Below are 144,179 nucleotides of genomic sequence, written 5' to 3'. Positions count from 1 at the left end.
CCCTGACGGGTCGCGCACATGTGCCTGACGGGTCGCGCACATTGAGAGGCCTGTTTTTGGGCCTTACCGGTGTCCAAATCAGGTTCAAGATAGCTCATTGGAAAGGTCTGCGAGTCTACTTTCCAACCCCACCAGAATTTTTGAATTTGGAGTTGATTTGACCCCTCAAAACTCAATTCTCCCAAGACAGCTTTCTGCAACTCAAAATAGGGGCAGAAAGTCAAAATTTGCATGTGTTTTGACCTTTTGGAGGACCAAATCTCCATAAAAACTGAAGTCCATCCATAGGTAGGTGTAACTTTGCATGAAAATTCCAAAAATGCTGAGTTTTCCCCGTTCTGAGTTGCCCCCATGTAGGGTCGCGCGCGGGGTGAGACCCGTTAAAAGGCCAAAACCTGTCAATGTCCCAAAAATGCCAAAAATGCCTCAAAACTTTCAAAATTTCTTGTGCTAGCTGCTAGGAAGAGGCTAATGAGTATCATGGTGAGTGAGAGAAGCCTCGGCCAAGATACGGAGTGGGTTGGTCTTCTTCTTCCTCTTGCGAGCCTCGGACAACCTTCTTTGGAACATTTTCATCTTCGCCTTGCAAACATGCATCCTCGCCCAATAATGATTCTTCATGTTCCTTAGCAGCCTCTTGTCCTGGTTGGCCTTCTCCAACAGCCTCTCCAAGTGAGCATTCTCCTGAATGAGCAAAGACTCCCGGTCAGCAGGCAATGGGTCACCGGGCCTCCTACGGTTCAAAGTTCGATCACTGCGGATCCTCCATAGCTCATCAAGTTCTTTTTCCTCTTCTAATTGTTTGTTGCGCTGCTCCAGATAAGTGATGGTCCATTGAGCCATTTGGAGCTTTTGTTGCAACACGAGGTTCTCCTCCTCTCTCTGTCTGATAATCTCATAAAAATCTGAAGAAGGAGAGCGGGCATCAAGGTCAATGAAATCATCATGTGTATCACCGGCTCTCTCATCCTCAACCATGGGCTGCTTGCCCTCCCGCACTGCCTCTGCTGATGAAGAATGCGAGGCCCCTTCCACCTGGTGTGGAGATAACACTCGCTGCCCTGAAGATGATGACGAGACCCCTTCCACCTGCTGTGGAGAAAGTACTCGTCGAGCTGCTGCAAACAAGGCCCTGTGGCCTCTCTGGTAGGTGACCTGAGGTGAGGAAGCAACATGTTTCAGAACAATGATCTCGGGCTGGTGAGATGGACCTCCCTCCTCATAAATGACCTCTGGCTCCGGCTGTGGCTGTGGTGGCGCTGTGAAGAACTCATGGGAAATGAACTCTTCCCATGGAATGCCCTGCTGACTCAACTGATGGGAAACAATGAGCTGGATGAGACCATAGTGACATAAACTCCTAAACTGCTGGGCTGGGGTCTTCCTCTGTAACATAGGCACCATCCTTTGAATATTCTGGAAGAAGAAAACCGAGATGTTCATCATCCTCACTCGGGTAAAGTGCATCAACAGGTGGATGTGATAAGAGTACACCTGTGAAAACCTGCCCTCACATGTAAAGTAATGCATGATGAGTTTCAAGATCGGAGCATACTCCCTCCGGAGAAATCTGAAAGGAAAGACCCCCGACAAGTGTTTCATGAAGGCTGGCATGACATATGGCTCAAAATGAACAAAATCCAACACTTTGCGCTTGGGCCACACCTCACCCACATTTGGTATCCCGGTAGCCTCTGAAATCACTTCCGGAGACAACACAAAGTTCACTCCTGCCAGAGTGACCTGCCCATCATGAAGGTGCAAAACAAATAAGCGGGCCAACTCCCTGTGGTGCTGGATCTGAGCAAGCCTCTCGCAAAACTGAAAACATGACATATACCGAAAGCAATTCACTGCCAAAGGACAGGCCTGCAATTCTGCCAATGAGTTGGGCTCCTCTCTCTTATGATGACCACCTTTGCCCCCCCTAGGAGGCCTCCGCTGTACCTCAACCTCTGTAGAAGAAGACTGGTCATCACCTTGCTCATAGGTCTCGGTGGTTGACATGGTGCTTTTGAGCAAAGTGGAGAAAATAGACAAAGTAAACTGCTGCCCTTGCCTGCAAAAATGCTGAGTTGTATGCTGTTTTCAAGGGGAAAAAATCATGAAGGAAATGTTAGGGGAGGGGATTTTTTAATAAGGAAAGGGAAACATATGAAAACAGGGAATTTTCAAGGGACAATTCACAAACTGTCAAACATATAATCTCATCTTAATCAGCGGGAAATCATTTGCAAAGAAATGTTTTTATTAGGGAAACATGGATAATAATAACCAAGGGAAATGACATGTATGCTCAACAGGGGGATGGGACAACATAGATAACTTGCTCATTTGATTTCTGCCTTTCAATGTACATCATAAGGCACACTCTGTTTTTTCAAAGGGGTTCATGTACATTTGATGCTAGGGGAAAAGGGCTTCATTGACATTTTGTCAAAAGGGAAAAGGGGTTTCATTGACAAAGATATTAGGGGATAGAAGGGAAAACATGGTTTTTGCTTTTTAGGACCACAACAACATTACTTTTGATCAAATATACATAGCAATATTTCCTTTGCTTTTGTTTATATACACAGCCACATTTTCTTTATTTCTTGTTTTGGCATTTTATCATCATATTGCTTTCTTTTTTGCATAATCATTTTGTTTTTCTTTCATACCATTTTGTTCTTTTTGCTGTGTGTGTTTTTATATCACAATGGAGGGTATTAGGGTTTTGGGAATGTGTTTAGGGAGGGATAGGGTTTGATACTTGGAAGGAGGAAAATTTCATATTCTTTGCAAATAAGATAAGATAGAGACATATGATGGCAATTGTGAAATCAATGGGGAAACATGGAGGGAACATAAATGGGAATTAAAACCTTGAAAAAAAACACCAAACCCTAGCATTATGCCTACATTGACAAGCAATCACGAAAATCGATTTTCTTTGCATTCTTAGTGATAAAAACATATAAATGAAAGCTCATCATTCACCATTCATCAATTCATCAAGTGTATAGACCCTACCTCGGTCGATTTTGCAACTTAGAGGGCGATTGGACAAAATTTGGGGCGGTTTTGGTGTCAACAGCTTGACGGGTCGCGCCCATTACAAATTAACGCTGCTGGGAGGCGCCTGACGGGTCGCGCACCGCCCAACAGGTCGCGCACAACCTCTGACGGGTCATGCACCTGAAACTGGTTCAATTTCTCTGCACTTTGCCTCCTTTCGCCTCTTCGCCCTATCACTTCTTCTTGCAAGCTCTTTGGATGCACAATGAGGGTATTGAGAGGGAATTTGACTCTTTATAAGCTCAATTTGAAAAAATTTACTTACCAAACCCACTTTCTAATGTTTTGCCTTGACACTTTCTTTTAACACTGTTTGAGTTTTCTTTTGTTCTGAATTTGACTTTTTGGGTGCTTTAGCTCCGTTCTTTTTGCAGGTAGACCATCTGATGGACTCTGGCGAGGAGACTAGGGTTATTGCCGGCATTTTGAATAATTTTTGAAATTTCCTTATTGTTTTACAAAATTGACATGACCTTGGGTTTAAAAACAGGGTTTTTAAATCCAAGGTATAAATAAGCTGTACATGATGAAAAATATCAATGAAACATATTTACATACCTCCTTCTAGCTTGCTGGGGACTCATGGACCTCTGACTCATGATCTTGCAATGACATTTGACTGAAACCCTAGACCTAAGACTTTGGACTTCAAGACAAAACAAAACAAGTGTGACACAAGCTCATTAACTGATATGACCTGATCCAGCAAAGCCAAGAAGGGAACAAGGACCAGCTCCTCCATCAGTTTTATGGCATTGCCTAATGGGATGCAAAACTGACATTGATGAGACACCTACTTATGCATATGCAAAGAGTTTTTTGATCACTGATGGAGGGCATCATGACCGACACTAACATTGGCTCCAATGGGGATGGTAGCTCCTTGGAGGTGCCAAGAACCTTAGACCTATGGGAGAGCAGACCAGTGCCTTATTTATTGGGCAATGGAGTCAACTTGTACACACGTGACCAAACTTGAAATGACTATATTGGACTTGACTATGAACTGAAATTTTCAAAGGACTTCGACACAAACAAACTAACTTTTGCAGAAAATAAACAATCTGAAAACTTCACACCAACTAATCACCATCCTTAGAATTATAGCCTTCACCGCGGGCCCCAAACTAAGGATGAGAGATCAGTTCACACTTGCTGTAATATGAAAGGAAATCGGTAATTACAATGAGGATGATTGGAGCAGAAATTGCTCAAGCATGATACCTTTTCAGAAGCCGGCCATTCACCGACCCACCGGGACATTCATCACCATTCATCTCTTTGAGAAGGAAAGCATTGGGACCACGATATGCAGCAATCTTATAAGGACCTTTCCACAAATTATCGAATTTACCGTGCTTACCTTTGTCCTCATTTCGGGCATCCCATCTCAAAACGACATCTTCCAGCTGAAAGTTTTCCGACTTTGCCTTCTTGTCATAGATTTTCTTGATGCGCTCTTGCAACCTCAAAGAATTTTGGAGAACCTCTTCCCTTGTTTGCTGCAAGTGAATCATTTGATTGATTCGCCTTTGCCTTGGATCCGGATCTTCACCCGCCTCTTGAAGCAATCTCGCGACCGGTACACTAAGTGATGTTGGAAAAACTGCATCAATTCCATAAACGATTTCAAATGGCGACATGCCAATTGACTTCTTTTGACTTACCCGATCAGCCCACAATGCATTTAGCAACTTCTTGTGCCAACTTTTCTTGTTAATTTCCAGCATCTTCTTGATAATGTTCACTAGTGACTTATTTGACGATTCGGCCAGCCCATTACCTTGCGGATGATAAGCCGTGGAGTGCCCCAAGCTGATGTTATACTTATAGCAAAAATCAACCATCTTCTTGGACTTAAATGCCGCTGCATTATCTGTGATCAATTTGAATGGACAACCAAAACGTGACAAGATATTATTCTCAAGAAAAGAAATGATTACCGAATCCGTGGCCTGCCGAGTGGGAATTGCCTCTATCCACTTTGTGAAGTAATCGGTGGCAGTTAAGATCCATCGATGCTGCCCGGATGATGCTGGGTGGATTTTGCCAATAAAGTCTAAGCCCCACTGCTGAAATGGTGCGCTGATTTCCACCGGTTTGAGAGGCAATGGCTGCAACCTTTGCTTCCCTTGGAATATTTGGCATTCATGACAGCTTTTCACCGCTTTGTACACATCAGAAAATAGAGAAGGCCAATAGAAACCAGCCCGCAAGATCTTATTGGCTGTAGTTTTCCAAAACAAATGACCTCCACAGTCGCCTTTATGGAAATCCTCTACTGTTGCCTTTGCTTCCTCTTCAACCAAACAATTCAGCAAGATGCCACCGGGATCTTTCCAATAAAGTGCAGATTTCATAATGCAAAACTTAGCAGCCTTTAGCTTCAGTGTTCTTTCTTTGTTTCTTGACATTCCAGGAGGTGCGGATACATTTTGAAGCACATAAACTATATCAGCATACCAAGGAGAAGTAATAAAAATATCCGATACCTGAATCGCTGAATTTTCTTCCTCACCATCGGATAAGGCAGCAATCAAGTTGATGTCAAGGGCATGAAGGTTTGTTTCAGCCATCAACTTTGCGAGACCTTGGCCTTTAATCAGCTTGGTAGGCTTGATTTCAACATCATATTCCAAAAGAGCAGCAATCCACTTACCCCTCCTACCTTCTGGCTCCGTTTGTACCAAGACATCTTTTATGGCCGCACTAGGAACATATGCCAATACATGAGAGTTGAGTATGTATACCCGGAAATCTTTCAAAGCCTTAATCAGTGCCAACGCTTGCTTCTCAATGATATTATAATTCAGCGCCCCGTCTCTTATGATTCGGCTGAAAAATGCAATTGGCCTCTCAACTCCTTCTCTCTTTTGCATCAATACGGCTGCCAATGTATGCTCAGAAGCGAAAGAAAACAAAATGAAATCCTGAGTATAATCGGGGCTGATCAAGGTTGGGGCTGAAGACAAGATTACCTTGATTAAATTGAAAGATTTGACCGCCTCCTCGGTCCATTTGATCTCGCTGTCCTTCCGTAGCATATTGGTTATCTCTCTAAGGTGCTCTGCAAGGTTAGGAATGAAGCGGCACAAAAAATTTAATTTGCCATTAAAAGATTGTATTTCCTTCTTGTTTCGGGGCTACTCTAGTTGCTGAATTGCCTCCACCCGTGCAGGATCAATTTGAATACCATCTTTGGAAATGATATGTCCCAGAAACTTGCCTTCACTCATGGCAAAAAGACTCTTTTTCGGATTCAAGGAAATGCCATATTTTCTGCATTTTTGGAACACTTTAGTCAAATGAAACAAATGCTCTTCATCTGATTTGGAAAACACGGTTAGATCATCAAGATAAACAACTAAGAATATATCCTTTTCATTGGCAAAGGCCATATCCATAGCTCGCTGAAATGTGGCACCCGCGTTCTTCAACCCAAATGGCATTTTGGCATAGTGAAATGTTCCCCAAGGTGTAGTGAAGGCTGTCTTATCACGATCATCTTCGTGCACTAAAATTTGATTGTAGCCGGAGTATCCATCTAGCAATGACATCCTGGATGCCCCCACAACCCGCTGCAATATGTGATCCATCTTGGGCAGCGGATAATTGTCCTTTAATGACACTTTGTTCAGATTTCTAAAGTCTATACACAAGCGAATCTCACCGGTTTTCTTCCTCACGGGCACCAAGTTTGAGATCCAATCGGAAAACCGGATTGGCACTATGATCCCGGACTTATACAACCTGTTGACCTCCTTCTCAATCAATGGCAGCAATTTAGGATTAATTCTTCTCAACTTTTGCCGGAAAGGCTTTTGATTTGGCTTTATGGGAATAATGTGTTGAATAATGATTGTATCATAGGTCCTTAAATCTGAATAATCCCAAGCAAACACATTAGAAAACGATGACAATAATCTAATGTATTGATTCTTTACCTTGGGCGGCAATGCTTTTGATAACTTCACCATCTTTGGATTCTCGGCTGTCCCAAGGTTCACATCTTCCACACCTTCATCTGTTGGCATCAAAGTTGGCTTGCGGGCCACATCATCTTGATCAAAAAGTTCTTCTAAAGGAATCAGCCCTTTAGGAATATAATTGTCTTTCAGCTGCAAAACATCCATTTGATTCACTCCTTCAGGCTCCATATCTATTGAGATTTCTTCAAATTTACCTTCTCCATGCAAGAAGTCTTTGATCTCTTCGTCATCTTGGAAGACTTGCCAACACCTTTGATTATCCGGGATTGTAGGACGATGCTTCACATAGATTTCGAACTTGTTGCTTGAATTCATTGGTATTTTCAAATTACTTGCTGCCTTTGCCAATGCATCCGCAACACCATTTTGAATCCGGGGCACACATGTCAAGGTATGTTCTGAAAACCGCTTCAAAATGTCTAGAACAGCATTGCGATAAGCCCGCATACGTGGGTTTTTGGCTTGAAATTCCCCCTTCACTTGTTTGATAACTAATTCGGAGTCGCCATAAACCGCTATCTTCTTTGCTTTCAACTTTCGAAGGATTTTCAAACCAGCAATAAGGGCCTCATATTCCGCTTCATTATTCGAACAATCAAAAGCCAATTTGTAAGAACACACCCGTACCTTGCTTGGAACTTGGTTAGGGACTGAAAATGGACTACGAATCCACACACCTATACCAGCTCCATCGCTGCCCACTGCACCATCAAAATCCATGGTCCAAAGACCATCCTCATCATCTTCCAAGGGCTGCACTTGTGATGTTGTTGCAGTCATGATTTGCTGCCCATTTGTTTCAGCGATTGACCTTATGACAGTAGTCCTTCCTTCACTTTCCGTTCTCAATACTTCTCTGAAATTTTCTGCAATGCCTAGGATATCTTCTACCTGAACTAACTGACTATCTACCTCATTAAAATTATCAGCAAATAAAACATAAGATTCTAAATCTGTTTGTACATAATTTACATGATGATTTACTGGCTTTTCCTTGCTAGTAATCATATACTTCATCTTTTGCTCTCGATACACTTTCCTCATCTGTCCAAACACCGAAATAGTAGCATATGAAAAATCCAGCTGAAGAGTACCTTTGAGCTTGGATCCCCATGACCTTGAAAGCAGCATGCTAAATCGTGGAGGAATGTCCGCCACTACCACGTCCATCAATAGGTTCTTTGCTGGAATTTGATCCAGACTAACAACCAAATCTTTAATCAAGCCAATGCATCTAACCTGGCTAGAATCAAATGAATATAAATCATGGTACTTTCGAGTAATATCAAGCCCCAACTTCTCCATAATTGCCTTGGGCATTAAATTATGTGACGCTCCCGAATCAAACATGGCATTATGAAGCACATAATCATGTATTCTCAAGCTGATATAGAATGGAGGAACATCACTCTCGGGAGACTCACCATTTAGAGCTGGCCCAAAGATTAACTCCGGATGATCATCTTGTACATTCACCATGTCTAGCATTGGGTCAAAATTCAGCAACTTGGAAATTTGGCTTCGGTAAGTGGCATTCTTCATGACTTCCGTTAAAGGAATAGATATCTTCACCTTTGCAATTTCATTCTCCAAACTGAAAACTGGAAACTTCTCACCTTCGTTTGCAGGATTATCTCTTTTCTCAGCTTTATCCTTTGGTGCATTTGATGGCTGGTCCACTTTAGCTGCTAATAATGATGGGATTGTTGAGGGACCAACTATGTCTTTACCTTTTGAAGAAACTGAATCATTTTTCGCTGCAATGTCTTTCTTCTTCTGCACAGGGTTTATAGGAATAGTCTGACCTCTCAATTGCCTTTGCTGTCCTTGCTGAGCTGATAATGCATTCAAGTACCCTCTTTGATATTCTTTAGATTCTTCTTCTAGTATCATATCATTTGACAAAATATAATGCTCATCTTGTGGAAAGACGGAATTACTTACCAACTCATCTTCTTCCGTGATATATGTAGGCATATCATCAGGGATAAAGAAATGATTTTCCTCGCCAACATTATCACCCTCATCTTCAGATTCTTGACTAACAAAGTTCTGCTGAAAAGGCGGTTTCATTTGCTGCTGAACTGCTGTTTCTTGTGCCTTTGTTTCACGCTGCTTGATCCTATATTGTTGCTGCTGACCTCTGAAATTTGGGTTACGAATCTGAGGTTCCGGCTTGTCAATTGTGACCCTTTCAAGTAACCTCTTCACCTGTTCAACTGATTGAAGAACCTGATTTGATGTGGATGCTTCCTCCTTGATTGTAACTCGCTTTTCTGCCTTCATCCTTGCTCTTTTGTCATTCAAATTTGCCTCAACGCTGACAGCAATTTTCTGCATGTCCTCCAAGGTAGGGGGATCTCGGTCTCTCAGTGAATAAGCCATCTCCGGGTCAAAACCATCCGGGAATTTGAGAAGTGCTGATTTTCTAGATGGCCTCAAATCATCGGGAATAGCATTATAAACTGAATTGAATCTGATTATATAATCTTGAACTGACTCACCCGGATTACGCTTGAGGTTGTTGTATTCGGCATTGATTTGAAGCGGATCCTTTCTGATTTCCCACCGATCCAAGAATTGATTCTGAAGAGCTTCCAAGGTAGTGATGCTGTTAGCTGCCAACCCTCTGAACCATTTTCTTACTTCTCCGGCAAATGTTTGCACGAACAACCGCATGGTAACATCTTCTTCATCTAACTCATATATATCAAAGAAAGTGGAAATTTTATCGATATGTTGGTGTGCTGTAATACTTTGTGGAGTGCCATCAAACATGGGGATTTTACTTTGGTAATCAGCAGGCATATCATGAAGATTAGCAGGCAATGCAAGTGGGGCAAACCGGGCTGCCATTTTTCTAGGTAAGGTAGGTCTTGGAGTAGCAGGCGGAGTAGGTGTAGTAGTATGAGAAGTAAGAGGAGGAGAAGCAGTATGTGAAGCTGAAGGTGAAACAACTGTAGATGGAGGATGAGTAACTATGGGAGAGATAACAATAAAAGGAGGATTTGTCTGTTCATGCGCCGTGATAGAAGATCCAATATGACCAGAGATATTTTCAAGGAAATCAGCAAGAGTAGTAGCTTGTACACGTGACTGAAGATTTCTCAAAATGAAGTTTTCAACTAATTTGTTATGCCTCTCAAATTCAATAGCAGCTGCAAAATCAGGATTAGGAACTAGAGTTGCAAGTGCACTTTCAGATTTTGTTTTAAACAGAGACAACTCAAAACTTTCATCAAAGTCTAAATCTTCAAGATACTAAAAAATAGCCGGGCATGAATGAGATCTGAAAAGGGGTTTACGAGCTGTAGCCAGCTTGTTTTCTCAGAATGACTAGGAAAGAAAAAGCGTTTCAGCCTGTGAAAACTCTCAACCTATCATCCACGGCTCAGAGTTAACAAATACATGGGGATAAGATGTCAAAGCAGCGCTATATTCACAAGCTCACGGAGATTGACTGAAGCAGCGTTTATCTACTTGCGCTGATGTAAAACAAGAGCGTTTTCGAAGGCTACCTGGCGTAACTTCAGGCTCCGTCTAAGACCTATGAAATAACACGTCAATGAACAAAAGATCAGTTTGTTCTCCCCAGTATGGTCGCCAGTATGTTAGCGCTTGAAATTTCACCTTAGGCTGAAAAGGCAAATCTCAAAGCTACATCAAACCATTCAGCCTCGTAGCTAGCCCTACGGGGCAGGAGAAGGCTCTCTCCGGTCAATCTCGGTAAATTTTCAATAGGAAGAGATGACCAATCAAGGTAACACTGATATTAGGCTAGTAAACTGATTTAAAGGTTGATTTTGGGGTTTTTGGGGTTTTTGGTGGCAAATTGAGGAACTGCAATTTAGGGTGCGGGGATTGGACACAGTTTCTGCAGGGGGGTCTTTGGGGCAAGGTAGGAGCTTGTGTAGATGTCTTTAGCTGAATTGGATGATCAGGAAGAGAGATAATAAGGCTAAAGAGAGCAAACAATGAATTTTAATTCTCTTTAGACAGTAGAAAACATAGAAATTAAACAAATTTTGAAAGCAGAGCATGGCAAGCATGAATTCTAACTTTATCACTTCATTTGTTTAATATGCAGTAGTATAGAAAGGAAATGAATCACATAACAAAGCTTACAATGACATGAAGAAACACACCATCAACACATGAGTCCACAAGAATCCCAAAGATGACTGCAAAACCCTGGTCTTCCTTTGCCAAAAATTGCAGAGATACAAGTGAAATAATACAATGATAGCTTCTCCCTCAAGAGTCCAACCATGAAAATGAGCAAGAGAAGGCATAATATAGATGATATAACTCCTTTCCCCACCTCTAGGGGTTGAGCTCAGCTTCCTAGGAGCTGTTTCAACTAATTCTAAACTGAGCACTAGATAATAGGCAGTCAAAACAACTTGCCTCTAAAACTTAGGAAACCTATCCATGCATTAAATTTTTACCATTTACATTCAAGAATCTTCTAGAAGTGATCAAGGAGAGTAAAAGCATCATAGAGCCATGAAAATTACACAAAAATCCATCATTTACATGCCCAAAACATTAAACCAAGTGAAAACAGTGTTTTTCTGGCCGAACTGGTCAAAACAGGGAAAATTCCCTGACAGGTCGCGCACATGTGCCTGACGGGTCGCGCACATTGAGAGGCCTGTTTGGGGGCCTTCCTGGTGTTCAAATCAGGTGCAAGATAGCTCATTGGAAAGGTCTACGCGTCTACTTTCCAACCCCACTAGAATTTTTGAATTTGGAGTTGATTGACCCCTCAAAACTCAATTCTCCCAAGACAGCTTTCTGCAACTCAAAATAGGGGCAGAAAGTCAAAATTTGCATGTGTTTTGACCTTTTGGAGGCCCAAATCTCCATAAAAACTGAAGTCCATCCACAGGTAGGTGTAACTTTGCATAAAAATTCCAAAAATGCTGAGTTTTCCCCGTTCTGAGTTGCCCCCATGTAGGGTCGCGCGCGGGGTGAGACCCGTTAAAAGGCCAAAACCTGTCAATGTCCCAAAAATGCCAAAAATGCCTCAAAACTTTCAAAATTTCTTGTGCTAGCTGCTAGGAAGAGGCTAATGAGTATCATGGTGAGTGAGAGAAGCCTCGGCCAAGATACGGAGTGGGTTGGTCTTCTTCTTCCTCTTGTGGGCCTCAGACAACCTTCTTTGGAACATTTTCATCTTCGCCTTGCAAACATGCATCCTCGCCCAATAATGATTCTTCATGTTCCTTAGCAGCCTCTTGTCCTGGTTGGCCTTCTCCAACAGCCTCTCCAAGCGAGCATTCTCCTGAATGAGCAAAGACTCCCGATCAGTAGGCAATGGGTCACCGGGCCTCCTACGGTTCAAAGTTCGATCACTGCGGATCCTCCATAGCTCATCAAGTTCTTTTTCCTCTTCTAATTGTTTGTTGCGCTGCTCCAGATAAGTGATGGTCCATTGAGCCATTTGGAGCTTTTGCTGCAACACGAGGTTCTCCTCCTCTCTCTGTCTGATAATCTCATAAAAATCTGAAGAAGGAGAGCGGGCATCAAGGTCAATGAAATCATCATGTGTATCACTGGCTCTCTCATCCTCAACCATGGGCTGCTTGCCCTCCCGCACTGCCTCTGCTGATGAAGAATGCGAGGCCCCTTCCACCTGGTGTGGAGATAACACTCGCTGCCCTGAAGATGATGACGAGACCCCTTCCACCTGCTGTGGAGAAAGTACTCGTCGAGCTGCTGCAAACAAGGCCCTGTGGCCTCTCTGGTAGGTGACCTGAGGTGAGGAAGCAACATGTTTCGGAACAATGATCTCGGGCTGGTGAGATGGACCTCCCTCCTCATAAATGACCTCTGGCTCTGGCTGTGGCTGTGGTGGCACTGTGAAGAACTCATGGGAAATGAACTCTTCCCATGGAATGCCCTGCTGACTCAACTGATGGGAAACAATGAGCTGGATGAGACCATAGTGACATAAACTCCTAGACTGCTGGGCTGGGGTCTTCCTCTGTAACATAGGCACCATCCTCTGAATATTCTGGAAGAAGAAAACTGAGATGTTCATCATCCTCACTCGGGTAAAGTGCATCAACAGGCGGATGTGATAAGAGTACACCTGTGAAAACCTGCCCTCACATGTAAAGTAATGCATGATGAGTTTCAAGATCGGAGCATACTCCCTCCAGAGAAATCTGAAAGGAAAGACCCCCAACAAGTGTTTCATGAAGGCTGGCATGACATATGGCTCAAAATGAACAAAATCCAACACTTTGCGCTTGGGCCACTCCTCACCCACATTTCGTATCTCGGTAGCCTCTGAAATCACTTCCGGAGACAACACAAAGTTCACTCCTGCCAGAGTGACCTGCCCATCATGAAGGTGCAAAACAAATAAGCGGGCCAACTCCCTGTGGTGCTGGATCTGAGCAAGCCTCTCACAAAACTGAAAACATGACATATACCGAAAGCAATTCACTGCCAAAGGACAGGCCTGCAATTCTGCCAATGAGGTGGGCTCCTCTCTCTTATGATGACCACCTTTGCCCCCCCTACGAGGCCTCCACTGTACCTCAACCTCTGTAGAAGAAGACTGGTCATCACCTTGCTCATAGGTCTCGGTGGTTGACATGGTGCTTTTGAGCAAAGTGGAGAAAATAGACAAAGTAAACTGCTGCCCTTGCCTACAAAAATGCTGAGTTGTATGCTGTTTTCAAGGGGAAAAAATCATGAAGGAAATGTTAGGGGAGGGGATTTTTTAATAAGGAAAGGGAAACATATGAAAACAGGGAATTTTCAAGGGACAATTCACAAACTGTCAAACATATAATCTCATCTTAATCAGCGGGAAATCATTTGCAAAGAAATGTTTTTGTTAGGGAAACATGGATAATAATAACCAAGGGAAATGACATGTATGCTCAACAGGGGGATGGGACAGCATAGATAACTTGCTCATTTGATTTCTGCCTTTCAATGTACATCATAAGGCACACTCTGTTTTTTCAAAGGGGTTCATGTACATTTGATGCTAGGGGAAAAGGGCTTCATTGACATTTTGTCAAAAGGGAAAAGGGGTTTCATTGACAAAGATATTAGGGGATAGAAGGGAAAACATGGTTTTTGCTTTTTAGGACCACAGCAACATTACTTTTGATCAAATATACATAGCAATATTTCCTTTGCTTTTGTTTATATACACAGCCACATTTTCTTTATTTCTTGTTTTGGCATTTTATCATCATATTGCTTTCTTTTTTGCATAATCATTTTGTTTTTCTTTCATACCATTTTGTTCTTTTTGCTGTGTGTGTTTTTATATCACAATGGAGGGTATTAGGGTTTTGGGAATGTGTTTAGGGAGGGATAGGGTTTGATACTTGGAAGGAGGAAAATTTCATATTCTTTGCAAATAAGATAAGATAGAGACATATGATGACAATTGTGAAATCAATGGGGAAACATGGAGGGAACATAAATGGGAATTAAAACCTTGAAAAAAAACACCAAACCCTAGCATTATGCCTACATTGACAAGCAATCACCAAAATCAATTTTCTTTGCATTCGCGCCCATTACAAATTAACGCTGCTGGGAGGCACCTGACGGGTCGTGCACCGCCCAACAGGTCGCACACAACCTCTGACGGGTCGCGCACCTGAAACTGGTTCAATTTCTCTGCACTTTGCCTCCTTTCGCCTCTTCGCCCTATCACTTCTTCTTGCAAGCTCTTTGGATGCACAATGAGGGTATTGAGAGGGAATTTGACTCTTTATAAGCTCAATTTGAAAAAATTTACTTACCAAACCCACTTTCTAATGTTTTGCCTTGACACTTTCTTTTAACACTGTTTTGAGTTTTCTTTTGTTTTGAATTTGACTTTTTGGGTGCTTTAGCTCCGTTCTTTTTGCAGGTAGACCATCTGATGGACTCTGGCGAGGAGACCAGGGTTATTGCCGGCATTTTGAATAATTTTTGAAATTTCCTTATTGTTTTAAAAAATTGACATGACCTTGGGTTTAAAAACAGGGTTTTTAAATCCAAGGTATAAATAAGCTGTACATGATGAAAAATATCAATGAAACATATTTACATACCTCCTTCTGGCTTGCTGGGGACTCATGGACCTCTGACTCATGATCTTGCAATGACATTTGACTGAAACCCTAGACCTAAGACTTTGGACTTCAAGACAAAACAAAACAAGTGTGACACAAGCTCATTAACTGATATGACCTGATCCAGCAAAGCCAAGAAGGGAACAAGGACCAGCTCCTCCATCAGTTTTATGGCATGCCTAATGGGATGCAAAACTGACATTGATGAGACACCTACTTATGCATATGCAAAGCATTTTTTGATCACTGATGGAGGGCATCATGACCGACACTAACATGCGCTGTGCATCCAACCCAATGCACTACGCCTAGCATATGTGCCGCACCCTTGCAAAATAAAACAGAAGTCTGAGGCCCAGTGTGCCGCGCCTCCTGCCTAGTGCGCCACACCGGTAACTTATAGCGATTTTCACCCAAACTTCTCACTTGCTCACCAAAATCGCTTTGCCTTGCTTCTCTCTGCTTTTGGAGTGCAAATGAGCTTTCAAACATTTGGAGAAATGATTTATAGATGTAGCTTTTCAATTTTAATTTTTCCAAACCCACTTTCATAATGTTTTGCAAATGACTTTATTTTCAAACTCTGTTTTTTGAACTTTTTCACTTCATTTGAGTTTTGTGATGACTAAATGACCTGAGCTTTGCTTGTTTTGCAGGTGTTGGAGCTTCTGGGGCTAAGGAAAGAAACCAGGGTTGCAGATGGAGTGATATACAATGAAGAAAACAAAATTTCATGATTTTTTGTACAATAAAAGCAAAATACTCTGTTTTTTCCTCAAAACAGAGTTTTGAGGAAAAACACATTTTCAAACACTTGGCGATGAAATTTATTGATATTGAAACCTCCTCATGGCCTGCTGGTAATTATTGGACACTTTGAAACATTTTTTGACAAAACCCTAATGAAACCCTAGACCTAATTGACAATGAAACCCTAAAGACAACCTTTGCAATCTTAAGATAAAAAGAAGATCGTATATGCTTTTTTTAATGAAAAAACATGAGCCAGCAGGTAGATAAGATGAGGGAAACTGTAGGAATGCCACTACAGTCAGATGATCCATGCGCCTAATGGAACGCAAATGACTGGGTGGGACGCCTAATATGAAATGCAACAAGAGGATTTGATCTTTGACGGAGGGATGAAAATACCAACTCTAACATTGGCTCCAATGGGTATGGTAGCTCCTTGGAGGTGCCAAGAACTACGGATCTCTGGGAAAGTAGGCAGTGCCTTCGTCCATTGGGCTATGGAGTCAACAACTTTGACACAACAAAACTGAACTGTTAACTGAAAGACTCAATTTCATGACTGAACGTGACTCAAATTGACTCATTTTCAAGACTGAAATTGACCGAAAGACCTAACCCTAACAAACCAAACCAAGACTGAAATCAAACCTCAGCTTTATAGCCTTCACCTCAGGCCCCAAGCTGAAGAATGAAAACATCACACTCTTGCAATGGAATTTAAACAAACCGGTATATACAATGATGAATAGGACAACAGAAAATAGTTCACACAATATACCGTTTGAGGAGCCGACCATTGACCGGCCCACCAGGATAGTCTTTGCCATTTAGCTCTTGAAAAAGGAAAGCATTCTGGCCCTGATGCGCAACAACCTTGTATGGTCCTTTCCAAATATTTTCAAATTTTCTGTGCTTACCATTTTCTTCATTCCTTGCATCCCATTTCAGCACTGTGTCTCCGATTTCAAACTTGTCCGCCTTTGCTTCCGGTCATATATCCTCTTAATTCTTTCCTGCAGCTTGGAAGTGTTCTGAAATACCTCCTTTCTAGTTTGCTGTAAATGTATCATGTGATTGATCCTCCGATGCAAACTATCGTCCTCGCTGCCAGCTTCTTGCAACAATTTTACCACTGGGACTGCCAAAGAGGTCGGGAAGACTGTGTCTACACCATACACAAGCTCAAAAGGAGACATTCCAATAGATTTCTTTTGACTTACCCTGCCTACGCAAAGTGCATTGACCAACTTTTTGTGCCAACTCTTCTTGTTAGTTTCCAGTAGCCGCATCCCTTATGGTTCTGTTGAAGAATGCAATTGGTTTCTTGAGCTGGTCTCTTTTTTGCATCAAGACCACTTCCATGGTATGATCCGAGGCAAAGGAAAACATAATAAAATCCTAAGTATAGTCCGGGCTGATCAAAACCGGAGCTGAAGAAAGGGCTAATTTCACCAAATTAAAAGACTTAACTGCTTCCTCGGTCCACCTTACTGCACTATCCTTTTTCAGCATGTTTGTGATCTCTCTTAAGTGTTCTTCAAGATTGGGCACAAAGCAACGTAAGAAATTGATCTTACCATTGAAGGATTGGATTTCTTTCTTACTTCGTGGGAAATCAATCTTTTGAATGGCCTCCACCCGAGCTGGATCGATGCAGATGCCCTCCTTTGAGATAATATGCCCGAGAAGCTTGCCTTCATTCATGGAAAACAAGCTTTTCTTTGGATTGAGCGAGATGCCATACTTCCTACACCGTTGAAAAAAATCTTCAAATGATAGAGGTGATTTTCATCTATATTAGAGAAAACTGTTAAGTCATCAAGATAAACAACTAGAAAAACATCTTTTTCATTGAAAATGCTATATTCATCACCTGCTGAAAGGTTGCACCAACATTTTTCAATCCAAAAGGCATCTTTGCGTAATGAAAAGTTCCCCATGGAGTGGTGAACGCTGTTTTGTCATGATCATCCTCATGGACCAGAATTTGGTTATAACCCGAATAACCATTGAGTAGTGACATTCGAGATCCTCCAACTACTCGCTGAAGTATGTGATCCATCTTGGGCAATGGATAGTTGTCTTTCAAGGACACTTTGTTCAGATTTATAAAATCAATGCATAACCAGATCTCACCTGTTTTCTTGCGGACATGCACCAAGTTTGAAATCCAATATGCAAATCTTATGGGGACTATGATACCAGCTTTATACAACCTATTCACTTCCTTCTCGATTGAATGCAGAAACTTTGGATTTATTCTTCTTCGCTTTTGATGAAAAGGCTTTTGATTTGGCTTGATTGGGATCACATGCTGAATTATGCGTGTGTCATATGCCTTTAAGTCTGAATAATCCCAAGCGAATACATCAGTAAAAGAGGATAACAAACTGATATACTTTGCTTTTACCTGTGGGGGCAATGCTTTTGATAATTTCACCATCTTGGGATTTTCAGCTGATCCAATGTTCACGTCCTCAACTCCTTTTTTGGTTGGCAGCAAGGTCGGTTTTCTAGCCACATCGTCCTGATCGAAGAGATCCTCTAAAGGTATTAGACCTTTAGGAATGATGTTGTTTTTGAGCTGCAAAACTTCCATCTGATTGACTTCCATAACCTCATCACCATCATCATATTCCATATCAATAGTAATGTCCTTGAATTTACCTTTATTTTGTAGAAATTCATCGATCTCATCATCATCTTGGTACACTTACCAATACCTTTGATTGTCGGGGACAGCTGGGCGATGCTTCACGTGAATCTCAAACTTATTGTTTGAGTTCATAGGAATCTTCAAATTGCTTGCTGCTGTTGCAAGTGAATCTGTAATGACATTCTGAGCACGGGGCACACAAGTTATAGTATGATCAGAAAATACCTTCAAGATATCCAACACCACATTGCGGTAGGTCCGCATTCGAGGATGCTTAGCTTGGTACTCGCCTTTCACTTGCTTGATAACTAACTCGGAGTCGCCATACACTGAAATCCTCTTAGCATTTAATTTTCTAAGAACTTTCAAACCAGCATTCAAAGCTTCATATTCAGCGTCATTGTTTGAACAGTCAAAAGCTAATTTATAAGAGCAGACCCTTACATTACTTGGCACTTTGTTTGGGGCGAAAACCGGGCTGCGTATCCAAATACCAATTCTAGCACCTTCCCTTCCTACTGCGCCATCAAAGTCCATGCCCCATAGGCCTGTTTCATCCTCTTCCAAATACTGAAATTCTTTTTCTTTTCCTTGTTGTCCATCAATATGTTGCTTATGTCGGACTGCTGATTGCTCAGCGGTGCCATCAAGTCTTTGTCGTTCTTGTTTCAAGACTTCTCTGAAATTTTTAGTTATCTCAGGAATGTCTTCTACTTCCACTATTTGGCTATTTACATCATTAAAACTATCTGAATACAAAACAAATGACTCTAGATCAGCATGTACATAGTTGATTGGATGATTTACCAGTTTCTCCTTGCTAGTGATCATGTACTTCATTTTCTGTTCCCCGTATAGTTTCCTCATCTGACCGAACACGGGAATTGTACCATAGGAGAAATCAAGTTGCATTGTCCCTTTAATCTTTTCTCCCCAAGATCTGGAAAGAAGCATGCCAAATCTAGGAGGTATATCCACCACCACCACATCCATCAAAACATTTTTAGCCGGAATCTGATCCAAACTGACCACCAAATCCTTGATAAGCCCATTGCACCTTACTCTACCAGAATCGAAAGAGTAAAGGTCATGGTATTTCCTAGTGATATCCAATCCCAATTTCTCCATGATGGCTTTCAGCATGAGATTATGAGAAGCTCTGGAATCAAACATAGCATTATGTAATACAAAATCATCCACCTTGAGACTGATATAGAAAGGAACAACATCACTATCTTGGGACTGACCTTCCAACGCTGGCCCAAAGATCAGCTCGGGACTGTCATCTTCCACATTTACCATGTCGGATGATGGATCTAAACTCAAAATTTTAGACACTTGACTTTTATAATTTCTGTTCTTCATCAACTCAATTAAAGGAATTGATATTTCAACTTAGCAATTTCATTTTCTAAGTTAAAAACTGAAACTTTTTCTACCTCTTTTGCTGGAACATCCTTTCCGTTTTCTCCTTTGACACATTTGGCTGATTTGGTTTTTCACTTGCTGATGTTGTTTTGTTGGTGCTAGGATCTGCTGTCTCTTTTCCCTTTTTCTGCACATTAGGAGGATCATTCTTTGACACTGCTGCCTCCTTCCTTTTCTGAATTGGATTTACAGGCACATATCTATTCCGAAGTGAATATTTCCATTGATGAGCTGACAAAGCATTCATGTATCCTCTTTGGTATTCATCAGAATCTTCTGCAAGCACTGTCTCATTTGCCAAAATAAAATTTTCATCCCCTCGTTCAGCTTGATTCTCGGAGTACTCCTCATCTTCTGTGATGAAAATTGGCATGTCATCGGGTGTAAAGAAATGATTTTCTTCTCCAATCACATTCTCCTCCTCTTCTGATTCCAGACCAAGTACAAAATTATGTTGTAGAGGTGTCTGCACTTGCTGCTGTGCTGCTTGATCTTGGGCTCACTGCTCTCTTTGTTTGATCCTATATTGGGGCTGCTACTGGCCACAGAATTTAGGATTTCTGACTTGTGGTTCAGACTTGTCAAGCTTCATCCTATCAAGCATCTGTTCCACCTTTCGAAGCACTTGATCTGACGAGGAAGGCTCTTCTTTTATCGTGACTTTCTTTTCAGCTCTTGCTCTAGCTCTCTTGGCCAGCAAATTTGCTTCAATGCTGACCGCAATTTTCTGCATGTCTTCCAAAGTAGCCGGATCTCTATCTCTTAATTGATAAGCCATATTAGTATCAAAACCATCTGGAAACTTAATCAAGGCTAGCCCCATGGGTGGCTTTATATGATCTGGGATTGCATTGTAAACTGAATTGAATCTAATACAGTAATCTTGAACAGACTCACCAACATTCCACTTGATGTGCTCATACTCGGAAAGGATCTGAAGGGGATTTTTCTTCACTTCCCAGTAGTCTAAGAATTGTCTCTGTAGATTGGCCAATGTAGTGATGCTTGCAGCCGGCAAGGCCCTGAACCATTTCCTTACTTCACCACCAAATGTTTGTACAAAGAGCCTCATGGTTACATTTTCTGCATCAATCTCATGGAGATCGAAGAAATCTGTCATTCTGTCCACATGTTGCTGAGCTGTAACACTATGAGGAGTACCATCAAACAAAGGAATTTTGCTTTGATAATCGGCGGGCATATCATCCAAATTTTGAGGCAGTACAAGAGGTGCAAAACGAGCAGCCATTTCTCTTGGTGGATTTGCAATCGGTCTTGGGGATGTTGGGGGAGTGGGTGGAGCTGATGTATGGGGGGTATGAGGAGGTGTATGCGGAGGGGAAGCAATCTTGGATATTTTAGGAGTAGAAGGAGTAGACGGAGGCGATACTACTGCAGATTTTTGATCAGAAACAATAGGCTGCATAGGAATGGTAGGAATGAAAGGAGGTTCGGTGGGAATTCTTGAACTAGATGCAATTGCGGATGACCCAAGGGTTGCAGAAGTAGTCTCTAAGAAATCAACAATATTGGAAGCCACAATTGTAGTCTGGAGCTGGTTCAAAATATAATCATCAATAGATTTATTGGCCCTTTCAGTTTCAAGATTTCTAACAAACTCAGGATTTAAGGCAGTTGAAGCAACAACGCTTTCAGATTTGGTTTCAAACAAAGACAACTCAAACTTCTCATCAAACTCAAGATCCTCAAGATACTCAAAACCAACAGGACACGATTGAGCTTTGAACACAGGAATGATAGAAATTCCTTGGCGAACTATTCTTGGAATAAGATTGGGATTTTCGTAAACAAGAGGGGGATCAGGATTCAGATTTTCTTTGGTATGCCTTTTGGAAGCCAGTGTGCTATTATTTCCAAGAAATCAAATGGACATTAAAAACTTGTTTAGCCTATCAAATCCTAAAATTATCATCCAAAAGCTTAGAATTATCAGATGTACTGGGGTGATCTGCAAGTTAGATGCTCCGTTTATAAGACTAGACTGGAGATTGACTGAAGTAGCGTTTATCTACTTGCGCTAATGCAAAGCAAAAGTGTTTAGAAGGCTACCTGGCTAATCTTCAGGCTCCATCTGTAGTTTATAAAATGAAGAATACCAACAAACAAATATACTATTCCCCAGTATGGTCGCCACTATGTTAGTGCCTAGATTTACCTCAGGCTGAAAAGGTAGGATCCAGGGCCAACATCAAACCACGCTCAGCCTGGTAGCTAGCCCTACCAGGTCAGGAGAGGGCTCTCTCCGGGTCAATCTCAGCAAATAATGATCGATGAGGGCTTGAGATGACTGAAATATCTTTTGATCTTAGGCTAGGTATGAGTGCAAGAGAGTTTGATTGAATAAAATAGTATTTTGTTGGCTCAGAGGGAAAGGCACATTTTGGGGTGCAGGGATTGAGGCTCAGTTCTACAGAGATCTCAATGGGGCAAGGTAGGCAATCGTTTTGGCACTTAAATTTGAGTGAGATAGAAGGAATAGATAGGTGAGGTGTTGAAGAGGGTAAGAGCAATCATGAATTCTCCCCAAACAGCGGAAAACATCAAATAACTAAAGCAAACTTCAAGTAGAGCACTGCACTTTCAATGGATTCTACTTACACTCTTGTTTGTTTAGTTCAGAAGAAATAAGATAGATAATGGCTTACAATCACATAAAAAAATTCACAATTACAAAGATAAGCACTGTACCAAGACAAATTTCCACATGAATCCGAAAGGCTGCTGCAAATCCTGGTCTCAATTCCTTAGCCAAAATGAAAATATGAGTGTACAATGAAGTTCAATGCTTTCTCTGGAGTCCAACCATGCTAATGACTGAAAAATAACATAATATAGACAAAAATAGCTCATCCTTGCCTCTAGGGGTCTAGCTCACATGATTAGGAGGTGATCCAACTGATTCTAAACTGAGAACTACAAACTAGGCAACATAACAGCATGCCTCTAGAAACAAGGGAACTGATTTATTCAGTTTCAAAAAACCTCTGAATTGATGAATCTACTTCTACAAGTAAAAATATAACATATTTGCATCATGATCCATCAATTCTCATCAAATTACATCACAAATTTACCATTAGGAAAGTGAAAAAGTCAAACTAGGCAAAGCTGGGTGAAAAACAAAGCAAAACTTGGTCAAACTGGCAATGTTTCCTCTATGCGCCGCGCCTGATTCTCTATGCATCATGCCTGTTTGGACCCACTTTTGGAGGCCTTTCTAATGTCCAAATGAGCTCCACGTGTACTTTTTGGAAAGGTCTACCTGTCTACTTTCTAACCCAAGTGGAATTTTTCAATTTGGCCTCTATTTACCCCTCCAAAAGTCCATTCTCCCAACACTGCTTCATGTGTGTCAAAATAGGGGCAGTGAGGTCATTTTTTGAGTGTTTTTGACCTTTTTTGAGGGCTCAAAACCTTCCCAAATTTCTTGGCCATAGGTAGGAAAGTTTAATTTTGCATGCCAAATCCAAAAATGCTGAGTTTTTGTGATTTGGAGGCCCCTAGCAAAAGTGAGCGCCATGTGGCGCGGCGCATATGGCAGAAAAACCTGTTTTTTGTGCCAAAAATTTCCAAAATGCAAAAATTGCCCCAAATTTCTTGAAATTTGGGCTGAGTCTTCTCTATCAAGCATGATGTTGGGCAAAGGAAGCCTCAGCCAATATCTGAAATCCTTCATCCTCTTTTTGCCTCATTGATGCTCTCTTCAACTTTGCTTTTAAACTCCTGATTCTCGCTTAGCACACCAAGTTCCGGGACAAGTAATGGTATGACAAGTTTCTAAGCATATTCTTTACATTGATGGCCTTCTCCAGCTTCCTCTCCAAGTTCATATTGACTCTTTCAAGCCTTGAATCCCTATCGACATTTATCTCTAGCTCTAAAGAAGTAAACTCCACCCTCCTCCTTTGGGCAGCTTGGCGATTCTCCCGAATGTTTTGAAACTCCATAATCACCTGCTGGTCCTCAAGCTACTTATTCCTCTGCTCCAAGTACTGTATGGTCCATTGAGCTCTATCCAAGTTGGTAGACAAGGCATCAATGTCCGCCTGCTGCTCAATGATTTCTCTAAGATTTGTGCTTTGCGGGTCCATAATGGTATCATCACCCTCAATGAGGATGAAATCAGTCTCCCGCTCACCTGATGGTCCTCCCTCCTGTAGTGGCCTCTTGCCTCAGTCCTGAACCTGCTGTGATGATGATGGAAGCAAGGCCCCTTCCTCCCCAGGTGGAGATAACACTCGCTTTGTTGCTGCAAACAACCGTCTAGTGCCCTTCTGATAGGTGATGAACACTAGCACACTAGCGGTCTGTGTCTCATGGCCCTCATGCTGATAGGAAGGTCCACTTGTCTCATGCCCAGCCTCTTAAGGTCCCTGTGAAGCTCTGAAAAACTCACGAGAGATGAAGTCATCCCAAGTGATGCCATGTAGACCAAGCTGATGAACGACCATAATTTTGATGAGAGCAAAATGATAAATACTGTTGAACTGCTGCTGAGGAGTCTTGTGTTGCACAAGGGTGGTCATCTTCTCTATGTTTCAGCACATGAAGTAAGGTATGTTCATCATTTGTACCTGGGTAAAATGCATCAGCAGCCTGATATGATAAGCATATAAGCGGGAGAATCGACCCTCACAGCTGAAATACTTCATGATGAGTTTCATTAAAGGAGCATATTCATCTTTGAGGTACCGAAAAGGAAACACTCTCTTGAGCTGTCTCAAAAAGCCGAGCTTGATGTACGGTTCATAATGCCGCCAGTCAATTTTCTGCCTCTTGTTCCATGGCTCTCTAATGTTAGGTATGCTGGTTGCTAATGAAATGGATTCTGGTGTTAATGTGAAAGTGACACTAGCTAGAGTGGCTTGATCACCATGTAAATGCAGTACAAACAAGCGAGCCAACTCATGATGAAACTGAATATTAGCAACCTTCTCACAAAATTCATAACATGACTGATGCTGGAAACAAAAGATGGCAAGTGGGCAGGCCTGTAATTCAACAAGAGTGGTTGGTTCTTCTCTAATATGTTTGCCACCTCTATGAGGCCTCCTAGGTGCATGTCCCTCTGTGGGTGAGTCACTTTGGGTCTCCTCTTCATAATCATATGAAGGATCAGATGCCATGTCTGCTGGTAGGTAGACTGTCTTGGAGAAGTAGGTGCTGATATGTCAAACTGTCTTGAACTGTTTTTGGTGATGTGTTTGACCTCTACCACCAAGGGAAAACAGTGAAATGAGGGACAGTGGAGGGGTAATTTAGGGAATTAGGGACTGTTGGGGCAGGGTTATTTAAGGGAACTGGGAATTAGAATGTAGTTTGGGAGCTTTTGTATAGGACTAGGGTTTGGTGCGTTTGGGAGTTTGGGAAAGGGAAATTGGGATAGGGGATTAGTGAATTTAGGGGGTAGGAGAACTTAGGGAATAAGGAAATCAATGGACAAATGGGATAAGGGAGTGATGGAGGAATGATAGACTTGGTAGCAAAATAGTTAATCAAAACCCTAGGCAGCAAGTTTCTTTGAGGAATTTCAAATGGTAGGGTTTGATTTTTTTTTAAACACTCACCATTCATCAACCACCATAACATAAACACCAAACTTGGATAAACAACAGAGGTGGAGGCTCTACCTACTTGGAACAAGACAAATTCGTGTGTTTTTGGCGATTTGAGTGAATTCTGGAAGTTTTCAGGCATGTGCGCCGCGCATCCAGCCCAATGCGTCGCGCCCTTGCAAAATAACACAGGAGTCTGAGGCCCAGTGCGCCGCACCTCCTGCCTAGTGCGCCGCGCCGGTAACTTACAACGATTTTCACCCAAACTTCTCACTTACTCACCAAAATTGCTTTGCCTTGCTTCTCTTTGCTCTTGGAGTGAAAATGAGCTTTCAAACATTTGGAGAAATGATTTATACATGGAGCTTTTCAATTTTAATTTTGCCAAACCCACTTTCATAATGTTTTGCAAATGACTTTATTTTCAAACTCTGTTTTTTGGACTTTTTCACTTCATTTGAGTTTTGTGATGACTAAATGACCTGAGCTTTACTTGTTTTGTAGGTGTTTGAGCTTCTAGGGCTAAGGAAAGAAACCAGGGTTGCAGATGGAGTGATATACAATGAAGAAAACAAAATTTCATGATTTTTTGTACAATAAAAGCAAAATACTCTGTTTTTTCCTCAAAACTCAAAACATATTTTTGAGGAAAAACACATTTTCAAACACTTGGCGATGAAATTTATTGATATTGAAACCTCCTCATGGCTTGCTGGTAATTACTGGACACTTTGAAACATTTTTTGACGAAACCTTGATGAAACCCTAAACCTAATTGAAAATGAAACCCTAAAGACAACCTTTGCAATCTTAAGATAAAAAGAAGACTGTATATGCTTTTTTTGAATGAACAAACATGAGCCAGTAGGCAGATAACATGAGGGAAACTGTAGGAATGCCACTACCTTTAGATGATCCATGCGCCTAATGGAATGCAAATGACTGGGCGGGACACCTAATATGAAATGAAACAAGAGGATTTGATCTCTGACGGAGGGATGAAAATACCGACTCTAACACCTACAAGTAATCCTAATGTAGTCACTTGATCCAACTCTTCATTTTTGAATCTACCCTTTGCTTCCTTGTCCTTCCTTTTTATTATTTTATCCAATGCTAGAGTACTCCAAGGATACTAAGTGTGCAATAGTAATGAGAGAGTAGAGATATTAGATAGAGAGCTCCAAAACTGAACTAAGAAAAGGTTGTGAAATTATACTCAAAAGCCTTTTTATGAATGAGGCCTCTATTTTCTTCAATTTCCATTATTTTCCTTCAATTTCCTCCACACATGAAACCTGTGACCTTTCACCTTCCCTTTCTCCTAATTTCCTTTATTTCATAAAGAAAATGCCAATAAATGCCTCTTTCCTTTTCAATGCCTTTTCCATTTCCTTTCCCAATTTCCCTTAGCCATAATAAACCAAATGAACACCCACTAGGATGTTTTTCCCAACATTCATCTTGGAATACGTGTCCCATGACCTTGGTCTTATTTTTCCTTTATTAACTTTTATTAAATGAAATTTTAACCGGGGGATATTGCAAAAACCAAACAACCATCCCTAGGATGTAACACTGACAAATAAAGACAACTCCTATGTTTAATGACACTGGAATACGTATGCTATCCTAGAAAAATAAATGTGTCATTAATGTTCCAAATTATCCTTAGGTTAATTGATAAATTTTAATGCTGATCTTGACTAAGGTTTCAATTTTAAGGCTCGAAACAAATTCACCTGAACTCCTAGAATACAACTAGCATGAGAAAATGAAGTCTTTTCATTCAATGATGATCTAATTAAATAAGGGAAGGAGTTTCAAACAATGATGCAACAAACAAGAACTTCCAAACAAGATCTTCAACTTCTACTATTCCAATTTAAAAATTTAAATCCCTATCGCATGAAAAAAAATTAAAATTGTCTTTTCTTTTCCTTTTAAAATTTTCAATTCACTCAAAACTGAAATATGACTAGATTATTGAATAAAAAACATTCACACAAATTAGAACTATAACATGAAAGTATTTTAACAAATCAATATCTAATCTAAATGATTAGAAACCCTAATAAACAGGAAGAAATAAACTCTCATACAAATGTAATCACACTTAATTCCAAACAAACTGATGGCTTTATACAGACCTTGAGTAGACTAGAGACTCAGGAAGACACCGCAAGCAAAACAAAATTCAAAGAAGGGCAAGGAAATGATTTTTTTTTTTCACTTACAGGGGTCATTGCAGGTAATATATGAAGCCAATGTGATTCATGACACTTAGAAATAAAGACAATTGTGTTGGATCACTCTGTCTCAGAACAAAAAGTGCAATGGGGAAATTTTCTTAAAACGTACAAAACTAATCCTAACCAAGCTTGAAATTATGCTCCCCTAGGTCTAATAACTATTTGAACAAGTAAAATAGAGTCATTTTCATAGGTCCAAAAAGGATAGACAAAGGAAACCACTAAACAAAATATTGTTCCCTAGTGGAGTTGCCAATTTCTTTTATGGATAAATTCCTTCTGCAGATAGAAACAATTTCCCTAGACCTAGTGGATTGACGTAGAAACAACCAACACAAAAATGTTATGTTTTCCTTAGAGAAGTTTGAAATATCGAATAAAGAATTACTTGGGAACCATTGCAAGCTCTCTTATTCTCGTTTATTTTCAAGCTTTAGCTCCAACTCCAAATGCTAAAATTGGAACCTTCAAATCATCTAATACAAATAAGAGAACCAAAACATACAAATAACATATACAAAATACCCTAAACAGGAAGCCAAGGATTCATTGTTCTACATATGCATAAATGAGACATAATATATAGGAGAGCAAGGAACTTTTGTATTAATAAAAGTAGGAGAATATTACAACCCTTGTAGGCCTTGACCTTGTATATCTCTCCCAACTATCTTGTCCTTCCTTTGCATAATATCAATCCTTCAATCATACCTCAACCATATGGATGGATTAAGGACCTCTAGGAACAAATCAGTAACATGAGGGAATAACTAAGAGTCTCCAAAATCCAACCTAGTCCTAATAGTAGGTAGTGCATTTATAGGAGAAATGAGGAGGTTGTAGATGCACTAAACTAGGGTAAGGTCCACTTTAGAAGGGGATAAGCTCCATGGGATAAGTGATAAAACCTCATTTGCAAGAATTCGAGTACATATTTAATAGAGAATGAAAAATTCCAAGATATAAGCCTCTAGAAGTAGAAGCTTTGAAATTATATTTAAGTTTTTCTTCATTTCAAGGGCCGTCATACTTTTCCATTTGATGCAACTTGCATCATCGCACTATTTGAACTAGGAAAATGCGATGAGGACTTAAATTAGGGTGTTTAGCCAATATAATGCATAATTCTTGCAACTTCTGGAAAGGACATGCTTTTGTCTTTTTATTGTTGATTGTAAATTGTGAATGGATGATGATTGATCCAGATTCAAGGTCATTTGGTTGAATATGACAAAATAACCTGTAACACTAATATGTAATAAGGATGAAAAATGGAGAAGCCCTGAAAGACAGAATAAAATGTGAAGTTAAGGAAGCACAATCATAATCAATGTAAAAAGGATGAAAAGTGTGATGTGGCCAAGATCCCTTAATTGCCAAAGTACATGACATTTCCACACAAATTCCCATGTCTTCTTACTTAAGGCCCATGAGAGTCAACATACCAATGTCAATCATATCTAAATGTTGGATGCACTAGTATATTAACAAAAAGAGGTTGTAGGCCAATATTTTGGGAATATTATTAAAACAATGAAGGGTGTCACCTATTAAGAATTGTAGAAATAATTTAACCAAAAATGCATAGGCTTGGAGAGATGTAGATTTCCATCCCTAAAATATCAGTAAGAAAAACCAAGAAATTAGAACTGGGAATCATCAAGTTTCTTTAGGGCTACTTGTTTAGGATACTTCTACTTTGGTTCCATGTCCACTAGCATACAATTCAATGGTGTGGTTTTTCATAGTTCAAAAAGATTAGTTTGTGGAGTGGTGTTTCTCATAGAACCTACAAGAGAGACCTCAAAGAATTTGATATGAAAAATCTTGTGCATAACATGTCAAACTTATACTCAACTGATCAAGTTTATCCCATAGAGCTAAGTAAGGATCACCATGTTCTTTCTTAATCTAGGCAATCAATTTTTTTTTGAGCAAGTAGAGATTGGTAAGTTGTTTAATCGTTGTTTCCTTGGACCAATAAAAACAAAAGTGTAGATCCACTCCTTGAAGGTTGCATCAACTTTCTCCTTGGGCATTCATTGCATTTCTAATTAATTTTTTTCTCCATATCAAAAATCTTGTGTTACCTGGATGACATCTTTCTAAGCCTAAGTTGTTTGTTTAGATATCCCGCTATTTGGGCAAGAACCAGGAGCATTGGAGGTGCACGTGTCAGGGCCTTTACAACTTGATGAGGCACCTAAAGTAAGGGTGGTAGGCTTCATGATGGTAAAATAGAGGAAATCAAATAAGGTTGAGGACCAAAGAGAACCCTCAAGGTAGAAAAAACAAAGTGGGAATGAACAATAGAAATATAACGGTCAAATTTTAAGATAAAGAGTGGAGATACATGAATTGGAGAAGAGAGGTTGCCATGGAAAAAGAAAAAATATTAGAGAGAGCCAAGGTGTAACCTAGAATAGGGAGACATGGAAGGTCACAAGGGGAGCATAAAGAGACACATCAATATGAGAGTAGAGAATATATAATGGAGGTTGGGCAAGGGAGCATAGAAGTAATGCATAGGGCTAAGCATAGAGACAAAGTGGCAAGGATAGGCTACCACTTGCCTAGAGAATCGATGGAAATGATGCACTATGGTTGACATCCTTTTGAAAAATTCATTAGCAAGGAGGGCTAGAGTTGCCACTATCCATTACCTTCCAAATTCATAATCTAACTCACAACCATATCTTAGCCTATATACACCATAATGGATATAGATATGATCAATTTTACATGAAGGAGGTAGATTGTTATTATAAATGTAGTGCCTCGATCTAGTTGGTTGACCTTGATATGACATTAGAATTAATATAACCTTAATACTCACACATTATTATTTTTGGACCTTAGGTCGAGGATTCATATACTTGACTCTTACTATTAATGGATGTGATGGATGTGTTTGTTTCCTAGTCGAGGTTATTATGATTCTAGTTGTGATGCATGTGTATGATTTCTAGTTGATGTTATCATTGATAATAGCTATGATGGATGTGTTTATGAGTATGTCTAATCATGCAATGGATTCATTATGTTGGCCAATTACATTAGTTTTGACTCACGATGAACAATGATGTTGATGATTTAACATATGTTATTATGTCAATGACTAACATTGTGAAACATTGTTATTGATGATTATTGACTATGCAAAGATACCGCCAAATGCACTCACATGTGATGAGTACACGACCTTTGGTTTTATGGAATTGAATATGTTGTCTCTGAAATTTTAAATTTCAACTTGAAATTCTGATGTAAGTTATGATGGCATGTTAGTGTCTGCAAGCACAGGTTAGTTGCTTGGCCGAACGACTCACACATGGGTGATGGGGCTGTACAGATTGATGGAACTTCATGGGAGGGGTGGGAAAACATCCTTGACTTCACCTACTAGCACTCTCCACCATGAATTGGGCTCGAAGGTGTCGTGATACCTTCACCTTAAAGACCATGATGTTATGGGGGAAGACCCTAGATTGGGCAACCCACGAGGATTTTACTAGGGGGTGTGAATTGAGGTGAATTCCTTGATCCCTAGCACCATTAATATCACTATAGAGGGAATCACAAGAGAGGATAGTAGCCTCCATCATTGAACCTAGATCTTCCCCTTGTAGTCATTAGATGCTTGAAGGGAAAGCGACGTGGCACCCTTGGAACTTCAAGGGAAGTTCTTAAAGGGCATGATCGACTTAGAACCCTTGGCATCAAGAAGACACTACTGGGCATGGTACCCTTGTACCTTTGAAGGGAATTCCTTAAAGGGCATGACAAACTTGGTACCAAGAAGAAATTATTGAATATAATCAAGATGTGAAAATCCTACTAATTCACATAAGGTGGTAAATGAGGTTTTAGAACCAAGGTAATTAAATCAACAATAAAACTTGGGGTAAAGGGAGAATAGGAAGAAATAAAAAGATTTTACCAGTTGAGAACTCTACCCTTCCCATGTTGTTAGGTAGATAATGTGAAAAAGTGTGTTAAGAGGGAAAATAGTAGGGGGGGGAGAGGGACATAGAGTTAATTAGAAGGATTAATCCTAAAATAGTGTAACCTCATTAAGAAAAGAGGGCAGTGAATACAAATAAATATTAATAAATTAAATTAGAGAAAATATAGAGAACCTCCATGTGGCAAGAACCAACATAAGAATATCCATCTAAGAGGCAAATTGAGTTAAATTAGGAGGTAGTTGGGGGACCAAATATGAGACTTATAAGTTGAATGTAGTAATGGACACAAATTAAGGATAAGAAAAGGGGGATCAAGAGATAATGAGGAGTAAAAATAGCTATTCTTGTTTGGGTGGGGAAAAATATTATTTTTCAATTAAAATTTAAGTAAATAATTTTGGAGATCTCGGGTGAGAGGGTGACACATGGGTGGATGAATAATCAAACTTTTGGATTAATAAAAATAATTAATTATGCATGAAGTGCCAAGTGTCCCCTATGAAGCCTCTTATAAAAAAGGGGAAAGTTATGGGAGAGGGGAGATTTTTTCCCTGTTATTGGATGAACTAGATAATGCTAGTTTGATAGTGAATATGACTATAGTGAGTTTGCTATAGTGAATATTTTCTTTTTAGAGGGGGTCTCTTTAGAAAAGAGTGCTTTCCTCCATTGGATAACACTTCTCCACTATCTTACAACCCCATTGCAGCTCAGGGGTCTGTGGGGAAGAATAGTACCCAGGGAGTAGATTGGGAAGTCAACCAGTGAGTTAACAACATTAAGATAGGGACACTACCTCCTTCATGCCTGTACATGGACAACCATAAGGGAGTGAAATAATTAACAAAGTCGAGTCAAGTCTCCATCCCTTTGGTGAATGGTACTTCGGGTTACATAAATTTCAACTACATGTTTATTATATTGCATTAAATTGTATAATTGAATTATGGATGAATTGATTTTAAAGTGTTATGTGTATTGCATATTGATGTGTGGTTTATTGTGATCCACTTATACTTATTATTCATGGATAAATGAGTGTCAGAAGAAACTTCTTAATTTTTCTCTTTCTTGGTAATACAATATCTTAGGATTTTCTCTCTATTTCATTAAGAGAATATCTATTGTCTTGTATTCCTTAAATTGTTAGCTACCCATGTTGCATGTGGCTAATATTTGAAAAGAAAATTGTGGCTAAATAGTTTTATAATTGTAGCCCTGTTGACAGTGTTGGATGCCGCCAACATATGGGGGTATCCATGATGTGGAGTTCCAATTATAACTCACACTATTTGGTGTAGGAGCCCCATCCGGGTATAAGGTCCGACCACCGTTGCGAGTGATTTAAAGGGATGCCTTGGCTGCAAAACATACATAAGAGATCACGAACATAAATTTGGGGTGGAAAGTATGTAAGCTTTATGTCACACCAAGTGTAAGGTGTAAAAGTAGCTTCCACACAAGAGATACGAAACAGGGCTTTCGTAGAGAAGTATTAGTACTATCCTAAGAGAGTCACGTGAGAGAAATCTAGAAATATTTGTTGATTAACCTACAAATTAGTTCACAAGGTAACAACAATAATAACACTCAATCAACAAGATTCATAGCTAAAGCAATGAAATAGTTCATTATATTTAGTATGAATAACACAACATATACCAAAAACATCTAAAGAATAGTCTTACAACATTTACGATACATACATGAAAGGGTGTTGGATACAAGAGCTTCTAATAATTAATGAAAGATCCACATACATTGTTACATTATTGAAACACTAGCTCCAATAGTGGAACATGAATATACAATTTTCTTCTCCAAAAGAATGATCTTATCCTTTATGCACAACAAGATAAGCCAAGGCCAAATCTCTAAAAGTCCAAGCCCTTTGCTTGAATTATGAAGGCTTATTTTATAACAAATTCTAATGACCTTTGAGCTTCCTCATGACTCTTTGACTTCCAGAATCTATATGTGGCTCTTTACATTCCACATGTGTCTCTTGGACTCTTTTACATTTGGACTTATTATTCATAGAAGACAAATTACATCAAAATGGTGGCTATATAAGACAAAAATCCTCACGGGGAAAAGGACAAATCAATAGCTTGAACACGGAGTTCATTTGTGATGTAGGAGTGTCATGCTTTGAAATTTATTCCAATAAATTTAACTCTGATTGGAAGCTCTACAACACATCACATCTTCACCTCCAAAGCAACTGATAATATGGATTTGGAGATTGAATTTATGTTATTCCACAACTAGGAAAATTTCATGTGAACTTTAGTTGGCTCACTTGAATACTGTAGAATAGAGTTCTTGGTGGTCTCCAAGCCTTCTTGATCTCTTGCTTGCTTTATTTGTTCAATAAACTCCTTCATCTCCCAGATGATGGCATCCTTGCCTCTTACTTCTCCAAGTGAACCCACATAAGGCAGTTTATGTTTTTGTGCTAGGGACTCTATACCACCATGCAGTTGAACATAGGCAGTTATGGTGTTGGTCGCTTATTCACTAAGGTGGATGAAATTATGAGTATGGAGTCTTAACTGTGATCTATCCATCATCTGTTATCTTATCTTTCTTGACCAAATTCCCAGGAACATCAAGATACTTGATGCCACAATCCTGCATCAAATCTACAAATCTGTTTGTAAGCTTTAGAAGCTTCATGATATCTTGATATTTCTTCTGAATTTGTACTAGGGGTGCCACCACCTCATGTAAGAGAATTGTATCAATGTATAGTTTCTTCAGGGTGTCTTCCATTAGATTTAATTATTCAATTATTTTTTATCGTAGCTCCATTGTGCTAATATTAGTAGAAGATAACTGTTGATTCTCTACAGAAAGATGATCAACCTGTTGTTTTGCAGCAACTAGCTCCTTCCGTAATGATTCATTCTCACTCATAAGATACTTTGTATTATCTTGTGTTTTTGTCACAATATCCACATTCATTGCCATGACTACTCTGGGATTTCCCTTGGTGTTAGATGTTATCGCCTTCTCTATGGATATGGAGACCAGATTAACAACATAATTTGGAAAGTACTTCCAGCTTTCTTATATTATCCATTTCTTACTTGATCAAAGGTAAAGTTGGATAGGTCCATAACCCTTTCATCGAGTGGAGGAAAAATTCCCATCTCGTTGAATGGGAGATGGAAACTAGTGAGAGGAGGTTTTTGCTGAGTACTAGGCTCTTATACAATTAGTTCAATGACATCCTCCTCCTCCAATTTTGCTTCCATTTCACGGTTCATCTATTCTTCCTCCGTTACCTATGTGGATTCTTCCTCCTATCTGTTCTTCATTTCTTCTTCCTGTAATCACCTATATTGTTCCTCTTCCTCTATTCTTTTCCTTCCCTCTTCTATTTTTTGTTACTGCCTAAACAAATCATCTTGCTTCCTCTTTTCATATTCTTCTTTCTGTAAGAATTCATCCTTTCTCTTGTGCTATTATTATATTTATTTCTTATAACCTTATCTTCTCTTGCTCCTTTTGTTTCTTTTGTTGTTCTACCCCAACCGCACCTTCGCACATTGGATCAAATTTTAACTTTCTACTTCTCTCTCCCACATGATCACATTTTAGCCTCTTTCTATGTGATATAGTGTCCACTTGGGTAGTGACTTCTTATGGAACATCCTCCATCTATACATATAGTACCTGTGAAACCAGGGAGGGACCTGCCTCATCCATTGGCAAATTCTTCCTCAGGTCATTGTACCACTTCTTGATTTTCTCATATTCTTGGACAATCATAGGTCCATACAACCAATTGTATTATATCTTATCACAATGTTACTTGAAAAAAATTCCTAGGATCATATCTATGAAAAAACATTGTTCCAAAGTGAGGACGATTAAGTTCTTCAATTTCAGCATCAACCTCGTCGAGGATCTTAATCTCATAAAGTCCAATCCATAAATGAAATGACGGCCAAAGAGCCTTCTTTATTCTCTAGAGTTGTGAAAACAATCCATTGTTCAACTGATATGCTACGTCCTGCAAGACCACCTTATTGGTCACATACCTAAGCATAAGGTGAGGGGTTGTTTGACACTCGAAACATCTGATGTATGTGCTCTACAGTGAAGCAAACCAATCCGCAATCTCATAAAGTGCTTCCTTCGCCTTACCCATCATGCAGAGAGGCTCTGTCTCAAATATCAACTTGTAGACAACTTCAAACAAATTATCGACCATCTTATCATAAACTAGTCAAAAACTAACTTTTGTTAATAGTCTATAGTGGAAGTAGACATGTAACTTCTCCTGAGGGGTCAAGTCCCACTTCATCTCAATGAACTCATAACAGGCACAGATACCATCGAGAAGATAAGCAGACATGTAGAACTCTGGTGCTTGTTTGGCTTGTAATGTTGTCTTGGCCTCAGGGTATTTTTTAAGGATTTAAATATTTTCCCTATATATATTAATGTAGTTGACTATTCTAGTTTGAAAATTCATACTTATAGAATGTTGATGAATATTCAATAAAAACATGTTATTTACTATTTAAATTGGTAATTTTTTGGTGAATATCATCCACTTAATCATATATATGTAAAAAATAAGCTAATTTTTAACCAAATTGGCAAATCATTTTTTTTTTATGAAATATAAAAAAATTAGCCCATTTGTGATATTTTGCCCCTAAAATTTTCCCTACTTGGCTTTTTGTATGTGAAGTTGTTGTTCATGAGAGAGGATATATGCCCAATTGAAAAACTTACCTCTGGAGACAACTATGTTGAGAAAGTAAATCCAACTCTCCTTAAAGAATCATGCATTCTTCTATCCATCTAGTCTACAACACATCACTATGAGATACTAGTAAACTTTTCTTAAGGATTTTGTCTGGCAAACTGCACTTAGTATCTGAAAAAATATTCTAGGCTCTTAGCACATAGATTTTGATAACTTCCTTAGTATTGATATTTTATCAAGTTGCGTAAAACTCTATTTTTTCATACTCCCTTGGTATTGCCATATTATAATAAGAATCAATGTCATGCAGATGGTAAGTGGCAATCTCATTCCCTCTTTCAATGTTAAGGAACAAATTCCTGCTATCCATGTTTAACAAGATCCATTCGATAGCCTCTATGCAAGGAATCAGAAGGAATCTGCATGCAACTCTATGTATCCTAGAGACCTTGACATTTATGTACACTTACCTATCTTCCAATTTCTTTGGGAATTTTTTTTGCATGAAATCATATTTGATGTCCTTCAATGAGACCAAATATTTATCAATAGCGTTATGTGTTAGAAATAATATGGATGGTTGGCTTAGTAATTTTGACTGCCTCCTCAATAATAGATTCTAAAGTTCTTTTGATGTAGATTGCTAGGTGGTAGGAGGCATTGTCTTGGCAGATGATGAGAGAGTGATGTATTATATATCTGGAGCACCTGCAAGTGGAAAATCACTCATGGCAAACAAAAAATAGTTTCAATAAATCCCCTAACTATCACATGCAAAATATTCAAAAGATATTGATTAAGAGAAGATCTAGGAAAGTTGGAAGCACAAGTCTATCACAAGTGAGACATGATGGCTTAACTAGCCACTTAGAGTGGGCACTACACCATAACAAAGGAACAATGAAGAGATAACCCTTGACTGAGGCTGAAGAGTGGGATATGTACTCATGAGAGAGAGGGAGAGACTGATGAGGAGAAAGGCATAGTGACAAGGGACAAGGAGGGCAACGCAGATGCTTGAGAGTGCATAGTGCACCCAAGAGAGCCAATGAGGGCATAGGGCACAATGACAATTGACAAGAATGACCAAAGATTCCTTGAAGGTGCATTATGCACTCTTGAGAGGATTTTTTTCCTTGCTAGGCACAATTTTCAAACACAGACGGTCTTTGTTTCTCAAAAGTGTGCTTTGAAAGGGATCTTCTTCTACTAGGCACAGTTTTGGTGGACAGAGGGTTCTTGTTTTCCAAAAGTGCACTATGATCAAAGATGATTTTAAAATGGCTAAGTGAAGGCGAACAACAAGTCAAGAACACATTAACAATGAAGGAAAAGAGTTGCAAGTGTTTATAGGATCTGTCACAATCATGAATAGAAGGTGAAAGGCCATGGAATGCGAAGAGTCACTAAAAACACCACTTGTGACAGCAAGATGACACTTGTAAGATTAAGTATGGATGAAAATGACACTTCGTATGTGAAAAGAAATTGAAACATTGTTAAGGAAAACAAAAGTGTCACTAAAAGAAATAAAAGCAATCAAGAATGACACTTTGCAAAACTTAGTGAGAATCCATGCAGTTGTGATCAAGATTGAAGGCAAAGATCCTTGTGGTGAGAAAATGAGCTCAACCAACAATGAACAGTGATAATGAGAATTAATTATGGGTTGGGTAACTTATAAAATAATCTACATCCAAAAAAAGTTCATGCATGATCACAACTTGTCGATTGATGAATGAGTTAGTTACAAGAAGTAGACAGGGCTCCTATTTTCTAGGAGTGTGCTCACCATACAGAGAAAGAAGGGCGCATGCATGAGAAACAAGAGGGAATAGTCTCTATTGAAAAGGAGTGTTGGATTTGAAGACTAGGAGGGCGCAATCACTGATAACGAGTACAATATCCTTGTGGATAAGAAGTGTGCTTGGTTAAGTGGAATAAGTGTGCTCCACTGAGAGTTGGAAGTGCGCTCATGCTTTCGAAGGCACAATTTATTCCAACAATGCTTGTGTTAATGCTATCTTTAGCAAGTTAATTTCTCTAGGAGAAAATGTGGCACTTTTGTGATTTTGTGTGATATGCATGTCAAGTGAAGATAGTTAATCACTAAGTAAAAAAAAATAGTGATTTTCCTATCTTTAGAAAGACAACACAAGTGTTTCCAAAGAAAAGAAGATGACACTTAGGAAAATTTGACCTGGGAGGAAAAGCGACACTTAGGAATATTGCCAGGATGATCGACAGTTATAAAAACATGAACAAATAATAAGACAACACCAGATAACTTGAAATGACAATTCATGTAGGCTTCAAAATTGACTAAGTCAAAATTTTGGAGGGTTGTTGTCACAACAACAACACTTGGTGACGCAATGGAAGAACTCCAAATTCTCTATTTAGTTATTACCTTTACACATGAAGTTTCAATCCTTCAGGAAGTATTGATTCACATGGTGGATTGTCTTAACTTTACCATTCAACCCAATTATAGATATAGTTTCCTCTCTCCCATGAATCAGTAAAACACATTATAAATCTTACCATATCACAATTTGTTTGATCCAAGAGAGGGTAATATAGCAATGGTGAGTTAAAGATAATCAAAGTTTTAGTGCTCATCTCTGGTGTTGCTCCACTTCCAGTAGGCTTGTTCAATACCTTGTCAGAGTTACTATAGGAATACAAGCATTGCTTCACTGCCAGCAAGCTGTTCAGTACCCTGGCAAAGTCACTTGCTTTACCTCTTTGTGGAGGAAGCCTTTCTCTTCTCACCCTTTATTTCTTTTTAAAAGTTCACATGTGCTTAAGAAATTTTTATTTTGTAGGGTCGGAAGAGCGATACAGACTTATTGAGAGAAAAATAGGTTGTTCCTTAAGAGAATGTTATATATATCTCTTATATTAATTTTCGCATTGTTAGTTTTCCCATTTACTTTCACTACTTGATCAGATCAGAAGGAAAAACACCATTCAATTAACAAACCAAGTTTAGGAATGAAGATCCTAAATGTATGCCGGAATTATGGTTCTACTTATGGTTTTCTAGTCGAATGGTTCATATTTTCCATCAAGACATCATCAACTATGAAAAATGTAAAGGCTGGAGCAAACAAAAAAGAAGCAGGCTAGCTAAGGGTTGCACATCACTACAATTTTCCTTTCCCAAGGTTTATCCACGTCATTTTGAAGCTCAGTAAAGAAACTTCCATGAATATTCTTATTGAAACAAAATGACACACAAAAAAATTGTCAAATTTAAATAGCAAGAAAACAATGCAATGAAAACAGAAGAAAATAATATGATGTAATCAACTAAATGCAATCTAACCTAGTCTAAAAGGTAGAGGACCGAGACTTAGTAAAATGGAATTCCAATGTAGCCATAGAAGCTTCTCCTAACCCTTAAGTCAAAATATATCATCGAGTGAAAGCAATAAAACATAATGTGTAGTAATAAATTTAAACAACCAAGACATATGTACACAAATACAAAGGTACAAAGTGCAAGCAAAGTGGTGTAAGGTAAATGACTGCCCTATTTGACAAAATACACCACAACAATGCTTCTTCGACTCATAGCCATATAAAAACTTATTGAATGCATGAAGGTACTTACTATTATCCAAGGAACTCACCAACTATGAATTCTCTAACCAATATGCAATAGGCTCATAAAAACAACAAGGTTGAAAATGTTAAAAAGACAAATTTACTAAGAACAAATCTGCATCATGTAAAAGATCAAGATCAAGATGTGAATCACATACACATTGGACATGGTTAGTGTTGGTGTGTGGATCAATATTGATGATGGATGAGGGTAGAGGTCTCTCATATAAGAAAATATAATAATCATTCCACACTCTTTGTTTCCAAGTTCCAACCGAAGCTTTACATGAAGAAGGATGTGTCAGTTGGAGTTGATGCATCTAATCGTATATTTTATCTTGAGGGATAAAAAATTCAACATGAAGATATAACCAAACATCCTTGAATAATGAATCCATATCCCATGAAATAATGCTAAGAATGGAATTTTGCAAGAAAACCTTGACCTGACCAAATTCAGGAGTTTCATCAGGATAGTGGGGACCTAACATAACCATCAGTGTAGACTGAAGTGCCCCGACTTCTTGGAAAGACTCATAACTTTTAAAATATTGAAACTCAAATTTTGAACACATGTTCAGTTCTAACTTTGAACAAGTTCCATCATTTGAATTAAAAAAATGGACCCAATCAGAGTTGTTTGATTCATGGAATCAATAAATTCTATCAGATAGATTAACAAGACTTTGACAAAAATCATCGATAACTAACATATGATATTATTGAAAACGTTCATTCCCTTGTGTCAGATTAACTGATCCACTACTAATATCCTAACACAAGGTGTGGTGAGTGGGGTTAGATATGCTAGAAAGAAAATCATCGATGATAAAATCTGACTAATTGAAAGTTATTCAAATCTAAATCCTCCTACGAAAACAAATATTCATCCATGAAAATCAAATAAGAATCATCATGCAATTCGATATGAACAGGGTGATCAGGATAATTTTTTTCTATGTATTCAACATGATTAAAGGATTCAATATTTGGAAGCTAATTATCAAGACTATGAGATGAATGATTGATAGAACAAGGAGAACCATCATATTGAGAAATAGAAGAGAGGAAAGTGACTCCTCATTGATGAGCTCATCAACATTAGGAATAGTTGTCGATTCAGATTCATGGATTTGATTTTTAGATTTCAGAATTTGAATAGGAACAATACAAGGTATAGGGAAAGGATGCAGACAAGGAATAAAAGGGTTTGTAGTTTCCTCCTCCAAAGGTTGAGACTCTTCTTGGAAAGGACCATTCAATGGATTCGATTGAAAATAATTCCTTGAAATTTTAACTAAAAATCAAAACTTATCATCCAAAGATTCCCAATCCACATCTTCATCAGAAAACTCATAGCAAAGGTGAAGAAATCGGTCGGAAAATTTTTCTAAGGATTCACTTGATTCCATCCTAAGCTGATCAATTCTATTTCAAAAATATTGAAAATCATAATTGTTAAAGACTTGGAAAATAACATTACCAATTGTTTGAAAGAATGGATAGAAGCAACAGGTAAACAGTAACACCATTACTTGGCACGACCATCCAATATAAGGGTAAACAACTGAGCAAGAATATTTTCTGAATAAATGTTAGGTCCCTATAATACTAGTGTATTCCCCCATTATTATTGTCATTGTAGCCCTTAATTTTATTGTTATGCCCATGTTTTCCCCATATTGTTATTATTTTTCCCCATAGAAACCCAATATTGTTATTGTTGTTGATCTAAAAATCACTCGTGAGTGACCTAAATTAAATAATTAATGAATGAAGGTATTACAGACTCATGTGATGGTGTGTGTTTCTATGTTACTTTAGGCAACGGATCGATCAGATTGCAAAATACATAGACAGTGGAAAAACAGAAAATGGTAAGGGAAACACAGTAAGCAAAGACAAGAACACAACAAATTAATAAGGAGCTCACCCTATTCTCCAGGGCTACATCTCCGGTCCAACTTTCAGTGGTGGCCTTCTTTTATTGTGTCTTTAAAGCAAATTTTTTACAGTGAGGAGCTCAATTAGAGTCTCTTGAAACAAATGATGCTTGGTAGGGTGGTTCTTGGATTCCCCAAGCCACTAGAGTGCACAGACTCTTTCCCTTTCCAATTCTTGACCTCTCTGGTCTTTAATGGGAGAAGACCAGTGTGGTACTCAATTCCCGACAGATCCTCACAGGGATTGCTTTAACCTCTCAAGCTTTCTGTCTACTCGATGCTGCCTTAGGTCAGCTCGGCTCTCTGTCTTCTACTTCTTGCTTCACTGTCTCTTTCACCTTTTCTTTCACTGCTTCTTCTCTGGTTCTTGCTTCTCTTCTCTTTGTCTTCTTCTCTGTTTGTTCATGGCTTAAAGCCTATCTGTCCTCGACTGTTCACTTCCTCTTTCGCCCCTTCGGATCGCCTGCTGCTGTTCACCTGGAGTTCCCTGCCTCTGCGTCATTGCCAACATTTCACAGGGAAGTGGCCACTTGTCCTCTCACAAACTGTGCCAGCTCTTCCTCGATGGTTTGGTATTTCAGTTACATTGTGGAATGACTCATCCACCAACTCGGTGGTCAAATCAGACTTCAAACTTTTATGTGCCGCGACTTAATTCCCCTGTCAAATCCAGTTTCTCCATCAGGCACAATCTCCGCCATCAGATCGAGTCCCCAGATCCTAATGTGTTCACTCATTTCGTGCGATTGACTTGCTCGACTGTTAGTACACGATGAGAGGTGTTTTTCTCTCTCATCTGCCAGACACGCGTCGGGCACTGAATGTAATCGCTCGTTTTCTACCAAATCCGCTTACCACCAAAGGATGCCTCCGATATACCGCCAGTTTTGGAGTGTGGGACTCGCCTTTCGCCTTAGCGCCTTCCCTATAGTTTCCTAGCTTCCCATGTGACCGAGCGCTCCAGGGCTTTTCCTTCTTGAGGGGTTTTGCCCAACGAATCGCGCATCAGAAATGGCCTCCGTTTCCTAATCCGGGCTTCCTAACTGCCAATTTTTCCTCCTGCGCGGTCTCCATGGGCCTCGGTCAGCATGCTTTGACTGAGGTCCTCGTCATTCCTCGCTGACTAAAAACTACCACTGTCCAAAGATCTTCCTGATCACTCTTTATCTATAAATTCAAAGTCTATCCCGATTTGATACAGTCATGGCACTTTGATAATTTTCATGGATCCAATTCAGATCATGACCTTCCCACTGAAAAAGCTTTTGGACCACCAAAAGTTGGATATCAAGCATCGACTAAGTTAGGGTACAATTGTCTCACTTGTCCAATCTCTATATACTTTGCATTGCTTGGCTTTGAACCCTTGAGCCCAACCCTGAGGTACTCAACATCTCCCCTGCGCGTCGTCCTCACCTTCCTGTCCAGAACTGTGTCTTTCTGCAATTCATTAAGATATTCAGGTAGCAGGTCATCAATAGAAGGCAATTGACTCTACTCTTTGGGATCCTCAATTAGTGAAGGTTCAAACAGCCTCAAGCAATCTGCATTTACGACTGAGTAGATGTGCATGTAAGCTGGTAGATCAAGGCGAAAATCATTCTCACCAATCTTCTCAAGTATCCTAAAGGGTCCATACCTGATAGGCTTTAGCTTTTTACCTTCACCTTGCATCCTGTCCTTACTGATATACAACCAGACTTGGTCACCAACTTGGAAACTATGCTCCATCCGATGCTTGTCATGCCTTGCCTTGTATTTGGCTTGGCTCTTTTCCAACTGTTCCTGTACTGCCTGGTGGATCTCTTGGATTTGTTCAATGAACCTAGTTGCCCTGTCCACATCACTATGTCCCTCAACTATCGTGTCTTTACAAAAGACAAAATCTAAAGGAGACCTTGGTGTGAAACCAAAACAGGTCTCAAAAGGAGATCTCTGTGTAGAAGAATGTTTTGCTCTATTGTAAGCATGCTGCACATAACACAAATGTTCATCCCAAAGCTTAGGATGTTTGCTGCAATATCCTCTGAGTAACTGGATCACTGTCCTGTTAACTACTTCTGTCTGGCCATCAGTTTGTGGATGAAAAGCTGTGCTTTTCTTTAGTTTTGTGTCCATCAGTTCCAACAGACTTGACCAAAACTTCCCCACAAATCGGGTGTCTTGATCAGATACAATGGAAGTGGGTAATCCAAAATGAACCCATACATGTTTAAAGAACAGTTTTGCAGTTTGTTCAGATGTAATCTGTTTGTTACAAGGTATCAAAATACACATTTTGCTGAACCTATCCACAACAACATACAGATAATCATGACCTTTCCTAGATTTAGGCAGTCCTCCAACAAAATCCATGGAAACACTTTCCCAAGGGTGAGAAGGAAATGGTAATGGAGTGTACAAGCCTAGTTTTTTGTTGCTGGGCTTGCTTTTAGCACAAATAGTACACCCTCTTACATATCTAGAAACTGTCTCATTCATTTTTGGCCAATAACAAAATCTTTGCAGCTGTGCAACTGTTTTACTTACCCCAAAGTGACCTGATATTAGAGAAGTGTGTGCTTCTCGAATTATCTTTACTCTTTCAGTTTGTGGAATGCATAACTTCCCACAATGGTACAAGAGCCAGCCCTTTACATGATAATCCAATTCTTCTACTCATTTTCCTTGACTTAAAGTTGCATATACATCTTTAAAGTCTATATCTTAAGCATATTGTTCAATGTAGCTTTCATGTAGCGCAAAATTATGCTTAAGTATAGTAGATGCATTTATAATGGGTCTGGATAACATATCTGCAACTTTATTATGTATGCCCTTTTTATATCTGATGACTAAATGAAATTGTTGTAGAAAACCCATCCATCTATAGTGTCTTGATTGCTGCAACTTAGTTTGGGAGTGTAGATATTGAAGTGGTTGATGATCAGTATGTATTACTGTCTCTTTGCCCATTAAGTAATGTTTCCACTTTTTCACACTCTGTACTAATGCATACAATTCTTTATCATATGTAGGATAGTTAACTACTGTAGAATTAAATGTCTTAGAATGATAACATATGGGTTTACCATGTTGTGTCAACACTGCTCCAATGGCATAGTCACTATCATCTATTTGGATCTCAAATGGTCTTTGAAGATCATGTAGTGCTAGTATAGGTGCTGTACTAATATTTTCTTTCAAGGTGTCGAAGGCTTTCTGCTGTTTGCCTCCCCACTGAAACACCTTGTTCAATCCTGTTAAAGCATGTAAGGGAGCTGCAATTAAGGAAAAGTTAGAAATGAACTTCCTCCAATATTGTGCTGCTCCTAAGAAGCTTCTAACTTCTGTAGCAGATTTGGGTTTAGGCCAGTTTACAATGACTGCCACCTTAGAGGGATCTATCTTCAATTCACCACCCCCTACTATATGACCCAAATAATTCAGAGATGTTTTGCCAAATTCACATTTTGAGAGTTTAACATAAAGTTTTTCTCTTTTCAAAACATCTAGTGTCTGCTTAACATGCTTTAAGTGTTCTTCCCACGTTTTTCTAAATATCAGAATGTCATCCAGATACACAATAACAAAATCATCAAGAAAAGGTCTGAGTACATCATTCATTAATCTCATGAAAGTAGCAGGAGCATTAGTTAAGCCAAAAGGCATAACCAACCACTCATACAATCCCTGCTTTGTTTTGAAAGCAGTCTTCCATGCATCTTGTTCTGCAACTCTGACTTGATGGTATCCACTATGCAAGTCTAGCTTGGAGAAATAAACAACTTCTTTCAATTGATCTAAAAGATCATCTATGCAAGGAAGGGGATAACGATTTTTGATTGTTATCTTATTCAGTGCTCGGTAATCAATGCACATTCTCCACGAGCCATCTTTCTTTCTCACCAAAATGATTGGTGACCCACATGGTGATGTGCTAGGTCTGATGAACCCTTTCTTGAGCAACTCCTGCACCTGCTTCTTGATTTCAACATTCTCTAAAGCGGAAAACCTATACATTCCAATGTTAGGAAATGGAGCATCTTGCTGAAAAATAATATCATGCACTATTTCCTTTTTGGGTGGCAGACCTTTAGGTTCTTGAAACAAGATATCATACTCCAAAACAACCTTTTCTAAATCATCTTGCTGTTTAGCATTACAACCCTCAAATACATTGGTTTTATTAGGTTTCTTTTCCTTTACAACCATCAGTAAGAATTGTTTGCATGAATTTATCATTCGTTTCATCTGCCTTGAGTTTATGAGAGTATAATTATTCTTGAGCTTATGAGCTCTTACAAAGTATTCGATTCCATATTTAACAAGTAGATACTTATTCTCAGCTCTATAGAAAATATCTTTCCTATCATACAAGTAAGGAATTCCTAAAATAATTCCACATATATCCAAAGGAATTATGTCTAACTCAACCTCATCTACAAATGCTGACCCAAAAGAAAACTTGAGTTTGCACTGTCTAGTCACTTGTAGTTGTGCTTTATCATTCAACCATCCTAATGGGTATGGTTTCTTGTGAGGTGTAGTTACTAATCCCAACTTCTTTACAATTGACTCAAAAATTAAATTTACTTGTGAGCAACTATCAAACAAAGTATTAATCTTTTGATGTTTGGAAATAACTCGAATATGGAAAATCTCACGTATTTTTCTCTCATTCTCTTCATCAATAGTAGATTGTATAGAATTACTAGTAGATGCTTCAGAATTCTTACCTTTTGTACCTGTGGCTGCAATGGTTGTTTCATCTCCTGAGTCTGACCCCAAATATTTCTGAATAGCTGAAACAATCTTCTTCTTCTTACCCTCGAACTTCTTAGGTCTCAGCTTTGGATGCAGAATCCAACAGTGCTCATCATCATGCCCATCCTTTTTACAGTGAGTGCATGAAGCCTTGCTCTTCTGTGCAGTGTTAGCCTTCCTTACTTTCCATTTCTGCTTTCTTTTTTCCTTATTCTTGGTTGCAGTGGGTTGGGATTATCCCCCAACTTCTGGACTTCCATTCTTTCCTCTAGCTTCTATATGAGTAGCTTGTACATATAACTCATCTATACTAGTGGGATTAAACATGAGGATAGTGTGCCTCATGTAGCTGTGTAGACCACCAATGTAATTCAACAAAGTCTCAGGTGAGTCTAATGAGATTCCTAGAATCAACGCTCTCTTTCTAAATTCTTGAGTGTACCCTTGCACACTTTGCTCTTTCAACTGTAGAAGAGTTTGCCAACTCATCATGGCTTGTTGCATGTAGGCCAATGGATAGAACTGCTTTTTGATTGCAGAAACAAATTCACTCCAGATAGAGATAGTCTTACCATGTCTTTTCATGTCAGCTTGGGTTCTGCCTTCCCACCAAACCAAGGCAGTGCCTCCAAGGTGTAGGCTTGCCAGCTGAATCTTGCTCTTGTCTGAATCGATATTCTGCACTCTGCAATAAACATCAATTTGTCTAATCCAATTGTCCAACTTTTCTGCATTCAACTCTCCATCATATATAGGTAAATCAAATTTGACATCTAGTTTGATCAAAGATGCTTTCTTTTTGTGTTCAAGGCTGTTAGGAGGTGTGAGAAATATTTCCTCTTTCCCTTTTCCTTTTGAGTGGTCATGCAAGTGAGACACATCTTCTCCTTTGTCTTGTTTAGAGCCTGATGAATCTTCATCCTTATGTTTTCTAAAGTCCCTATACATTTCTTCTACCATGGACTTTATGGCTAGGAAACTATCTATGAATTGAGGGTCTGGCCCCATAGAACCTTCCTCTGACATTGTCTTCTAAGGATAGACTCTCCCAATTTTAGGATTAGTTTTGACCAACTCTCCTTCTCCTAATTTGAGCTTTGATCTAGTTTAAACCAACAAAAGCTTGTCTAACCTTAACAGCCTAAAGCTCTGATACCACTTGATCTGAAAATCACTCGTGAGTGACCTCAGTTAAATAATTAATGAAAGAAGGTATTACAGACTCATGTGCTGGTGTGTGTGTCTATGTTACTTTAGGCAACAGATTGATCAGATTGCAAAATACACAGACACTGGAAAAATGGAAAACAGTAAGGGAAACACAATAAGCAAAGACAAGAACACAACAAATTAATAAGGAGATCACCCTATTCTCCAGGGCTACATCTCTAGTCCAGATTTTAGTGGTGGCCTCCTTTTATTGTGTCTTTAAAGCAAAGTTTTTACAGTGAGGAGCTCAATTAGAGTCTCTTAACATAGATGATGCTTGGTAGGGTGGTTCTTGGTTTCCCCAAGCCACTAGAGTGCACAAACTCTTTCCGTTTCCAAGACTTGACCTCTCTAGTTTTTAATGGGAGGAGCCTAGTGTGGTACTCAATTCCTGACAGATCCTCACAGGGATTTCTTGAACCTCTCAAGCTTTCTGTCTACTCGATGCTGCCTTAGGTCAACTTGGCTCTCTGTCTTCTGCTTCTTACTTCATTGTCTCTTTCACCTTTTCTTTCACTGTTTCTTCTTTGGTTCTTCCTTCTCTTCTCTCTGTCTTCTTCTCTGTCTATTCATGGATTAAAGCCAATCTGTCCTCGATTGTTCGCTTCCCCTTTCGCCCCTTCAGATCGCCTGCTGCTGTTCGCCTGGAGTTCCCTGCCTTTGTGTCATCGCCAATGTCTCACAGGGAAGTGGCCACTTGTCCTCTCACGAACTGCACCAGCTCTTCCTCGACGGTTTGGTATTTTAGTTACACTGTGGAATGACTCATCCGCTAACTTAATTATCAAATCAGAATTCAAATTTTATGTGACGTGGCTTAATTCCTCTGTCAAATCCGGTTTCTCCATCGGGCGCAATCTCCGCCGTCAGATCTGGGTCCCTAGATCCCATGGTATTCACTCATTTCACGCAGTTGACTTGCTTGACCGTTAGTGTGTGATGAGAGGTAGTTTTCTCTCTCATTTGCTAGACACGCGTCAAGCGCTGAATGGAATCGCTCGTTTTCTGCTAAATATGCTTACCGCCCAAGGATGCCTCCGATATACCACCGATTTTTGAGTACGGGACCCGCCTTTCACCTTAGTGCCTTCCCTAAGGTTTCTCGGCTTCCCATGCGATCGAGCGCTCCGGGGATTTTCCTTCTCGAGGGGTCACGCATCAGAAATGGCCTCTGTTTCCCGATCCGGGCTTCCTAACTACCAGTTTTTCCTCCTGCGTGGTCTCCATGGGCCTCAGTCAGCGCGCTTTGATCGAGGTCCTCGTCATTCCTCACTAGCTGCAAAATTCCACTATCTAGAGGTCTTCCTGATCACTCGTTGTCTATAAATTGGAAGTCTGTCTCGATTTGATACAGTCATGGCACTTTGATAATTTTCATGGATCCAATTCGGATCAATTGTGCCCTTACATTATTATTGTTATGTCGGCTTTGATTATATTGTGACCCCTTAGAATCCTATATATAGAAAGGAGGTTTTTTCATTTGAATCATCCAAGAATTTTTCATTTGTGTAATGTAAAGGAGGTTTCCCCCTTCGAAGAGGCTAATTTTGAAGTCGTTGATCTATATTTTCTATATTTTGGTAAGCTGGTTGCATAACATTTGGTATTGGAGCTTTGGATTCTAGAGTTTCGTTGCTTCAAACAGGTCCTTGTGGAATTTACGCTATAACCTTTTTTATATGAAGCTTCAAAAGCTAAAAACAAAAACCCATTTGAGACGAAATATTGTGAAACGTCGTGACCAAATTTCAAATCTTTTCTCGCTATATTTTTGGAGATATGATACAAGGAAGTTAGGGTTTTGGAAGGCTTCCAAATTCCATCTCAAATAGGTGACCGTGGGAAACTAATCATAACTTTCTCTCTGATTATATGATTCAGATTTTGTAAAAAGTGACAGAAATAGGATGAAATTTAGTTTGTTGGGTACCGATTGTAGGTACGAATCTTGAAATAGTGACACGTGGCGCTTCATACAAGTTCGCTCTACTGAACCAATCTATAATCAAGTCATTGTGGGATATAAAAAATATCGCTTCCTTGGAGAATCCAATATTTATCTAGCTTGTGGGGTTTGAAAGAGGACTCAGAGGGCTAATAGAGGACGGAATTTCAGACCTTGGAGATCCACCATTACATAGATACAACAGATTCAATATTGAGCTCCCACAAAGAAAAAAAAATCGGTGTATTTTTTAAATTTTGCATATGTTTTGTTTGAAAAAATATTTTGAAGTGATTCAAAGGGAATGTTGAAGCATAATACTCATTAATTGATGCCCCGAAGAAAGAAAATGGAAACACCTAGTAAGCAACCTGAAAGTTCTACTATGATCCATGAAGAAGAAGAAGAAACGCAACATGATATATCAAAATTAGGAGACCAAGTGCAACAATTTTCGCTCTCACAAAGAGTAACCAAAAATGAAATGGAAGCTAAGATGTATGGTTTGAAGAATAGATTAAAATAAAACATGGAAGGATTGAAGAATGAAATGAAAGATAATATGGAAGATTTTAAGAATGGTTTAAAAGCAGACATGGAAGGTTTCAAGGAAGGTTTGACAAGGTTGCTACAATAAATGCTTCCTAAATGCGAAAATGTATTAGATGAAACTCATGATGAGAACAAAAGAAATTTTAATCATGATTTCATTGACTAACATTTTATTGAAGACCCACCATGTTCCCAAGATCGATATGAGGAATTTTGATGGAAAGGATCCTGTAACATGGATACTACAAATGGAGCAATATTTCGATCTCCATAATGTGAAAAACACACAAAAGGTACGCATTGAAACTTTATATTTGGAACCCAATCAATTTGTATGGTATCAGTAGCTTTTCTCTCATAAACATATTGTCACTTGATCAATTTTTATGGAGGATACAAAGAGCAATGCCTTCTTTAGTCAATTGATAAATCTCAAACAAAAGGGTTCAATGTTGGAGCACATTGAGGAATTAAAAAAATTGAATATAAAGGTAAATGATATTCTAGAAGAGCATAGGATTGATGTGTTTATAGGGACCTTAAAGGATAACATCCAACATGAGGTTCGCCTTTGGGAATCTGATTCATTGGAAAAGGCATTCAGGTTGGCAAGAAAAATTGAAAGAAAAATTATGGAAACAAGGAATCCTACCACTCACAACTATAAAGATGTAAGTGTTGCTACCCCTAGCCTTCCACAACCTACAAGGTTGACACCACAAAAATTGGAAGAGAAAATAGCGAAAGGGATTTGTTATAGTTGTGATAAAAAATTCACTAAAGGTCATAAGTGTGTTGAGAAGAAATTATTTTACATAGATTGTGAAGAGGAGGAAAAAAAAGGAACAAGAAACATCAAAACAAGAGGATATACACCAGGAACCAACCCTAGAGAAATAAAAATGAATCCAATGATATCTTGCAATCCATTGGTAGGAATTAACACTCCTAAAACTCTTAAGATAGAATGGCATAACAAGAAGAAAAAGGTAATAGTGTTGATTGATTTGGGTAGTACCCACAATTTTATTCATTGTAAGATAGCTAAGGAATTGAATGCTTCCTATATCCAGCACCAGAGTTTCAAGTGATGGTTGCAAATGGAGGAACCATAAATTGCTCTGAAAAATTCCATAATATCAAGTTATCCATGGGAGAATATGTATTGAATAGTCTAGTGCTTTCCATTCCAATGGGTGGTGTTGATGTTGTACTAGGAGTCTAATGGCTACAATATTTGGGTACAATAGCTTTTAATTTTCAGGAAATTTCCTTGAAATTTTTTTGGGAAGGAAAGGAAGTCAAATTAAGGCGTATCACATGGAAACTGGAAAATATAATCAACTCTAACAGCATGAAAATCTTCTAAATAAAGAACAATGAGGCATAATTTCACAATTATGTTCACTAGAGGTTCCCACATCGAAATCATCTATATCTCCAGATCTCCAAAAAGTCTTGGACAATCATTCCTAGGTATTTGAGATTACCAAAGACCTCCCACCTATTCATGATCATGACCATGCTATTCATTTGATTCTAGGAAGTTTTCCTCCAAACATCAGGCCTTAGAGATATCCCTATGCCCAAAAGAGTTAAATTGAACGTATGGTTGCAGAAACGTTAGAGGTTGGTATAATTCAACCTCGTCAAAGTTATTTCTCTGTTCTAATAGTATTGGTGCACAAGAAGGATGGATCATGGTGCATGTGTCTGGATTATAGGGAGCTCAAAAATCTCAATATTAAAGATAAATTTCCCATTCGAGTCATTGATGAATTATTGGATGAATTACATAGAGTAATTTACTTCATCAAGTTGGATCTTCGTTCAGGATATCATCAAATCAGAATGAAGACTGAAGACATTCTGAAAACAACATTTATAACTCATGAGGGTCATTATGAATTCTTGGTTATGCCTTTTGGCCTTACCAATGCACCTTCTACATTTTAAGGTTTGATGAATTCCATTTTCAAACCTTTCCTTAGAAAATTTGTGTTAGTATTTTTTGATGATATATTAATCTACAACAAGTCTTGGAAGGATCATGTTCAACATGTTGACAGGGTGCTCAAACTATTGGAGGAGAAATAATTATATGCAAAAGCCTCCAAATGTTTCTTTGGAGTACAGGAGGTGGAATATCTAGGTCATATTGTATTTCATGAAGGTGTTAAGGTAGGCCCTAGAAAAATTAAAGCCATTAAGGAATGGAAAATTCCCACATCCATAAATCATCTGCGAGGACTTCTTGGGTTGACAAGTTATTATCACAAGTTTTTTAAGAATTATGGGAGAATATCAACACCTCTAACAACATTACTAAAGAAAGATCCATTTTCTTGGATTCCAGAAACAACAATGGCCTTTGTACATCTTAAAGAGGCAATATGCCAGGCACTGGTATTAGCTATGCCAAACTTCACAGAAACCTTTATTGTGGAATGTGATGCCTCAGGAAATGAAATTGGTGTTGTTTTAATGCAAGAAGGAAGACCCATTGCTTTTGAAAATCATCCAATAAAAGGAAAGTATTTACACAAAGCCATTTATGAGAAGTAAATGTTGGCAATAGTACATGAACTTAAGAAATGGCGACCTTTCCTAATGGGGAGACATTTCAAGTTAAAAATGGATCATGATAGTCTTAAATACTTTTTAGAACAAAGATTATATTTAGAAGAGCAACAAAAATGGGTCACAAAGATGTTGGGTTATGACTTTGAAATCATATACAAAAAAGGGAAGAAAATATTATTGCAAGATCCCAATACATCTGACACATTTAGTTGGAAAAATGATTCATTATGGTACAAAGATCTCTTATACCTCTATAAGAATTCCCAACTCAGACAAAATATTCTTCTCGATTTGCACACACCTTCGTTAGGAGGGCACACAGGATTTTTAAAAACTTACCACAGGGTTAAGAAGGATTTTTTTTTTGGGATGGCCTTAAATCTAATATTCAAAAGTTTGTGGTGGAATGTTTAGTTTGCCAAAAAAATAAAGTTGAAACAATTAAGACCCCTGGTCTGTTACAACCTTTATCCATTCCAAGTCAATGTTGGGAGGAGGTTTCAATGGATTTTATCATAGGTCTACCCAAGTCTGAAGGAAACATTGTCATCATGGTGGTAGTTGATAGACTTACCAAGTATGCACACTTGTGTGCATTATCTCATCCATTTAAAGATAGTTCAGTTGCTACTACATTTATGGAAAAAATACATGGAAACCTAAATATTATTGTAAGCGACAGAGATCCCATTTTCACTGGAAACTTTTGGACGGAATTATTTTCTTGTTTGGGTACTCAGTTAGCTCATAGCTCATCTTATCATCCTCAATCTGATGGGCAAACTGAGATAGTGAAAAAATGTTTGGAAGGATATCTTCATCACTTTGTAACTGATAAATATGCATAATGGGTTAAGTGGTTGCCTCTGGTTGAATGGTGGTATAACATTTCCTTCCATACTGTAGAAAAAATGACCCCATTTAAGGCACTTTATGGATATCATCCACCGTCCATCACATCATCTTTAAGATAAAATTATAAGGTTCAAGTAGTGGAAGATCACATCAAGCATCAACAACAAGTTCTGCAACTCTTAAAGGACAACCTCACTTTGGCACATAATAGAATGAAACAATATGCAGATCAACATCGTAGCGAAAGAAGTTTTGATGTAGGTGACTGGGTATTTCTATGACTACAACCATATAAACAAATGTCCCTCAAGCAAGCTAAGAAGGATAATAAATTATCACCAAAGTATTATGGTCCATACAAGGTGTTGCAAAAGATTGGTATTATGGCATACAAATTGGAGCTTCCTACATATTCCTGAGTGTACCCAGTTTTCCATGTTTCATGATTAATGAAGGTTATAGGTGACAAACTCCCAATTCAAACAATATTGCTAGAACTTGATGAGGAAGGAAAAATCATATTGGAACTTGAAGTAGTCACAAAAACAAGAACTCGAAAGCTATGAATTCGATCAATTTTAGTGTATCTCATCAAGTGGAAGAACTTACCGGCTGAATATTCCACATGGGAGGATGCAAATTTTATACAAAAGCATCCAGAACTACTCAAGCATTGAGGACAATGCTTTTTTGAAGGAGAGGGGAATGTTAGGTCCCTATAATACTAGTGTATTCCCCCATTATTATTGTCATTGTAGCCATTATTATTATTTATGTGCCCATGTTGTCTCCATATTGTTATTATTGTGCCCCATAGAAGCCCACTATTGTTAGTTTTGTGCCCTTACATTATTATTGTTATGTCATCTCTGATTATATTGTGACCCCTTAGACTCCTATATATAAAAAGGAGGTTTTGTCATTTGAATCATCCAAGAATTGTTCATTTGTGTAATGTAAAGGAGTTCTCCCCCTCAAAGAGGCTAATTTTGAAGTCGTTGATCTATCTTTTCTATCTTTTTGTGAGCTAGTTTCATAACAATAAAGTCTGATTGAAAAATAGAATTGAAAGAATTCAACCACATAATCAAGGATGGTTTTTGGAGAATTTCCATTGTACTTTAAATTTGATAAGTTATGTAAGAATTATGCGGGTATTGAAAGATCCAAATCCTTTTAAAATCACCTCAGGATTATGATTTGGGATGTATCCATTTAAGATAGAGATTCAAACATAATTTATAGGCTCAACTTGTCATATTTCCGTCCTTCTACTGCTAGGATGTTGAAAGTGTTGGATGTTTCCAACATACAATGGGTCTCCTCGATGTGAAGTCCCAATTATACCTCACACCGTTTGGTGTAGGAGCCCCATCTGGGTATAAGGTCTGGCCACCGTTGTGAGTGATTTAAAGGGATGCCTTGGCTGTAAAACATACATAAGAGATCATGCACATAAATTTAGGGTAGAAAGTCTGTAAGATTTGTGTGACACCAAGTGTAAGGTGTAAAAGGAGTTTCCATGCAAGAGATAAGAAACAAGCCTTTGGTAGAAAAGTATTAGTACTATCCTAAGAGAGACACACGAGAGAAATCTAGGAATATTCATTGATTAACTTGTAAATTAGTCCACAAGATAACCATGATTATATAAACATATAACAACACCCAATCAACAAGATTCATAGCTAAAGAAATGAAATAGTTCATTATCTTTACTATGCATAACACAACATATACCACAAACATCTAAATAAATTCTTACAACATTTATGATACATACGTGAAAGAGTGTTGGCTCCAAGGGCTTATGATAATTAATGAAAGATCCAAGTACACTGTTACATTGAAAAAACACTAGCTCCAATATTGTAACATGAAGCTACAAATTTCTTCTCCAAAATAATGATCTTGTCCCTTATGAAAAACTAGAGAAGCCAAGGAAAAATATCTAAAAGTCCAAGCCATTTTCTTGAGTTATGAGGATTTATTTATAACAAATGCTAATGACCTTTGATTTTCCTCATGACTCTTTGACTTCCACAACCTATGGACTTCTATGCAAGCCTTTACATTCCACATATCCTCTTGGACTTGTTTTACTTTTGAACTTATTATTCATAAAAGACAAATTACATCAAAATGTTGGCCATATAAGACAAAACCCCTCATGGGGAAATGGAAAACTCAATAGATTGAACATGGAGTTCATTTGTGATGTAGGAGTGCCATGTTATGAACTATGTTGTGATAAATGTAGCTTTGATTGGAAACTCTACAACATATCACATCTTCACCTCCAAAGCATATGATAATATGGATTTAGATCTTGACTGTATGCTATTTTACAACCAAGACAATTTAATGTGAACTTTATTTGGCTCAATTCCATACTTTAGAATAACTTTCTTAGTGATCTCCAATCATTCTTGATCTATTTATTTCTTTATTTTTCAATAAATTCATTTATCTCCTACATGATGACATCCTTTCCTCTTACTTCTCCAAGTGAATCAACAATAATAAGTTTATGTTTCTGTTCTAGGGACTTGTTGTCGCTGCGATCAATACGCTCCAAATGTTTTCCCACACTTGAATTTTTGAGCCTACTAAGAATCTTATGGTCTCTCATCCTATGGCCACTCCATGGTTGATTGATGTTTTGTAAAACATTTAAGCCTTATTCCTAGTATTAATTGTCAAGTCACTTTCACACACATGCTCAATCTTCCATGAGTTGATGATATGACTTCCTTCATGAAATATTGAAGAGACATGTCACCACCCATCAAGACAATGCATGTACAGTGTTCAACTCACATCGATAGTCAATTCACACTTCGTTGACAATATCCCTCACCTTGGTTGCAATTGTGCTTCTATTTATGTGAGTGTTCTCAACCATCACTTTTGAATGCCTCTGTATTCACAAGTCTCGTTTTCACTTTCATGGCTCTCAAGTTTTCTTACAAGCGTCATACTCATGTTATCTTCACTCTAGCATGTGTTTCCTGCAATTTCTACAACTTTTGCAAGTGTCACTTTTCTATCATTTCAAGGTATGATTATTATTCACGAGTCCTGTGCATTCCTTTGTCTTGCATCAATGGAATTCATGTGTTTGATCCATGTTTTAGTTGTGATCATATGAGTTCTCTCTTTTACTCTATTGGTCTCACACTTAACCTTTTTGAAGCCCTTTTTTGGTCCTATTAGTTAGCACAAATCATAGAGTCATTAGCCTTCTTACTATGTGTTGGGCACAACTTATCCAAGAACCTCATTGACCCATCTTTCCTCACATACTTCTGTGCAATTTTTTTTCTAAGGTCTCCTCCCTCTCACAGTGCATTAGTACTTCCTAAGGATAAGTTACCTAGCCTTGTGCTACCTCCCTCAGTGAAAGAGCATTCCAGATGAACACGTAGCCACTGTTGAAGAGAATTGCGTTCTTCCAAGCATGAGTGTACTTCAAAACAATGAAGCACACTTAGAAGCAAGGAAGTGCACTTCAAACGCTTAGTGAAAAAGTGCACTTCAGAAGAACAAGGACTTTCTCTCCTCTAAAAAACACATTCTATACAAAGAAGGACCTTATTTCCTTAAAAAGAGCACTCTGAGAGACTGGGCGCACTTTAAAACTATGAGTGCACTTTGGGACTATGAGCACACTCCTTTGACATGAAGAAATGCACCCTCTTATATCACATGTCGCACTAATGAAGCATGAAGATTCTTCCTTCCCTTTAAGCACATGGTGCAGTCACAAAGCTTGAAGCTTGAGGACACTCCTTCGGTACAAAGAACCACACCCTCTTAGAGTGCATATTTCACTCACAAATCACAAAACCTTGGAGCACATATCACACTCACAAATCATGAAGCTTCATCCTCCCCTTTGAGTGCATGGAAAAGTCACGAAGCCTGAATCTTGAGCGCACTACTTCAGCATGAATAACTGCACCCTATTAGAGTGCATGTCCCACTCACGAACCATGAAGTTTTATCCTTCCCTTTAAGTGCATGGTATAGTCACGAATACTGAAGCTTGAGCGCACTCCTTCGAAACGAAGAACTGTGCCCTCTTTGAGCACACAAGCACACCTCAAAGTCTTGAATTTTCTCCCTTCGTCCCTTTGGAATGTGGCAGTACACCCTACTTGAGCGCATGAGTACAACTTGAAGGCCTGAAGGCCTGAAGCTTCACTCCTTTGTCTCTTTGAAGTGCACCCTTGCACCTACTTTGTCTCTTTGAGAACATGAGCACATCTTGAAGGCCTGAAGCCTCACTCCTTCATTTCTTCAGAGTGTGCCCTTATGCCCCTTGAGCTCTCTCTCTTTCTCTCTCTCTCTCTTTCTTGAGCAAAAAAGCACACCTTGAAGGCCTTTTATGAACCATGATGAGTTTAACTACACCCTCCTAATTAAGATTTCTTCTTTTAACCCTCTCATAGGCCTATCATGAGGAGATCATTCCATGAGCTTGGTAGTGATACGATAGATGTTCTAAACTAATTTTTCCTCATCACGAAGGATTTTCATTCAGAGAAGTACCATCTCAACATGACAAGGTGATGCTCAAGATAATATAGAAATGAGAAAACATAAGGAAACACCTGTGAATATAAAGAAAAAAAGAGAGCTATCATGGAGACATGAAGAATATCATGAACCGAAACAGAAAGAAGACATTACATGACAAATCAGAGGACTCCAATGTTGATCCAAGAATCTTTGGAGGGTTAAGATAAGAAACAAAGTGGATCTTTCATGAATATAAAGCATTGATTAGATCTACCATCAATAATGAAATATGAAGAAACAAGGAAGGAAAATTGGCATTTCCACATAATCATGAAGTCCATGTCATCATTGTCAAGTTGTAACTTGTACAAGTGTCATCATAGTGGTAAATGTATGTCCATGTTTCATGCCACATCAACAATGTAATGATGTATTCTCAAGAAAAGGACAACATGTAATGTGCAGAATTCCATGAGTCATATGTAGAATATGAAAAGTCACATAGTCATATATAGACAAAATGTCTTTAGGAGAAGTCCAAAAGTCATTAGAATTTCAACAATTGTTTAAAAGTCCAAAGGACACATTAGAAGTCCAAGAGTCATGAGGGTAATTCAAGAGTCACATGGATATGAAAGGTCATCCCCCTTGTTATAAAAGAAACCTCACAACTCAAGAAAAGGGATTCTGGAGGATTAACCTTTGGAGAGATAGTCTTGGCTTCTCTACGTGGAATAAGAGAGAAAACTATTATTTGGAGAAGAAAGGAGTGACTTAATGTTCCACTATTGGAACTAGTGTCTTATCTTGTAACTGTGTACTTGGACCTTTAACCTAATTGAAGCTATATGAGCCAACAATTTTTCATGCATGTATCACAAATGTTTGAGGACTATTATTGGGATGTTTATGGTATATGTTGTGTTCATTTGTACTAGAAAAATTCAACTATTTCTGTTGCTTCGGTACTTATCTGGTTGAATGTGTGTTGTATTCACTTTAAGATAGTTATGTGAACTATTTGCCTAACAAATATGTTTATGCTCTCATGTGTCTCTCTTAGGTTAGTACTACTACTTTCCTTCTAGAGGCTCACTTTTTTCTATCCCCTCGTGAAAATATCATTTTACACATTGCAATTGGTGTTTCACAATGTCAAGTTACTTGCTTATTCAATGTTTACATATATGATCTCTTATGTTATCCATTGAAACCAAGACGAATATTTGTGTTATGGTGGCCAGGTAAATACTCCTAATGGGGTTCCTACTCCAAACAGTGTGAGGTATAATTGGGACTACTCATTAGGGAGACCCCTTGTATGTTGGTGGTATCCAACACTGTCAACATTCCAGCACTAGAAGGAGGGATAGATGATAATTTGTGCCATTTTAGTATGTGTTGAATCTCTTATATTTAATGGCTAATCCTCAAATCATAATCCTAGGTTGTTTCTATAATTTACCCAGTGGTCAAATTTTAACCCCCGATGAGCCTTTTTATGACTTGTCTCAATTGAAGTTTGATAGTGGGGATGGAACATCCATAGCCGAGAACAGTTCCAATTTTCTTAAATTTTGTGAATATTATGAAATCGATGATGAAAATATTTCTTATGTGCTTTTCTTCCGCACCCTTGAAGGTCATGTTAATTGATGGTGTCATACCTTACCATCTACCTCTATTCATTATTTTGATCATTTCCTTAAGGAGCTTCATTAAGCTTTTGGTAGCTATGATTATCAAGATGTTTTACAAAGAATCAATCAACTGAAATGAATCCTAATGAATCTTTGAGGATTTTTATAATAGATTCCTTCACTTATGTTGTTAGTTTCTTGGGGAAAATTTGGATTTGGATTTCCTTAAAGTGAAGTTTACAAAGTTGGTTCAAATATCTTTACACGATGAATATAAACCCCTTGATGTTTATGTCCCCCCAAATTCTTTAAATTGTGAGACACCTCTAATTCCAAAGGAGGAACCTACTATTTCTTTTGTTCCTTGCCCTCCTCCTTTCCTAGTACCAATTTGGAAGCCTCCTTATGATCATGTCAAAGTTGGGAAATCTAGAAATCAAATTCCTAATCCACCTCCTCATTCTTCTTCCGCTTTCCATGATTCATATCCAATAGAGGAAACCTTGAAATGGTTCATGGATACAAAGGTGAATTCTAATCCCTTTATTTATCAAGATGGTATTGACACTCATAAATCTAGTCTTAAAGATGATTTGAATTCTTGGCATCCTCTATCATCTATTTCTCATGATCCCTTGCCCCATGATTTGCTTGATCAACCTATTCCAAATTCAAACAATGATCAGGTGCAAGGTAGTCACTCTACATAGGTAGAGGAGCAGGAAGGAGAGGATTATTTCAATATTTCTTTTATTTTTCAAAATCCTCCATGTAGATATAATTTTCTTCCATCCTTGATTGATTTTGAATCTAGAAATCTCGTGATGAATTAAATAAAGTTAATTTCCTAAATCAGTTTGAAGTCTTGGATAATTCTCATTCTGTTGATTCTGATTCCATTATTGCATATAATGATGGTTTCCCAAGTGAACCATTTAATATTTTGATTGCTTAAGAAGACTTTATTTTGGAAGATTTAGACCTCATATCTGGTTTAGTCCAAGAATATGTTCTTATGGAAACTTACACTTCACCTCATTATCCCCCGTGCTTAAATTTTTGGAATGCATCAACTTGTGAAGAAGATATTATATGCTCTTTATGTCCATCATCTAATGAGTTGGATTTTGAATTGACACGAGGTAGTGAGGTCATCCATGATGAATAAGAAGGTAAGTAGCTTATCAAGTATTCTTTCCATTCCTTATCATTTCCAATTTTTCATGAAGAAAATTCTTCCATCTAGGTTACTCATGAGATCTATCCAATTAATCCATCTTTAGATGTGCAATTAGAATAATTTTTTCACTTGGGTAATATGTTTGTTGAAAACTTAAATTTTGATCAAATTAGTGACGTATATGGCTTCCATTTGGATAATAGTGATCTTTTTTAAACTACTAATGGTAGTTGTCCATGCACCATGCATAATCTGATCCAATCTCTGATATCTCATTATACAATCTTGGAAGGTTCCAGGACTTATCAGGAAGTCGAGGCACTTCAACTTCCATTGATGGTTATGTTAGGTTCTCACAACTCTGTTAATATCCTTGAGCTAAGTTAGATCTGGATTTTATTGCATGATTCTTTTCTTTGCATAGTTTCATTGGATTTAAATCCCTTCTTGAAATATGTTTGTTATTTTGGATATATCTCTTCCAACTTTCAAGGTCTCATTTACGATTGGATTAAATATTTTGTTTCAGTTAGTTCATCTTCATGCAAATATATTATATCAAAATCAAGTTTAGAATGTATAGCTTTCATGGATGAGAAAAGCTGTGAAGTTGATCATTCTAAAAATTATCTTTGGCTGAAGAATTCATACTTGCCACATTCTTTTGAAAGGAATCAACTCCTAATCCTTCTTGTGAATATTCAGATATTGATTATCTTCTTCATGGCACCAGATATCCTCTTAAGTGTTAATGAATTGTTGTGTTATATGTTGAATCAAGTTCCTCTTTTTCATCCACCACATCTCAACTGGTTTACTATGTTTTCCATATTGGCGTTCCTTTTTAATTATTTTGATGCTTGTTTAGTTTGTAGCCAGTCACAAGAAGATGGTTTGTCACATTAAACATATGAGGAAGATGATTCTTTTGTTCAGGTAATTTGCAAAGTTTTTCAAACTTATTTATCTTTGTTAGAGTCACGTGCCTTAGTCAGGCCATATGATCATGGTTCTTGCTCTAAAAACTATCATTCAATTGGTCATTTTCCCACTAGTGTACCTAATGATGGTTGTTTTACATTAGATGATATTTATGGTTATCATCTCACTTTCCAAATACTTGTCAAGCAGTTGAGGCACTTTAACCTCCGCTAATGGTTATGTTAGGTCCTCACTATCTTGATAATACTTTTGAATATGATCATATATGTTTTCCCTTGCAAGATTCTCATCCTGATTCCATGCCATTAATTGAGAAATTATCTTTTCAGGGATTTCAGTTTTCTCAAGAGGATGCTTTTGAATTTCATGATCCAATATATAATCAATTGTAGGCATATTTATTAGTAATCCCATTTGCTAGAAACAAGTTTCAAATTCTCTTGATGGTTGCAAAGGAAGACAATATAAGTAGAGGTGCTTACACAAGGAGTCGTAGAGGTTTGTAACATTTTCGTTCTTATCGAAAATGCAAGGTTGCAGGTTGGGTAAAGATAATTAATATGGCACATATTTATTTCATTAATAAAGACCTTATAATTTTTGTGAAATATATTAAGGCTTTTATCTTTTCTGACACACATTATCATATATTGTTTTTCATTGCTCGTATCTTTGTGTTTGTAGGTCGGGACCAATTACGGTGGATTAATTGGAAATATCATTACACTTAGCCCCGACCTTCTAGCATGATAGGTTAGGATTAGGCTTAGTTGCATTTAGTTTCCCTTGCATTGCATCCACCCTCTATCCTGATCTCCATAGAGTCTTTTCATGTGTTTATTCGACATGTTGTTTTTACCTCCTGCCTCCATTTTCTTTTTTCTTTTGATTTGGTTTTGTTGTTTTTTCATGTATTTTCTTTTGTAATTTTGGTCAATAAGACTTTGCATGAAAGATGTTCCTATTTGGCTCAAAACACATTGAAAAACTTGAAAAGGGAAATTGTGATGACGAAAAATGCTTGGCTTATCAATTCCCTCTTCTCTATCATGGATTTACACATCTTTAAAGTCAATGATGTCTGTTAGGTCCCTAAATACTAATGTATTCCCTTATTATTATTGTAATTGTAGCCCCTTATTATTATTATTGTTGTGACCATTTTGTCCCCATATTTTTATTATTGTGCCCCATGGAAGCCCACTATTGTTATTGTTGTGCCCTTACATTATTAGTGTTATGTCGGCTCTAATTATATTGTGACCCCTTAGACTCCTATATATAGAATGGAGGTTTTTCCATTTAAATCATCCAAGATTTTTTCATTTGTGTAATATAAAGGAGGTTTCCCCCTTGAAGAGGCTGATTTTTAAGTCATCGACCTATCTTTTCTTCTATTTTGTGAGATGGTTGCATAAAATTTGGTATTAGAGCTTTGGATTCTAGGGTTTCGCTACTCCAAATAGGTCATAGTGGAATTTTCATTATAACGTTTTTTTATATGATGTTTGAAAACCTGAAATTAAAACCAATTTGAGACAAAACCTTGATGAAACTCAGGTTTGAATTTCATATCTTGTTTCACTATATTTTCGGAGATATGGTCCAAGGAAGTTAGGGTTTTTGTAGGTTCTCAAATTACATCCCATACACGTGACCTTAGAAAAATCGTCATAAATTTCTCTCTGAGCATCATATTGAAATTGCATAAGAATTTGCAGAAAGAGGACGTACTGTGTGTATCATTTTCAGGTCCGAATGTTGAAATAGGGACACATGGCACATCGTACAAGTTCACCCTACTAAAATAGTCTATAATTAGGTCATCGTGGGATATTTGGCATAAATATTTCTTGAAGAATCAAATCTTGATTAGACTAGTGGTGTTGGAAATAGGACTCAGAGGGCCACCACTGGACATAATTTCAGACCTTGGAGATCCACAATTATAGAGATAAAATAGATTCAATATCGAGTTACTACGAAGAGAAAACAAAAGATATGTAGTCTTATTAAAATTTTTCATAAGTTTGGTTTGAAAAATTAGCTTGAAGTAATTCAAATGGCATAGTGAAGCATGGTTATCATTAATTGATGCCCAGAGAAAGACAATGGAAACACCTAATAAGCAACCTGAAAGCTCTACCATGAGTCAGGAAGAAGAAGAAGAAATGAAACATGATATTGCAAAATTACCAAGTGCAACAAATTTCACTCTCACAAAAAGTAACAGAAGCTAGGATGGATGGTTTAAAGAAATTCATAATGGATGGCATGGAAGCTAATATGGATGGTTTAGAAGCAAAACTGAAGGGAAACATTGCAGATTTGAAGAAATACATTGAAGGTTTGAAAGGAGGTTTAGCCAAGTTGCTACAAAAAATGCTTCCTAATGGCGAAAAGGTAGTAGAAAAAACTCATGATGAGAAGAAAATAAATGTTAATCATGATTTCATAGTATCTAACATTGGAATGAAGACTCACCATGTTCCAAAGATCGATATGGGGAAGTTTGATGGAAAGGATCCTGTAACATGGAGACTACAGATGGAGCAATATTTCGATCTCCATAATGTGCAAAACACACAAAGGGTACGCATTGAAACTTTATATTTGGAACCCAATCAGTTTGTATGGTATCGATGGCTTTCCTCTCATAATTTTTTTTTCACTTGGTCAATTTTTATGGAGGAAATGATAGCACATTATGAGGATACAAAAAGCAACATCTTCCTTAACCAATTGATAAATCTCAAACAAAAGGGTTCAATGGTGGAGCACATTGAGGACTTCCAAAAATTGAATATAAAGGTAAAATATATTCCAGAGGAGCATAGGATTGATGTGTTCATAGGGACTTTAAAGGATAAAATCCAACATGAGGTTCGCCTTTGGGAACCTGATCCATTGGAAAAGGCATTTAGGTTGGCAAGAAAAATTGAAAGAAAAATTATGGCAACAAGGAATCCTACCACTCACAAATATAAAGATGGAAGTGTTGTTGCCCCTAGCCTTCCATAATCTACAAGGTTGACACCACAACAATTGGAAGAAAAAAGAGCAAAAGGGTTTTGTTACAGTGGTGATAGCAAATACACTAAAGATCATAAGTGCGTTGAGAAGAAATTATTTTACATAGATTGTGAAGAGGAGGAAGAAAAGGAACAAGAAAAGTCAAAAGAAGAGGATATATAGTAGGAATCGTCCCTAGAGAAAGAATAAATGAATCCAACCATATCCTGTAATGCATTGGCAAGAATTACCACTCCTCAAACCCTCAAAATAGAAGGACATATCAAGTAGAAAAAGGTAATAGTTTTGATTGATTTGGGTAGTAGCCATATTTTTATTCATTGTAAGATAGCCAAGCAATTGAATTTCTTCCTATTTCCAACACTAGAGTGTCAAGAGATGGTTGCAAATGGAGGAACCATAAATTTCTCCAATGGGTAGTGCTGATGTTGTACTAGAAGTCCAATGGCTACAATCTTTGGGTACGATAGCTTTTAATTTTCAAGAAATTTTCTTGATTTTTTTCAGAAGGAAAGGAAGTTGAGTTAACGGGTATCGCAGGGAAACCGAGAATGATAATAAAATCTAAATACATGAAAAATATTCTAAAAAAATAACAACAGGGTGTAATTGTACAATTATGTTCACTAGAGGTTCCCACATCGAAATCATCTATTTCTCCAGACCTCCAAAATATTTTGGACAATAAGTCCAAGGTATTTGAGACTCACAAAAGTTTCCCACCTATTCGTGACCATTATAATTCTATTCATTTGATTGCAGCAAGTTTTCCTCCAAACATCAGGCTTTATAGATATTTGTATGCCCAAAAGAGTGAAATTGAACGTATGGTTGTAGAAATTCTAGAGGTTGGTATAATTCAACCTAGTCAAAGTTCTTTCTCTGCTCTAGTAGTATTGGTGCACAAGAAGGATGGATCATGGTGCATGTGTCTAGATTATATGGAGATCAAAAAGCTCACTATTAAAGATAAATTTACCATTTCTATCATTGTTGAATTATTGGATGAATTACATGGAGCAATTTACTTCACCAAGTTCCATCTTCATTCAAGATATCATCAAATTAGAATGAAGACTGAAGACATTCTGAAAAGAACATTTAGAAATCATGAGGTTTATTATGAATTTTTGGTCATGAATTTTGGCCTTACTAATGCCCCTTCTACATTTCAACCTTTGATTAATTCCATTTTCAAACCCTTCCTTAGAAATTTTGTGTTAGTATTTTTTGATGATATACTAATCTATAGTAAGTCTTGGAAGGATCATGTTAAACATGTTGATAGGGTGCTCAAACTATTGGAGGAGAAACAATTAAATGAAAAAATACTCCAAATTTTTCTTTGGAGTACAAGAGCTGGAATATCTGGGTCATATTGTATCTCATGAAGGTGTTAAGGTAGATCCTAGAAAAATTAAAGCCATTAAGGAATGGAAAATCCCCACATCCATAAATCATCTGTGAGGATTTCTTGGGTTGACAGGGTATTATCGAAAGTTTGTTAATAATTATGGGAGAATAACAACAACTCTAACAACATTACTGAAGAAATATGCATTTTCTTGGACTCATTTTGTTGGACTCCACAAGCAACAAAGGCCTTTGAACATCTTAAAGAGGAAATGTGCCAAGCACCAGTCTTAGTTAAGCCAGACTTCACAAAAACCTTTATTGTGGAATGTGATGCCTCAGGAAATGGAATTGGTGTTGTTTTAATACAAGAAAGAAGACCCATTGATTTCAAAAGTCGTCCAATCAAAGGAAAGTATTTATACAAAACTATTTATGAGAAGGAAATGTTGGCAATACTACATGCACTTAAGAAATGGAGACCTTACCTAATGGGAATACACTTTAAGGTAAAAACGGATCATGATAGTCTTAAATACTTTTTAGAATAAATATTATCTTCATAAGAGAAACAAAAATGGGTCACAAAGATGTTGGGTTATGACTTTGAAATCATCTACAAAAAAGGGAAGCAAAATGTTGTTGCAGATGCACTCTCAAGAAAATATGAGGATGTGGAATCATTTTTTTGTGCCATTTCTATCATCAAACCAGATTGGATAAACAAAGAAAGGGATGAATGGAACAATGATGAAGAAGTGTGGGAAATCATTCAAAAGTTGCAGCAAGTTCCCAGTACATCTGATATATTTAGCTGGAAAAATGATTCGTTATGTTACAAAGATCACTTATTGCTTTGTAAGAATTCCCAACTCAAACAAAATATTCCTTTGGAATTACACACCTCTCCCTTAGGAGGGCACTCAGGATTTTTAAAAACTTACCACAGGGTTAAGAAGTATTTTTTTTGGGATGGCCTTAAATTTGATATTCAAAAGTTTGTGGTGGAATGTTTGATTTTCCAACAAAATAAAGTTAAGACAATTAAGATCCAGGGTCTGCTACGACCTTTATCCATTTCAAGTCAATGAAGGGAGTAGGTTTCAATGGATTTTATCACAAGTTTACCCAAGTTCGAAGGAAAGTGTGTCATCATGGTGGTAGTTGATAGATTGACCAAGTATGCACACTTTTGTGCATTATCTCATCCATTTAAATCCAGTACACTTGTGACTGCATTTATGGAAACAATTCAAAAGCTACATGGAAACCCAAAGATTATTGTAAGCGACAAAGATCCCATTTTCACTGGAAATTTTTGGATAGAATTATTTTCTTGTCTGGGTACTCAGTTAGCTCATAGCTAATCTTATCATCCCCAATTTGATGGGAAAACTGAGATAGTGAACAAATGTTTGGAAGGATATCTTCGTTACTTTGTATCTGATAAACATACACAATGGGACAAGTGGTTGCCTTTGGCTAAATGGTGGTATAACAATTCCTTCCATATTGCAGCAAAAATTACGCCATTTATGGCACTTTATGGATATCATATTTAAGTGAAAATTATAAGGTTCAAGCAGTGGAAGATCACATCGAGCATCAATAATAAGTTCTCCAACTCTTAAAGGATAACCTCACTTTGGCACATAATTATAAATCCTGTATCTATTATATGATCCTCATTCTTCAATATGGTATTGTAAGTAAATAATGTTTTTCTTGCTGATCCAGTCAAGTAGAGAAAGGATAAGGGGATAATCTAAAAGCGAGGAAACCAATATCAATGGCTATATAAATACTTCTTTGAAGGGGCGACCTCCTATGCTCTCAAAAAGTAGGGATACCTCTTCCACACATTGAAAATAATAAACGTCGAAGCAAAGCCCTATTAAATAAATAAATGAAGGGTGAAAGAAGAGAAAGGATTCCTGCACAGGAAGGTGAAGCAAGTGACTTCGTCGGGGTACTGGCCAGGCTCACTGGAAGCGAATCAATGCTTGTGCTCCTATAGTGACTCTGCTGAGGTACTGTCTAGGTCTATTGGTAGTAGAGAAACACTAGAGATGAAACTCATACTTTGAATATCTTAAAGTCGCCGCACATATTACCCTTTTCTAGATCGAAACAATTGTGATTTAGCAAGCCTTGATATGTGTTTACAAGAGTAAGGTGTTATAGAAATATTTGGGCACTGTAACCCCAATCACATATGTCCATAAACCAAGGGCTTCTAAGTCCCTAAAAGTGTTGTTTCATAACCTAAAGGAGAAAGGTTAGCTGATTACATCATCTCCCAGAAGTTCTCCATGAAAAACTACTTAAACTGGTCAAAGCAAGACCATAGAGACTGCCCCGTGCTAAAGGTGCGATGCATCTCACCCGCCACATGCAAAAAGTGCGATGAATACTGAAAATCCCTTCTATAGGGTGTGATGAGCGAGAGCAGACAAATGGCACAAGTAGTTTGCTAGGTGGAAACCCAGAGAATCTTCTAGAAACTGCTCATTTGACACTTGCCTCTCTGAGTTCGCCCAGGGATGAGTAAGAGATCTAAAATCTCCATGTGGAACTAGGAACTGTCAGAGAGATGACACTAATCAAAATCCTAGAAGCTGACTCACCCCCTGCAAATATCTATAAATGGATCCCTCATCCAAGAGATCCAGAGGTTTGAATTGGGTAATTTGCAAAGAGGTGCTGTTGGTTTCACTTTGAAGACATTGTTGGGTGATCTTGCTTTGTGTGAGGTGAAGAGGGCTTTCAAGCTGGGAGGATGGCGCTGGGTAAGACCAAGTGGTTGTAATCCTCTCTTCTACTACTTTTACTAATAAATATATTTGAGTTTTCCTCCATATTCTTGTGTATCTCTGAATATTGTGTTGGTTTATGCATTTGTATGGTCAATATATATCTGATCCTATATTGTTTACAGTGAAAGATCTCTATGCTTTGATGGTATTATGCTACTGTGAATCTACAGGTGCTCTTTGAAGCGGGACAAGTAAGGAAGCAGTGGTGAGATCCTGTCAAAGGGGAAAGGAAAAAAGCAAGGAGCCAAGTGGAAGACTGAGGTTGGTACTCTCTGCTGCTTTCCCATCTATCTCTCGTAAAGGGAAAACAAGTAACTTTAATCTATTTGTTTCTAAGATAGCTACCCATCTTAGTGGGACCAGCAGCTCTGAATAGACACTAGATTTCCCGATAACAAAATGGCGACTCTGCTGGGGAGCGATTAGTTTGATTGCTTGTCTCTATTTGTTTGATTCATAAACCATAGACGAAGCCTGAAGTCAAGCCAGCTAGCCTTCGAACTGCATTTGCTATGCAAGTGCAAAGTAGATCAACGCTGCTTCAGTCAATCTCTGGGTTTGTTTATGAATTGAACAATTGAATTGCAAACATCCTAAGTGCCCTAGAGGTAGCTTAAGTAACCTCATTAGATCAGCCCTATACTTTGTATTTACTGACTATCATTTGCTCGGCCTAAATTCCTGAACTAAACTACAAACTGTGACCAAGAACCAAGTTAAAGTATTGTCCCTGGACCATCGCACCTTGTCTTCTTGGCAATCTGGATGCATCGTACCTCCCATGTGCAGTAGGTGGGATGCATCCCTGTTTCCCTGTGTTACAGGTGCGATGATTGGACAAGACTAGATCTGCCTCCAAATTTTGGTTTTTTCTTCACCGTCTTCAGTTTTATTCAGGAGTTTTGCTATCTATGATCAATAGACCACTTTTGAAACCCCCTTCTTTGCATCATCCAACCTCCATTGTGCAAAGATTTGTGAATGTTTTTATGTATTTTTCGCCATTCACAGTTCTCATTTACAAAATGGTAGCTTAATCGAACTGTCGTCTTTGGATTTGAAAGTGTCGCAAGTGTCGTTTTCAGTCAAAGAAAATAATCTTTCTCTTTTTGATAGTCAATTACAATGTTACTCTTGTATTTGATCTGAATTAGTAGTATTTCAAGTGTCAAAAGCATTTTTCAATTCAAAATCATAAAGTGTCATCTTGTCTCCTTTTCATTTTTTGAAAAGAAAATCGTTAGTACTGTCGCTTTGAAAGAAGGAATAATTCAGATTTGTACTTAGCATTCTTTTGTCATTCACACATTAAGAAAGAGAAAACAAATACATGCATGTGCATTTTCATTTAGACTGCTTGTTGATTTTGATTTAGGACAAGGCATCTAGTGTGTGCTCTCTGCTCTATGTTGAAAGGATTTCATTTCTCTTTCCTTAGTAGTTAGGATTTTCATTGCAAAAAGAAGATTAAATGACTGTTTATCATCTTAGATTGCATTTTAGGAATTGTATATCTACATCACGTGGTGAACCTTAAAGGCAAACTTCTTAAGAAAGATCAACTGTAAAATAAATTCAATGAACATAAAAACACTTTGGAACCTAACGCACAACATCTAGAAGTCTAGGCTAGAGACATATTTCGGCGTCGTAAAGCCTGGTAACTATCGCTTTCATCGTAGGTTGGGTGATTCCTCCTCTTTGAGACGACAAGTGCCAGTATGGACTTGTGCTCCCATGTACCGTCGAGTATATATTGGGAGACCACAATAGGCTATATCCTTTATCCTTAGGAAGCCGTGTCTGCGGCTCTATCGATTGCAATGCATTGAACACAACATTCGGGAAGATTGACTGCCGTACCGTAAAAAGTATTCTGCAGTTTTGCTATTGGTTTGGTAATCACTGTGTCTAGATTTCCATAGTAGTCTCTTTTGTTCCTTTTCAGACTCCTTAAAGGAAAAGTTCCATCTGATCACTTGTCACTTCAGGCTCATTAAAAATCGAAGGTGACTAGAGTCATCTTTAGCTTTTTCTTGACTCTTAAAAATTGAAAAAGCAAGTTGGTGTCAAAGCATCTAAAATTTATTTTAATCAGAATAACGTCACTGTTCCCTCGTTGGTCTTAGTTTGAGAAAATGGAGTCCACCAACCAAGGATTTCCCCTTGGGGGAAGTCCTAGTCCTTTCTCCTCTTGGGGAGATGTTGGTGCACCTCATATGGCACATTGTCCCTTCTAGGACTGACAATTGGCCTGCCGGTATGGATTTTCTTGACCTCTGTCGTTCAAAGCACCATGATTCCTAAAGAATCAAATCAGCAACTAGATGATACCAAAGTTCCCCCCCAACCTTCTACTTTGTTTGTCTCTCCCTCTCCTTCTTCCTCTTCGCTTGGTAAATATAGTAAAACTAAAAACCAAGTAACTGAGAAGAAGAAGAAGGGGAAGGAGAAGAAGAAGAAGGAGCCAACGACAAAAAGGGGCAACCGTGCATCGTCTAGCAAAAATCCACACACTGCACCGTCCAAACCTAAATCTTCATGTGTCATCTGCAAAGGAGACTACTATCACCGAGATTTTCATTGCATCCCACGGATCCTAAGGGACTAGTCTCCCCGTTTGCACAATCTGGTGTCGTCAACCTCTGATGATCATGCTGAAAGTGAACCATCAATTAGTGAAAGCGAAGTCACCAGAAAAAAAGGAAAATCTAAATTTCCCTGCAGACTGTGTGAAGGCGATCATGCCCTCCACCGTTGTCCCTTCCTGGATGAAGCTAAAAGAGTCTTGGATAATCATCCTGTATCACCATAGCGACTCCCTCATGGGTACAAGAAACTCTTGCCGAATCCATTGCTATTTGAAAATCTGACTGACCCACCTCTGGAGTCAGTTGAAGCACCTATCATTGAAGATAAACCCTCTGAGTCCACATTGGACCAAAGTCAACAGGTCGAGACGGCAGTCGATCCCATCTTGACTTCAGAAGATTTACCTTCAGATGATACAGTCACCGAAGAGAATGAGAACGACACTGTTCAAATTATTTTCATAAACACATACTCTGATGAACATGGGGGAAATCTACCCATTCCTTTACTGCAGGAAGGAAATTCATGAGAGTTGTATCTAGCTATTTATTTGGTCCCACCTCCAAGCAACCTAGTCGTTTCCTTCGATTGGAATCTACTAGGCAGACCCCATTTACCATCTAATGTACCATTTCGAATCATAGTGCAAACTTACAAAATGGTCATGGTTGGTACCATCATAGATGAAGGGGCTTCTGTGAGTATCCTTTCCTCAACTACTTGGAAAGCACTTGGTTCACCATCGCTTTTGCCTGAGATGCGAAATCTGACAGGCTTCGATAAAGGAACCAGTCGACCGTTAGGGATCCTTCCAAGTTTGCCTATAACTTTAAGAAGGAAAACCATTTATCTGAATGTAATGGTAGTATAAGGACCTTTATATTACAATCTACTCCTTGGGCGCGACTACATTTATAGCATGGGAGCCATTGTCTCCTCACTCTTTCGAGTAATGTGTTTTTTGCATGAAGGCAGAGTGGTCCAGCTCGTAGACCAGCTTTCATTCCCCGGTTCACACATATCTAATAGTAAAATGCCATCCTTAACAGGTCTTTTTGCACAAGGAATGTCTCATCGATCTCCAGTTCGTTAACCTGATGAGCGCGAGTGATTCGGTGGTCAAGACTGAAACCCAAGGGGCATGCACCCTGGTCTGCTTCGGCAGGAAAACTTTAGGTATAGGGTAGGTTTCCGTAGAGGATATATGACTGATCTGACACACCCGTCCATTTAGGAAAATGGGATTAGACCGGAATAAGATACCTCTATTAGAAGGTAGGCCTTTCCTGATAGAACAAATGTTTTGTCTGCAAATTGAAGGGTAACCTGGAGAAGGTAGGCCTTTCCCGATAGAGAAAGTGTTTTGTCTGCAAATTGAGGGGTAACCTGGGAAACTCTACTTCGCTATACCTGGGGGCATGCAAACCTTTTTGCGTGAAAGTGAAAAGAGACCATTTATTTTCTTAGTTTGTAGGTTCTTAACCCTTTAAACTCGTAGGATTGGTCGTTCCTAGTTTACATAATGAAAGGAGTCGGAGCATAATTTCGAATGGTGCAAACTCCCTAAAAAATGAACCTATCAATGAGACATCCTTATTATACGACTGGCACGAGTAGTTTTACGCGAAGTTCAAGCTCGTTAAAAATTAAACTTAGCAATGAGCATATGTTCCACCAAAGTTTAAGCTCATTAAAAAAAAAATGAACCCACCTCCGGTAAATAACCATTGTGAATGCATTATCATCAGCTTTTGAGCCTTGGTTGTGTTGTTACCATCACCTCCACTCTGTTGTTGCCGATCATTCGCCTCCATTTGATTGTTTACCCCTTTTGAGGAACAACTGCGATGAGTGATCCTATTAGCCACCTTTTTACATTTCCGTGATTGGAAAGTTCCAAACCTTACCTGGAACCAGCTGCTATTTGAAAACATCATTCGTTCCTCAAAAAACAAGTCTCATTGAAGCTCTTTTCATCTGACTTGTAAAATATGAAAAGATTGCCGAGAAATTGGCCTCTCCAGCTCGTTAAAGTGATTGGAAGTGCTATCCCTCCTCTAGATTTTAGTCTTTTTGGACCTAAGGGATTATTACACAAAAAGATCAAGCGTTTGTCTTGTTCGGCTCATCAAAACTATCAAAAAGTCATCCCTTTCGCACTGTTTTATACTTTTTCGGACTTAAGGGATTATATTACGAAAAAGGAATATTGGAGTTTTCTTTCTGTCTCTTTTCAGACTCTCTAAAGTTGAAAAGGACCGAGTTATCCTTGTCGTTAAACTCATTAAAACAATAACGACAAACTTGTCCATTCAGACAAGAGCGAGTTTCACTATTGCTAGTCTCGTTAAAACATAGCAATGGGTTTGCTTGAAGGGAAAATTATAGAACAAGAATATGTTATCCTCCTCAAGCTTGACAAAGATAAAGAGGTATTGGTCAGAAATGACTGGGGAAAATTGGGAAGAAAACTTGAAGAAACTTTATTGGTAGCAGGTCGCTCTTGAACATGACACTTTCACTCCATCACCATGATTGAGTCGGGTTGGGTTATTCCGTTCACCGGTCATATCACCATTGGTCCACCGTACCATCCACTTTTGGTATTAATGCTACCAATCCATTTCAGTGTCGCCGATATGTTCAAGAGAAGTCGCTCATAGCATTCACCTACCCAGCTTGTGTCTCATCCGCTACAATACCTTCACGCTTCATTCTTTCATGACCGCCACCCTGAACCTTGTATCATCAGATCGTTTTCACCTCTACAAAATCATTTGCTCCGTTCCGTGTCGTAAATGTGGGATCCATTAATGCCCTCCTATGACGGGTCACTTCTTGTCGACATCAGCTCATTATCCAAGAAGCCGACCTAGGAACAACCCTTTTAGTAATTTGAAGCTTGCATGCCTCAATGGCAAGTTTCTCACTTCCGGTGACAGGTTTACATTAAAGGCCTTAGACTGAAAGACTTTGCGTGGTGTTCGACATCAACTCATGTATTCGCACCATGTGAATTTTACTGTAGTACCTTGAGGGTCATCATCATTATCGGTGATTCCTCTCGCGCCTGTTAACAGCTCACATCATTGGCTGGTAATCAGGCAATGTCCTTCCATGTTCGACATCAGAACATCTTTTCACATGGATTGACTTGTACTTTCGGTCGAAGATTGAATGAGTTTTGAAGACCCCGGATCTAGTTTCATCCATCTAGGCTGCGATATATTCAGGAAAATAAAGACATCAAATGTACATCATTGCTACATAGATAATCATCCAAACTAAGGGATGATGGCTCTACTAGAATCGTCAGTCTGCACACAGACGATTGTCTGTCCTATGTACATGAAAATGAATTTATCAAAGTTGAGCATGGGAATGCCTGCCTTAGCTAGATCATGAAAATATTATGAAGATAATGTATTGTATTGTATCTTATTACAGGTCACCTTCTAGTACGAAAAACCTCGGATCCTCATTATAAAGCATTTCACCCGACATCAAAAAGATTTACGACCTCATGCTTTAGGGGGCAACTGTTATAGACATATTTGGGCACTACAACCCCAATAACATATGTCCATAAACCAAGGGATTGTAAGTCCCTAAAAGTGTTGTTTCATACCCTAAAGGAGCAAGGTCAGCTAATTACATCATCTCCCAGAAGTTCTCGATGACAAACTACTCAGAACTAGTCAAAGCAGGACCATACAGACTACCCAGTGCTAAAGGTGCGATGCATCTCACCTGCCACATGCAAAAGGTTCAATGCATACTGAAAAGCCCTTCTGTAGGGTGCGATGAGCGAGAGCAGACAAATGGCACAAGCAGTTTTCTAGGTGGAAACCTAGAGAATCTTCTAGAACCTGCTCATTTGACACTTGCCTCTCTGAGTTCGCCAAGGGATGAGTAAGTGATCTAAAATCTCCATGTGGAACTAGGAACTATCAGAGAGATGACACTAATCAAAATCCCAGAAGCTGACTCACCCCCTACAAATATCTATAAATGGATCCCTCATCCAAGAGATCCAGAGGTTGGAAATGGGTAATTTGCAAAGAGGTGCTGCTGGTTTCTCTTTGAAGACATTGTTGGGTGATCTTGCTTTGTGTGAGGTGAAGAGGGCTTTCAAGCTGGGTGGATGGTGCTTGGTCAAACCAAGTGGTTGTAATCCTCTCTTCTACTACTTTTACTAATAAAGCTATTTGAGTTTTCCTCCATATTCTTGTGTATCTCTGAATATTGTGCTGGTATATGCATTTGTATGGTCAATATATATCTGATCCTATATTGTTTACAGTGAAAGATCTCTATGCTTTGATGGTATTATGCTGCTCTGAATCTACAGGTGCTCTTTGAAGCGGGACAAATAAGGAAGCAGTGGTGAGATCTTGTCAAAGGGGAAAGGAAACAAGCAAGGAGCCAAGCGGAAGACTAAGGTTGGTAGTCTCTGATGCTTTCCCATCTCTCTCTCGTAAAGGAAAAACGAGTAACTTTAATCTGTTTGTTTCTAATATAGCTACCCGTCTTGGTGGGACTAGAAGCTCTGAATAGACACTAGATTTCCCGATAACATAAGGGAATGGAGGGACTATATATCTTACTAGGTTAAGTAGGGAAGACAAGGTAATCCATGAGATGAATTAAAAATTCCTGAAATACTGAGAGCTTACATTTAGATAATTAAACCTAAACAAAGAAGCTAGAGTTCTACTAGTGTGTCACCAAGTGTTGTCACTGCAATCAACACCCTCAAAATTTTTTACCACACTTGAATTTTAGAGCCTATTGAGAATCTTACATTCCGTTATCCTATGGCAACTCCATGGTTGTTTGATGTTTCATATAATGTTTAAGCATTCTTCCTAGTTTTAACTGTCAAGTCACTTGGACACACATGCTCATCCTTCAATGAGTTCATGAGAACACTTCCTTAATTCAAGCTTGAACAAGCATGGAACCATCCATCAAGACAATGTATGTACAATGTTCAACTCATGTCGACATCTAGTGCACACTTTCATTGACAACCTCCCTCACCTTAGTTGCGATTGTACTTATATTTTTGTGAGTGTTCTCAACTGTTGATTTTACATGCCTCCATATTCACAAGTTTTGATTTCACTTTTGCGACTGTCACTTTTCCCTTTATTTTTCCTTAACAAGTGTCATACTCATATAATCTTCACTCTAGCATGTGTTTCCTTCAATTTATTTAACTTTTTCAAGTGTCGCTTTGCTATGGTTTCAACATGTGATTGTTGTCGAGTCATGTGCATTCCCTTGGCTTGCATCAATGGAATTCATGTGTGTAATCGATGTTTGAGTTGTAATAGGATGCATTTCTATCTTTTACTCTATTGGTCTCACACTTAGCCATTTTTAAGCTGTTTTTAGATCCTACTCTTCTGTGCAAGTCGTAGAGTGATTAACCTTCTTACTATGTCATGCGCATAGCTTATCCATGAGCCTCATTGACCCATATTTCCTCCCATACTTGTGAAATAAGTATTTTCTAAGGTATCCTCCCTCTGAAAATGTATTATTACTTACTAAGGATAAGTTACCTAGCCTTGTGTTGCATCCCTCAGTGAAAGCACATTCCAAATGAACAAGTGGCCACTGTTGGAGAGAACTACGCCCTTCCAAGATTGAGTGCACTTCAAAACAATGAAGTGCACTTCAAAACAATGAAGAACACTTTGATAAAACAAAGGGAACTTCAAAAAAACAAAGCACACTTCAAACACTTGGTGAAAAAGCATACTACAAAAGAAAAAGGACCTTCTCTCCTCTTAAAAGCTCATTCTAGACAAACAAGGAACTTATTTCCTTAAAAAGCACACTTTGAGAGCCTGGGCACACTTCAAAACCATGAGAGGAATTTAGGACTATGAGCACACTCATTCGTCACAAATAAATTTTCCCTCTTAGAGCACATGTCACACTCACGAAGCACGAAGCTTCATCCTTCCCCTTGAGCGCATGGCATAGTCACGAAGCCTGAAGCTTGTGCACACTCCTTCAACACAAAGAACCGCGCCCTCTTAAATTGCATGTCACACCAATGAAGGATGAAGCCTTAGAGCACATGTCGCACTCATGAATCATGAAGCTTCATCCTTCCCTTTGAGCACATGGCATAGTCATGAATGCTAAAGCTTGAGTGCGCTCCTTCGGCGTGAATAATTGTTCCCTCTCAGAGTGCATGTCACACTTATGAAGAATGAATCCTTAGAGCGTGTGTCACAATAGAAAAACATGAAGTTTCATCCTCCCCTTTGAGTGCATGGTGAAATCACGAAGCTTGAATCTTGAGTGCACTCCTTTGACACAAAGAACTATGCCCTCTTTGAGTGCATGAGCGCACCTTGAAGGCTTAAATGTTTTCCCTTTGACCATTTGGCATGTGGTAGTTCACACTCCTTGAGTGCATGATCACACCTTGAAGTCTTCAAGGCTTGAAGATTCACTCCTTCATCTCTTCAAAGTGCACCCTTGTGTCCTCTTTATCTCTTTAAGCGCATGAGCACACCTTGAATGCTTGAAGATCTAAAGCCTCACTCCTTTTTCTCTTCTGAGTCCACCCTTATACCCCATGAGTTGTCTCTATCTTTCTTGAGAAAAAAATCACACCTTGAAGGCTCCTTTTTAACCTTTATGAGTTAATTATTCCATCCTAATTAATCCTTCTTCTTTTAACCCTCTCACAAGCCTATCATGAGAAGATCATTCCGTGAGGTAGGTAGTGATAGGATATATGTTTTAAACTATTTTTTCCTCACCATGAATGATTTTCATTCATAGGAGCACCATATTAACATGAAAAGGTGATGATCAAGAGAAGATAGCAAGGAGAAAGAATAAATAAACTCCTGCGGAGAAGAAGAACCAAAGATATCTATCATGGAGACATGAAGCAGATCATGGACCGAAATGGAAAGAAGACATTGCATGATGACTCAGAGGATTCTAATGTTGATCTAAGATCCTTTGAAGGGTGAAGATAACCAAAAAATTGGATCTTTCATAAAGGTAAATCATAGATCATATCTATAATCAAGAACGAAAGATGAATCAGCAAGGAAGGCAGCTAGTCATTGCCACCTCATCATGAAATCCATGTCATCATTGTCAAGTTGTAACTTGTACAAGTGGCATCATAGTGGAAAATGTATGTCCATGTTTCATGACACATCAACATGTGGAATGTAATGATGTATTCTCAAGAAAGGACAACATGTAATGTGTGGAATTCTAGGAGTCATATGTAGAATATGAAAAGTCACTTAGTCATATATAGACAAAATGTCTTTAGGAGAAGTCCAAAAGTCATTAGAAGTTCAAGAGTTGTTTAAAAGTCCAAAGGAAACATTATAACTCCAAGATTCATGAGTGTAATTCAAGAGTCATGGGCATATGAAAGATCATCCCACTTGTTATAAAATCAACCTTACAACTCAAGCAAAGGGCATTTGGAGGCTTAAGTTTTGGAGAGCTAGTTTTAACTTCTCTACTTGGCATAGGAGAGAAAACTATTCTTTGGAGAAGCAAGAAGTGACTTAGTGTTCCACTATTACAACTAGTGTCTCATCATTGTAACAACGTACTTGGACCTTTCACCTAATTGAATCTCTATGATCCAACAAATTTTCAATCATGTATTGCAAATGTTTTAGCACTATTCTTGGGATGTTTATGGTATATGTTGTGTTCATATGTACTGGGGAAATTGAGATATTTTAGTGTCTTCGGTACTCATCTCGTTGAATGTGTGTTGTATTCTCTTTAACATCGTTATGTGAACTATTTTTCTAATGAATATTTTTATTCTCTCGTGTTCTCTCTTAGGTTAGTACTAATAATTCCATTATAGAGGCTCACTTTTGTCTCTCCCCTCATGACAATATCCTTTTACACATTGCAATTGATGTTTCACAATGTGAACTTAGTTGCTTATTCAAGGTTTATGTATATGATATCTTATGTTATCTATTGTTACCAAGATGAACCTTTGTGTTATGGTGGTCAAGATGATACTCCGAATGGGGCTCCCACTCCAAACATTGTGAGGTCTAATTGGGAATTCACATTGGGGAGACCCCTTGTACGTTGGCAGTATCCAACACCGTCAATAAGATTATATACCACCATGCAACTGAACATAATCAACTATGGTGTTGGTCTCATGTTCACTAAGGTGGATGCAATTCTAAGTATGAAGTCTTAATTTTTCTCTATCCATCTTGATTGATATCCTGTCTTTCTTGACCAACTTCTCAAGAACATCAGGATACTTGACACCCCAATCCAACATCAAATATAAAAAATTTCTTGTAACCTTTAGAAGCTTCATTATCTATTAATACTTCTTCTGTATTTGTACCAGGGGTGTCACCACCTCATATAATAGAATCATCTCAATGTATATATGCTTCAGGGTGTCTTCCATCAACTTTAATTATTCAATTATGGTTGATCGTAGCTGCATCGTGTTGATACTAGTAGAAGACAACTATTGATTCTCGGCGGCAAGATGGTCATCCTGTTGTTTTATGGAAGCTAGCTCCTTCTGCAATAGCGCATTCTCACTCGTAAGATACTTTTTATTATCTTGTGTTGTTTTCATAAAAGCCACATTTTCCGCCATGACTACTCTTGGATTTCTCCTAGTATTAGATGATATCATCTTATCTATGGATATGGAGACTATATTAACGGGATATTTGGAAAGTACCTCCACCTTTCTTGTACTATCCTTTTCTTTAGCTGATCGAAGGTAAAGTTGGATAGGTCCATAACCTTGTCATTGGGTGGAGGAAAAATTCCCATATCATTGAATGGGAGATAACCACCAGTGAGAGGAGTTTTTGGCTGAGTGCTAGGCTCATATGCAATTGGTTCAATGTCATCCTCCTCCTCTAATTATGCTTCCATTTCACTGGCCATCTATTTTCCTTCGTTACTTGTGCGACTTCTTCCTCCTCTTTCTTCTTCTTGTAATCACTTATGTTGTTTGTCTTCCTCTATTCTTTTCTTCTATTGTTTGTCTTGCTTTCTGTTGTTGCCTAGACAAGTCATCTTGCTTCCTCTTTTCTTCTTCTTCTTTTTGTATGCATTCCTCTTTTCTCTAGTGTTATTCTTCTATATAATTTGTTGTTTCTAAACTTCTCTTCTCCTTCTACTTTTGTTTCTTTTGCTTCTCTGCCTCAATCACACCTTTGCACATTGGATCAACTTTGAAATTTCTACTACTCTTTCCCAATAGATCATGTTTTAGCCTCTTTTTAGGTGATATAATGTCCACTTGGGTGGTGCCTTCCCATTGAACATCCTCCATCTGTACATCTGGTACCTCTAAAACTTGGGAGGGCCCTACCTCATCTCTTGATCTATTCTTCCTTAGTGCATTGTACCAATTCTTGATTTTCTCATATTCTTTGATGATCATAAGTCCATACGACTAGTTTTATTGTATCTTATCACAATGTTGTCTACAAATTTTCCAAGGATCATATCTATAAAAACTCATTGTTCCAAATAGAAGGAAATTAAGTTCTTCAATTTTAGCATCATTCGCCTTGAGGATTTTGAGCTCATAAATTCCAATCTGTAAAGGAAATGAGGGACAATGAGCCTTATTCCTCCTCTAGATTTGTGTAGACAATCCATTGTTCAATTGATAGGCTACCTTCTGCAAGACAACCTTATTGGTCAATACCTATGCATAAGATTAGGGCCTATGTGACACCTAAAACATCTTATGTATATGCCCTGCGGTGAAGCAAACCAATCCGAAATATCATAAAGCTCTTCCTTCACCTGATCTGTCATGCATGGAGGTTCTATCTCAAATGTCATCTTGCAAACAACTACAATGAAATTCTCAACCAAATTATCATAAAATCCTCAAAAATAACTTCCAATAACAGTTTGCAGTGGAAGTAGACTGGTAACTTCTCCTGAGGGGTCCAGTGCCACTTCATCCCAGTGAACTCATAATGGGTGTAGATACCATCTAGTAGATAATCAAACATGTAGAACAATAGTGCTTGTTTGGACTGTAATTTTGTGTTGGCCTTTTGTATGTAAAGTTGCAGTTCATGAGAGAGGATATATTCCAGATTGAAAACCTTACCTTTACAGAAAACCATGTTGAGCAAGTAAATCCAACTCTCCTCAAATAATTTTTCTTTTTTCTATCCATGTAGTTTGCAACACATCACCATGAGATACTGCTAAATATTTCTTAAGGATTTGGTTTGGTAAACTGACCTTGGACTTTGGCAGAATCTTTCAGGTTCTTGGCACCTAGATTTGATAACTTCCTTGGTATTGATATTTGCCCAGGTTGCATAAAAAATTGTGTTTGCATACTCCCTTGGTCTTACCATCTTGTAATAAGAATGAATGTCATGTAGATGGTAAGTGGAAATATCATTCCCTCTTTCACTGTTAAGGACATAATTCTTAGATATCATTTTTTGGTATTCAACTGCGTCAAGTGAGTCATCCATCTATGACCATTTCCATGAGAGCTAGTTGTAATTGACTAATTTCTCATGATTTTTGAATAGTCCACTTAGCACTCATTGCATCAGGTGATGTTCACATGGGTGAAGAAGTGGGATTGAAACTAGTGAAATAAATCACATAGCGTCAATCATCACTTTTGGAGCTTGCACCTGGTAACCAGGACTTCCCGGGAGGTCACCCATCCCAGATCGCCTCTGGCTCAAGCGCACTTAACTGTGAAGTTTTCCCCACAATCAAGCCCACTTAGCTTGCTACCCAATTTGAAAAACCTTAGCAAGTATTATGCCTCATGAGCCATTCAAGTAGAGTTCCCTTCACTCTTTTGAATTAAGTATTGGGGGTTTTCACAATGCATTATATTAGATATCATTTTTTGGGATTCAACTGCGTTAAGTAAGTCATTCATCTATGACCATTTCCATGAGAGGTAGTCATAACTGACTAATTCTTGTTATCCATGTGTAAGAGGATCCATTCGATAGCCTCTGTGCAAGGTATCACTCACTAGTAGAAAATGAAAAATTAGTGACTAGGAAACTAAAAAAGTTAGTCGCCTCATATTTTCCAAGTGAAATACTACCACAAATGAGCAATATTAAGTAACCCAACTAAAAACGACTAACATAAATGACTAATTTAGTCTGAGGTTAAAATATATGACTAGCTAATAAATAATACAACTAAAAATGACTAACATGAATGACTAATTTAGTCTAGGAACAAAAATATGACTACTTAACAAGTACTACAATAATAAAAATTAGTCGTTTATGTTAGTCATTTTAATTGTGTCACTTCAACAATCTAAACTTACAAGTGATAGGGGATTCAAAGGCTATTATAGATTGGTTGAAAGGTTATACTTCCTTAAACACTTCTTTATTGGATCAATGGATGATTAGAGTTATGGAGTTGATTATAATTTTCAGGGTTATTTCCTTTTATCACATTCATAGAGAATTAAATTCAAAGGTTGATAGTTTATCTGAAATGGTAGTGGGTTTACAACTGGGTCAAATACAATATGAAGAGTACCTTCAAGGAAAAGTGTTGGTTAATTAGTAGAGGTCAAATTTCCTTTAGTTGAAGACTTAAATTTTCATGCATATCTACATTTTTTATTATTAGGGTCATATACATTGAACTTAGGATACTAGTTTCTAACTTGGATATCAAGTTGTTTATCTAGTTTGAATGCACATTATTATTATTCATTCTTGTGAAATAATTTATTATTATCATTTATTGCGCTTATACATACACTCATGGATTTGAGACACCAATATTCTTCTTCTTTTTTAGTTGTGAGGATAACTTCGTTCATTTCCAAGCCTTGTATTGCCATGAAGAGGGGTACTTTTTATTTTACTTTTTAACCATATATTTCCATTAACATATTTTTCCCCTCTCTATATTATTGGAGGAATGAAATTTTTCTTAGGTTAGATATTTAAGTTAAAGTTTACATGTTCTTGTTTTTTTCTCCTAAGCAAAAAAGAGTGAGCCAACTAATTATTTTCAAATATGATCAAGTCCTCTAACATCTTTGAGAACTAGAAGGGGCTACCTCTGATGGGTAGGAGTCTTTGGTTTTCATTTAGCTTTAATATTAGGCCAATGGGTTTGTGATCTAAGAGGGAAGAGGGGATGGTATAAGAAGATACTTTCCCTTGATCATTCATGAGTGAGGGTTGGACCAAAAAGAAATCCAAACATTCTACTTTGAAACCTCACTCGACTCTTTTATTTGTTCAAGTAAATTTATTGATCTTGGGTTAATGTGTATGAAGTCCAATCTTGAGATGATAACTTTTATCCATTATTCATGTTGATCTCTAAAATAATTTCCTCATATTTTCCCCTATTTTTAATAATTTTTTTTCCCATTTTTAATAATAAAATTTACATTTCCACTATTTTTAATAATAAAATTTACATCTCAAGCTAGAATTACTTGATTTATGGAGTTTCATAATGAAAACAAAACTTCTATTTTTTTCACTCCAAAAATTTGATTTATACACTATGGCGCCAACGTAGTTGCTAAAATTATGGAGTTTTGTAATGAAAACCAAACTTCGAATTTTTTTCACTCCAAAAATTTGATTTATACACTATGGTACCAATGTAGTTGTTGTAATTGAAATAAATAGGGAGATATGTAATAGGAAAAATAACAAACATGATTTTCAAATTGGATGGAATTCCAAAATTTTGGGCATTTATAATTTAGGGGATGATATTCGAACCAATCCCTTCTTCATAAAGTACACAAAATGGGTGTGTGGTATTACTGAATATGGAGGATTGGATTATGTGGAGATTTTACAAGTTTTCAATCACTTTCATTGGAGGTTAGCAGCGACCTGAGCGAGTAGATACCATGAGAGGATCAATCTCTGATATTTTTCTATCAGTTAATTGATGTCGAGTCTATTAGGGTTTAGTAGCAAGGGGGTTCAAAAGAATTGAAGGGAGGGGATGTGGTAGATGGGAAAGGAACAGGTGATTACAACATCAGAACCATAGTTTGGGTGAGGAGGAGAAATGGATCATGGTGGCTCAAAAGAATTATGGGTATGAATGAACTCTCCATCTCTCATCTAATGTCTCCTCGATCTAGAAACCCTGTCAAGCTTCTTGGTTGGGAAGATGCCAGTGTGTCAACTTTCCTTTCCCTTTACCTCTTATTTATTTATTTTATGTTATGAAGCTTCCCTGTAATGGGATTATGGTTGCATGCTAATAGGAGACAACATGGTAGAGCTTACACTTGATTTTTATAGAGGAAATGGACAAATAATATAGTGGTGGATGCATTCCCCATATATTACCAATGTAGTAATCTCATTCTTTAATGAATAAATCCTTATTTGTAAATATTGCCATGCTCGCATATATTTCTTTCACTATTGTTAATGTGCTCAACCTGCTTTGAAATCACTTACAGGTTCTTAAGCTTAAAAATCAAAGGAATGGAAAAAAAGAAGATGATAAGGACCCTTGCACAGAAAACATGTATTCAGGAGGTTTATCTACCTCAAAGGTAGTGTAAGCACTTCCCCAACTCAAATATAGGAAAATTCCTTCAATTATTTTTATAGGTTACCTTTGAGATATACTCTTCCCAAAGTCCTAAGATAAGAAATGGGCTGGTTCATGTCACATAAACCCCAATTGGGCACTGGAGTACAGTCTAGAAAGTCCCAAAATTGGATAGAAAGGTCTGGGAAGTCAATCCACACTAAGCAGTAGAGTTGGAAAAACTACTTGGAAAAGAAATCATCGACCCAAGGGGACAAAATAACCATGGTGTTCACACACAACCAGGGGCCACTAGAAACAATAATAGAACAATGTAGCTCTTCCTTAAATAAAATAGGGAAAATCATTTTCTCAAGCTTTGAATAATCAAACAATGCCATCAATTAAGCTTCCAGACTTTCTTGACCTAATATTTTATGATGGCCTTAGGGAGATTTCCAATGCCACTAACAAACACTTCACTGTGTGCACCTTTTGATCTTATCAAAAAAACCAGAATGTTCATCAACAGATATATCCATAAGGATTTTATCAAGAGGAACTTCATTTCCTCATGGAGGACTCTTAGAACAAAATTTCATTGGCCTTTAGTGGTAATATGCTCATAGTTGATGGAAGCACTACTATTGGGGATGAAAGAGTAATTGTTAGATGAAAAAAACTGCCATTAGGCCTTGAGTATTCTATTATAAGGCATCCTCATGCCTTTTGGCAAGTAGTAATAGCTTCTTAGGTTCACTGTAGAACAACTAAGTTGTTAGGGCACAAAGTATTGGCGAAAGCATACAAACCTAGCCCATCAAAACCCTCCTATTTCAAGAATATGATAAAAACTAGAGACCCAAAGCATTAAAAATCCCCTCTTTCAAGCATATCATAAAAAATTCTCAAGCTACTCATTCACCAATGCAATTTTTAGCTTCAATTATATTTCAAACAAGTTTTCATATGCTTGAAGGACCAAGGATCTCATAATTGATAGAATTTATGCCATCAATGGAAAAAAAAGTATTTTTAGACTTTGTGGGTCTGTAATTTTGTTAAATTGGCCCTGTTATATGATTTATTTAGAAAAAATAAAAAAATTAAGGAACAAAACTATCTTCTCGACTTCATGGATCATGCATGGCTATTTGCTTTTTTAGTGAACTTATCCTCATTTATAAACTTGACTAATTGGGGTTTCTATTATTTTTTGTGTCTGAAATGGGTTGACTACCTCTAACTATAAAGAGATGAATGATTTGTATGAAAAATACAAGGAGAAAGGTATTATCCAAACATATATTGTATCTGTTAGTCATGACCATATTTAAATTACTCTTTGTTTTAGTTGTCTTATTATTTCCTGGTGTTGACAATAGTATGCATCTTATATCATGGAAGTCAAAGTGCTCTCCATTTCTTTGGCATCTTTCTTGGGTAATCTGATCCTTATGTTAGTTTTGATTTCATTCTATTTAAAACTATGCATAATTTTAAACAATGTGTTGTCATGGGTCATGTAGTTCTATATTACAAGAACCTTGACTAGGAGACCAATTTCTCATTCTATTTCTAATTCTCCCATTCTTGTCTTGAATTTACATTAGTAGATGATCAATTCTATGTGTATAATATGTACTTGATGGGGCACACAAGGATTTGAATTAATGGTGAATGGGTGTATTGTTAAGGCACTCATTGTGAAAAGGTCATTGGTTCAAATCCACTATAGGTTAACCAAAAAAAAAGGTGCTTGATAGGGGTTGGGTTCACACATATTTAGTCCATCTAGATTTTGCATGTTGATAGGGGTTGTTTCTGTTAATGCAGATTTAGTCCATCTAGATTTTGCATGCTGACATGATCTTTCTAGGGAGTATTGGAGGTGGCATTGGCAATACACATCTTTAGATTGAGCCATTTAGGATGTATATAATGAAAATTATATGTATCTTGGTGCATAGAGGACCATCAGCTGGGGGTAGGTTCTTGGAGTTTACTTCCTAGCCTATCCAATTTAAGTAAAGGGATTCTTTATCTCAATAGGAACTTCTCAAATATTTGTTTAATTTCTCTGATGGAGGTCAAAACTTAAAACATACTTGATTGTGTGGTTATTTAGTGTTTTTAGAACTTTTTTATCGAAGTATTTTGTTTGGAGTTTTCTTTTGGGTTTGTTTCACTTAGGTCTCTTTACTTCTGCAAAAAATCTTGTAATTGATCAGCAAGGAGCCCAAAGATAAACAAATGGTCTGCCATGCATTAAGCTTAGTGGCTATTCAATCTTAAAAATTAACCATGTTTACAATTTAAGTATATAGATCCTAGGGTTTTGAGAAAATAAATTAAACCTTCTCCTTTTAAATACATGAATCATAATTGATTGTGTGGACCTCTTTTGCAATGGTGAGAACAAAGCATGAATGCATAACAAGAATGGAGTTATTTTTGAGTCCTAAAATTTACTAGGTCAAGATAATAATAATTTGCATGAATATGGTAAATATCATGTAGGATATAAATCTCATGCTCTTTCCCAACTTGTTTGGGTAGGTAGGGGGATGATGATGTTGTTGCAATGATGGTTGTCAATGGACTGTGGAGGGAAGAGAGTTGCTTTCCTTGCAATAATACAATTATCAATATACTTCTAAGAAAAGAAAAGTCCATATAAATCTTGAATGTTGGGTAAAATATTGTCAGAAATGTGCTTATTGGTGAATCAATTTTTTGGAGGGTTACTGATAAAATAGCCTACATAATTTGCCCACCTCCGTTGTAGTGATTTACTAGTAAACTAAACAATACAAATCTACTGTCCACCTCATACAAGACACTCCCTTGCCTTGTTTGGGGGTTTATCGCATACTTCATATAAGACACCCTCTTTGAAGGGTTAATATGAGTGGCTTACCTTTAAGATGGTCAAAAAATAATATTATATAGATATGTAAGGTCCATTCCATGTAGAATTATGTAGATATTCTTGGCTTCAATGTTCCAATCTAGACCCATCAATCTAAAATATGACCTCCTGAGAAAAATAGGTTGTACAACTGTTGTGACAATTTTCGTATGTAGCTTATTTGAGCATTGAATTCCTTGAAGTGGTTTATTGGCTTGCAATCTCGATTAAATCAATATAGATATAACCCCCTAGGAAAAGTAGGTTGTAGGAATTTGTGCCCAATTTTCATATCGGGCTGATTTGAGCATTAGATCCCTTGAAAGAACTTCTTTTTTAGTTAAGAGAAAGATTCATCTTGGTTTATGTGCCTTGAATTTTAGTTCCCTTTGCCTTCTAACTTTGTTTTTAATGATTTATTCCCCTTTGCTAGATAACAAGAATGATGAAAAATATTGATTTATTGTGTTTTGAGGCAACAACATTTGTATATATAGAAGCTCCTTGATTCTTAATAAGGATAGGGGAGTGCCATTAAGATAGGCTACAATATTAATTTTTTTGACTTTTTAGCTATAAGCTAATATAATCTCCTTAATGCACATCGACTCTATTTTCTTAAAGAGTCTGCATTATTAGCTAGTTATTTTATACTATTATCCAATGCATAATTTGAATAATCACTTTTTATTGTAGACCTTCTTATATGAAATTTATATATATTTCAATTTCTTGAAGTTATTTTCCTTTAACACAATCTATTACTGTCTTTATTTGTAATCATTATGTGCAATCGATAATATTCATATACTTAGTGCAATACCCTGTTATTTATATCACTTAAGATCTTTTTAATTAATGTTCAATGGTTTAAGGAGTTCAATGGTATCTACTTAGTGTGAGTGTCAACACCATGTTGAGTGGTTCAATAAATACCAATAACTTTAACAAACCATTTTTTCAAAACCAAATTTTTTTTTACAACTAATTCTGAAGTAGTATGGGAAACTATTTGCAAGATTGGAAATATTGGCCTTCCCATCCAATCAGTTTGGTGCATAGGAACCAGGTGATAATGGAGAGTTTGCAGAAAAGGTATGAACTCACTTTGAAGCAAAGATTCCTATATTTGAGAAGGTATGTATCTATTTAATACGTTCTATACCTCTTGAGGTTCCTTTCTATTGTGCTAAAGGATTCATTTTAAAGTAACTAGTTTATTCGGTTCCTTCTTTGGATCCTTAGTGTTAAGTGTTGAATTTGTGATGTAGATATAAGTTAATGGTAGTAACTAAACTCCTATCTATAATGTATTGAAGTCAAGCAAAGGTGGGACTTTTGGCAATAACATAAAGTGGAACTTCACTAAATTTCTAGTCGAAAAAGATGGAAATATAGTAGAACGACATGCACCAACTATGTCTCCATTGAGTTATGAAGTATTTTACAAGCCCGGTTAGTTAGATATATCATTTATGCATTATCCTTGCTATGGATAGCTCACTAATTTTGCATACCAACTTCTTTGCCATTGAATTGTTCAAGTAAGAAATTATAGTGTAGTAATCAAATGTATCACATGTAGGAATATTTACTAATATATTGGTGGCATGTTTGCAGAAAGATGTCAAGAAGTTGTTAGTAGTTTCTTGATTCTTTCAAGAAGTAACATATTATTCCTTTTCTGTTTGTAAAATAGGATAAGTAGGAATATTTGAGTAATTTAGTAAGACTTTGTTCTAGTTGCTGCAAAGGATTCAAGCAAACATTGTTAGCAGTTTAGTAGTTCATTAGAGTGCATATAATTGTTGCATACATTTTTATCTCTTTCATTTCATATGTGTTTCATATACATAATAGTAAGTGAATTTTTAAGCTTTGATATACATTTTAACTTGAAATTTTATTGAATGAATATATGTGGATATGTGTTGTTTCTCCTCTTCTATATCAGTAACTTATAAGCTCAACTCAACATATTATGTGTTTAATTATCAGGGGATGAAAATGCAATTATATTTTTTAAACTCTTCTTGAATGGAAGTGGACTTGGATGTGTATTCATTTCCATTTTAGAATCCTATAAATCATGAAAAGCATTTTTTGTACTAATTTTTTTATGCACATATTGTTTTCACTACTTTTTGAAAAAAAACTTCCAGGTGGGATTTAACATATTACTCTCAATTTCTCGTAAAACAGTAAAAATATTTATATGCATGCCATAATTGTTATTTTTCCTTTTTTATTTCATTTCCTTTCTTAGATTCTTCTAAAGGCTTCTTTGTATTAGAAATTGCATAAGGAAAATGTGGATATTTATTGCTCTGGCATGGTGGAGACCAACTATATAAACACTATTCTTGTTCTTGTATAGCCTGTCTGGGATAAGCTGAATGTGCTAGAGAGTTTACAAGAAACTCTTTGCTCATGGATTAAGGGCAATCCCCAATAATTTAAGCATTAGCAAAAGTGCATTATATCTAATTCTACTTTCCTCACTTGCACAATTATCTTCCTATATAGATCAGTGTGAACTAGAAAGTTGTCATACTAGGAGAAATTCTTAGTAGTATGTGCTTCATTAAACATAACATATTTTGTTTTCTTCCAAATGAGGAATTTTTTTTTATTTTGACTAGCTTCCAAGTGCCATGTTGTGCAAAACTTAACAACCCAAGGAATTTTAACCCATGAGGGTGATTTTCTAGGAAATGGAGGCAAGGAGGAGTTCACCATTCGACCACAAAATTTGGTGAAAACAATATAATGTGAGCATAGCATATGGAAATTATTTGAAGAGATGTTTAAGGTTAGTAGGCCAATTTCATAAAGGATACTTAAACTTAGGAATGCCTTAGTCAATTAGTCTCTTATCAAAATCCAAGCCCTCAAGAATGAGGGACCAGGAAGGTATTTTTGGCTCCTATCACTAATTTACAAACACTGCAAAGTTGTAAAAGGAAATCATTTTATTGAGAATTGAGAGAATTTAATTAATCATCGAAAATAGGCTTGCTACAACAACATTTGTCACCATCTGCCTTGAATTTTTTCTAGGTTGTAGGAAATGCCTAGGCCATGTTCCAATGCTCAAAACACCAAGAAACACCAAACTCAAGCAGTTGTACCATATATTATATAAGGTGTCCAAATGTAGAAACATCGTATAGTATGGTCAGTGGTGTTTCCAAGATGTTTCAACCATTTCCAGTAAAATTTCGGGTGCTTTTTTGGAAGTTTCCAGACCTACCTAAGTGCCCATAAGGGGTGTGGATTGTATATGAAATTATCACCCTATCCACTCCAATGACCCCTTGAGATAAAACAAATATAGGGATTGAGCTATGAGGAGTTTCTTGCCTCGGTAATGACTTGTAATTTTAAATTCTTAAAATAAAAATTGACATTTTCCTTTATCTAGTTCTTTCTTTCTGAGAAATAATGTGAGAAATAATGCATTGAAATCTAATGTTCATTGTATTAATCCTATTAATCTAAGAAATAATACATTGAAATCTAGTTCCTTCTTTGTCATTTGTAGTTGTACTTTTTCAATGGGTTTTCTTCTTTGATTTTCTATTCTCTTTTTATTATAATTTTTGAATTGGTATTTTCCACATTTAATTTATATGTTGGGGGAATCTAGATTGTCCATTCTAGGAACTTGGATAGATGGATTGAGGACTTATGGTCATGGAGATTAAAATTCAGGGATGTAATCTACCAATTTTCTTTTTAGGTAAATCATTAGTTTCTCTTTGAAGGTTTTTTATTGTTTGTGCTCCTCGAGATCTATGGCTATTGACTAGTTGTTGTGTATGTACTACAACCCAGAACAGATGGAGTAAAATTGTTACTAGAAAAATTTGTAGGGATTACAATGTTACTTTTCACACCTGATCCAAATGGATCTTAAACACCGCTTAGAAAAACAATGATGGTAAGATAATATCTCTTTCTGTTCTATTTTCATTTAAGAAAGGATAACACATACAAGTATAGTTTACACCTTGAACTATATGCATTATGTAGACCTTTTCCAAATAATTCTTTTACATCGTATCCTTTGCTATGATCCTCAAGATATTTATGTACACATGCCTCCTAAAGGATTTAACTTTCATATTGGAGATATATGTTGCATCCATATAAATGGGAAAGTTGAGAACTTTTAATACATCATGGTTGGTTGGAGGAAATCCTCTTATGGATCCAGAATTGTTAGGTTGAAGAAAACAAGAACTTAGGACACATGTTGGAGCTGTTTTGTTCACCTGATATTACAATGCTTCAAAGTTCTGTAATTATTGTTATCATCAATAGGTATTTTGTTGGTTCTATTTTTTTTACCTTATGATTTGTTTTAGAAAGGTTGTTTTCTATGCATAAGAAAACATTATAGTGCAAATTATGTTGTAGATAAGCCAATAAAAATTAAAAATGAATATCTATAGAAAAATTGAATAATGATGAGTGTTTCCTTTGTGGGATGGATGGTACTTTAATTTTTTGTGACAATTGTCCCACTGTATATCATTCTAAATGTGTTGATGTCTCAAATTTGTTTTTTCCCTGAAGGAGATTGGTATTGTCTTCAGTGTTTGGGGAAAGAAAGTACCAAAACAATTGAGGCATTGAGGTTTGCAATGAACTGAGATATTGGTTACAATCCATATCTACGTGTATACTTCTCTTCCTACGTTTACTTGTCAGTGTAAGTTAAACCTTTGATGGCATGAGTTACTAGTTTTCTATTTATCCTTTCTATGCATTTTTCATTGAGCTTCTTTATAATTTTTTCTATGTTTCTTATGACTGAGGCTCACATGGTTTGCCTAAATCCCCATTACTCTTGTAACTTTTGTTGTCTAGTATGGTTTCAGTAAAGAAGTGGTTGAATTACCATGCTGCTGGCCAACAAATGTACATGTTTGTGGCTTTTGGTTTCCATCCATGGATAGGGAATTCACAAGCCAAATGGGTGCTTAAAACTCTCATCCAACTTCTTTAAAGAATGAAACTATGGATCACTTGAAATCGTGTCAAAATATTTTTTTCTCTAGCTAGCATGAGTAGTTTTGTTGTGTTGAACATATGATTTTATTAATGAAGGAAGTTTTGGAAGGAACTAGCTACCGAATTATCCTTTTCTCATATGGTTATCCACCTTTAGATGCTTCCATAAAATATTTTGTTGGAGAATTTTTGGGTGCCAAAAAACTCCATGGTGCATCTGCCAATTACTGTGAAAGAAATACTGACCACATTAAAGATGGAGTATATCTCTTTTAAAATAGGCTTCTCAGTGATTTTGGTTCCATGACATATAATTTGTTGTTCCCCAAATGTTTTGTAGCAATACATCATGGGGACAGTGGAACAACTATAACAACATTACATGGTGGAGTACCCTAGATAATTTTCCATTTCATACTAGACCAATTTTATAGGGATGAATGTATGAATTGGATAGGGGTTGCACGCCACCATTGAAGAAGAACCATCTTATCCTAGTAACAATGAATATAGTATTATGGAAGTTGTAAATCCCTTTTGGAATCAATCCATGTGGTTATGGCTGCTAAAATGAATGATAATGTAGCTGACATTATAGAAAGAATTTTTTTTGAGGATGGAGTTGAAAATGCTATAAATATTCTTTTAAATAAGGTCTATATTTCAGCAAATATAGTATTATGAAAATTCAAGGTTAGGAATTAAAGTCATACCAAATATGTTGGGGATATTTGGTCTTGGTATGATACTCTTGAAAGTTTCTAGGATCTCAACACCATGCAGGGGCATGCTATGTCCTTTTGTAGCCATTGTAATGTACAATCTACAACAAGGCATATTTGCAAATGAGAGTTGTATTTTTGGTGAAAGATATTAAGGAGTTTCTTGAAGCCTATGATTACCAAATTTTGATGGTTTTAGGGTTACATCATTTTTTTAAGTAAGGAGGCTTATCATGGATGCTGTAATGAAGGTTCTCAATTGAACAGTCTATTATAACAATAAATACATTATTGAGCAGACAAGAATGGGCCTCTAACAAAAAACTTGAAAGGAGACTTACCTAGATGGACTTTGTATTTCATATTGCATCCACCGATGCTAGTACCTAAATAAAACATTCATTCCATTTCCAAATTTAAATGGTTGATGGTCATGCATTCTAGTTTGTTTTAATAATTTTTCATATTGTGGTAATTTTGCATATAAGGTAACATGAGATATCAGATGGTTGGTGGTAGTGTTTCAAAGAACCATATAACATGCTACAAGTGCATATTTCCTACCTCAAAAAGGAAATAACAGTAAACATGGACAAAAAAATATGAGAAACTTAATAAAGAAAGAGTAATTGAATTCTAAGCAAGCATGATCGCAGGAACTGGGACAATTGGATTTGGGTTATGTGTGTGTGTTGTGGATGTCAAAAACCGTTATGTCCCCTCTATGAAATACTAATTCAAGTATTCCTTCCTACATTTCTACGTACAAGTTCACCAATATAGAAATGACAAGTTTTGATAGATGGCATTGAAGATTGAATTACAAATGATGTGTCAACAAAGGAAATTGGGATCAAGGGGTGGTGTAAAGTTGGTAGAAATAATTTGGATTCTTTTAGTTCTATGCTTTGTCATCACAGTAGGATTCAGGGATACCACCTCAAGTGGGAGTACTTATGGCACTGCTACTATCACTGTTATGTTGTGACAACTTGCATTATATCACATGTTATAAGCATTGTATAGCGAATATTTTCTATGGAATATTGGTTTTATTCTCTTCTTTGGATAGATTGAAGGACCCTACCTCTCAACCTCTATTATGAAAGTGCCACAAGGAGTTGGGCTCCTCTTTCTTTGTCAGCGATAATTATGGTTATCATGTAGAGAATTTGATAGAGATAATTTTCTGAGGCACCAATGTTAAGGGTGTCTTTTCAACTATCAAGATAGAAGGAAAAAAAATCAAATGTTAGCTACTATAGAATATTTTATTCATTCATTTTGGTTTTACTTTATCTTAGATTTATAAATCCTTACATATTATAAATTTTTCGGTGGTTTCGAAAGAATACCTAGTATTTTTTACATTGAAGGTTTAGAAATCCCTAAAAGAAGTAGAAAATATGCATGGCAAGCTATTGTTGAAATGGTAAGGACTGTATTACAACTAGTTGTACATGTCTTCAGTCAATTTGCAATTTCATTATTTCTCTTAGGTTCTAAGAAATTGGAATTTTATTCATCTTATATTCTTGAAATGCTTTACAGATGAGGAACCATGATGCTTGCATTAGATAGGATGACCTTTTAAATTTAGAATATTTCTGTCAACTTAAAATGGTAGGAGACAAAGTCTACTGTCTTCAAGAAGATTTTTATTTGTGCCAAGGATTTAGAAAATGGTCTAATAAAGTATTTGATAGACTTTGGGAAATGGAAATCCATTCCAACCTTATTAAGATGATGGACTCAGTAACTTACTTGAACCTCTGAAGAGTATGCTGAAATTCCTCACACCATCCACCACGGGCTCGATAAATACGAGGACACATGACTCCTTCGGTCTTCAACTCGATTTACAGTCCCGACTTAAGGCGATCTTGGAACAAACTATCCTCAGATAGGCAGCCCAACAGGCTTCAGAATTAATTCAAATAAAAATGTTACATACCAAGTTATGCCTCAGAGTAGAGCTTTCTGGTCTTTGATCTCTTAAAGCACATAATACAAACACACTTTCACACACTCACACATTCACTCACAACGCAGATGTGTCTCTCTACACACACAAGACTCATACTTATAAGTTTAGAAACATATGAGAATTATTGAAGGTCTTGTTAGACATTGCTTAGTCCAGATGATGTCTGTTCAATATTCTCAAGTACAATAATTAAAAGAAAACACACTACCAAGGTCCCATCGGACTTCGATCACTATCATAATCGGAATCAGGATCATGTGCTTCTGATGAAGATGAGGGAAGCTTTTGCTTTAACCATGATTGATTTAACCACTCCAAATATTCTGTCTCCCATGTGTGGTCCTGTTGCTCTTGAGCATCTTGGTACAAATCCACGAAAATAGTTTCTTTTTCGTCGGATACCTTCTCTTTTCCTTTTGCTGTAGCTACTTTTTCTTTTGTCGAGACTGTAGAAGATTCTCCTTTTAGTGGTGCCTTGGATGATTGTCTTGTATCAAACTTTATCGTGTCAGTCGTAACATAGAGATTCTTTTGTGGAAAGAGATATTTATTGTCCTCTTTCGTCCATCGATTTACATAAGCCATTGGATCTATCTCAATGTCAAGGAAGGAATCTTTTTTGCTTTTACAGAATTCAGGCATTGTTTGAACTGACAATTCGACTCCATCTAATAATTCCCATTTGAAAATTTGAAACATGCTGACAGAGCGTTCTATGGCACATTGGACCCATAGCTTGCAGTTATGATTGATATTCTCTTGCTGCTGCCAACCTAATTCAAAAATCATAGATGAATAAACCTTGGTTCATAATAATAAATTTAACAAAAAAACTACATCATCACTCCAATTTCCTGCCATAACACTAATAATAATTAATGCCTTTGAATTAATCAGTAATTTGATTAGTCCAAATCTTCCTTGAAGTGTTTCCAAAGTTCTGATCATAGACAATTTTTCAGGTAACTTGAGGTTGTGAAATTCTTTAAGCCATAGAGTGATTTTCTTGATTTCTTCATTATTGGTGGCTATCATAGAGGCAACAACTCGTTCAGGGCCATATAATTGTGCAAAAGGATTTGTGATAATAGGATTTCTGAACTCTAAACTTTGATAATCCCAATGTGTCGAGAATGTTCGCAGATATTGCAATGTCCTTTCAACACATTGAGAAGCTCTTGTCTGTGGCTTCTTTTGAAAATGGCCATTTTTTATTTCCCAATATGCAAATGGTTCAAAGAGTTCATACTGGGGAAATGAATATGTTCCTGCAAAATTTTCATCATTTCTTTGAAGAAATGCAGCATCAAGTTCTTCAAAAAGATCAAGAATTCTTAACGACTTTAGAAACCTTCCTACCCTTTCGGTCATATTTATTTCATCCAAATCCAGCATTTTAGCAGAAGTATAAACAACAAAAGAGAAATCTATACCTCCAATGATCTGATAATAATTCAAAGTTTGTAAAACCTTGATCATGGATTCAGTATATTCTTTAGTCCAGTAATCATCAAGAGTCTTGAAATAAAGTTTTACCTTCATATTTGGCAGAGGATATACCTTTACTAATTCTTCATCTAGACCCAAAAGAACACCAACATTTTGGGACTTCCAAGCTTGAAATTTGTGTATCCATTGATTTCTTCTCATTCTCAGTCCAATAACCTTTTTAATTTCTTTGACCACATCACCAAGAATTAATTCAAGAATCTGAAATCTTTTTACAAAAGTTTCAAAGCTATCATCTGCAGGGGTCTTACCAGGAATAACAAAAATATCAGTTCTTTGGTTATGAACATGGGCCTTGTTCATTTCTCTGGTAAGAGAGTCAACCAAATAATTGGAAATACCTGGCATCCATTCAACATCAAAATCATACATTTGAAACCATATCTGCCATGCTAAAATTCTACCTCTTGTGAGCTGTTTTGATATCTTGGCTGATAAGAAATATTTGAAATTCATTGAGTTTGTTCTTATCAGGAACTTGGCAGGGGCCAAATATAATTCAAATTTTTGTATGCCATTAAAAATGGCAAGAGTTTCTTTTTCTGCTGGAAAATAATTTTTCTGGTGAATCAGAAATTCTCCAGAGGCATATGCACATAAAATTTCTTCTCCCGTCTCTTCCTTTCTTTCAAAAAGGATGGCTGCCCAAAAATTATCGGACGCATCAGTCTGAAGGATGAGAAATCCATTACCTGGCGGTTTGAGCTCGGGGAGATTTTTGCATTCAACTTTTAACATTTGAACTGTTGCTGTGGCTTCTTGTGACCATCCAGAATGCAAATGTCTTCTGATTGGAGCAGTTTTTTCTAACAATATAGGAATGTATTTATGCACATAGTTGAGTATTCCTAGAAATCATTGAATCATTTTAGTATCATGTAATTGATCGGGAAATTCAGATAATTTTGTTAAAACATGGGGTTGCATCTGAATTTTACCATTGATAACATGGATACCCAAAAAATCAATATATCTTGAAACATAAGCATTTTATTTTCTGACAAAACAATACCATGTTGCTTTGCTTCTTCAAGAAATATCTGTAAATGTTTTATATGTGATTCAAGATCCTGACTGTGAATCAAAATGTCATCAATATAGACAACAATAAAATCATATTTACCAAAAATATAGTCCATTTGCCGTTGAAAGAAATTTGGAGCATTCTTCAGTCCAAATGGGACTACTCTCCATTGGAAAAAACCTGCGGGACATGTGAATGCAGTTTTGTGACGATCTTCTTCTTTGATTTGTATCTGGTAATAACCAAACTTCATGTCGAACTTACTAAAGATCTTGCTATTTTGAATTTTTTGCATAATTGTTTCCTGGCGGGGTAGAGGATAGTTGAAGCCCTTCGTGATTGCATTCAATGGTTTATAATTAATGACCATTCGATCTTTTCCTCTGACTATCTCTGAGTGATTTCTTACCAGGAAAGCAGAACAAGAATAATGAGAAGAACTAGGTTCGATTAACTTGAGATATAAGAGTTCTTCAATCTGCTTTTCGATTTCTTTTTCATCTATTGGAGTACAGGGTATAAGCTTTCTTGTAAACCTGTTGTCATGTAGAGTAATTATTTCTTGCTGAGGACTTTCTTTAGTCCAAAATGCTTGAGGATTTTCAGAACAACATTTCAACAATTCATCATAAATAGTCATTTGTTTAGGAGACCAATCAGGATTTCTGTTTGCCTTTTTTTTTAATTTTGTTTGACTCCTTTCTTCATAAATCTGCAATACTTCTTGCCAATTATGAGAAGTATTCTGGGATTTTTTCATGCCGGCCTTCTTTTGGCTATTTTCTTTTCTGGCTTCTGAATTAGCCAAAGTCAATCTTGGAATTGAGATTGCCTTCTTTTTTATATTCAGAATAAATTTGTCATCACTAATTGTAACTAGCAACATAGAATTAATAAACAACATTCCAAGAAACAAACTTGCAGAGGCATCATAGTGCTGAATTGCAGAAATTTTTACAATACTCCCCCCTAGTCTTAAAGATACGTTATCAACATAGTGGGTGAGATTGACAGAGCCACCAATGGTCTTAGAAATCAGAATATTTTGTAAAGGCTTCCATAATCCTTTGAATAAAGATGGGCGTGCTAAGTTATTGGAGCCACCTGTATCAATGAATGCATCCACAGTGATCCATTCACCTTTAACTTGGACTTCAACAGGAATATAGAGAAGATTGTTAGTTTTAGCAATCTTTTTTAGAAAATAAATTTCATTGAGATTAACAGATGTGGGAACGGGCAAAGATGAAGATGAATGAGAAACTGTCTTTGGGTAAGGACAAAAAGAATTCAACGTGGATTGTGGAGGCAAAGAATTTAAAACGGAGTGTGAATTCTTAGTATCTCGATCGATAGGTAGAGAGGGAACAGTAGAGATAGCATCATCTGAGATGGATTCAGATGTATCATCGGTGTAGTCATCGGAGCTATACTCATCACTAAAATGCAAGTCAGTTTCATTCTTAGATTCAGAACAATCATAGCAAATATTCATTTTCTGGCATGTGTCGGGAACTGACTCAATATCTGACAAGGAAGCATTAGTTAAAATATATACATCTGATACTTCATCTTGGGAATCAACAATTGACGAATTATCTACAAAATCATTAATCTCTATACATGCTTTCAACTTGTTGGAAGAGCTTTTGGGACATTTTCTGGCGAAGTGACCTTCTTGTTTGCATATAAAACACACATTGTCTCTTTTTGGTTGCCTGTGCTTTTTTAAATATTTGAACTTGCGGAATGGCTTTCTGGGATTGGATACTCTCTTGGGCCTGAATTTTCCATATTTTCTGGATTTTCTCTTGTTGAATGGTGTCCATGGTAATAAAGAACAACAAACATCAAGACCAGGAGAAAAATCTTGAGCTTTCTTCTGCCAACAAAGATATTTAACTTTTTCTTGACATCAAAATAAGAGATCTATCCAATAAGTTTGTTCAATCTTTTTCCCTTGAACGTCCAGATCTTTCATTATCATATCACCTAGATTACCAGACAATTTTGACAGGAATGAAATCTTTTGAGTAGAATCATTGGTAAGATTAGCTTTATATATCTTGGCCATATAATCATTACCAAAATGATCTAAAAACTTTAAATCCTTCAATTCCATTCTTGCTAGATCTGTTATAATCTATTTCTTTTCATCTGCTGGTTCGGGGACAAATTGGGTTTTGAGTAGAAATTCGAATGTAGCTAATCTTGCAGCAGCTACATGCATCTGTTCTTATTCTGATGGTCCCATCCACTAGTCATATACAATTCCTGGCCATTCGTTTTTTTGCGAAGGCAAAAATAGATAGATTATCTAATTTAGAGACAATTTGCATTTGATATAGGGCACCAATCCAAACTCTGATGGATTCAGCTGGATTTGTAGATTTGTCTAAGTCTAGAACATATCCAGTGGCATTGGCTGCAAACAAGTCTTCTTCAACCCTTGGGTACTTATGTACTTCACGAAGTACATTGGCTTTTTGGAGAGATGGCAAAATGAAGGAAGGGAATTTAGAGGCAACATTTTCTAAAGTGGCTATCTCACTTTTTGATTTGTGAAGATTTAGTGATTTTGTTGGCTCTAGTCTATGTTCAGCTTGGGCGCTGGATTCAGCTTCACTGCCCTCTTGCTTTTCATCTATATCCCAATAGTTAGGAGTATCCATGGAGATAGAAAATTTGGGAACCTTTGATTCTCTCCTTTTCTTTTCTTTTTTCTTTTTCTCTTTTGCTTCTCTTCTTGCTTTTTCTTCTTGCTGTTCATCGTGGAGAAGCTTAAGATTAGCTAGAATTAGCTCAGACTAGGATCCTAAATCATCCAGAACTTCCTCTGCATGTGCACACCATGTGGTAAGGTAATTACCAATCTGATAGGTCTGATCTAGGTCAGTGGTGTTTAATGCATTATGCTCTATCAAGGGAGCACAGTCAGCTCGGGTCGGCGGCTGTTTTGACACAGAAGAGGTGGTGCAAAATTTTGTCTTAGGAGGCCATTTCCCACCCTTTACAAAACAATGATTTGCATATTTCCATTCTTCAACAGGAGGAAACTAGGTATGAGAAATACGATGCATTTTATTTACAGCTAAAAAAGGTTTAGATTCAGGTATATACAGCTTAGTTGATGATAATTGTGGTTCAGAAAGACTTACTTCTTCAAATGGAGGGAGATCGACGCGTCTTGAAGAAGAAGCTTCAGTAGAAGGTACAGGGATGACATAATGTCGTGGCCTGACGATAGGTCGATGAATCTATGGTTTTGTAGGAATAAGCTTTACTTGACCATTATTAATCAAGATTCTTTTGAGTTTTGACTCAGGCTTGCGATCATCTGCAATCGACTTATATTGAAAATATCAATTTCTTGGCAATTCAGTTTGATCATACAGAACACCTTCAACTTGAGCATTTGAAAGACCAACAGTAACACAATCTTTTAAAACAGGTTGTTTGAGTTTAGGGTGAGCTGTGTTGGTTAACTGAAAAGAAGCTTGAACCAGTGTAGAAAGATACTCAGTATCTTCTATCATTTGAAGTCCTTGAACTCCTACCAGGAGTTTCCAACAATATTTAAGATGGATATCGGCCAAGCTAATTGAATAATCAAGAAATATTGTACCATATTGACACCCAGTAGATAGATTACCCAAAATAGTTCCTATTCTTTCATGGTCATAAATTTGGTGACGGTATCAAAAACTTCAGCAATGCAGGGAGTATTTAATCCATGTCGAAACAAAGGAGCAAGACCAATTCTAATACCACCAAAATGAAGATAGGAATACTTATGATCCTTTACATACTATCAAAATTTCTTGATCTCATCATCAAAAAATAGATTTAAAGCGACTATTTGGACCGCGGGACCATAAATTTTTATAGTAACTTCCACTTCTTTCAAAAAAGATTTTCTTTTAAAAACAAACGACATAGGAAATTTATAGACATCAGTAGCATGGAGAGTAGGAGGATTCCAGCTCTCAGGATTCTCAATTGCTTCAGAGTTTTCAGTAGATGCAAGGTCAGATTCAACAGTTCGAGAAGAGACTTCAGTTATAACTTTACGATCAATAGACGAGAAAGAGCGTAACAGATTTGCCATAATTACAAACTATACCAGAGATTGACTAAAGTAGCGTTTATCTACTCAGCAATTGTAGAACAAGAGCTTTTCAAAGGCTTCCTGGCTAGCTTTAGACTTTGTCTATAGTTTACAACATTATTAAACATGGAACAAAGGTTGAGGAGGCCTTAGATGGCACATACAAGTATTGGCTAAGCGAGTATCATGTGCCTTTATGCATGTTGAAGTATTTTGAACAATAAGTGAAAATATGTGCCCACTCAAAGAAAGGTTCAAAGAGAGTTTGTAAGGTACATTATAGATTTTCCTAAATTTCCAAGTTGGATGTATTTACCATCATATTCGAAAAAATAGAGAATCATGAGAAATGTTCATGTACTCATTTAAACAAGGATGTATTGATCTTATATGTAGTGATTTATTTTTTCCCTACCTATTATCAAAACTCCCCTTAATTAGTCAGGATTATGTGGATATGCACTTCATGGGTTTCAATTTTTTTATGAAATTTTTTGGTCTACTATTGTACCATACACTTATCTACAAGATTATAGATTATTATAATGACAGGTGTAGGTACCATGTCCAATTACTCTCCACTTTGGTGGGATTAAATCATCTCTTTAATTAACTTTTGTTAATCAACAATTTAGATGAGTTTTGGAGGAATATTCTATAGTTATACGTGAATGACTTACTTAACGCAGTTGAATCACAAAATGATATCTATAGTTATTATTGACAATGAACATTCAATATAAAATTCTAGTCATATGTCCTTCCTTAACCCAATTTTTTTGTATTAAGGAACTTAGGCATGGAGGTTTGAATAGCATGCAAATGTTTTGTGCCAATGCAAAAATGTTACAACTTTGCACATATTGAAACCCTCTCTGAAGACCATTGTTAAGGAAATGGTCCTAGAGGACATGTAGTAGGTTCCATATTTTGTAGACCTAAGTAGACCATAAATGGAGCATTTTGGATGTAATGTTCCACAATTGTGGGCTATTATACTTTTTATTTTATTTTTTGTTATTTTTGGTTTTGATTTCTAGTATTTCCTGTAATGGGAAATTTTATGGTTCTTTTGCATCACTCATAAAAATTTGACTCAGCTAAATTTCCAAGGATCCAAATGATGCATTTTTTAAGAATCTTCATGGTTTTCAGCCATGTGAATTGACTAAGCTAAAGGATAGCACATGTGTCTTTGTTGCTTATGGTCAAAAACTTTATATTTGTTGAAATATAGTACTCTATTTTGAGTTGATTCCAGTTTTTCACTTGTGTATTAAGAATAAAGATGGAACAAAAATTGGGGAGTTTTAATATCTACCCATTAAAAAGAATTTTTACCTAACTGTTAATACATGTAAAGCTTAAACAATTTGGCTGTAATTGTATGTAACTGGGTGTACTTTTTTCCTTTTCAAGATGATGACCTCTTTAAAAGTCCATGTTATATAATAGAAGTTATTTGTGCTAGACCCTTTTCTGAAGCAACAAAGAAAATCCGTGAGGAGGAGGCCCAATTTTTTACTAAATGTATTGAGCTTTCTAAGTTTGAAGTTGAATATAGGGAGGTGAGTATTTACATTTGGATGTGAGGGGTAAAGTTTGTTTCATAACTAATCATTGCACCTAAGGAATATTTACTAAGTAAATTTGTTGCATGGTTTACTTCTGACAGGTTTTGGCTCAGTTTACAAAAATCACTGTTAGATATTCTGAAGAAATGCAAGTTGTGAGTTCATATGAAAAGCTTTTACATTGAAGTGATTCTTGTCACATACTAGTTTCTCATGTTAATATGAACTATGGTGAAGATGTTGATTATTGTATTCATGGAACTGTTCTTTGATTATTATAAAAAATTATGTATATTTTGATAATTATTATATATGAGTTTTGCTTATGGATGCATCCTTAATGAGTCCTGTGACTTATCTTCTTGCTTGGCATCGATCAGGGCTTAAAATAGATTGAAGTCAACTACATAATTTCTCGAGGTTGTCCTTTTTATAGGATTCCAATAATACCTTGACATATGCTTATGGTTTCCCGATCACCATTCCTTTGCTAGAAATACGGTTTTAGGATGTGGTTTCTCTAAATATTGAGCTTGTTGACTTTTGGAATATTGTGCATAAACAAGCAAGTTTTCCATACTCAAAATAGTTTCTAGACTCCATACACTTGAATGGAATTTTCTTGTTGTCTAGATATTATACCCAGGAATAATATAGAATCTATGTTCTGGTCATAGTTTATGTTTGTGATTTTTGTTGCATCTTCCCAAACCATAAGAAAGGTTCACATGGTATTCTTCACTTGTTCAATATTTAAGTGTGCCAGAATTGGGAATGAAAAGCTTGAAGTATTACTCATTCCATATCTGAAGGAGAGCCTTTGAGAGGGGTTGAACCATACTATCTAGTGCTTCATAGGCAGTCTGGATCTTTCCATACCCCACACCTCTCTTTGGGGTCCAAAAAACAACAAGAAGCAACTGCGTGGCAATATTTTGATAGCCCACCATTATGGACTTTCATGTTTTTCTTTATCCATTTCACTATTGTTTACGTTGAAGGCCATATATGTTGGGTTGTGTTATATTCTTTCCATGACTAACCGATGTAGTGAACCGGGGAGTTAGAGGGGGTGCAGAGCCCCCCCTTTGTTGTGCGGATTGCACAATGGGGGTGTCACAGGGGGGTGTGAGGGGGGTGGGTAGCCCTCCTCTACGGGGTTCGGGGTAGGCCCCCGGGAAATTTTCGGTCCATGGTATTGGACGTGATGGTTTTCGGTCCATGGTATTGGATGATTTGGAATGTATAAATATGTATTATAACATTGAAAGGAATATAATGAGAAAAATCAAGTTGGTAGTTCCAGTTTTGGGATCCAGGGGAAAATATTTGTGTATATGTGTTTTATGTGTTATGCTCTCGCATTGTTTATTTTCTGTGTTTTAGAATTCGTATGCAGGTAATTTCTGTACGGGGTTAAAACCTACAATATATCCATGAAACGACATATTAAGTCCTTTCTGTGAAGGGTCCTTAACATGTTCTAACAACCTATGATGATTGGAATTTGAGAATGAGATTCACTAATTCTGAAATCTGAACACTCCAATTTCTTTAGAAGGGGGAGTTTTGGCCCTCATTTTAAATAGCTGAGGCAGACTCCCAATGGAAAATGTATTCCTTGCCTCTCATACTTGATGGATTTTTGTGCCTCTACTAAGCACTAGAATAAAGAGAAAGTAAATGCCCCTATGAGAAGAGACATTTTTGCATAATTGTTTGGGATCATGGAGAAAAATTAGGTTTCAACACATATTCCACCATAGAGGATACCCACTAAATGCCACTACAAGTGCATAAAACTTACAAAATTCGAATGCAGATGAAATATTGTTGGGTTGTGTTATATTTTTTCCACGTAGTTAATAGGGGGTTTGAGGGGCACCTGTAACCCCACTTTATGGGGTTCGGGGCAGCTCCCCGGAAAATTTTGATTTTGGACCCTATGTTAGGTTGGGCGGACCCACCTATGGTTTTGTGCATGATTTTTACACATGTTTTTTGGACGTGATGGTTTTTCAGTCCATGGTATTGGACGCGATGATTTTCGGTCCATGGTATTGGATGCGATGGTTTTCAGTCCATGGTATTAGAAGCTTTGGCATGTATAAATATGTATTATAACATTGAAAGGAACATAATGAAAAATCAAGCTGGTAGTCCCGGTTTTGGGATCCAGGGGAAAATCTTTGTGTATATGTGTCTTAAGTGTTATACTCTCGCATTGTTTATTTTATGTGTTTTAGAATTCGTATGCAGGTAATTTCTGTACGGGGTTAAAACCTACATTTGGTATCAGAGCTGTTTTGGCTTCAAGGGGATGCCTTTGTTGTTGAGGGGTTTCGCTTGGGACTGTGGTAGACCCTGTTCAGTGGGAGATCTGCGAGATTGATTCTGGTGGTGAAAGAAGATGGTGAGTAGTGGAAAGATAGAGATTAAGAAATTTAATGGTCAGAGTTTTGAGTTGTGGAAACTCAAGATGGAGGATCTGTTAGTGGATAAAGATCAGTGGATCACGGTAGATCTAGGTACTAAACCCACGGGAGTGTTCGATGAAGAATGGAAAAAGTTGGATCAGAAGGCAAAGAGCACAATATGATTATGTGTCTCAGATTTAGTATTGTTGAATGTATCCGGGGAAGCTACGACGAAGGCTTTGTGGGACAAGTTAGGGACTTTGTACCAATCTAATTCTTTGGTGAAGAAACTGTTCCTACGAAAAAAGATGTATAACCTGAGGATGAAAGATGGAGACTCGGTGATAGAGCATATGAACGCATTTAATACTGTGGCAAGTCAGTTAGCGTCTGTTGATATTAAAATTTCAAATGAAGATAAGTGCATTAGTTTGTTGTGTTCTTTACCAGATTCGTGGGATAGTCTGGTTATTGCAATAGGTAGCAATGCAACTGCCTTGCAATTTGATGAAATAGTCTCAGCCTTGTTGACGGAGGAGATGTGACGGAAAAATATGGAGAGCCAAAATGGTGATGCCTTGTCTGTATGAGGACTATCCCAGAACAGAAACAAAAATAAGTCATCGAGTGGGAGATCTAAATATAGAGGGAGATCTAAATCTCCAGGAAAACCTGTAAAGGTGGTGTGCTGGAAATGCGGAAAGGAAGGGCACTACAAAAGGGACTGTAAATCTAAAGCTCCTAATAAAGGAAAGGGATCTGATGATGCTCCTTCTGCAAAGGCGAAAATGACCTCAGATGAAGGTGGGGATGTGTACTTGGTTTCTTCAAGTACACATGTAGATCATGAAGCATGGTTGATTGACTCAGGTGCATCCTTTCACTTCACTTCCCATAGAGAGTGGTTCTGTGAGTATGAGAAATATGATGGTGGTGATGTCTTCTAGGGGGATGACAGGAAGGCTAGAATCGTTGGTCGCAGAAAAGTAAAGTTGAAATTGCAAGGTGGAAGGGTTAGAATGCTTCCATGTGTTCTACATATTCCTGCATTATCTAGAAATCTGATTTCTATTAGCAAGCTGGATGATGCATGTGTAAAAACAACATTCGAGAAGGATACTTACAAGATGGTTTGGGGAGCATTGGTATTGATGTGGGGAGTTCGGATTGGAACTCTGTACAAGCTGCAAGGTAGCACTGTTATTGATGGGTGCAATAGTTCTCTGGTTCCTGAAAGTGGAGTAGAAAATCTAGTGGTCTTTGGAGAGAAGACCATGCTATGGCATCAAAAGCTTGGACATATTAGAGAGAAGGGCCTTCGAATAATTCATGGTAAAGGTATGGTAGAAGGTATGAGTAATAGCTCTCTAGATTTTGATTTTTGTGAAAATTGTGTATATGGGAAGCAGAATCGGGTGAGTTTCCCCTCTGGTAGTAAGAGGGCGAAACATATATTGGAGCTTGTGCACAGTGATGTGTTTGGACCTGTGAAGGTTCCATCACTGGGTAAGTCTGTGTACTATGTATCATTTATAGATGACTTCTCAAGGAATATATGGATATATTTCATTAAGAAGAAATCTGAAGTCTTTGATAGGTTTAAAGAATTTAAGGCTCTAGTGGAAAACCATATAGAGAAGAAGATAAAGGTGCTGAGGACAGATAACGGTGGAGAGTTTTGCAGTAAGGAATTTGAAGAATTCTGCAAGAAGTGTGGTATAGCATGGTAGAAGACTACTCCATATACACCTCAGTAAAATGGAGTTGTAGAAAGAATGAACAAGACATTGATGGAAAGGGCAAGAAGCATGCTTAGTGGTGCCAGGTTAGGACAGGAATTCTAGGCAAAGGCGGTGGATACTGCATGTTACCTGGTCAACAGGTCACCTTCATCAACATTGGAGGATAAGACTCCACAAGAGGTATGGACTGGTAAGAAACTCTCTCTTTCACATCTGAGGGTATTTGGATGTGATGCATATGTACATGTTCTGAAGGAGAAAAGAACAAAGCTGGATAGTAAATCTGAAAAGTGCATCTTTATTGGGGACAAGGATGGTTTAAAGGGTTATAAGCTTTGGAACCCAGTCACATAGAAGGTTGTGTACAATCGAGATGTGGTGTTCAGAGAGGTGAAATATGTTATTAAACATGAAGTCCAACGAAAGGAACATGAGAAGATAGAGTTTGAGCTAAAGGAGGAAGAATCAGACTCTATAGCAGAGGAGGAATCAAAAGATAAAGAGCCACAAACTCCGGCTATGAGAAGATCAGTTTGAGAAAGAAGGCAACCTAAAAGGTATAGTCCATCTGCTTTCTGTTCAAGTTTTGCTTTATCTGTTATTGATGATGATCTCAGAACTGTGAAGGAAGCAGTGGATTCAGAGGATGGAAAATTTTGGAAAGAGGCCATGGTTGATGAAATGACATATTTGCACAAAAATGAGGCTTGGGATTTGGTGGAGTTGCTGGCTAGAAGGAAACCCATTGGCAGCACATGGGTGTTCAAAAAGAAGACAAATGTATAAGGAAAAGTGGAGAAATACAAATCTCGGTTGGTAGCAAAAGGTTATTCCCAGGTGTCGGGAATTGATTTTGGTGATATTTTTTCTCCTGTTGCCAAGGTAACTTCTATTAGATTACTTTTATCTGTTGCTGCTGCTTTTGATTTTGAGGTAGAACAGATGGATGTGAAGACAACATTTCTTCATGGGGATTTGGAAGAGGAGATCTACATGAAACAACCTAAAGGCTTTGCGGTGAAGGGTAAGAAAGAACTAGTATGCAAGTTAAAGAAGTCTCTGTATGGGTTAAAACAGTCACCAAGGATGTGGTATCGGAAATTTGATACATTTATACGGGGACTTGGCTTCACTAGAAGAAAAGCAGATCATTGTGTGTATTTTAAAATAATTGGTGACTGTGTTATTTATCTAGTCTTGTATGTGGATGATATGTTGCTGGTTGGAAATGACAAAGAAATTATCTAGGATTTGAAGACCCAATTGTCCTCCAAATTCGACATGAAAGATCTTGGTGCTGCAAACTATATTTTGGGCATGGAAATTAAAATAGATTGGGAAAAGAGGAAGCTCTGGTTAAACTAGAGGAAGTATGTCGAGACAATATTGCAGAGGTTTAATATGCAGGATAGTAAACTGGTGAAGGTTCCTATTCCTGTAGGTGTGAGGTTATCTACTGAACAGTGTCCCAAGACACAAGAAGAGGAAGGGGACATGTCCCGTGTTCCATATGCAAGTGCAGTCGGTAGCCTGATGTATGCAATGGTCTGTACTAGACTAGAAATTGCACATGCAGTGGAAGTATTGAGCAAGTTTATGTCAAAACCAGGGAAGGAGCACTGGACAGCAGTGAAGCAGGTTTTCAGGTATTTGCGTGGCACTAGTGATTATGGTTTGTGCTACCAAGGAAGACTAGGATTGGACAGAGTGTTGGATATTCATGGCTTTGTTGATATAGACTGGGCTGGAGATCTGGATTAGAGAAGATCTACAAGTGGGTATGTGTTTAACCTATTTGGAGGTGCAGTCAGATGGATGATTAAGAAACAATCTGTAGTGGCACTGTCAACTACAAAGGCAGAATACATGGAAGCCACTCATGTAAGCAAGGAAGCAGTTTGGTTGCAGAGATTGTGTTCAAGTATGGGTTAGTACAGGAATCTATAAGGATAGACTGTGACAACCAAAGTGCAATTTTCTTGGCAAAGAACCCTGCATATCATTCAAAGACAAAGCACATTGATGTTCAGTATCACTTTGTGAGGGATATGATATAAGACAAAAAGGTGTTGTTGGTAAAGGTGGACACTTTGAAGAATACTGCAAATGCATTGACAAAATCTGTGAGCTCTGAGAAGTTCTCTTGGTGCAGAGAGACAATGGGCATTTCAGGGCTGGAAAAATGACTAAGCTCTCTTGTGGCCCCCTGTGCAAAGAAAACGACAAGTGGGAGAATGTTGGGTTGTGTTATATTATTTCCACGTAGTTAATAGGGGGTTTGAGGGGCACCCGTAACCCCACTTTATGGGGTCCAGGGCAGCGCCGCAGAAAATTTTGATTTTGGGCCCTATGTTAGGTTGGGCGGACCCACCTATGGTTTTGTGCATGATTTTTGCACATGTTTTTTGGACGCGATGGTTTTTCGGTCCATGGTATTGGATGCGATGGTTTTCAGTCCATGGTATTGGATGCGATGGTTTTCGGTCCATGGTATTGGACGCGATGGTTTTCGGTCCATGGTATTGGATGCGATGGTTTTCGGTCCATGGTATTGGATGCTTTGGCATGTATAAATATGTATTATAACATTGAAAGGAACATAATGAAAAATCAAGCTAGTAGTCTCGGTTTTGGGATCTAGGGGAAATCTCTGTGTATATGTGTCTTAAGTGTTATACTCTCGCATCGTTTATTTTATGTGTTTTAGAATTCGTATGCAGGTAATTTCTGTACGGGGTTAAAACCTACAAATATCTAGATTTGTGGCTTCTCAGGCCCCAAAACCTACCTGCCACAAGCATGGAGATTAATCATGAAAAATAATGCTTTTAGATTATGAATTTCATGAGGTCCCTCCCATTCATGTAGAGATACATTTCGTTTTCCCCAGAAGGACTTGGACTTAGGTTTCAAATACCTTGGTTTCTTTCTTAAACCAAATTGTTAAAAGTTTTCACATTTGGTATCCTAAATTGTGCTTCCTTTAACTTTCAAAAAAGGTTTGGAAATTTCCATTGGCCTTGACTTCTTAGATTTTGCATGTAGCATTTGAAGATTGTATGGTTTTGTTGGTTTTTTTGGTTGAAGAATCTTTTTGTTAATCCTAGTTCTATGTTGTACCTTGTAAAAATATATAATGGACAATCTCCAAGACACAAAATTATGAAGGATCTATGAAATATGCTAACAAAGAAATAAAAATGGAGTAGAATTTTTTTTTTATGTATTCAACTGTGTCAACAGTTAGATAAAGATAATATGCATTTGTTGTACATAAGGCAATCATACTCCATAGCTTGTAAAAGTAAACTGAGTTTCTAGCTACAAGTTGTAAGATGCATGCTTATATTAGGTGTGTATGTGCATTTCAAAATCTTTGGTTTAGTTATTTGTGTCTAATTATTGCTTCAAATGTGACCATGCAGTGGGCATTTGACCTTTTTATTTCTCATGGAAATAATTCTACACAATACTTTTATGGTGCAGATTTTTTCATTTTTGGTGGTAAGTTCTGTCATTTTATTTTTTATTTATTTCATTTTCCTCATGTCAAATAGGAACTTATTTACTTGTTTTAAATACTCTAATTGAACGTTTCACTGAAATATCAATATTTTTATAAAAAGTTGTTATGAAGTGTATGAATTCTTACCTCAAGAATGAATTTGCAGATCTCAACATTTTCAAATTTTTGTTGTGGAGAATCATTGGAAGAAGTGTTTAAGTGGGCCCATTGTATTTAGTTTTTTGTGAAATTTTCCATGTGCTGTAAAATGAAGTTCTATAGTCTTATTATATTGAAATTAGTGATAAGAGCTTTAATAGATATTTAAATTAAAAAATAAGATGAGATCACATTATTAGTATTTAAATGAATATCTATTGGTTACAGATCGAAGACCTTAGATTCATCTTCCAGCCCTAGACTATACAAAGAATGGAGCTTCTAGTCTTTAACATGACTCTCGATTGGTGGATGCTATCAGTTACACAATTTTTAGAGGCAAACTATTGAATGATTTGAAAGGTGGAAATACATATGCAATGCATTGGTAACAAGGTGGGAATTTTTTGAAGTGGTTAAACAATATTTCATGTGTAAATTGTAGCCCAATCAATATTTAGTTGGAAACTCATATTGTAATACTTGGCATTTCATATAATAAAATTTGTGGTTCAAATTATTTATGATTGTATTTGATATTTTTTTGTGTTGTTATCAACTTATGAGACTACATGATTCACATGTTTTTCAAATTAGACGAGCATGAATATTGTATGGTATGTTTTTAATATAATCACAAAATTATACTAACTCATTTATGTTGATTAAAAATAAATATAAAACTACTAAATTAGTGGCCTATATTAATTAATAATTAACACAAATAAAATTAATATACAACCACTAAAGTAGTTGTTTATAATGATTATTAATGAAGATAAATGAAATGAATATAAACTACTAAACTAGTCATTGATATAATGAATGTGAAACTACTAAAACAAGATAAATGAATACTGCAAATGATAAATTTGTGATTACAAATGATGACCAAATTTTGCATATATATGACTATTAGTAGCTAATTTACAATATATTATAACGCAACTGAAATTTAGTCTTATTTCTTTGGTCATTAATTGGTTTCAAACGATAACTAAAATTTGCATATATGTGACTATTAGTAGCTAATTTATAGTATCTTATAACACGACCAAGATTTTGGTCATATTTCTTTGGTCATTAATTGGTTTTCTCGAGTGATCATATAGTACTATATTTTGTTGTATATTTGGTCATTAATTGTGGCAATTAATGACTAAATCAATGACTAAATTAATGACCAAATTTATGAATAAATATACTACTAGACAATAAAATTGAGACAACCAGTCAATGACTAAGCTAAAAACGACTAAAATTTGGTCGTGTTATAAGATATTGTAAATTAGCTACTATTGGTCAACGACTGAAAAATGGTTGTTTATATGAAAATTTAAGTCATTTTTTTAGTAACTAATTAGCTATTTTGTACTAGTGATTGGGAATATGCATGCAACTCTATGTATCCTGGACCTCTTGATATTTATGTACACTTCATTGTCTCCCAAGTTCTCAGGGAATCACTTTTACATGAAAGCATATTTGGTGTTCTTCCATGAGACCTTCAAATATTTGTCAATGAAGTAGTGCGTGTCAGAAATAATAGAGATGTTTGGCTTAGTAATTTCTAGTGCCTCCTTAGTACTAGCTTATGAAATTTCTTTTGATGTATCTTGACAGGTGGTAGAAGGCATTATCTCAACATATGATGAGAGGGTGATGTATTTTGTATCTGGAGCACCTGCAAGTGGAAATCCACTTAGGTGAATAACACTTATTTTCAATAAATCCCCTAACTATCACATACAAAATATTCAAAAGATAGTGATTAAGAGTAAATCTGGCCAAGCTGGAAGCACAAGCCTATCACAAGTGAGACAAGGTGGCTTACTAGCCACTAAGGGTGAGAATTGTGCCATGACAAAGAAGAGGGAACATTTCAAAGAAATAGTGAGGAGATAAGGCATGACTAAAGCTTGAGAGTGTGCTATCTGCTCATGAGAGAGAGAGACTTCTTGGGTGCACGACACAGTCACAAGGGAAAAGGAGGGGCACACTAACACTTAATAGTGTGCAGTGCACCCAAGAGATCCAGTGAGGGCACAGGGTGTAGTGAAAGTGGACAAGGATGCCCAACATCCTTGAAAGTGTGATGTGCACTCTTGAGAGGATATGCTTCCTTTTTGGTTGAAATTTTCGAACTCAAAGGGTATTTTTTTCTCAAAAGTGTTCTTTGAAAAGGGAGCTTCTTCTGCTGGGCAGAATTTTTGTGGAAAAAAGGTCCTTGTTTTCCAGAAGTGCACTATGCTCAAAGATGGGCTCAAAACAGCTAAGTGAAGGCCAACAACAAGTTAAGAACACATTAACAATGAAGGAAAGGATATAAACGTGTTTATAGGATCTGTCGCAATCATGACTGGAAGATGGAAGGTCATGGAATATGAAGAGTCACTAGAAATGCCACTTGAGATAACAAGGCACCTCTTGTAAGAGGAAGTATGGATGAAAACAACCCTTCATATGTGAAAACCAATTGAGATGTCACTAAGGAAAACAAAAGCACCACTAAAAATGACAAAAGAAATCAAGAATGACACTTTGCAAAACTTACCGAGAATCCACACACTTATGATCTAGATTGGAGACCAAAGCTCCTTGTGGTGAGAAAATGCACTCATCCTGGAGTGAACAGTGATAATGAGAATGAATGATGAGTTGGGTAACTTATAAAAGAATTCACATGCAAAGCAAGTTCATGCATGATTTCCACATATCAATTGATGAATGAATTAGTTACATGAAGTGGAGAGGGCTCCTATTTTCTAGGAGAGTGCTCACCATGCTGAGAAAGAAGGGTGCATGCATGAGAAACAAGAGGGCGAAGTCTCTATTGACAAGGAGTGCACTAGATCTGAAGAATATGAGGGTGCAATCATCAATAACAAGGAGTGCGCTCTCCTTATGGACAATAAGTGCACTTCACTGAGTGAAAGAAGTGCACTCCATCGAGAGTTAGAAGTGCACTTATGCTTGGGAGGGTGAAATTTCTTCCAACAATGCTTATGTGACTGATATCTTTCGAAAGTGTGCTTTATCTAGGAGAAAAGGTACACTTTTGTGCTTTTACATGATATGCATTTCAATTGATGAAAGCTAATCACTAAGTCAATAAAGCTAGTTCTTTTCTTATCTTTAGAAAGACAAAGATAATAAGACAACACTTAGGAAACTTTGACCTAGGAGGAAAAGCGACACTTAGGAATATTGCAAGGATGGCTGTCACTTAGAATAACATGAAAAAATAACAAGGCACCAAATAGCTTGAAACGATAGTTCATGTAGGCTCCAAAATTGACTAAGGCAAATTTTTTGGAGGGTGATTGTCACAGCAACAACAAGTCCCTATAATAAATGTCATTATAGCCAAAGGATATTTCCTTGTGCCTTCATATACACACTCAAAAAATGGAATGAAGGTGGGGGAATTTCCTCAATATTTTTCCCTCCATGTGGTAGAGGCACTCACACCTAGGGCTAACACTCAATACAGGGAAAGTAGAAGAATATTAAACCAACCAAGGTTAATTAACTTACAAATGCTTTTAATGAGTTATAAAACTTAATGTTGGAAAAGCAAAGGAAAAATGGAAAAAATTCATCCAAACTTCATTGATCATTAGAGAATTTTTTAATTCTAAAATGGACATCCTAAGAAAAATACTAAAGTTATGATTATGAATTTTACAGGGGGAAAAAAGATTTTTTTTAATTTTTTTTTTTTTTCATATTTTCCATTTATATCCTTACAAATTTAATCAAATTTCAAATGTAAACACTCACTAGATATGAAAACAAATTCCATATCCAACGAACACCTACATTTCCTAATTTTGGTATATATACAATGAGATAAACTAAAAATTCATGTATTTTTAGTTTATCTCGTTATGGACCTATCAAATAAAAATAAGTTGGTACTTGTTAAATGTGAAATTTAATTTCACATATAACGATTTCTTACACTTGAAAATTGAGTAAACATACAAGGATATAATTTAAAAATATTATTAAAAATATTCCTTGTTCTTCTAAAACTATTTATCCTTATGGTTGAATCATCATCATCTTGAATATTGGACCTTTCAAAGTTGATGTTGCTAGCACTTTTTTTTTAAGGCGCATTTTTACTTCAAAAATTCTCTATTGAACTACCTAGGCTAAGGGAGAGAGTTGTGATAGGCCTCACAAAGTGATACACCTCCTAAAATATCCTAAACATTTAGCTTCAAGTTCCTACAAGGCAAGTGTTGACCTAATCTCTAGTACACAAATATTTATCTCTATGTATTTGACAAGCACTAGATCTATTATTGTAAATATGAATCATGAAAAGTAGAGAGATCTAGATGCCCTTAATGAATATGTTACCTCCTTATCCCTTATCATGACAAAACCTCTCTTACGCTTGTAGGGTTGAAGCATCTACGGTACGAGTGGACCTAAGTAAATGAAAATACTTTGAGATTAACAACCTTACAAGGCTCAAGCCAAGCTTATTAGAAGAGGTCCTTATAAAGGTGTTGGGTGTGTAAGTAGCCATGGGTGTGGTGGAGGTGGAATAGAGAAAATCCAAGTGTAGGCTACAAATTAGGGTTTCAAAGAAAATTTCCAAATTTTGACCCGAGAGACATTACAAAGTTCATTGATATAAAAATACGAAAGGGAAGGACCTCCATGCATGGGTGCACATTATGTTAATAATTAGAAGGACCAAGACATATAGAATAACAATATTACACCTATTGACCAAATGTTGCAGGTTTGGTAAGACTATTTTGCAGGTTTTAGCCCTAAAGAACCCCATGTACAACACATGTCACCAATTACAAGTGTAGCACCTCCAAGGAACTTAAGATATGATTTCTACCTAGAAGATCAATAAGGTTAAATAGGATTTGATTCTCTTTGACCCCATAAAAAAAATCTATATGGGTTTGGATTTCCATGGATCGAAAATGGTGTGTTCTAATTAATTATGGACCCAACTAGGGGTTTACACCCTCAATTGGACCTATAAAGTTAATATCTATCCAAAGTAGGTGCCTTGAGGGTCCAAATGAGTCAATCTATTGATCAAGGGACATAAAGCATTTAAATACCCCACCTAGGCACTAGACATTTCAAGGGGGTCCCACATCTAAGATAAGGGAGGAGGAATGAAACATGTCCATCATATTGAAGAAATGGTTGAGGAATCATGTAATCATTGGGAAAGTTATGCATGAATACGAGGGTAAAAAACTCAAGGAACCTCTAAGAGTGTAGCATATATAAGTATCAAAGCGCAAATTCAATATGCAATAAGTTTCATTCAAATGCTAGACATGATAATACATTTGTTTATGATTTTATTACGATTAAGGATTTATTCAATTCATGTGTGATCCTACAAACTATCAACTTTCTGACTTTATTACGATTAAGGTTTATTCAATTCATGCCTCGATCCTACAAACTATCAACTCTGATTAGTTGCATATTCACTTTTACAACACAACTAGCCATGCTAGGCTACTGGAAATCAAGTTTGTTTTGATAATAATTTACATTTTTCATTTCTATTTCCATTTTTTGATTAGAATTTTAATCAACTAAAAGAAACATTGAAAAAAAGGGTATTAGTATATATATTGTGACTCTCTTTATGGACTGAAATGATCCTCATAATCATTTGAGTATCAATGGCCTTTTCCAATGAATCCTCTTAAGGTTTATCTCCCTCAACAAACTTCATAATTTAGTGTTCACTTGCATTAGATCTAGTCAAGGCATATGAATATGTTAACAAACCCCTTATACCTATAAATCTTTTATGAATTCTTGTACTTGTTTAATTTACTCATATGAGAGTGTAAGATATATTTGTTGTGTAAGGTAGAAGTACTCCTCATCATGGCTTCACCTTTCTTTTGAAATCCATACATTATATGTATTACCATATGAAAATATCTATATTATTGATGTTGTGTTTACATTAAGTATAATTTAATTCTTTTGGTTTATATTTCTATTGTGTGTCTATCAATTGAGTTTATTTTGGTTGGTTGGGAAAAATGTTGTTCTTCTACGATGTGCTTAGATCATAATGAGTATTTATTCTAATTGTTCCACGTCTTGTTCTCTAATCAATCCCTAGAAGATTGAATCATGAATATTCCTCATAAAGAACATAAATATATTTCTCATGGGAAAAAAATATTCTATTATATGTCAATGGTTTTCAAAACAAAATGCAACTTGAAATTTAAAATAAATAAAGAAATTTGATATTTTCCAATTCATATGTTATTATTCCTTGTATCATGATATAGTCATGCACTTCAAGATTTTCCATTTTAGTTCACATAAGAGGAATGAAAAAGGTTAATAAAATTATAGCTTTCAAGTTACATTCATAGGGCCTTGGGAACTTCTTATTTTTTAGGGTTTTGTTGATGATGTTGGACCCACCAATATTCAGAGGGTCTCTTCGATATGAATTCCCAATTAGACCTCACACCATTTGGAATAGGAGCCCCCATCCAGAATACAGCTCAGTTGTTGAAATAGTGGGATTTAGTGGTATGCCTTGGCTGCGATAATGCATAGAATGATGTATTCTTGACTTTGGTGAAGCAAGTGTGTGGCTTTGTGAATGGTCAATTACATTGCTTGATAGGTTCTAACACAACAAGGGGAAAGTAAGTGAGCCCCTTAGAAGCTTGTAATAGTACGCAACTTGAAAGAAACACACGAGCATCAAATAAATCGTAAGTTATCCTGCAAAAAAATTCACAAGATAACCATGATTGAAATACATCATCACACGCATCCAACAAGATTCTTACTAATGCAAAAAAATAGTTCATAAGCATTAGCGTAAATGAAACAACATATATTTCAAACATAACAAGAATAGTCCTACTATATTCACAACATATGCATGAAAGTGTACCAACTCTGATCTTTTATTAAAGTGAAAGTCCCAAACATACATATATAATTGATGAACCACTAGTCCCAATAGTGGAACATGAAGCCAACACCTGCTCCTCTAAAGAAATATACTCCCTCTAAGATAAGGAGAAGCCAAGGCTCTCCAAAAAACTCCCAAGCTTCTGATCCTAAACCAAAAGATTGAACAAAATCCCTTTAAATGACTAATGAGGATATATTCATAACACAAGGGGTGACTATTAATCTCCATTTGTGACTCTTTGACTTCCCTCATGACTATTTGACTTCCTCCAACCATGAACTTTGGACTTGATTACAAAATGACTCTTCACATTCCACAATTGACACTTGAAATTTCACTTACAATTAATTACAAAAATAATATTATAATATCGCTCATACCCATATAAGAGAAAATTGGGTGGAGTCAACTAGAAAACCTAATAAGAGAAAACAAGTCAAGCTTGAGCTTGGGGAAACTCCAGATTAGTCACTTAAACTTGTAGTTTCTTAGTCACATAGTGGTACCAAGCTTTGTAGTATGCGATGAACTCCCAAAATTGTGTAATGGGATCAGGCTGGAAGCAGAATCTAGCCTCCATTTCCTTCGGGTACACTACCTTGGAACCGGTCTAAATTTCCTTCTTCAGTAGGAGCAACATGGTGTTGATCCGGGCAGGGCCACCAATATACTTCTACACGTTATGCTTATTCACCTCCAAATCCTCCTTGGTGGAAACCTTCCTGAGCTGGTCCAATATTCTTCAACCTCCTACCTTAATTTGTTCTTGCCTTTGGCTTCACTGAGTGAGCAAACTGAAGGGATCTTATGTGGTTTCAACATGAAATCCACACTATTGTATAATCATGCATATGAGGCCTATTAGTGATGAATGAACTGAGTTGTTTGTTACTCTAGATGAGCATCCAAACTTATGTTGTCTCCAACTTGACATATTTCCTTATTTTCTTTACCAATTCAAACAATACCCGTTTGTGTTGCATTGACCATTCATGCACGTCAGCGATGGTTGTATGAACAACCTTGAGGGATTTAACATTATCTTTTCACTTTTGTTGCATTCCATGCAAGTGAAAAACTGCTTTATGCATGGTGACAAGATCCGCATAAAGGCTTTGCATGGTCTCTCCTAATGTCAATACTTCACCAAGTATGGTTGCCTTAAGTTCTTCCAGAAATACCTCTGCAGGAGCTACCTACTGGACCTCTGCTTAGAGCTTCTCAATTTGTTTCCTTGCAGCCTATAAGTTCTTTTGCATCTATCTTTTCTCATCCATGAGATACTTTGTGTTTGACTTGGTAGCACCTCTGAAGGCCAAGTTGGCTACAACAATGGCTTTTGGATTCCTCCTGGTATATGTCACTATCACCTTTTCTCTAATGAACACAAGAGATGTAAGATCACCCATAACGTGTTTTTTTCTTGCTTATACAATATTATTATGAATATCATCATTAGTTATATTGTACATATCCATGACCAGACCATCATTAAGAGGAACAATTTCCTCTTCTTCACTTGGATCTTACTCTGTTATCAGAGGAGGGAGAGACTGAATGGTGTCCAACTAAGTGCTCGACATGAAATCAACATCTTGGTTTAGCAGTTCTGTTTCCACCTCCATGTGTTGAATTACAATCAAATCTTCAATTTCTAGAGAAAATTCCTTCTCCTGCAACTATTTTCTCTCTTCTTCTAGTAGCTGGTTCTATTCTTGTTCTTTGACCTATTTTCATGCTACTTCTTCCTCTTATGTTTTTCGCCTTTCTTATTTTTCTTGTTTCTGCCTTTATTCTTCCAATATTTTTTTCTCTTGTAATTCCATTTGCTTTAGTTCTTCTTCCTTATTCCTTTGTTTCCTCATCCTTTCTACTACTATGGTTGCTTTCAGGATGATTGGATCTTCTTTCAGCTTGTGGCTTTGCTGTTCCTCTAGACTATGTAAAACCTTCCTCTTGCCCTTTTCACACATTGGGTTGCACCTTTTTGCTGGTTCTGCCTCTGGAGTGACCTCTTTTTGAGTAACCTGTGATGTTCCTATGAAGCTAACTAGTTCGTGGGTCTTAGATGCATTATAACAATTCTTCATCCTTTCCTCCTTGGGCCTATAAAATGTCCCATTTGGCCATTGGAAATGAATCCTTGCACAATGTTCTTTGCAAACATTTCTAAGATCATACATATTGAAGTCCAAAAGATTGAATGTGAATTTATCTATATCCTTTCCTTCGGTATCAAAAACCTTCAAATTCTTGATCTCGTACAATCCAATTCGCAAAGGAAGCGTGTGCCAAGGTGCTTTCTTCTTCCTCTGCAAAACTCCTGATAACCCTGTAGAAAGATGATAAAAAACTTCTTGCATGGCCAATTTTCGGTGGCATATCTCAGTAGAAGATGTGGAGACTTCTAACTTCCAAAAACTCTAAGGTAAGTGTCATCTAGTGAGGCAAACCAATCTGTTAATTCTGGCATTGCTTCCATTGCCTCACGGGACATGCAATGTGGATCTTCCTCAAACATTAAATTGTACAATGGAATGAGAAAGCGATCAATCAACTTTTCATTTACTCCTTTATAGTTGCACTTTGAAAGAAGCTTGCAGTAAATGTGCACAACAATTTCTCTTGGTGACTAGGTCCAACTCATGCCAGGAAGTGAATTCTAATCACATATTGCATCCAAAAAGAAAGAAAACATGTAAAATATGGCTTTCTTTGTAGAAATTCCTTGTAGATTAAAAAATGCTTATGTACTTTTCTAAAACAAAAGACTTGAATCTACTCCACTCATTAGCGAAAATAAATTAATCAATCAAGAAATCACAACATAAACATTAGACAACATTCAACACATTACACATTGATTTATCTAGGGAAAGAAACTACTCAAAACCCCTTCCTATATGTATTGCAGTAATAAAAAAATAGAGAAGAAATACAATGCTTTCTCAATCCCGAGCAACCTCTGCACTAGTATAATCTATCTCACTAATTCACAAGTTGCCTCTAATAAATATTTAACCAAATTCCTGCCTTCCCAAGTCCCTGGTTCTTTTAATTGTTCAATAAGGTATTAGCCCCTATTAATTAGGGAAATTTCTCATGGGGAATTGCACAATTCTTGTAGGCCCTTCTCTAAATGCATGCACCACTTGTACAACTTGGAATAGTCTACAACTGATAGTACACTTCCCATGAACCCTAATCTCAAATGGTTAAATCGAGTTATATGCATGCATCAATTATTATGGGTTGATTGATGAGTTAACAAGTTGATCACAAGTAAACACACCCCACTACTAGACCTTCCACTAGTTCTTAATCAGTAAGAACTGGTTAAACTAACAATAACTCAAATTAACTGAAACAAATCACTAGAAATTAGAAATCAATCATACTAAACATAACTCAATTATATCCAACTCACATTAACTGACTTAACTGAATGATAAGTGCCATATCACCTCATTTAACTACCTCCAACTATTTTACTAAAATTGAAATTCGAATTTTAATCTAATTTCACCAAGGAAAAGTAAAAACTAGATTTTCTTGTTGCATTTTCAACATGATTACCCTTATGAGAGTTATTAGCATTAGTCACATGAATTATCAACTATTGAGCCAACAAATCCAACCAATTGAATGGTTTTCCTTCAATCACAACCTGATTTAGCAAGAATTCCCAATGTCTGGAAAGGTCTCAGTACTGCTTTGACCATAGATCCGACAACATAGGACTATCAAGTACTGATAAGCCTTCCTGAGAGATTTGGTCTTGCAATTGTTGTTTGGTGTCTGGAGATATTTGGAATGATATTTTACCCAACCTTTGATGACATCCTTTGTGCTCAAGTAGCTGGTGACTATATAAAAGGGGGAATCCGTTTATGATTATGGTAGTGGAAAATGATACATAAGTTAGTAATCATGTGCCAAAAAAGAGGCAAGCCTTTGTCCACTAGCACTGTTGAGAGTCATTGTCTTGGTATCCATATGTGACATACTATAGTTGAAAATGTATGAACATGGAAAAACTAGCTATTTGCATGCAATATTGTGTAATCTTGACCTTTGGAAATTCATGTAACCCTGTCGGTCTCCTTTGAAACTATTTAATGAGAATACCTCATTCACCTTATACAATTTAATGTATGAATCTTTCTCTATAAATAGTTTAGTTTATGATAAAAACGGACAGATCACTGGAGTACTCTCAACTAGCTCCCCGATGTTGCTTTCTGTAGTGTCCTTTGAGACAGATCTCTTGGGAGTCATAGTAATAGTAACTGATCAAGAGAAGTTCTAAAAAACTACAGTACATGTAGGATAAAAATTAACTCATGGGAAACATAAGTTAGCTCAAGAAAAAAACCTCACAAATCAATATCAAGGTAACAACCACAAGTTTGAGAGGAAGAAATGTGCAATTCCTGGACCGTAGGGAGAGGTTGAGATTAGGAATTGTGCATTGCACAATCTCAATGGGAAAAGGGGAATCCTGAGGCTTGATACTACATAATGTGCAGCCTCATCCTAGGCAGATTGAGGTAGAGACTATGCATTATGTAGTATTAGTGGCCAAGGGTGAGGCTTGAGCCCGGGAACTGCGCAATGCACAGTTGGGCAAGCCAAGGACTGCACGTTGTTCAGTGTCAGAGGCCGAGCACGAGGCTTGAGTCTTAGAGTTACAAAATATGCAGTTGGAGATGACAACTCCTAGCCAAGTAAAGGCAGATATTCCTGGGAAGGATATGGGAGAGTGGAATATTTGAATGATAGTGCAAGAAAGAGTGTAGATATGACTAAGGGTAAGATATATCAGTGAGAAAAAAGTGCAAAAAACCAACATGAAAAAGGGAAAATAAACATGCACATGGATTTCTTTTTTCATTTTTTCTTTCTTTTACAAGAAATTGGCCATTCACACTGCCAAGAAGGACTGTGAAATTCCCAACCACATGGGACTGGGAGATTCCTTGGCTCAGTGAACTGTGTAGTTTTTGAGGTTAGTGGAAGTTTTTATGCAATTTTTGAGTTCAAGGTTGTCCTACTTCTCAAGATTGCGTAGTTTCTGAGCTCAAGGTTTGCCTGCCTCTCAAGATTATGCAATTAATATCCTCAAGGTTGGATTTTCTTCCAAAATTGCACAATTTCTGAAGGGAAGGCCGAAAATGATACAAGTTCAAGGTAGGAGATGGCTTTTTTTGGAAAGGTTCAGATTAGGATCAAAACAAGACATCAAAAGCACTACATGAAATGATAATTCTTAACATAGCATGAATAGTTGAGGATAGTGAATGATGAGCTCCTATGGATAGAAGGGAGGCTCCAAAATCTAAGCATGGGAAAAATTTTGGAGTTTGGTTGTAGCATCTACTACAAGTTCCACCCTAACTCCCCTAGTTAGTGGAAATAAATTTGGTATTTTCCAATTCATTTGTTATTTTTCCTTATATCATGATGTAGTCATGAACTTCAAGATTTTCCATTTTTGTTTACGTGAGAAGCCAAAAGAAGCTTTCAAGCGAGAGGAATGAAAAACCTTAATAAATCGTAGATTTCAAGTTACATTCATAGGGCCTTGGAAACTTCTTATTTGTTAGGGTTCCACGCTAACTCCCCTAGTTAGTGTAATGGATTGCCACTTAATGTATTGAGGGGAATCCTTAATAAATAAGGACCCATAAAGTTGTAGAACATGAAATCAATAAATGTAAGTGGCTTCATTAAAGAAGGTTCACTAATTAGTGGTTGAGGCCTCATTAATGTAGGTGCACTAGATAGTTAAGGTTTGTTGAAAAAAGTTGTTATCGATGTGAAAGGAACTCCAGATGGAATGGAAAAATTCATAAATATATGCCCCTTTTTAATACCTTTTCAATGATAGGTAGCATGCCTTCTAACTCTTCATGGTTCAAGAAATAATTTTTTTAATGAAAACCTATATAAACTATGGCCCTATATAAATTCGACCTCAAGTTCCCCCCCCATAAAGGATAACCAAATCCAATTTTTAAGGGGACAAGTCAGCTCCCAAAACCCCCTTTGTTTAGTATAAATATGCCACTCGTGTGGCTCATTTCAATCATAAACTTAGTGTGGAGTGAATAATAAGGTCTGTAATAAACCACAAGATATCTAAGTTGAGGGAGATAAGGCCAAGCTAAGGAAAACAAAGTCAAGCTAAGGGAGAATAGGCCAAACTAATGATCATTGAGCTAAGGAAGTAAGTATGTTGAGTTACTCAGTATGGATTTTAGAGGTAATTCTTGTTGATATTCTCTTGTGATATTAGTTTGTGACTGATTTTATGTTTACCCTTGTTGCTATTGGAGGAGGCCAAGAACTAGTTTATCTGGACCTCAGGCTTGTAGGGCATATTAAAGTGAAGTAACAACAGATTTGTGAAGTTTGTAATGGCTAACTAAGGGCTGGAACAATAAGGAAAAGGGTGTAGTTTTTGGTACAAACTTCTAGGTAGGTATATCTTCTATTGAATAAACAATAAGCCTAAACATTGACAATGATAAGGAAAGTACCTAGCTTAGTTTAGCTACAGAGGATCTATGTTGTCCTTTATTCAATAGGTTAGTGCCTGAACAACTGTAAGTTGGTGCTTACAAAGAAATGGTGTCCCCATCTCCTTGACAGGTTGGAGCTTGCAATATTATAAGTGGGTGCTTATATATTATTTGTTTCCTCCCAATTTGTTGCCTATAACATTATAATAAATTGAAGACAATTAGAAAATCATTCAAGCGGTTTTCTCCTAGTTTGGGTTTACACTTTAATCTTTTTGTTCATAAATTGTGTTCATGGTTGATTATGTGATGTGGCTTCTATTTTTAGATAAATAAAGTGAAAATAATTTAGATTTATGTGATATTGATTCACCCCCCCCCCTCCTAGCATCATTTTGTATCAAAGAAGGTGTCTTAAAGAACATGTAATCACTAGAAGAAAGATCCTAGGAAGCACTCATCGATAGTTTCTCTTCAAAAAGATCTCAATTTTTTATGGAAGAAACTATTAATTATGGTCATTAAAAATGAAAAGCTATATAACATCTATTGGCTTTAACATTTAGAAAATTGTGGTTAATGGTTATAAATCTCCATTGACTACCCCACTGATCGAGCCAAAATAAGGGCTAGTGAACCAAATTAAAAAATAACGCATGTCATTCTGAGTGGCTTATCAAAAAATGAGCTCATTAAAGTGATGCATTGTAAATAAACCAAAGAGATATGGGACAAGATTCCAATTATATATAAAGGAGATGATAAAGTCCATAAGGCAAAGCTTCAAACTTACTAAAGACAATTTGAAGGCATGAATATGAATGATGAAGAAGATGTTGTTGATTACTTTCTTTGAGTAGTTGAAGTGGTTAATTCCCTCAAATAACTTGGTAAAAAAGTTAAAGAAACAAGAATTTTTCAAAAATGTCTATTCCTCTACATTTTAATGCCAAAGTCTTTGTCATAGAAGAATTAAAGGATTAGGAGAATATAACAATGGACGAGCTTAACAAAACTCTCACTATATATCAAATGAGGATGGGAATCTCATCACATAAGGAAGAAACATTTAAAGTAACAAATCAATCGAGAAAATGCAAGTCTAGTGATTTCTCTAGTGATGTATCTGATACAAAAATGCCACAACTAGTCAAAAAACTGAAGAAAGGATCTAGATTCAAAGGTAAGTTGCCTCTCATCAATTTTAAATATGGTAAGATAGGACAATTTTCTTCTCTGTGTCCTTTCAAGGAAGATAGTGATGAGGAGGAAGAACCCAAAAAAAGGGTCCTCAAAAGAAAATCTTTGAAAAATAAAAATATCTACTCCAAAGAGGATAATTATTTTCTTGAAGAAGATGAATATGATTTTGATGATGACAGAGGATACATCTTATTTCTAGCCATGAATGAAGTATACAACATAGACAAATCAGAGGAACAAAAGGAAAAAGCAAAAGAAGAAGATGTTCAAGGTATAGTGGATGTTGAAGCAAAACTCATTAAAGCACTGAGAAGAGATTGATAACCTCAGAAAGAAAAATAAAAGTCTATCCAAGGAAATCATCCTCCTCAAGATTGAAAAAGAGGAAGCAAAAATAGTGGAATAAATATTGAACAATCGAATAAAAGAAAAGGATGAGAATTGTGAGAATCTTGAAGGAGAAATTGTCTCAGTGAGGAAAGAACTAGATAAGCTCAACAAAAACATGAAAAACTCTCAAACTTTAGATGCCTTCTTAGCAATCAAAGATCACCATATGACAAGAACAGTCTTGGTTATATGGGTGAGACTTCATACAAAGAAAATGAAAGCCTTAAGTTACCAGAAAATAAAGTTGGAGAAAAACATGAAAGCTCCAATCCCAGTGAAATCAAGGAGAGAAATCAGGATGAGTTTGGAAACATTACTACACTAAAAATATATGCTAATGTTATCAAGGAGTCCATTCAAAATGAAAGCAACGATGGGGATAAGGACCAACAATGAATTGAATATTCTCCAAAAGAAAAACAAGGTCAGAAGAATTGTTCCATTAAGGAAATCATACATGGCCAAGTATTAAACTATTTTTCTTGGTCGATGTTTTTCATGCAAAAATTTTGGACATGAAGAAAGAGATTGTAAAACTTATGAGAAAAATTATTATGAAAGAGGTTCTAATAAAACCTCTATAAATAATCTTGTAGATAATAGAAATCATAAATAATTTTCTCCATTATCCAACTACAATATAGGGTGTTACAAATGTAACAATCTTTTACATATGGAACAAGACTGTCCTACAAAATTGGGAGAAGGGATTCGGAAGAAAAAAATAAGAATAACCACAAACAAAAAAATGCATACTAGTTATGTATGCTCGAAGCAATGAAATTTAGTGGTACGTTGATAGTGGATGCACTAGACGCATGATAAGAGATCAAAAAAATTTTATTACTCTAAAAGAAGAAAAAGGAGGAAATGTGACTTTTGGAGACAATGGATCTGCAAGAATCATTAGAAGAGGTATGGTGAGCCTTGACAATGGTAGGAATAAAGAAAAAAATGTTTTATAGATTGAAGGACTCAGACATAATCTTCTAAGTGTCATCTAGATGTGTGATCAAGGTTATGAAGATGGAAAAAATATTAGAAATAAGGAAAGACTTGTGTGTAAGTGCTATGCACAAACTGAAGGAATTGACTTTGAAGAAATCTTTGCTCTAGTTGCCAAATTAGAAGCAATACTATTTTTTTTGGAATTTGCTTGTTCTAAAGGATTTAAATTCTGTCAGATGGATGTGAAAGCATCCTTTATAAATGGTGGTTTAAAGCAAGAAGTATAAATCAAACAAACAAAAGGTTTTAACTTGTCCAAAAATAAAGATTATGTGTGTAAATTGAAGAAATATCTTTATAGGTTAAAACAAGCTCCAAGAGCTTGGAATGATAGGCTTGATCACTATCTTCAACAACAAGGCTTCAAAAGAGGATTTGTTGACAACAATCTCTACATCAATATGGAGAAGGAAAAATGATTAATTACACTTGTATATGTAAATGATCTCATTTTTGGTATCACTAATGATGGTATGAGTCATGGATTTGCACAGGAAATGTCAAAAGGAATTTGAAATATCAATGTTTAGAGAATTATCCATCTTCCTTGGACTACAAGTCTCTCAATCCAATGAATAAATATTTATTACCCAAAACAAATATATCAAGGAGATGCTCAAGTAGTTTGGAATGGAAAAATGTGTGCCAATTAATAATCATATGATTATTGCATGCAAGTTAGGCAACGATGATGAATACCCTGGATTCAATTCAACACTTTACAGGTCTATGATTGGGAGTATATTGTACTTGACTACTTCATGCTAGAAATTATGCAGGTGGTAGGAATGGTTGCAAGATTTCAATCAACACCAAGGGAACCACATATGCAGGAAATAAAGAAAATATTTGGATACTTGAAGTGAACACTTAACTTTGGTCTTCGGTATCCTAAGATTACATATTTCACATTGAAAAGAAACAAAAATTTAGATTGGAAAAATGGCATTGATGACCAAAAAAACACTAGTGGAAGTGAATTTTTTTAATTTTTAATACCAACAATATTGATTTTCTCACAACGATTTAATTTATCCATAATTTATTATTTATTTACCAAAATAGTATCTGAATCACTGAAAAATAAAATCAAATGTATCTTCAAATTATAGAATTAAAAATATGTAGCGTAAATAAACCAAAGAGATCAATCACACATTGAAAAATTAATTAACCCACAAACGATTCTTCGTCATTTGAAAATATGGGTTTTTTGACCCACATAGATACAAGGACAAATAAAATATAGAACCTGCTACTAGACTTCCTCATAATGAACATGGGCAAGTTAAATTGACCTCATGGAAATATATCTCCAAATGAAATCGCTCTTAAGAAATCAACTTCCATTAATTAGATATGTGCCCTCCTGCAACTCAATCTATGGCCTGCCACTAATGCGCACTAGAAAATCCCCAGCACTCGAGCAACTCATCCTCCTTCAAACATAATCAATCTCCTTTCATCAATTCAACCCTTCAATCTCCAAATCATCCCTCCTGGATTTTATCAAACTCGCTAGTACTTCTACCTTTTCTGCGCACTAGTCATTGAGCCACTTGCACTGCAGAGAAAATAATTTTCTCTTGTTATGACTCGCTCACAAACTTGCGCTCTTCATTGTGTCTTCACTTCCATCGCTAGCTTCCATTTATAATCTTCATTTATTCCAAATATATAATGTCAATCTCCTCTCCATAAACATCTTGAATCTTCCTTCAAGAAATATCTTGAAGATTCCTTCTAGAAACATCGTAAAGATCAATGGTTGAGATTGTTTATAAGTCACTTAAATAACTAAATTATTGTATCCTTAGAAAATAACCAAATAGTCCACAATAATTAATTGATTTTAGTTATTGTACTTTTCCTAAGTTAAACTTAGGAAACAAGGCATAATCACTAGAAGAGGCAAATCATGTCTTCCACATGTTATGACACCAAGAAATTGCAGAAGACCTTCGAACACTTCTTACATCAAAACTCCCCCCTAACAAGGAAGGGATTCTCCACCATACCCAGCTTACCCCAGTACATCACAAAATTTCCCTTCACTAGAGGCTTAATGAGAACATCTGCCACCTGCTCCTCTCTAGAAATGTAATGTAATATCACATCACCCCTTGAGACCCTGTCTTTGATGAAATGATATATAATCTTTGATATGCTTGGAATGATGATGAAACAATATATTCTCAAAGAGATTAATGCAACTCTAATTTTTTGGGTGTGTTATATTCTTTCCACGACTAGTAGCACACATTGGGGGGGGATGGTGTCATAGGGGGGCGACAGCCCCCCCTATAGGAATTTTTTTTCCCTATATATATGCAGACCCAAAGATGGTGGGCAAACCTACCCATGGTTTTGTGCATGGATTTTGCACATGGTTTTGGGCATGATGGTTTTTTGGCCATGGAATTTTGTAGATCCGGTGAAGAGAAATACGGTTATGTTCTAATCCAGGGTTAATGGATTAGGGTTTATGAATTATTCAACATGTATATATATGTATTATAACGTTGAAAGGAATATAATGAAAAATCAATCTAGTAGTCCTGATTTTGGGATCCAGGGGAAAATATATGTTTAATGTTCTCACCATTGTTTATCTTTTCTTTTAAGAACCTTAAACCCCTAGATTGATTATGGCTAAGTGGGAATGATGAGTTGGACTAGTCTAAGTTGTCTGAGAAAAAGGAGAGCCTTGCCAGGATCATAACTTTTCGATTGGTTCTTTGTTTTGGGCCTTCTTTTGCTAGTTGGAGTTATGACTTCTTTCTCTGGCTTTATTCACTACTTATCTCCTTGGTCTTGGCTAGTGATTGAAATGATCTGGGTCAATACGTTATATATGAGTTAGCGTCTCTTCAACTAGTGTGTGTATTATATCGTAAGTAAGAGGGTACATTGGGCGGGTATTGGTGTGTGGAAGACTAAAAGCTAAATGGTAATGGTGTGTGTTTGCCTTGCCCTCTTGCCTGTTAACCAAGTGAAAGTGTTGGTTCCTAGGTGTGTGACCTTTGAAAGTGTGTTTGTTCAGGTGAGACATTAATTAATGAAATGACTAGTTCCATTACTAGTATTTTCCAATAATGAATTACCTTTACTATATAGCAAGTGCTCTTTTGGGAGGAAACACCTTTGCCTTTGAGGGTTTTTTTCTTGGGCCTATGGTACACCCTATTCAATGGGATATTTGTGGGATCGATTCTTGAGATGAAAGAATATGGTGAATAATGGAAAGGTAGAGATTGAGAAATTCAATGGACAAAGCTTTGAGTTTTGGAAGCTCAATATGGAGGACTTGTTGGTGGATAAAGATCAATGGATTGTAGTAGATTTGAGTACTAAACCAATGGCAATGTCAGCAGAAAACTGGGTGAAGTTGGATTAAAAGGAAAAGAGCACAATATGATTGTGTATCTCAGATTCAATATTGTTGAATGTATCAAGGGAATATACAACGAAGGCTTTGTGGGAAAAGTTAAGGACTTTGTACCAATCTAAGTCTCTGGTGAACAAACTTTTCATGCGGAAAAAGTTGTATAACCTAAGGATGAAGGATGGAGACTCGGTGACATAGCATCTGAATGCCCTTAATACTATGGTAAGCCAATTGTTATCTATTGATATAAAAATTTTAGATGAAAATAAGTGCATCAATTTGTTGTGTTCTCTACCAGATTTGTGGGATAGTCTGGTTGTTGCTATAGGTAGCAATACAACTACCTTGAAGTTTGATGAAATAATATAACATTTGCTATCAGAGGAGATGAGACAAAAATATATGGAGATCTAGAATGGAGATGCCTTGTTTGTATGAGGACGGTCCTAGAACAGAAAAAAAAATAAGTCCTCGAGTGGGAGATATAAATATAGAGGGAGGTCTAAATCTCTAGGAAAACCTATAAAGGTGTGTTGGAAATGTGGGAAGGAAGGGAACTACAAAAAGGGCTATAGATCTAAAGCTCTTGAGAAAGGAAAGGAATCTAATGATGTTCCTTCTGCAGTAGTGAAAACCATCTTAGATGAAGGTGGGGATGTGTAATTGGCTTCTTCTTCAAGTACACATATAGATCATGAGGCATGGTTGATTAACTTAGGTGCATCCTTTCACTTCACTCCTCATAGGGATTGGTTATGCGAGTATGAGAAATATGATGGTGGTGATTTATTCTTATGGGATGATAGGAAGGCTAGAATCGCCAGACACAGAAAATTCAAGCTAAATTTGCAAAGTGGAAGGATTAGAACACATCTTGGTGTTCTGCATATTTCTGCATTGGCCATAAATATGCTTTCTATAAGAAATATGAATGATGCAGGTGTAAAGATAGTGTTTGAGATAGACACCTGCAAGATGGTTCCGAGAGCACTGGTATTGATGTGATGAGTTCATATTGGAAATATATACAAGTTTCTAGGTAGCACTATTATTGATGGGTGCAAAAGTTTTGTGGCTCTTGAAAGTGGAGTAGAAAACCTAGTTGCCTCTAGAGAAAAGACCATGTTATGGCATCAGACGCTTGGACATATTGGAGAGAAGTTCCTTCAAATACTTCATGGTAATGTTATGGTACAAGTTATGTCTAATTTCTCTATGGATTTCGATTTCTGTGAAAACTTTGTATATGGGAAACATAATCAGGTGAGTTTCCCTTTTGGTGCTAAGAGGGCGAAATGATATTAGAGCTTGTGCATAGTGATGTGTTCGGACCTGTGTCAGTTCCATCACTGAGTAAGTCTGTGTACTATGTCTCATTTATAGATGACTTCTCAAGGAATACATGGATATATTTCCTCAGGAAAAAATATGAACTCTTTGATAGGTTTAAATAATTTAAGGCTCTGGTGGAAAATCAGACAGAGAAGAAGATTAAGGTGTTGAGGACAGATAATGGTGGAGAGTTTTTCAAGCAGGAATTTGAAGAGTTTTGTGAAGTGTGGTATAACACGGTAGAACACTACTCCATACACACCTCAAAAAACTGGATTTTTAGAAACAATGAACAAGATGTTGATGGAAAAGGAAAGAAGCATGCTCAGTGGTGTTGGGTTAGAACAAGATTCTGGGCAGAGGAATTGGACTAGTAAGAAAAGAATCCACATGATGTATGGACTAGTAAGATGTTATATGGAAAAATGACCCCCTCATCAGCTCAGAGGGGAAAGACATGATAGTTGAAGCAAAGACCAAGATCACATGCTTTGTTTCCACACTAACGCTGGCTATACACTTACAACCTGCTTTATAAAGCTTCTCTGTAAGCCTAAGGGTGCGCTAGTGACCCTACTAACTCTAGTTGTTAGTTTGGTAACATTGTTAGTGGATCCTAATGAAGTTCTAAAGGTCAAAGGAGCAAATTGACTCATAAATATCAAGATATTTTCTCCTAAATCTACTCAAGAAAAGCAAGGAAACATCTCAAGTTTGACCTATTTGGGGGATTTATAATCCTAATGAAGGAGGCAAATGGGAAAGAGCTGAAAAGCATGGAAACTTCATTTCTTTTACCCTAAGGAACTCATGGAGGAACTTGTAAACCCTAACTCAATTGCTACATAAGAAAATCTAGGGCTATGGTGATAGAGGTCAAATCATTTGAAAGAATAACTTACTTGATTGTTGAGTATAGTCTCAAATATAAGCATAATAAGTTGGTAAGAAGGGAGAGAGAGAGAAGTTGGAGGCGTAAGGGAAGGTTGATGCAACAGATGGTTGTAATCACTCTTATGACATTAATATTGAACTGCAGTTGTACTGTCTAATCTGTGGTGTTGGTACTACCATTCATTTATTTGTTTGTCCAATCCCTTTTAGCATGAGTAGCTTCGTTATGTGTAGCTAGATGTCTTTTATGTATTCATGTATTAGTTATCAAGGTTGTATGCTGTGATTATGCTTGTCTCTTCTATGTGCAGGACTTGATTTGGAGCCAGCTCAGGGGACTTCCACCTAGCTGCATGGTGCTCTCCAGCAAATCTACACAGAGGCTTGAGGTAATCCATCTATTTTGCTTTGATAGTTAGTTAATGTTTATGGACATGCATGTATCTTTGTGACGACTACATATAATCTTACAGTCTGCCAAGGTTCCCGGGAAGACCCTTGAGGGTATCTCCATTCTTCATACGCCGTGCATTTTTATCCTATAGTAGTATATGAATATGTGAAAGACTAGGATGCATGGAACAAAAATGAATATGTGAAAGACTCCACATATAGAATACAACTTGTTTTCATCGAATTGAATATCTTTTAAGCATTGTCTTGTGCATGATTTTTGAGTCAGAGTCCCATCACATTTCATACGTCAACTCCCCTACCGAAGACACTAAAAAAGTACACATAAAATTTACCTAAAATCTATCAGTAACTCTTTATTGAGAAAACAAACATTAGTTTAGGCTAGGATCTTGGGATAGGCAGTGTGAGTAAACTTCCCAAGATCAGAAACCAAAACTAGTGTCATTAAAAGAGAGAAAATTCCTTCTGCACTCATATTACTGAGACCACTCCAGTCAAAGTGGAGCTAAGTATGAGACAACATCGGACTGTAAGTGAAGGTAGCCCGCCTTCATTTGAAACTCATTTGGGTATTCTATGTATTGGGGATCTCTTCGGGGATTTCGGAGCTGAGTTGGGGACTCAGGTATCCTGCCCACATAGCATACTGTTTACGGCTATGTCCCTCCCGGTAGTGTCTATGATTTGAGGTATCCTTAGTGGCCAACCTTTTAGGGACTTACACAAGGTGACTGGTGCAAGTTTCCTTGGTACCTAACACAGACAGACCTACTATGTCTTCAGTTTTTGGGAGGGTACTCATCTTCACGAGAGTACTTGGCCCCTCAATTTGAGGTTCGGGCGAAGCTCTAGAGTAATCGTAACTGTACATTTGGCGAGCCCTCTCTATTATTCATTGTGATACTGGGTTTCATCTCTAGTGATCGCTGCTTATTAGACAAGTTCATTTCCCTCTATTTGTTGATTGATCAACTTAGTGTATTTTTTATATTTTTTTTAGGTACTTGTGTGCTATCATTAAGACTTTAACAAATATCACGATAAAATTTATTAATAAAAATTAACGGTCACCGTGGCTACATATGGCCCTCGTCGTCAATCTAGATGATTGTTAGGACTTCCTCCACTCATTTTGGAAGATCCGCCGAGCTCCAGTGAACCGGATTCCCCATCTTCGGGGAATTAGTTTCCTAGATCTCACACGGAATCTATTTGTACAATTGACGATTCAAGTTTGCTGGAGGATTTCTTTACCGAAGGATTTCTTCCTCCCTTTAATCCTCCGCTAACGAGTCCTTCGGACCCACTCTTGGTTCCCCTGGCACCTGTACTCCTTGTCTCTTTACTTGGAACATTTCCATCCATCCTGTCGACGACTAATGGGTCATGGAACTTTGTGGACACTTTTGGTCCTCCACCACTTCCCTAGTCGACAGTCACCACCACACCATTGATGGCGAACCCCGTTATCCCATTTGTCTAAGGTACAACCACTTGCATGACACCCTCCATGAGCGGAACCTAGACGATGCCAGGTTCCACCCCTTTAGTGTCAAATTGTATACCTTCAACAAGTGATACATACAACGCTCCTTATAATGCTCAATATAGCACTATTAGCATAGTTCTCGTCCACTAACAATATGGTCAGCAAGCATTGTATAGTTCAAACCCCCAGATTCAAGTATCTGGGGGCATTCCCAATATGCACATAACGGTTGGGAACGTAACAATTCCCCCTCCATTCTCAGGCATGCATGGTCAGTCATTGATTGACATGAGCATTCTTTATGTATCAAGGACATATGGTTAGTTCTGTGGAGGGCGAGAATCCTCAAGGAGGTCCCAACTAATCCATGGGGGCACCTAATAAAAAATTTAAATGAGTCAAGGGGGCACTGCTTATCCTGGGGGAAATTCTATACCCAAACATCACATTCCCCATGGAAATCCACACTAAAATGCCACACCCCAAGGAAACTACTATACCACACAACCTATGTATAATATTGGGACTCAATCAATGGGAGGACCACAAGGTTCCTCAAGTCATATGACATCGCCTTGGTCCGAGTCGGGGGCACCACACACTTTGCCTTTCTTGGCAACGTTGGATATCCCTGACTTGTACAAACTTACAATTGACCCCATCTATCATAACTTACTTTGGCCGCTGATCTCACATAAAATACCAATAGACATCCCCAAGTTCGAAGGGAAACAAGGGGAGGATCTGGGTACTCATATCACCACTTATCATCTTTGGTGTGTTTCCAACTCCATGGTGGATGATAGTGTCCGGTTACGTCTTTTCCCTCACACCCTCACTAGAAACGCAACTAAGTGGTACATTGAGTTACCACGCACGCCAGTAAATACCTTCAATGCTCTAGCGATGGAATTCTTAAAGCACTTCCTGCTACCCATACGCTATGAGACTGGGACAGAGCTCCTCACTTCATTATGTCAGGATACCGCCATCCACATCTCTGATCATATACATGAATGGAGACATAGGCGAAGGTTAGTCAAGACTCCCCTCCTAGACTATCTCTTAGCGGACTGGTTCTGCAAGTCCCTACTCCCGTAAATCGCTAAAGATGTCACTTTAGGTGGTGTAGTCACAAAAGACCAATCCATATTTCATGCCCAACAATTAGATCTGATATATTCACAGTATGGCACTCTTTACGACGTAATCCCCAATACCCCTCGTAACTCCAATGTTTTCGCTACTCAGCACCCAAGAGTGCACGCTGATGGGATTATCGGCGCAACCTCTGGGGCTACTATAAAACAACACACCAGTCAAATTGCCCAGATGTTAGGGGACCCCTCTACCAAATCCACTGCTCTTCCTACCACCACGATAAAATATGTGCAGTCTACGCAAAAACCTGGTGGTAAGAAAAAGAAGAATAAGAAAAAGACTGCTCCATTTGAGGAGCAGTCAACAAAGCAGCAAAACCCAAAACAGAAGGTTGTTGCACCTCCTGATGATGGAAAGGATAAACCCGCCAGATTCCCCTGCAAAATCTGTGGTGAATACCTGTTGATGCTTCTAAAATAGTAGCACCAACATTGGGGGATAACCACCCGGTCCGGACCTTAGTATAGCTCCTTTTCCGTTTGGGATGGTGGCTCCGACTAGGGGTTATGGGACCAGTTTCCCAACAATGTGTGGTTTGATGAATGAATGTTTTAATGTATGTCAGAGATGGTAAATGATTTAATCTATGAATTTAAAATATACAAATATTCCTACATAACCCGGGTAATCTAATAACAATGCGATACTTGATAATTCCCAACAAACAAACAATCATATAGATGATTTACTTATCTATAGAAATGTGTCTTTAAATAATGATTACTTTGTTTAATAAATTAAAAAAAGTAATTATGAAAACATATCGCATGACATCGTAATATTTATCGTTGATATACATCTCTAATTGTAACAATTCTAAATTTTTCAGAAATGACTCAATATAGAATTATTCGAAGCGTATGAATACATCAAAAATAGCAAAATTTAAATGAAATGCCAATTAAATCAAGACAAAAAGAACATTGATAGAAATACCACATGCATTTGATTCTTGATCTGTAAATAACATTTCGGTTCCACCTCTTTGTTCCAAAAACTTTTAGGAGATACAAAAATGCAGGTCTTGAAAAAGTTCTTTCACAAAAATCTGAAACCTTGATCCACTACTTATAAAAAAATAAGTTTAGAAGCACAGAAGTGCAACTTCTCAAGTCTAGTTTTTGTACAAATTGAGGATCCTTCTGTGATACATTGAAAGGGTTTATATAATAGAACTAAAAAAAACTATCAACATAAATCACTTAGAATTTTTGGAACTGTAAATATGCAAATCTGGGATTTGCATTGCAAAAATAGTAGTGTGATTGCCTTTGAAAAGGATTCATTGTATCTATTTCTGTTCCTGTATCCGCAACTAACAAATTGAGAGCATGTTTTGAATTTTTGGAGGATGACTCATCCTTGAATTTAGTTGTCCCGTGTACGTGGCATATGAAATTTTGGGCACCATGCGACCAATAGCGTCAGTAATGCATTTGATGGTCATCTTTTGACTGTGCGGCTTGACCAAAATGGATCAAAATGCCTCCCAAGTAAGGCTTTGTACTCCGTTGAGTTGTTCTGCTTTTGTGGCCAAATCCTGCTTCCATTGATTTTCTAACATTTTCGCTTTTGGTAGCTTTCCAGGGGAATAATCAGAGATCAAATTAATGGCATATAAATTATCATTTACCAGCTCTATCACATTGTTCATTATAGCTTTGGCCCTGGAAGTAGCCCTTTCTGCCTTTATTAATTGCGTTTCCCATTCCAAAAATAATACATCTTTATGTGACTCTTGAATTTTTGGTAGGTTAGCAGCTTTGCCTTCTGTTGTGCTTTGCCATTTGAGGAAATTTGAGACCTTGCCATCTGCGTCCTCAAATTCTAGTCTGGTATTAACTGCCTGATCGATCAGCGATGCAGTGATGATGCATAGTGGGTCGATAAGAAATATTTTATGGTAGAGGAGATTGAGTTGTTGCGATAAGGCCTTATTTGCTTCTAGGGATTCCTTCTTGAATTCCTCGACTTTAGGATAATCTCTGAACTGTTGTGTATATAGTTGAAGCTGTGAGATTTCCTCTTCTTTTGCCTTCAGTCCTTGTTGATGTGTCAATTGAAGTTGTTTGAGCTGTTGGGACAACTGTTGTTGTTTCTGCATGGCATGCTGGTCAATATTTTGTTTCTCCAGGTTTAATTGAACTTTGAGCTGCTCATTCCTATATTTTTCTTCGGCCAACTATTCCTCAAGCTGATTAATCTTCTGTTTGAAGAGCAATCCTTTGATATTTTTCTTTGATTAATATATTAACCTCAGTGACCTGATCAATTGTGGCAGCTGTGTGAGCCCTTGCATATTGGGATAGATTAGTCATGTCCTCAGAAGGATTGACCTCTAAATCATTCCATATAACATTCATAAATTCTGATTGAGGAGTTATGGATGATGTCTGGTCAATTTTCCTCTTTTTCCTCTATTTTCTGACTACAACCCTGTGCTTAGGACTGTAAAAGACATCCAAAGGTGGTATCTCCTCAATATTTAATGTAATTTCACTTGAAGGGTTTTCATGGATTATTTCAACTTCTTTCTTAGCTATGACTGTACTGGGTGTCTCTTCAACACGCTCTCAGTCACGATGGGTTGTTGAGTTGCGGGTGATGTTGATGCCATACTGTTTTGGGGGTCGCTCTGGTTTTTGATTTGCTGATCAAATTGTTCCCATTATTTCATCAATATGGGGTCAATACTAACATCTGTGCCAAGGGGTTCACTGGTCTTTTCAACTATTTCCCCTTTCCCTGAAATCTCTTCAATAGTCTACTCCCCGATGTGTTCTTCTTGCTGAACAGTCAGGGTAGTATTTAATAAATCTAGAGGAAATGTCTATAACCTCCTTGTCCTGTATTCCATGAATTCATTCATCTTTATGGCTCCTAGTTTTAATCTTGCTAGATGAGTTACTTGTGAAAATAACTCTGGAGAAGCAAATAAATCATCAAACTCATCTGCCTCATGCATAAATTTAGCAATTTTCACCTGACTGGTGAAATTGTAAGCGACCTTGTTTAGATCATAATGTCTCTTAAGAATCACTGCTAGACTTCGGTCCTTAGTTTTCTCCGCCTCTTTCTCAGCATTTTTAAATTCATGCAATGTGTAAGTGCCATAATGGAGGGGAAATGGAGGCCACACTTGTTTTTTAGAGTCTCTGAGGTTTCTATTCATTCCCTTCTCCACCATCTGGTATGCTATTTCCCTATCTGATAACTTCTCTGGGATATAGAGTGGAAGGACATGAGGGTCTGTTATACTCCCAAAAACTCTAATATAGGTGAAATTCTCTTCCCTAAACCAACTGCTGATTGAAGTTAAGTCAATGCTGGCTTCGTTAGGGACCCGAGGAGTAGGCTTGTTAAAAATGACTTGATGAACAGGTAAAACAAAACAATGGAAAATTCTGTAGATGTGATTTTTGTATTCCCACTTCCATACATACTTGTGATAAATATGGATAGGGGTTGGGTCTTGAAATTCCATTTCCAACCCAGAATAGGAAAGTCAGAATTGAAGCAGATAGTGTCCATTATGTAGGCGCTCATATAAAATGGGGGCATGACTTTGGTGGTGACAAATCTGTTTCTTCTGTAATCTAATATTTGGCTGGCCATTTTATCAGATAGAATAGTTTCCCAATCCATAATAAAAGAGATGACTACCGCTTCTATTAATGGGACCATTTCTATAGAAAAACTAATATAATTTGGGCTTCCAAAGACCCTACATACCATTGCAGCACCATAACAATGCGGAGATGCCAAGGAGTCCATAGAGTACATACCAGAGGATTCGTGCTTATGCTTGTTTGGAAAATGTCTCCACTGTTTGATAGGGTCTGATTCTAGGTCATTCTCCTTAGTGAAGGCTTCCAAAAACACCTTGTTGTAGTGCCACTGGGGATCCAACAAATGTTACATTTTCTTCACTTCTTCAGGCTTGAATGTCCCGAACATCTTCCCATCGGCTGTGAAGAAGGCTCTATCTGTTATATTAATACTTTCAATCACCCATCTCAATAGATCATTATATGGTAAAAATTTGGCTCGAGCTGCTATTTTATGGAGGAAGGAGCTGGCCAAGTCATTGAACATGCTCTCCGTTTTATTGGTTCCATCCGCAATTGCTTCTTCTTCTATCTCCATTGGATTTTCTACTTCAAGTAAAGTATAGATGCCTTCCCACGAGATTTTACCAAGTCCTAGACAGGTAGTATCTGCAATTAGCACCAATTTTGCTGGTGATTCTTCCACTACCACAGGGGCTTTTGCTTTTCGAGATTTCTTAGACATCTTGCTTGATGTGCGATACTCATTCAATTTTGCAAAATGAGAAAGAGGAGTGTAACAGTCGAAAAAATTGAACAGAGATAATACAAATTACAGACTAAATGTAGTTAAGTGCATTAGATGCATGAGATGTTATGTTTGTACTTAGCTATCTCAGATGAAATCTTCGAAGGACATACCCATAACTACTCCTTAATGATTTGCCGTAACTTTGAATGTGAAACTTTAATGCTAAAACCATATGTCGCATCACAAGTCTTGTAACGGTATTTTGTAGAATAGGTGTCATGATTTTGCGATTTGTGATCAGCGATTGTGTTATTCTAATATTTGTTTAATAATCGTGTATCACAAATTGGGAGTTACAAGTGCTATACTTTAAAAGATTTGTTTTCATACTTGCGATTGTGATGAGTGCTGAGATGGCATAGGGAGACAATGGATTTTAATCTTGGTAAATCACGTTATTTCTTTGTCCATTGATTTATCCCTTTACCGCATGTATTTATAATATTTATCACATTATTTTATCAAGAGTGCACCATACGATAATTAAATCACATTGCGATTCTGTAATGCAGTATATTGGATGTTTCTTTATGAATCAGTGATATGTGATTTGCGATAGCCTTATCGCATTGCGAGATTTCAATGGAGTTTAATGGATAGTTTACTATGAATCAACGATATGAAATTTGGCGATAGGCTTATCGCATCGCAAAGTTCCAATGCCGCTTTATGTAATCCCGTGGGATTAACGTTGTGCAAGATGTGATAGTTTTAATACATCATGCGTATAGAAGGCTTACCTTGATAAAAATTTGCAATGAGGGTTTTATTATGACTATGATCGCATTGCAAGCTCTTCAAATGGATTTTCACATGTTCTTAAAGAAATGTGGTTTGCGATGAGTAGTTCTAACTATTCTAAACGAAATTTTGTTATGAATTCTATGGAATTTTTTTTTTATTCAACAGTTTATTGCTTTTATTTATATTCAAAAGGGGACCCATTTCTTATTTAATATTTTAAGACTAAGAGTTTAAAAATTGAAATGGGGGGGGGGGGGGGTTGTTGTATAGCACAACGATTGGCGATCCATTGGGAGAACCAACTATCTTTGAAAAAATAACGAAAATTTTAAAACTTTCTTATGTAGAATCAATTGAGGAAAAAACAATTATCTAAGAATTGGTTAGATAAAACTTTACTCTGAAATAAAAATATTTGAAATGCTGCAACTTCTCGTTCAAACTCTTATGATAAAAATAAAAACATTTTTGGTTTTTTCCAGCTTTGATTGGTTGTTAAATATAAAGTAGGGGGCTCCTCCAGCTTACCTTTTTAAGTTTACTCTTTTGCCACAGGTAGTGCCTCTACTACTAGCGAACATCTATAATCTCGACATGGTTACCTTTTAACCATCAGTCATTCATTGTCCCATCCATCTAAGAGTATCACTTTTTTTGAAGATAAATCCAAAAGATATGTTTACATGTATTTTTTATTTTTACTTTTTTATTTTGTTGGAATAAAAGCCATTATCCTGGTTTGGGAGCGAGATGATGACAATGCCATTCATTGGTTGTAATTGAACTGAACAAGCTAGCTCATAATGAGACCCCTTGTCTTATGATTATAAGCCATTACCTTGTTTTGATATGCAGTATTGGTAATGTCAGTTTAATTAGTTTCCTATGATAATGGTAAGCAGGCTCATCATGAGACCTCTTATCTTTTAAATCAGATATATTTTAGAATTACACTCTAAAAAATCATAAACCTAGTGGATGGGGTGAATGACTTACTCCTTAAGAGTTTGTGGATGACAATTTTGGAGTTGTGGATGCTTAGCTGGAGAAAGTATTTACCTTTTTATAAATAACCTTTCTTAACTTTATAAAACTTCAAAATGTTTTACTGTATTTTCAAGTTTTGGAAAATTTCACAAAATTAAAGAGTTTCTCAGAGTTTCATGTTTTATATAATTTCCAAAACCGTAATCATTTCCTTAGAAGGTTGTATTTTTTGTTTTTTTTGAAAGCAAGTATTCACAATATTCTTTCAAAGAGCTTTTAAATAGTGAAAAGTCAATGGGAGACTATTTACAACATTATTTCCTAAAAGAAACTAGCTTGCATAAAGAATATGTATAGGTAAGTAGGGGTTACCTCCTTAGGAGATGAATTTCTTTAAGATAAGCCCATTCACAAGAAGATAATCTCTCTTTCCTGATAAATCTTACAATAGAAAAGTTGATGAGCCTATCTTTTCAACAATTTGAAATGGTCCAAGCCACATCTTTTGAAATTTGGTATGCTTACCTTTGTCTTTGTGTGCTTTATCCCATTTAAAAATGAGATCACCAATTTGTAATGATTTTGACACGACAGAACTTGCATCAAAATAATATTTAATGATTTGTTGATGTTTAGAATGTGTAATTCTGGCCTTTTCTCTTTCCTCATCCAATTTAAGGATTTGATCAAACCTCAATTGAATAGAGGAAGAAGGGATTTCTTCAACAAATTGCACTAGGGCTAGAGAAGGGAGTGTCAAATTTGGAGGTATTACAACTTCTTTCCCATACACTAAGTTAAAAGGATAAGTACCTATTGAGGCCTTCTGAGTTATGCGATTTGCCCATAATGCAAATATCGAAGATTTATGCCAATTCTTTTGGTTTTGATCAACAGTTCTTTTGATAATCTTAATGAGATTCTTGTTAGTTGACTCTGCTAAGCCATTTCCTTGAGGATAGTAATTTGCAGAGTACTTTAACTTAAAACCTCTCTTAAGAGAAAATTCAACTATATTATTTCCAGAAAAATAAGATGCATTGTCAAAAG

This window comes from Pinus tabuliformis, chromosome X (genome assembly GCF_031772625.1).
Source record: "Pinus tabuliformis cultivar Carrire ecotype Pingquan chromosome X, CPIR1, whole genome shotgun sequence".
Lineage (NCBI taxonomy): Eukaryota > Viridiplantae > Streptophyta > Pinopsida > Pinales > Pinaceae > Pinus > Pinus tabuliformis.
The sequence above is the reverse complement of the archived record's forward strand: the minus strand, read 5'-3'. Positions refer to the sequence as shown.